Raw genomic sequence first — 103,189 nt, forward strand, 5'->3', positions numbered from 1 at the left:
CAACATAGGTCCGAAATGATCAATATGCACTGTATTTTATGTCATGAATAAGTCATTAGTGCATCCACAACTTTTACATACAATATCTGTGACGGTTCTCAGACACCCAGGTCTTAGTACTCTTCTGTAGTAAGCTGTAGACAACTGGACATGCTTGAGTTTAAGGTGTGAAAGACGGTAATTCTGAGAGACAGTCTGCTATTGTATGGGTGTTGGACTTTTCATTTATTTTTTACATTTTAACTTTTACGTAATGTTTTGTTTTTCTTGTAATTGCTTTCAGCTTTATAATAACAGTCACTAACAGGCCATCTTCACAAATTTGGAAAGATAAGGTAATCTTTAAAAGTTTTAAATGTGAAAGGTTCAGGGCAATTCTAACTTAAAACTTTTCACATAGTAGACAACAGGGGGTCTTCGTCTATTCATTCTGAAGCTATGGTTATGGTCATCTCAGAGTGAAGGTTGTGGCCAACCTTGGCTTTCCCCTCCTCCCCTTTGCTAGAGGTTGTGATTAATGCTAAAAACAAAAAACCAATCCCCTTTCTTGGCAGACACCAGGTCTGACAACGGCTGTGCTTGTTGCAGAGTCATTGGCATTCCTGTCAGGATTGCATAGCTTGTAGACCAAGGAGGCAACACTTAAATATCAGACTGGAAATCAGGAACACTCAAGAGGATCACAGTAGTACTGAGGTAAGTTCATCACTTATACTCAGCACCAGCCATTTGATGGATGTGTTAAGGGGTGAAAGTTGAATATCGTCTTCAACACGTGATTGTTTCTGTGACTAATTACCCAAGGATGTCATAGTCAATGTTGCAAACTGTTGAAAGTATTGGATTGTAAACACAATTAACCTGAATAGTGTTGAGTATATTTCAATTTTCCATTATACACATTTCAGTGTTAAAATGTCATCCGTATTTTTGCTGAATTGATATTTACATTTTAAATATAAAATGAGATAATGAGGATGCTCGGTAATAACCCAAATTAAACAAATCGTCTACTCATGATCGGCATCAACATCAACTCCCAAAATATCTACATGCTTTCTGAACATGCCATGATTTTAATCACTTTTATGACGTCAGTCCCTGGGTGTTCTGTTCTGTAGCCGACTGGATTTCAGCACTGGTCATATGAAACCCATAAAAATCAAGTCTCCCAGCAAGGAGGCTGTTAGTGTTCAGCTGTGTCAGAAGTCAAGTACACAGAACAAGTTTTAAGCAGTCTTAAACCGTTGCTAAAATATTTAATGGACACAAACTTGGTTCAACCAGTTCAACCAGCTTCTATAAAAAAAATACTTTAATTACACTCAATTTGTAAGCACAGGGGTTATTCATCATATTAACCGTAAGTTTAGTTACAGCATATATTCGGATTTAACAGAATCAGATGGTCAGCTGAACATGATTTAACACTGAAGATTTATTCATCAACACTGATTTAGAGGTCTATGAGATGAGAAGATTGGTTTTATGTGGCTTGTAATCTATCAAATTACAGCTTTTCTCATTTATCTATAGCCACACGTTATATCAGGCGGTATTAGGTTTGTACAAACTTGTTATATGAGAGATACAGTACACTACATACCGTTTTGTTTAGTTTGGCAAAAAGAGTTACATAACCTACTGTGATAAATGTTATGGGCATCAGTGGAATTTTTAGTTTGTCTTATAAAAGGCAGACAGCACAGATAACTTAAAATAACAGGAAATTTTACAAGCTGCCAAAAAATGTATGATAATAATAAGCAGTTGCCCACCTGTCATAGTCACCTTTAGCACTGTGATATAAATGCTTGAATCACGCAACACAGAATGACATGGAATGTAAAAGTTGACTATGGATAAATTGCAGACTATCATTTTATTGTTTTATAATTTCTAATTTAGTGAGGTTATTGATTTATATTATAGTCCTACAATGACTTCTCAATACTATTCTGTTTTGCTTTCCTTTTACCTTCCATCGGAAGATGTTCTTTTAAAAAGAAAAGAAAACCTGATGCTCGAGGCCACAACGGTGGTTCTTTTTCTAGCATTTGACAAACTATTGGTGAGGCTCTCAGGCAATTTGTAAAGCCTCAAATAAAATGCATTGAACACTGGGGATATACTGTGGCTCCTGTGTGAAGTTTGCAGTCGCATACTTATAGAAGACAGTATACATTCTAAAGCCAAGTTTTCAAATGTAAAGTTTGAGCTAATGTAGAAACAAGGTGGCAACGTGGGAAAGGATGTGTGCCAAAAAAGAAAATACAAAAGTTTCAGGTGATTATGCTGTAATTACAGCATAAATATAGCTAATCAAAATCCTACACACTAGATGTAAATTAAAATCTGATACAACAACAAAACGTAATTAAAACACTAACAATTTCCTGCTACTTGCATTGATCACATGAGCTGTAATTACAGCACTTAAAGTCTGTCTCCATCTAATGTTGCAGTTGGAGGAATTCTGCTAAATCAATCAAGGAATCAAACAACCCACGATGCAGAGAAGCTCAAAAGTGACTGATGGAGCAGCCAATGGACAAGGTAGGCATTTCATTTTTTTTGATGGATGCAACGAAAGAAATGTAAATACACATTTCTTGTACAAATAGAATCAGATTGAAAAAGAGACCTATAGTAATATGTATTGTATATATCTCACTGTAGTGCGATATTGCTAATCAGAAGAAAATGTTACACTAAATACAAAATAAAAATATTACACTGTTTAAATGTGATTTAACATAATTATTGAAATCTCACAGTACACAAAATCACTAAGAAATTGAATTTATGTGCACAATAGGCGATATGGGAAAAAAAAAGTTATCACAACATACTTTTTCTTTTGTACAAGTTGAACATGACAATTGTTTTTTTGTCGTATGCAGGGCACTAGACAGAGGAGACACAATGGTCTGCTGCTATAGTGCAGACTCAGACTGTAAAGTCTTGCATTGTGTGTTCTCCAGGGGACAGCACTGCTTTTTGTGTCAGCCTTCTTTGTCAACACTCTTGCTCGATGTTTCAGCTATTGCAGCCACATACTTGGTTCAAATCACCGTTTCTCACATTGTCATTGGCTGTCGGATTGTAAAAATTGTCAAAATTGTCAATGGATTGTCAAAATTGTCAAAATGTGGATGAAGTTATATCAAGAGTATCTTGTTTTTATATCGAGGAAAAATTATATTGCGATATATATCATTAAAAAGATTTTAGTCTTATCCAGAAGATTATGTTTAGGGGAGATCAGAAAATCCCAAGTATAGCTGTCTTTTCCGACTCACACAGGCATGAAATAGTGACGTGTAAGTGTAATTGTGAATAGAGCTGTAAACACCTGTCGCATATAGATCTAAGTGACAGTTAACTGAGCAACAAGAAACGTTCTGAAATGTAATTTATGAGAATGAGTCTTAGTGTAGTTTATGTGAGTGATTACAAATCAAGAGGCTGAAGTCAGAATCTCACAGTGGTGAATATTTGTGTACAACAAATGTTTTGTTTCTAACATTCAATTTTCCAATGCAAACAGTGGGGATCAAGAAAAGATCCAGGGTCCCTGGTGTGATGATTACGCAGTTTATTGAGACACTGCCAGAGGGAAAGAGCCATCCAGACTTCACCCGCAAGCCAATTGCTTTGACCATCCAAGAGGGTAGGACTGATAATTGAAGAAACATTTAAAACACAAATATATCAAAACATTACAAGGTGGAATTTATGTGATTAGACATTTTGTGCAAGGCAACAGGAGCAGAGCTCTGCTATTCAAAACACACACACACACACACACACACACACACACTCTAGACTGGCCTTGATTTAAAACCACAAGGTGCAACAATAGTAGAAGAAAAGTTGGTGCAATTTTGGATAGGAGAAATAAATACAGCATTAAGCATTTAATAACGTACATGTTAAAAGACAGATGAGGGAGTATGTATATTTTGGTACTTGCCAATACAGAGTATCGCTACAAAAAAAAAAAAATACTTTAAAAATAGAGCTGATTATTGCTACCGGTATCCTGAATCAATTTAGTTCCAATTTACAAGGATCCAATTTGATTATTTTTCCAATTTGATTCATTTGGATTCAATTTTGTATCGTTTCAGAGACAGTTTCATTTCCATACCAATTTTGGTAGTGAGAGAGATTTTGATGAATGTTGGGGAAACAATAAGCCCAAAGAGAATAAGTAACATCTTCCAAATCTATACATCCTTAAATATTATCCCTAAATATCAGGGCTGCAACAATTTGTCGTCGCAATAGGCAAGGTTGTTTATTAAAATTTACAGATAGTTGTGTGGAATGTTATTACCAATGTGTCGTCAACCTGTTTAATTAAAATGCCGTATCTGGCAAAGAATGTTCAATAACTGCAATGTACTAGGAAACTATTTCCACCCATTTCTGAATGAATACATGAAAAAAGTGGGGTTTGAACTGCAGACATGCCAACATTGTCTGCAACATCAAAGTTAATTGTTTTTCACATTGGGGGCTCGTCAGGGATATAGCACAGTGATGCGAGGAGATAGAATAAAATGTCACCCCAGGTCACTGCAAATAAACAATGAGAATGAGACATAAAGCTGAAGCTAAGTGACGCTAGCAAGCCTTTATGTCAGCACGCAAGCATTCTTAGTGGATATAAATAACACCAACAGTGGTAGCGCAGAGCAGTGTATGTTCAGCGTGAAACAGTTGAAGATGATTGAAATGGCAGCCGAACGCCAACTTCATGTGTGTGGGGGGGCCGTGAAGTTTTACATAATTTCAGCTCGGGAGCGATAAAAGTCTCCTCTGTGCTCCTCCATTATGCTCTTTGAGCTAAAAGACAGAAAGCACGTCTCATCCACTGTCAATATTTCATGTAAGAGAAAAATATTCCATTGTGCCAAAGATGTCTCTGACGAGTTACACATTGGTAAAATGACCAGACCTCTGCACACCAATACATAGAATTCTCTCAGTGTGAGTAATTCCCTGCAACAGTCCATTACACCTAACAGCCGTTTCACTGTGTTGTCAGTCAAATCAGTATAATAGGTGACCTTACTGTGGGTTTTTTGTTACAGGAAAATTTGCTTTTTTTAAAGCCATTGTCACTGGAGACCCAAAGCCGACTGTAACATGGAGCAGAAACAATGGATATGTGTCTGATACATCAAGATACCAAACCAAATATGATCCCAATTCCAATGAGCATACATTTGAGGCAAGTGATACGGGCTATCAATTTGCAGTGATACTGTACAGCAGCATGCTGATGCAAAGGACCTACAAAAATAGAACAGACAAAAATAGGTCATGAGAAACAGAAAGAAAGAGTAAGAAATCGTTTAATAACATAAAGGTCATTCAGTCTTTGGACACTCAACAAACTGGGCTGAGCACATCTAACACCAATATCCTTTCAGGTCACTGATATTCAAAGTATAAATAAGAAGTGTAGAGTTTCACATTATTTGGCTGTCCAGCTATAAAGTGTACAGAGTCTGTACCTGGTGTCCTGTTTCTTCATCATAGTAGTCAGTTACATGCTTTATGTTACATGGGAATATGTATATTTCTTTCTTACAGTTCATTGAATACCATACCCTGTGTTTATACCATAGAATTGGAGTGAAATACTGTGAAGAAGCTCAGCTTATTTGGAAAAGCACACATTTATATGTAAATACAGACCAGTTGCCAAGGAAGGAGAAGTTCAAACTGATTGCCAGACAATACGTCTATAGACCTAAGTACAAACCAAACCAAATCTATCGAACTGGACCAAACTTAAGAATTAATATAATTTCCATTTCTATAATGACTAATTTTAAATGAAATCCAAATCAAGATATATTCAAAAACATTTTTAAGATGAGAGGGATGAGATCAATCAAGCACCAACCTCATCCAAACCTCCATTATTTTCTGATAGAGCTTTGAAGTGGGGATGAATGATTGAGGGGAAAGTACGAGCAATTGCGAGCAATCTTGATTTTCATTTGAAAATTATTTAGTGTTCAGCCCTTCTTTGAAAGATCATAAGACAACAACTACTGAAACATTGAATATAATTAAAGTGACAAAGCCTTATATCCATTATATTCAGCACATCTTGTATTTTTCAGATGCCAAATGTTGCGCCAGAGCAAGCGGATACCTACAAATGTTTTGCAGTGAACGACTACGGTCAAGCCACAGTCACAGTACTTTTGAATGTTATTGAAGGTAGGGACTGCTTAGTTAAAATGCAGATGAAAAATGATGTGAGCAACACTGTGAAAAGTAATTTGATATGCAAAATATTTCCTGTCCACTTCAGATTTACACTTTCATCTAAATTTGATACTTTACATATCCTTGAATTTATGGCACTCATCTCAGTACTAATCACTCTGCACTCTCTGTGTATCCTTTAATTACATGACTGTATATAATAAGGTTAAGCACCCACTTTTCTGCCTTCAGTTGGTTTCAAAAAAAATAAACCCCCACAACAAGCAGCTGAAGCTACTGATGGGAATTTTAAGAATGTACTAAAAAGAAAAAGGTAGGTTTTCACACACTGTATCAACGGTGTCTTCTACTGATTTGCAAGAACATTTAACTTATCCATTCTCTTTTAACTTCTAGTAAGATCCGTCCAAAATCTGAGCAACCTGCGAGAAAACACGGGGAAATTGATCCAAAGTTTTGGGAGCTCTTACTTAGCGCTGAAAAGAAAGACTATGAGAGGATCTGTGCAGAGTTTGGAGTCACAGACTTCCGTTGGATGCTTAAGAAACTGAATGAAATGAAGAAGGAAAGGGAGGAAGAGCAAGCTCAGGTGAGTGATTTATGATATTTGCTTATTCATGTTAACTATACTTCCTATAGATATCCAGATACTTGCCCCTTGATTCCTAACTGTTCTACTTTTTTTCTCAGTTTGTCAAAAGCCTGTCTAACCTGAGGCCTATTAGTGTCAATGCAGATGGTTCTGCATCCTTTGAGATTGACATAGACCTTCTTGAACAAAGCAGCTCAGTCTACCTTTACAAGGTTAGTGTGATACAAAGTTACAACTGGTTGTCCTTAACAATGTAACAGTTACACAACAATTGTGTAGGAGTCATTCTCAATTTCAACCGTGATCCCAGAACTGAGTCCCATACATCTTCCCCACAGGATGGTGAAATGGTTCCATATACAAAGGATTTGGGAGACATATTGAGGCACAGCCTTAGACAAGTGGGGAAAAAGTATATTTTCAGTATGAGGGACCTTATGCCAGAAGATGCTGGAATGTACCAGTTGGATGTGGAGGATGTGACTATGTTTTCCACTGATTTTAAAAGTAAGTGTTGCACCTACACATGGTTAATTACCCTTAATGTCAACAGACCCATTTAAAATAAATTAACTGTGAACTATTTAAACGTATGACTGCTCGTCAAAATACTACTTGTTATTTTTCAGTCCCCATGGTGGATTTCTTGGTGAAAATCGAAGAAGTTAAGGCAAAGGAGAGAGAAGATGCTGTGTTTGAGTGTGTCCTGTCAAATCCCTTCTCCAGGATTCTGTGGTTTGGCAAGAATTTGCCATTGGAACAAGGGGACAAATATGATATTGAGGTTTCAGAGGACAAGCTAATTCACAGGCTGGTGGTAAAAGACTGTATGGTGGTAGACAAGGGAATTTATGCTGCCTGTGCAGGAATAAAATCTTGCAACGCATGGCTTGTCGTTGAAGGTAAGATATGAAAAGTCGAAGGATAACTGATAATAATCAATAATTAATCATATTTAAGGTTGATTAGGGAATGGAAATCTTTTCTTTGCCATATTAGCTGACAAAGATGTGCAAAAAGGCAAAAAAGCTGCAAGGAAAACAACCAGAGCTGGAGGATCTGAAATGGACTTGCAGAAGGTTGCCCAAGAACAACATGTCAAATTAGAAAAGGAAAGAAAGGAAAAACAAGAAGAGATAAAAGCTACTAAAGAAGCTGCAGCAGCTACACCTCCACCTGAAATCCCTCCAGCTCCTGAACCAACTCCAACTCCAGCTCCAGCTCCAGCTCCAGCGACACTTAAGACACCTAACAACCCTGAACCAAGTAAGAATGCCAGGTGTAAGATTTATTAAACTGGCTGCTGAATTCACAAACAACTAGAGCTGCAACTAACGGTTATTTTCATAATCGATTAATCTGTGGATTATTTTCTCGCTTAATCGTTTGGTCCATAAAATATCAGAAAACCTTAAAAAATGTTGATCGGTGTTTGTTAAACCTGGAAATGATGATGTTCTCAAATGTCTTGTTTTGTCCACAAACCAAAGATTAAGTTTTAATGATTTCTTTGTTGTCCGGAGCAAAGAAATGAAGAAAATATTCACATTTAAGAAGCTTAAACAATCGGAAATCTTGTTTTAATCACGAAAAAAGCTTCAAACGATGAATCGATTATCAAAATAGTTGTCGATTAATTTAGTAATCAATTAATAACTGATTAATTGATGAATTGTTTCAGCTCTACAAACAACCACACAATACAGAGTTTCTCAAAGACCAGCCAGCAAATTGTGGCAGTCGAGAGTGTGCCAGCTGTCAATCTGTGTGTGTGTATGTGTGTGTGTGTGTGTGTGTGTGCATGGCTGCATGAGTGTGTCTCTCTGTGTTGTGTATGTGTATGTGTTTGTGCGAGAGCTGTAGAGAGAGTTGCAAAGGCAGGGTCAATGAATGTACAAAACATTTCATTGTGCATTGTGTTTTCACTGCGCTGAAAATAAAAGACAGAATCAATTTGTCGTGATTCTGTGGCAGGCCGGCACAAATTGGTTAATCTATGGGAAACCCTACAGTAATAAATCTAGACTTAAATTAAAGTCAAGACTAATCTCACTCAATATAAAATGCCTTCATTTATCTAAGGAGTTAGTTATTTACTTTTTAGGTTTTGTTCAATGTAGCAGCAAGTGTAACATTTTGGCAAATAATAAACCAACTTAAAATAAAATAAATTCACATTAATCAGTGAATTCTTTGTTGTACCTTGTTTCGGCATGGCAACCACTAACTTGATTTAATGTTTCACAGGAATAATAAATGAGATTGCAGCTGTAGTCTCTGCGCCATTGGTTGTGGAGGAAGTAGGCACAGGTAAGAAACTTGGTTTTGTGTGAAACTGACAATTTTCATTTGTGTGATTCTCGCTACACAAATGAAAATTGTGTTATCATCATTTTTGCTCATTTAGATTTACTTTTCAGTTTTCTTAGCATGGCTAGAGATTTCATCTACAGTATATACAGTTTACTTTACATTGAGCTGTATGTATAAAGGATCCATTGCAAAGAGAGCTTGTTTGTGTTTTTCCCCATTTTTATAAAGTGTGGGCAGCATGGTCACTCTCATCTGTTAATGTGTGCTGACATGAAAAGCAAGACGCTCCATGACGCACAGGCATCCAGTGTGGATTTGACCTTATTGTTAACAGTGTCACACCTTTTAAGTCTGTGTTGAATACACACTGATTGGATCAGTTTTCAAATGCAATAACATGGTCTTTACATGGATTACCAGACTAATGCGAGCGCGTTCACTGCCAGCTGACTTTTACACTCCCCTCCTGACATGTTAAGACAAATATAAACAGCCATGTACATTTAAAACGTACTTGATGGACACTGCAATGAAACACGATTCCGTAAGCTATTTTACAGGAGGCTGTTAGGCTGTTAGGCTGTAACATTAGCAGTTTGCTATAACTTATATTGAGGTAGCCACACAACTTTTTTTACACGTCGACAGCCACAGAAGCTATGCAGTGCTAATTTAATAATATGTTTTGTACCGTGATTTCACCGGCTGTATGACTTTATTTAGCTTTTTCAAAAGGATCGTCATGTATCATGCAGTTCGTTCAAAAATAGAGATATACTAACAAATATCTAATGTGTTTTCATGTCGCCCGCTGTTATTGCTGATAGGTCAGTCAGACAAAACTTCACCAACCGCCAGCGAGTCGCCAAGTGGTAAGTGAGACAGTGAAGCACTCACAAGTGAGGGAGTAATTTCCTAAATCACATTTAAATGACTTGCTCTTGTTATTACTGGTATTCACTCAGGGGAGGCCACTGGCAGTAATCAACCAGGCACACACTCAGGAGGTGGTATGCCAAATATTAAACACTGAGAACTGTAACACAAACATTGAAAGACTGCAAACTAACCGTATTTGTTTATCGGCTAAAGAATACATGAGAAATTATGATATTTTAGCATATTTGCATTTTAAACTACATACCAATACATAGATGGAAAGGAATAAAATAATAAATTGGGAAATAACCACCATGTTAAGACGTACTTATCATACAATATTTGTGCTGATGTTTGCATACTCTAGTGAGTCGATCAGGTTTCTGTTAGTAAAGATTGTAAACTTAATGTTTGCTGCTCAATGGGCTGTTAATGTCACTACTTAGCTTATAACTGTATATTATGTATGTATTCATTTAAAACACAGCGATGCCATTTCTTCCTTCTTTCATTTGTGTATGTTCTTCTGTGGGTGCCGTATATGCATCGTGTGGGATGCTAATGGTTCTAGCCTTTTAGAGCTCAAGTACAGTATTGAGCAGTTATACCAAAACTGAAAGCTGCATGGTGCCGTTAATGTGCAAAGTAGAGGGTAACTTAATTGTATCTTGTCCAGAACCAGTGATTACCTGCGGACTCTCTGACGTTCATACACTTTGTGGAAAGCCAGCTGAATTAATTGTGAAGATGAATGTGGAGTGTGATGGAATCTGGTTCAAAGACGGACAGCAGGTACAATCCAGAAATAAATATATATCACCTGCTTACATCATAGAAAGAGCTTGAGACATGAACTCTCTCACTCGACAACATGGACACAAGGAAAGGCAGATTATAGGAACTTCACCAAAAAACTTCACCTTACTAAAGTCTATACCCACTACACAATATCCTACTAATGTTTGCAGCTTTATCTTGCCAGTAGTTATTTTATTGGAAACTGACATCTGTACTGCTGACAACATTAATTTGTTTAGCTTACAGGAACACAGTAGCTCCTGTTCTATCTTGTCTGAATAAGTTTGTTTGACTTTCGTAAATCTGAACTAGGGATTTCAAAAACCGAATCAAAGAATAACACATTTCAAACACTAACTTCTTTTGTGCGTGCCAAAATGTAAATTACAAAATGTCTCAATTGACTTTGGTGAGGCATGCAAGCAGTTTACAGATTTTGTAAACTTTTAGTTAAGTGGCTTAAATCAGTTTTTCTCTGATGACAGAGTGCAGGCAGCACCGTCAGTAACTAATTTAAACCACACTTCAAAAAACACGATCTATCCCTTTAAGTAGCACATCTAGAAGTTTGAAGTAGAAACTACCAAATAAGTACTAGTAAAAGTATTAAAGTGTACCTTTCACTTTTAATTTGCTAGATCAACTCAAATGCAGGGGTCACCATGACCAAAGATGGAATCTCTAACACACTAACTATTCAAAGCTGCACAGACGACGACTCTGGACTTTATCGTTTTGTATCAGGGGAACAAAGTACTCAAGGAAGAGTCAATATTGGAGGTATGATATACGTTCCTGTCTTAACCTCAATATATGAAGGAAATGACTTCCAGTTTGATAAATTGAATTATACTTTGTTTTTACAGATGTACCTGAATTTGACCAGGACAGCCTTCACAAATTCTCCAAACCTGTGATAGTCAGAGTGGGGCAGAATGCTGCTTTCAAGATGCCCTTCACTCCTCAGGAGTCTTTGATGGTCATTTGGTTTAAAAATGGTACCGAGATCAAAGACGGAGGAGGAGTTAAGATTGTGAGGGAGCCCAATCACAGCCGGCTGCTGTTCAGAGACTGTCTGCGGACAGACGCAGGGGAAATAAAGATTCAGCTCAAAAACCCATTTGGAGTGGTGGAGGCCATATCTCAGCTTATTGTGCTTGGTACAGAATCCAGGAATCTAATAAGAAAAACTTTAAATACTGAGTTTCACACTGATCACCAGTTACCAAATTCATTATGTTTTTTTCTAACAGATCGTCCCAGTCCACCAGAGGGTCCAGTGGGCACTGTCGAAACTACATCCTCTCTAATTGAGATTAAATGGAACCCTCCAAAAGATGACGGTGGCTCAACTGTCACCAACTATATCGTTGAACGGCAACAGGCAGGACAATGTCTGTGGACAAAACTTGGGGACGTGTCTTCTGACAAGACTTCCTTCAGTGACAAGAATGTGACACATGGAAGGAAATACAACTATCAAATCTATGCAGAAAACCCTGAGGGTCTCAGTGATGCACTGGAGACAGCCGACAGCATTATGGCTGGCATAATGAGTGAGTGTAGGAAAATAGAAGTCTCATTTAGTGTTCCTCAGCAAATCCCATGTTAATCTCCCGCAGGTGTAATAAATGAATAATGTCTTCGGATAGGTTTTGTGATCACTTCAAATTGTTTATCACCAACACTATTTGGTTGCTACAAAAAGTCTACCTTTCTCATATTATCTCAAAAGAGGCATTGCATGCAAATCCATGCAGTAATAATGTTTATATTTCCTCAATTTAATCCATGTCTTCCGATTATTAATAATGACCTCATTGCATTAATTACATGACTTCCCCAGTACTCTCTGGTCCACCTGGCACTCCCAAAGTGGTGAGTACCTCAAAGACATGTATCAATTTGACCTGGACTCCTCCAGAGGATGACAGGGGAGTACCGATCATCGGTTATCAGATTGAGAAACGAAAGAAGGACACAAATCAGTGGATTGCACTGAATGGACTCAGTGATCCTATTGAAGGTTTGTCGAAAACAAAAACATACCCATTTCATGTTCCATTTCATGCTCTCTTTTCATGATTGTCATCCTTGCCGTTTCATTTCTAGATGTGAACTGTGCAGTTAAAGACATCACTGAAGGAGCAGAATATGAATTCAGAGTCGCAGCAATCAATGAGTCTGGATCTGGAGACCTAAGCCCCCCGTCTGCAATGGTGTGTGCAAAGAATCCCAACAGTAAGTGTACAGTACCTTAAATGTTGATGTTAATGATTAAACCCTGTTGTTATCCCACATATTCTTTTTTTACGGGGAGTTTGTGTTTGTTCCTCATCCAGTGAGACCTTCTTTTAAAGACCCAGAGGACTTCATTGTTGTCAGAGCAGGAAATATGGCTCGGGTCAAAGTTTGCTACATGGTATGGACATACTGTGACCCTCTTGCTTTATATAAATCTCAAATCTATCAATCAATTGTATGCCCAATTCAGCCATGTCATACACTTAACTTTTTTATCTGACAATAATATCTCCAGGCAGAGCCTACAGCTCAGATCACTTGGCTAAAGGACGACGAGCCCATCTCCCCGTGGATTAACATTATTAATACAGAGGGAATGTCTCAGCTTGCCATTCCCTCAGCAAAGCGGTCAGATTCAGCCATCTACACTATAAATGCCAAAAATTCTGAGGGCGAGGCTTCATTGGACATTGAGGTTCGAGTCACAGGTAAGGACAAGTTACTACTGGTGATATGTTGATTAAGGATTATTTGTGGTGATGTTTATTCAATGAAATCATAATCACCTCGTTATTTCCCGATCCAAGTGCAAATCTTCACAGTTCAGTGTACAGTATTGAAATGTTACATGTTGTGATAAAAATCGACATTTCTATGGACCCTCTGGTCAAACTACTGCATTCTGCTTTTTTTGCCCACGCTTGTGTCACTGGTACAAGCCTTTTTTTTGACCCTCTTGTTCAACTACCTTGAGTTATCCCAGACTCCTCCACCCTTTGAAAAACGCCACTTCGCCTTTCTCTTTCTCCACCGCCTTGAAGTGTGGTGTGAGCGACAGTGGCCAATTTCACTGAGCACCTCACACAGCTGCAATTCAGGGTCAGATTTCACTCGCAGACCGCAGACCGCAGCCCCTGCACTGCTGCACACACTCCCTCCCACGTCCTTCCCCTTACTTAGATCTCAGACCACTTCTTGGCATTTTTTAAAATCATGAATTTGGTGGAGTTAGGCTCAGAAGAGGAGGTTTAGTTGCCCTATGATAAGCACTGAATTTAAATTTCAACACAAATGTGTAGTCATTGGGGAAGAAATCTTTTTTAAATGCAATCTTTGATAAAACATTTGTTTTGTATAGTTTTAATATATATTACGAATAGTCACAGTAATGATGGACTTTTTATAACTAAGCAAATAATGAAATACTCATGCTCATCCCTATTCAGAATTATGCTTTACTTGATTATTAGAGATTAGAATACAGGGATACAAGAGTGACGATACCACTCGAGTGTCTCTTACAAAGAAAACCTTTTACAGTGGCAGGTTTTTTTCAGCACCAGGAAAACAGAAATGGTAAACTATCGTTTGGTTGAAAAAACATAAAAATCAATGTTCTGGGTGTAATTATGCATGTCCATAGAATCTAAAAATAAACCAACAGACAAAACAAGTTGTGTCATTGCTGCTTTCCTTATTTATCATTATTTTTTTTCAATTAAATGTATTCAATTTTCAGCATGCCCTGTAAGCCCTAATGACACATTTTTAAATTAGTCACGGTAATAAGGTACAAACCAAGATAAATATGAAGAAGGTTCACTGTATTAAAATGTGGATACTGCCAAAACCTAGAGCAAAACAGACAAAAACTAACATCAGGGGGAAATGCCTCTGTACAAAGAAGAATTTCATAAACTTTCCTCCAAGCAGTTAAGAAACAGAACCAATATTCAGTATCATAACCTACATGTTATCGCACTTGTTGCTAGATGAACCCAAGACTCCAGGGCCAGTGGAGTTGGAGCAAACAGTCCATGGCAAAGTGGTGGTGTCGTGGGCACCCTCTCCAGACCAGGAGCTCGATGACCGCTTGTATTATGTGGTGTCTCAACACAACTCCAACACCAGAGTATGGAAGACCGTAGCAGACCGCCTCTTCACTAACAAATACACAGCCAACAACATCCTGCCTGGGATAGAGTACCATTTCCGGATCTACGCCAAGAATGACATGGGCCTTTCAGATGCTTCTCAGTCACCGACATGGGGCACCAATAGCAACAGAGGTAGGTTATTTTCACTTGTATTTGCTCATGCAATAAATTAAACTTTACTACACATTACGGTGACAATTTCACATTCAAAGGTTATACTTTACATGTTCAGTATGTGGAGAGAAAACAAACCATAACACAAACTACAGCTTAGAAATTGTTTAGATGTTACTGAAAGAAAGTCAATTGTATGGATGAGTCCAAGCCTATTTACTGTACATACTCCTGCACTTGTGCCTATATAATATTAAATAATGACAAAAAGTAAAAACCCCTGGGTAAAAAGAAATGTTTAACCAGAGACTGCATTGAGTCACTAAAGCTAATGGGCTACGATTAGTACACCAAGATGTAGTGCACATTACTGAAATAAATTCACATGCAATGGCAGCAGTGACAAATTGTGGTCATTTTATTAATTCATTTTATAATTACCAGTGCGGTTTCCAACACTGATAAATCAGATATGCTAATTCCACTGGTATCAGTTTAGTTGGTTTGTCTGTACTTTATAAATCATACTGGGAGTCTGGGAATCTGAGAGCTAGTTAAAATGCAAGTGACTAAGCATTTTCTGTACTTTCCTACATAGTTTAAATGCTACCATCTCACAATGTACAATGAATTCTCTGAGTATAACCTGGACCTGCTGTATAAATTAATATCCTAAATATTTGATACAAAAAAATGATCATGTAACCTCATTTTTTTTCTCCCCCTTTAAAGTTCCAATAACTGCAAATCGAGTTAACCTAACAGAGGTTGGCTTTGAGAGGCCTCCATCCATCTTGGTCCCTCTGAAAGTCCACGCTCCACCGAAAGGATACCAACTCTATATGACTTGTGCCGTGCGGGGATGCCCAACACCCACTGTATCCTGGTACCTGAATGACGTCTGTATCAACTCTGACAGCAACTACTACATCACAAACTCTTTTGGAGTATGCTCCATGTTTATATTCCGAGTCCGACCACAGGACAGTGGTGAATATAAAGTGGTCGCAGTCAACTCGTTCGGCAAGGCAGAGTGTTTCACTAAACTTGCTGTTAGAGGTAAGAGTGGGTTCATCTTAAGCGTATATTGTGATCATGATTTTCTATAATGATGATGCTTCTTTCTGCCTCTTCCAACAGATTGAAATGACTTGGAGGTTTTTATGCAGCCACCTCTTGCACATTTATGGAATGCAAGGAAGCAGAATGTTGTATTACATTTTGCTACACTGAAAACCTCCTGTTGAATTATCACTTAAAAAAGATTAAAATACAAAATGATTTAACTCATGTGAATTCTATCAAATATTTATGGTCTTCACCACAATAAATCAGCACAGTGACATTGGTGTAGTGTCCCTTTCTTTATCTGTTTTGACACTGAAATAGCTTTTATTGACTTCACTGGCAGAAACATACTGGTGGTAACTACCATTAAAGCCATAAATGTTTCAAGCAGCACGTCTCCAATATCCAAAGTCCATGACTCCACGCACACTGCAGTACTACATTAAGCCCTTGTGAACCCACTGCACATTTTTATTGCTTTTCCATACATATATATATATATATCCAACTGAGCTACCCCAGAAAAATCTGTGACTACAAGCTTTACTTATTCTAGTTATTATAGTCAGTCAAATGGTAATTAACAGCACAAACTATATATATTAAAAAAAAAAGGAATACACAAACTTAGTTTTACTGCTTGGGAAAATCATTCAGTAAGATCTAAAAGAAAAAGAAATATTTGCATGGATGCTCTACCAGGTCAGGGGTGACATTTGTATTTTTTTCTTCTGCAGTTATATCTCTTTTAGAGATTTTGAGGTGACTATTCAAACAGACTACATAAGCCAGGCTTTTTCAACCTCTGACAATGTGAACACAAAATCATGCTTGGTACACTGAGTAGAACACGACCCCACCACCATCGTCATGAACAACCATCTTTTTATGAATACCGCTGTCACACTGCGAGAATTTGGGATGATACTTTTGGAGGCTAATTGGAACCAACTGGTGCCAATTCATTCATCTTAAGCACGGATTATTTTACTATGTAAAATGTCTCGTGATAATATTCACTGACCAATGAAGTCCACAGTGGATTGATCGTATTACCAAAGACCTTGTGAAGCTGACACTGACAAGCGTCTGCAATGTCTCCTGTGGGACCTCTGTGGATCTCTGTCCAGCTAAACCGTGACCAACAAGCAATGACATGCATCACAAGTGTGCTGAGCAGTTTCTAAAATCTGGCATGAATGAATCTTGATATATACAAAGATATTAATATATGATGCTGCTGGAGTTTTTATATTGTCCCCCGTAATAGTGGAAAGCTTTTGCCAGGATGTGTCAGATAACAGGTTTAAGAACAGTCATAATGTATTTCCAGTGCTGCCCGCAAACTGATCGCTTTCATAGGGATTAGTAAGATGAACCGCCACAATTTAACACTGCTATAATATGGATTTTTACCAACTACATTTCAGCCGTGCTTGGGTTTCTAAGTACTCAGATATTGTTTTGATCACCCAACAAAAAGGGGAGTCCAACACTGGATAGACAGAGAGAGAGTAAAGGCTGAAGGTGGACAGGGGAACGTAGTCAACAAAGAACTGAAAGTAAGTGTATTTTATGCATTTGTTAAACGGCAAACTGGTTGATTTTCATGAAAGAACATTGAACATTGAATTGAATTCTTCATCGAAGATATTTTACCCTCACGTCACAGAAATTATTTGCGGAGAGGAATTAACATTCAGTCTGACAAAATGTTCAGGTCTAATTATAATTTAATTATTAAATTTGAGACATGTAAAAGCATAACTTTTAACTAGCTTTATAAATGATAAGGACAAACCTGTTTCGTAAAGAGGTGAGATTTGAACAGTCTTGTAAGATTGTATGACCTGCAGATACTTTGGTTTTTCAGTCACAAAATGCCAATAGCCAATTAACTTTAAGAAAAGTCAGAATATACTGTATGTATCTGTAATGTGACAAGCATAGGAACTCTGTCTAACAATGTATCTAATCCAAATTTTGAATTTTGTGTCATATTCCAAGAATGAATGGCACAGAGTCTAAAAACCACAGAAAATATGAATGAAGCTCCTGAGATTCCCCTGTAATGCTGACATTAATGCTCTCAACAGTGTGCCACAATTCAGTAAAGAATATGATCTTAGCCGCTGGCTTACCATGACTAACAAAGGATTTAGCAGGGGCCTGTGATCACTTTGCACTGCAGAAAGTGTGGCACACTAAATCCTTAATATAATTCTTTGTGGGGTTGTTAATATTCAAGGTCAAATGTACTTTTTTTTTCTGTGTTCCACTAATGGTCCTAAAAATTTAACAATATAACCATATAAAAAGCCTAAAAAGCCTTATGGCCATAATGTGCAGCCCATTTTGTTTTAATTACAAACCTCTCACCTCTGCAAATACTAACATTATGACCATGATAACTAAAAGATTTCAAAAAGCCTAACATTTTTTGGATTGTAACCTCCACTATTACTTGACCTAAAGGTCTCAGTGGAAGGAGGTCAAAGTCAACTCCAGTTTACCGCTTATAGCCTCGGGCTTGTTTAAATTAAATCCTCATCTCATTATCTTTCTTATGAAGTTGTTTGTTTTTTGATTGGAGAATAATTTTTTGATTGTCTCACCTTCAAATAAAAAACAAAGCTACACATATCTGCACAGAACAAGCAATTTGAATTTCAAGTCTTTTGCTGGTAGTTATCAATTAGACCCTAATTAGAGAAACATAATATGTGTGTCTTTAGAGACATGTGTTTTTTTAAAAAAAGATTAAGTGTCACTGTCTATGTTTGGATCATGAGCAGTTAAACTGTTGGCACAGCCACTTGACTCCATAGGCAGCTGGGCAGAGTCAGCCACTAGGTGAGATTTCACATTCCTCATTAACAGTTTCTTAGTGCGTCTCCAACTGTCTGCATGGGTCACACATGGGAGTCAAGGCATACTTTGACAGGCTGATGTCATACGGAGACAGAGATGACACATGAGTAGAACATCCAAGGCAGGGTATTTCTACCCAACCCATCTCTGGCTCATGGCTCCATTTTTAGGTGCCTGACGTTCTCACAACCCAAGCAGTGACAGAATGCTCGAATTACAGTGACAGAAGTTTAGCCAGACTACATTGGCTGTATTGGTGACAAATTCATTAAAAAAATATATTTTTTTTTAACTATCTATAACATATTACTCACAGAAAATAACACATATAAAAACCAGCTTTTTGTTTTGATGTATTGAGATACAGCAAACAACTGTTCATGCCAGTTATTGTTATTTGTTATTTACCCTCTACACCAAACCAAACCATACACTGTATGCGAGTCAGGAGGTGATCTGCTCTCTGATAGCACAGATGGGTCAGAGAGACGTTTGCATTAAAACACACATGGATGTGGCCACAAAAGTGGATTTTCCGAGATTTATTTATTCACAAATTTACAATTTACAATTTGCAAAGGTTGATATTTCAGCTAGTTTTTTAAGTTAGTGCATTGAATGCAATAAAACTTAACATAGACTATTTACCGGAATAACCGTCACTCCACTCTGCTCTGTGTGTCACAATATCTCAAACTGAGCAGGAAGAGAGGACAGGAAGGACACACTACAGACATGTATACTGTATCAATGTGAATGTCTTTTGATGGCTTTTGGCACTTGATAACCACTTGAGGTTAGGAGTAGTTACCAAAACCACCTGGTTAGAGTTGGTTTTTCAAACTGTGGTGATCTGCCGCTAGACTGACTGCACAAACAAACAAAAAAAAACACAATGATCTTCTGAAACCCTAAACTGTGATCAGCTGTTTGGCAGTTTGTTATGTGACGCAAACACAATCCCTCCTCTTCCCAGTTTAAATCATCTTTGCAATGTTTTCTACACCTTGCTTGGAGCTCACCCGACAGGATATGATTTGGGAAATGCCGTGTGGTTTAAGGAGTTAACCGCACAGCTCAGATGAAATATTTTTTTTCGGCACAGACCTGGGTAAGGCTAAGAAACACAGCCAAGATAGACAGAAGTGGCTTAGGGACAACTCTCTGGTCCCACATGTTTAAAGCCCCCCTAAATAGCTGTTTGGCAACAGTCCTAATCCAAGAGGATCTGCAGAAAAGAATAGTAAGAAAATCTCAAAATCCAGGTGTGCCAAGGCTGTCATACTGTACACAAGAAGACTTGATGCTGTAATCTCTGCCAAAGGTGCAAGAACAACTACATTTCTGAAAGTGTGTTTCCACTTGGTCATTAGGGGGTATCAAGTGTAAATTTGCTCTACTCAAAAGGCTACTACTTAAATTTGCAGAGACTGCTCATCTGTTATAAATAACGCTGTGCCTCCAGCAGAATTCAAACGGTGAGTCATATTGTTATTCTAAGCAGAGAACAGCTTTCTCTAGGTCAAATTGTGGCTAGACGAAAGGTTTCTTACAGAGCAATCCATTAAACTCTAAAACACTTTGCACAAAGTGGATTAGCTTTATTTTTAGCATGATCAAGCAGAGCAAAAGTGACTACAACATCAGAAGATCAATACATCAAGCTTATTTTCGTGCCAACCTCAGCTCAGAGCTTGTGCCATATTTTTAACTAGCTCTTCCCATTTAATCAAATGTTCCCCATAAAGATCCACATTCAAAAATCAGAAACACAAATAGCTGTGATAGTTTTTCCTTTGTGTTTCACAAGGTGATTCTGATTCTTTGAGGACAGACCACCGACTGCATTGCGATGTCTGCAGACACAAAACACCAAAAAGCCACAGGTAAGTAGCAGTTTTATATTCATCACTTACAATGAAAATAAAGTTCGACATGAATGCGAGGACATATTGTGAATGTACTTTTGTACCTCAGAGAAACACTATCCCTGAGTGTGAAAACCATTCAGACTTTTTCCAGAGGCCTTGTGTTGGTGGTTTAGAGTGGTTTATGAAGAGGATATCAGCTTTGTGCAGCCAACAACATTTCACTGAAGGTGTTTTTGAGTCTGATCCTGTCCAAATCCATAATTTCTTCCAGGGGTGATTGGTATGCAGAAGCAAACAACAGACTGTTGTCCTAACAGACTTAGTGTATGCATGAATTTGTGCTTGAGGAACAAGGATACAATAATCCTGCCTGCATTTAAATGATACAAGTGTGTAACCCACGCCTTAAAATATGACACATACAGTTTGATGAATATTCAATCCCACCGCAGAGCAGTGATGAAGAGTAATCTAAAAAGCTGCGCACATAGGAAGGAGGGATAAAAAAAGCTCTTGTGTTTAATATTTGTCTGCAGTTGCTTCACTTCAGAGGAGGATTTGAATTCATCCGTTTCTCTATGGTGGTTTGTTGTTGTTTTTGTGACTTATTTTTTTTTATCCGTTTCCACTGCACAATTAAAGTTTTTAAACAAGTAAAACTATTGATTTAGGGGCGTAACCCATATGTCATACATTTACAACTGTAAAGACTTGATTCTAGAGCTAAAACAATTACTTCATTAATCGATTACTAAATTCATCGTCAACTATTTTGATAATCGATTAATCGGTTTGAAGCTTTTTTTAATGATTAAAACACGTTTCTTTGCTCCATATAACAAATAAATCATTAAAACCGAATCATTTTGATTTGTGAACAAAAACAATTCATTTGAGAACATCATCACTTCCAGGTTTGCCTGATGAACATTTTTCAACATTTTCTGACATTTTGTGGACCAAGCGATTATTCGATGAATCGAGAAAATAATCAACAGATTAATCGATTATGAAAATAATCGTTAGTTGCAGCTCTACTTGATTCTACACATCGCTCTCTGTTTGTTGGTTGTTTGACCTATTTGCAATTTGTTAAATGCTCAGGCCGAAGGTGACTACAGCAGCTCTGATTCATGATGAGGTATAATGCCTCTGCTAAAAAAGTAACAGATGGTCAGCTGGAGCTTGTGATTGTGAACAGCTGTTGAATGAGCTTAGTGTTGTGTAGTGTGAGTCATCATACAGTCGAAATGTTAGAGGGGGAAAGGCTGGAAAAAGGTGATACCGATCGCTCTTTTGCTGTCTGCACAGTGAGGACATGCAAATGGTTCAGCTGGCTGAGCTAAAAACCAGAGTTGATGCAACTTTTGGCAGTGTGGCTCCTCTCAACCTTGTCAAAGCCTAAAAAAAGATACTAGTAAGAGTCATTTAAAAGACGCTTTCTGTTCATTTGCATTTTTCAAGGGGATTTTTATTTTCATACATGTCTTGACATGTATATAACATTTTCACATACAGTAGCTTTGTAAACTTCCATAAGGAAACTACAAATTTTACAAATTGAATTTAAAAAAAATAAACAACACATCAGTTTGACAGTAAAACAAAAATTAAAGCTCTTCTCATTAAAAATAGTGGCTGTGATTGTCATTAAAGAGAAGGGAAACACTGACCTCTTGTGAGACAATCATGGAACTGCATTAGTAATGAACTTTTATTAATGTGTTTCTTAACAAATCTGGAATGATTACACATGAGTTACAGTCTATAATATACTGAATGTATGTATATATATATATATATATATATATATATATATATATATATACATATACATATACATATATACATACATACATAGATTTATGTATGTAATTGTTTTAAATACATGTTGTGGTTTTAACAGTGGCTATCAAGAAAATGTCCAGAGTTTCTGGAGTTACGATCATTCAATGTGTTGAGTTGGTGCCTCTCGGAAAGTCCACACCTGACTTCACCCGTAAGCCAATGGCTACAACTATTCAAGAAGGTAAAGAAAAAAAGTACCACATTAAACTGTTATTATACAATTCTAATAAGTGGAAACTATTATTAACTATGTCAATGTGTGACTCACTAGTGTTTTCTGGTGTTTGTAAGGTAAAAAAGCTGTTTTAAAAGCCATGGTTAGTGGAGCACCGCCACCAACTGTTACCTGGGAGCGCAACAAGGGTGATGTCAAAGACACAGAAAAGTACAAGACCAGATATGATGCAAGGGCTCGAGAGCACATTCTAGAGGTAAGAACACAGAATTAAAAAAAAAAGCTGAATTGTGTTTTGAGCACTAAAATGCATGTCTTCAAATGTGAATATTGTTTTATCAGATACCTAACGTAAAACTCGCACATGCTGATACCTACAAGTGCTTTGCAACCAATGAGTATGGAAAGGCTTTCTGCACTGCAGCACTCAATGTTACTGAAGGTAAGAGACAGACTTACTATGCAAAATTCATTCATTCATTCATTGTCTACCACTTTATCCTCCACATGAGTGTCATGGGTCGCTGGAGCCAATCCCAGCTGACAGAGGGAGAAAGGCAGGGTACACCCTGGACAGGTTGTCACCACAGGGCCAACATACTGAGAACAACCATTCACATTCACACCCCGACGGGCATTTTAGAGTGTTCAATTAATCTCTGCATTTTTTGGACTGTGGGTGGAAACCGGAGTACCAGGAGAAAACCTGAGGAGAACATGTAAACTCCATGCAGAAAAGCCCTCGTTCGGACCAGGTCACAAACCTGGGTCTTTTTGCTGCTAGTCACTACGCCATTCAAACATTGTAAATGTTCACTAATATATTTTCATGTTTTCTTCCAGGCGGTTTACAGAAGAAAGGCCAGGCAGGTATGAAGTTTACCACAGAATAATAAAAGAATGTGCTCTTTTAAATTCAGTATTGTGTGTAACAACGGTCTGTATTGAAACCACAAACCTGAATCTTGGTAAAAGTTATGTTTTTCTTTCGTTTTTATTCAGGAAATGGACAAACACAGGATTTCAGATCAATGCTTAAAAAAACGTAAGTTCAATTCAAAATTTCACTGTTGTGCATGTGCACTGCTTTAAATTCCTTAAAGCATGATTGCTTTGTTTCAGCGTTGTTGTCACGAGAAAAAAACAACTACCACCACAGAAAGAGGGAGAAATAGATCCTAAACTCTGGGAACTGCTTATCAGTGCACCAAAGAAAAACTATGAAAAGATATGTTTGGACTTTGGAGTGACTGACTTCCGGTGGCTGCTGAAGAGACTCAATCAGATGAAGAAGGAAAGAGAAGATGAGCAGGCAAAGGTATGCATTTAATTCATACCAGCTGCACAGGAAATCTGTACCTTATATTATCAACCTCCAATATTGTTGGTGAGGTTTTAACCAATACCAAAATAGACAACATTGTGGCTTAAACTTGTCATTTTGATATCAAAACTGATAGCAGAGTACTGACAGAAAAGAAAAGACAGTTTGCCCTTTAATTATTGTTCAATGACAATTCAATTTACATTATAAAGGAGTTATTCTGTATTCAAATCAATGAACAGAACAGCATTCAACCATAATCTGTGTTTTGAATAATCATAACAACACAACACATAGTACTTCTTACCAGGTTCAAAAAAACAATCTTTAAAATAGTACTTCACTGCCTTCAAAATAAAAGTAAAACTATAACGAAGTGTTACATCACACTTTAAAAGCCTCAACATATTTTCCAGAATTAGATTTCCTCCTCCCTGTGCTCGATCCTGGCATTGCCTGAGGTTACACGGCCAGTTGCATCTTAACAAATGAATATCCAAGCTCTGTTCAAGGCCACTTGCATTGAAATTTTTTATTGCTGGGGCAACATTAAACCTCGGAGCTACAATACATTTTATTTTTCCCTTTGCAGGTAGTAGAAAAGTTGGAGAATGTGAAACAAATAGAAGTGAAACCAAATGGCAGAGCTGAATTTAGCCTTGACATGAAGTTATGGGATCCAAACAGTACAATTACATTATACAAGGTGGGTACAAAAAAATACCTATGTATATATATATATATATATATATATATATATAAATATATATATATATATATATATATATATATATATATATATATATACACATACATACACACACAAATTCCAGGAAAATAATTTTACAATTAATAGGGGCTCAAAAATAAAATGGATTTGTAACTTTTTTTTTCTGAAAAGGATGGAAAACTGGTGCCATATGGTGATGATGAAAACTCAAAGCATATTCTTAAGAAAAGTGGGACAAAGTACATTTTCAGCATCAGAGATCCTGAGCCAGAAGATGCTGGATTTTACCAGGTTGATGTTGACGACGCAAATGTTCTCACAACTGACTTTCAAGGTATGCGATATCTTAAGCTTGCCTTTATTAAGTATGATAGTATTGTTAGTAGTCAGTCAAATTCATTTTATGTCCATACAAACCCACTCTCTCTCCTATCTTAGTGCCTTCTGTGGAGTTCATAGACATGATTAAAGACGCAAAGGCCGTTGAAAGTGAGGATGCCATCTTTCAGTGTGTCTTGTCTACACCCCTGAACGGAATCACTTGGTTAAAACAGGACTCATCACTTGATCAAGGAGAAAAATATGAGATCACCGTCTCAGAAGACAAACTCACTCACACATTAAGAGTTAAAGACTGTAACATGGCAGATAATGATAAATACTATGCAATTGCTGGGATAACTTCAAGCAGTGCCTCTCTCACAGTGGAAGGTGGGAAATGTTTTTTTTTTTTTTGTTTGGTTGTTCTTTTTCTAAACCTGATAGTCTGCCAAAGCATGAATTAAATACTTGCTCAAAACATAAGACTCAAGAGTGTTTTGTATTACATTGTATTACAGCTGATCCAGATGGCAAGAAACGACATAAGGGCACCAAAACTGGTGATCAAAATGACTTGAATAAATTGGAATTGGAACAGCAAGCCATGCTACAAAAGGAGAAAGACAGACTGGAGGCAGCAAGAAAAGCACAGGCTGAAAAGGATGCAGCAGATGCAGCAGCTAGAGCTGCCCTCGGGGATGGATCTAGTGATGGTTCTGGTGGAAAGACAGACGGCGACAAAGGTGATGGAGACAATAACAAGAACCTCCTTGGAGATGGAGATAACGAAAGTAAAAAGGGCGATGAGGATGATAAGAAAAAGAAGCGATTACGATCTGATCCTTCAATTCCTCACACTGGTACAGGTAAAATCCTTCACTGCATTGTGTAAAGACCAAGTAATATATCATTACTATTAAGTGATGATGGTTGCAGTTTGTGCTCGCAAAGATGTCTTTGTTAGTGCAAGTTATAATCTTTGCATCATAGGCCCCCTTTCATTAAGTGTTTGAGATATCTTATTCAAAAACAAAGTTTGACCAGAGTTATATCACTTACTAATAATGATTTTATTTCTACCGTTGCAGATCGAGGTGTTCAGTTTGTCAGTGGCCTTTCAGATACTAATGCTAATGTCGGTAAACGGGCAGAGTTATCTTGCAAACTAAGCAGTGATACGTCAAAGGGATGCTGGTATAAAAATGGGAAGAAGGTAAGTCAACTCTGTTTATTGACTTATGACTAAAAAAAATAAACACCATCATATCATGCAGTACGTTTTAATTAATTGATAATTCAGTACATAGCTTAACTTAATCTTCAATAAAAAAAAATATATATTTTAATTTGACAAGTTAACCAATGAGGATGGGGTCACAATTGTCAAAGATGGAGCCTGTCACAGGCTGATAATTGAGTGCTGTAAAAAGGATGATACAGCTGTGTACCGCTTTGAAGCTGAAGGACGCAAATCAGAAGCAACACTTAATATTCAAGGTCAGAATCAACATTAGCGGCTTGATTTATTTTAATCATTTGATTATTTTGCAAATAAGAGGTTTAAGTTTTTGACAAAAGACTGTTTCTCTCTGTAACAAGACCCACCAAAAATTGACAGTGACGCTCTGGGAGAGTTCACAAACGCAGTTATTGTAAAGGCAGGTGAAACTGCAGAATGGAAGTTGCCATTCTCTGGTGGGTGCCCAATGAATATTCATTGGTACAAGGATGATGATGAGCTGTTGCCAGCAGTCAATGTAAAGATTGAAACATCAGATACTGAAAGCCGACTACGTCTTACAAAGTGCCAAAGGAAAGATAGTGGAGAGATCAAAATCAAAATCAAAAATGAATATGGTATAACGGAGGCAACCTCCAAACTCGTCGTAGTAGGTGAGTCTATACAAAAATCTTCAAATATTGAATTATTAAACTAAACACCTGTTTTTCTTTAAACATGGTTTTATGTTTCCTCCTTTGACAATAGACAAACCCACACCACCACAGGGACCTGTGGACATTGTGGAAAGTGCTGTAACATCTATTGAATTCAAATGGAAACCGCCAAAACAAAGTGGAGGGTACCCCATCACAAACTACATCATAGAACGTCAGCAAGTGGGGCGCAACAAATGGTCAAAACTGGGTGAGATCTCTGGCATTGACCCAAGGTACAAAGATTCAGATGTGGATCCTGGAAGGAGATACTGCTACCGGATCAGAGCCAAGAATGCAGAGGGCATCAGTGATTACCTGCAGACAGAGGACATGGCAGCTGGTGTATTACGTAAGTCTTTTGTTGGATATTTTAAAAAGGCTATTTTAATAGCTCTTTCATGAAAGCACAGCACCTAGAAACATTTTAGAATACAAGCAGGTAAAATAAACAAGCAAAGCAATGTTTATCTTATTTTTATTACTTGCCTTACAGTCAATGCTTGACAGAATGTCAAATATCCCACACAGGTTATCCAGGAACCCCAACAGCACCTAAGGTGGTCAGTGCTTTTAAAGACTGTATTACTCTGTCATGGAGTCCTCCATGTGACACTGGAGGAACAAAAATAGTGGGGTACAATTTGGAAAAGAACAAGAAAGGCACCAATTACTGGAGTCTTGTAAACCAAGGAGGGCCAATTACAGGTATGTCTCTCTAGGCAAGCTGCAAAATCATGCCAGGCAGGTGAATGTGCAGAATCACACAAGTGCGTGAATTTGACTACTAACAACTTTGAGGTCTGTAAATTAAAAAAAAATTATACATTTTTCATGACCTATTGAACACTTTTATTCTAAACTCTAAACTTTCCTCTTATTTTAATCACTTAAATTATCAATCAGACCACACAAAGGAAAACAGTAATGTCAAGCACGTTCATGAGATTTTTAAAACTTCTACACTATGCTGACTGGAATCATGTCCTTGGCTCTGTGATAAGTCACTGCCTCAGTTATGTCTCTAACGTTTAGATTTTTTATCATACAGCACTGTATGTCCTTTTCTTCTTTACTAACGATCTCCTCGCTTTCAGTGCTCATTCTCGCCTCTGTTCCATCCTCTGCTCACTTGATGTTTACATGCTGTTGTTGTTGTGAGACATAGGGAAGAGGATGGCGCATCCAAACATGACTGTTCAGTGATTGGCTGTTTGACTGCCACTCCAGAGGCTCTGACCACTCTACAGGTTGCAAGCATAGTAGCAACTTGGTTATGAGGGAGGGACTGAGTTTGTTTATGCAACCAAACCTGCTTCATTAATTTTTCTAGCTTTTTTTTGTTGTTTTTTCTAACGAAGTTGAGTGAATTTATCTATTGATATCGCAGAAGTGTCTATAGTGATACATATCGTTATCGTATTATCACCCCAGCCTTAACCCTGAAGTTATTGATGGAGGATATTTAATTTGAAATAAGTTAAACTGTTCATATACACAACTGAAATGAAGAATGCAGGCCTATTGATACATCCTTGATTCAATTTTTTTTTTTTTTTTTTACCCTCTGGCACACCTGTAGGACATCACACTGGGGAGCGTGGTTAAATCCTCGATCCCACCTTTACTTTCGAAGGTTGAGATTGTGACAGTGTTTCGATCATTATTCGTTTTACAATCGAGATTGTGACACCTCTACCAGTTAACTTGTCTCAGATGTCAAAACTTAACACGGAGAAGCAGCATTGCAGTATTGCAGCACTGTGAAACAATTCTGTCCTTTCCACAATAATAATCAGGAGTGTACCATGGTTGGTTATAGTGTAAGAATCCATGTTTGGTCTGACACAACATAAATCAATTAATATTTATACCGGGCCATGACAATCCTGTCATTGTTTTCCACTCAGCCACAAAGTATGCAGTAAAAGACATCTTTGAAGGAGCAGCATATGAATTTAGAGTGTCTGCAATCAACCTGTCTGGTGCTGGAGATCCTAGTATTCCAAGTGACACAATAATCGCAAGGGATCCAATGAGTAAGCCAATTGAATTATGTATTCATTTTTTATTTCACCACAATGAAAACATAATGACTGACAGTTAACTAGAATGTAAGTGAATATTATGACATCATCTGTTTTTCTTTGTGTTATATTACCATTCTACAATAATTTCAGAGCCCCCAGGCAAAGTCACAGACCTGAAATTAACGTCATCTGACTACACTACATTTTCACTGGCTTGGATTAAACCCAAAGAAGTGAGAGGGGTAGCAGATGAAGCCCATGGATACTATGTGGAAGTTAGACTCCTTGAAAGCCTTGAATGGACACGCTGTAATAGCCTCCCCATCATTCGAACTTCCTACACTGTGGTTGGCTTAAAGGCAATGGCCTCATACTGGGTGAGAGTAATTGCCACCAATTATGGAGGTGATGGAGAACCTCAGAGCTTTGACAATTACCTAACTGCCATTCCCCCGCCAGGTAAGAGCATGTGAAATTTCAGGAACTATTCTGCAGGTTTAGGAAAATGAAAGTGTTATCTTATTTTCAGAAACCTCACTGTCGAGTCAACAAAATGTGGTCTTTCTTCTAATTTATATCTGCACAGAGATCTCTTAGCTTTAAAATAATCATACAGCTGCCAAAAATACTACATTGCTGTTTTGTTTATTCTGAATAATCACTGTCTTTCTAACTTGATGTAGTTGAAAAAGAGTTCTTGCTTTCAATGTCCCTTTGCCGCTAGCAATGCTTACAATAAAAGGGTAACATTGTCCCATGACTGGAAAGAACAGGACTTTGTCCACTCAAGCTTGAATGCAGTTCTCAACAACTGGAACAACTGTGGTAGAACATCAAAGAAAAATTGTAATGGAGAACAAATTAATGGTCTTATTTGTTGTTTTGAAAGCAGAGAGTTTCATGAATTATCACTAATACAGCCCGCATCATTGATGGATGGGTATGTGTTGTATAGAGATAGGCTGAAGTAACTGAGTGCAGTGTGGTATATTTGACAGCTGTACTGAAGAGCAACATAAATTGGACAAACAAAGCATTGGGAAATTGAGTATAATGTACACAGCTAATCAGGTGTACTAGCTTTGCACTGATTAAAAATTCTAAATTTGCAAAATTATATTTCAATTAACGAGAATTTAAACTTTTAATTCCTACAGTAAGGCCAAAATTCAAAGATAAAAAAATGAAGACATTTCTTGTGGTGAGATCTGGGAACACCGTGCATCTGAACATCAACTTTGAGGTACTATGCTTGAGCTCTTCCAAACAGTCTAAGCAGGAAAAAACATTGTAGTGTGTGAATGTTTAAGCAACATTGTCATAATATTTAGTAACATATTTATCTGATTTTTTTACCTTAATGTCTACAGGCCTCCCCACTACCAGAAGTCACTTGGTTAAAAGATGGTATGCCAGTGTCTAAACATGTGACAATTACCACCTCTGACAAAGGCTCTCAAATGTTAATCCCCACATCTGAGCGGTCTGACACGGGCATTTACACCATTTTTATCAAGAACCTTGTTGGCCAGGAGAGCGTCAATGTTGAAATCAGAGTTACAGGTAAATCTCAGACAGCAATAGATACATCAGGTGAGCAAGTCGTTGAGAAATTACAGTAGAAAAGGAACAGGTGGGATTACGTTTCAGTGTAAATATAAACTTAGATTACAAACCAACTGAACAAAGAAATGCCTTTTTTTGTCAAATGAGCCAGATCCAACAAAACAAACTGCATTGTCAATTTTTAAATTGAGATCTGGGTTTTATACTAAAAACAAACTTGAGTTAGAGTTGCACAATACCCATGGCACACACGGTACCCCGCGGTGCCAAATCGTAACGGTTCCTACTATACTAGAAATTCGGCGTCAGTGGCACCGCTAACTTTGGTCCAAAAAAAAAACCTCCAAAATTCGCATTTGGAACTATTTTGGCTTTAAACGAGGCACAGACGGTAAAGCAATAGATGATGGCTGTCCACTGTGCAGGCACTGCCACCAAGCTATAAGAGCCAAAGGAGGGAACACATCCAACCTCATAAAACACCTGCAGTGTCGTCAACCACATTTATATGTCGAATACCAGGTTAGTATTGGCTAATATTAGGCTATATGCTCCGTGTACAGGCTGAGGAATGAAGAGTTAAAGGATGTCAAAGTATAAAGCACATAGAAAAGCCATAAAAACATAGTTTTCACAGGGAATCAGTTCCTGTTTATTGTATTTTGTTCTCTATGGTTTATTATGTTGGAAAATAAGCATTATTGTCAAATAGATTGTTTTAAAAGAAGAGTTATATGTTTATCATGCACCAAACAACATTATAAGTAATTAATAAGTATTTATAACTTGTACAAATTACATTGCAGTTCATAAAAATAATAATAATCAAAAAAGGCTGCAGTATCGCGATACTTTGTCTGGTATAGTATTGTGGTTACTCATTTTGGTATTGTGACAACTCTAACTTGAGTATAGTATTTATATGCCTATAAACATACTCAACACTTCACTTTTGTGACAATGTTATTGCTTCCATTAAAAGCACAATTTTTTAATCAGATTAACAATGACGGCATTGTTGGCAGCTACATGGAATTCAAATGGAAAACCTGCAAATTAAGCATTTAATAATGGTCCTCTGTATGTGTGTCTCTAAATTCTAAATCTGACTGTAGATGATCCAAAGCCTCCAGGACCAGTAGAGCTGGATCAAAACATCCCAGGAACAGTGACTCTGTCCTGGTCTCCCTCTCCAGATGAGAAGAGGGATGACAGGCTCCATTACATGATATCTAAACGTGACTCCTTCAAGCCAACTTGGAGGACAGTGGCTGACAACCTTTTCAACAACAAGTTCACAGTTGTCAACATTTTGCCTGGGTGCGAGTATAACTTCAGGGTGTTTGCTATAAATGACATGGGCCTTTCAGCACCATCTGAATCCCCCAAGTTCGAAATCAAAAAGAAAAAAGGTATCTGCCACAACTTATTCATTCAAATTCATTCAGGTGGTTGTATTGTAAAAGTGTTTAGCAGTTCTGTAAACTGATAATGCATGTCTTTGTGTTTCAGAAAAGTTCAAAGTGAACAGGCCAGAGACTAAAAGCTTGGACCTTGAGTCACCTCCGTCTTTTCTTGTTCCCGTGAAGAGGCGTACAGCTCCACAAGGTTATGAGAGTCACATGAGTTGTGCAGTTAAGGGGAATCCAGCACCTCGTGTGACATGGTATTACAACAATATCAACCTCAACACAAATACCAACTACCACATTAGGAATGTGTGTGGCGTTTGCTCATTGCTCATATTAAGGGCAGGAGCCAAAGACAATGGGGAATACAAAGTAATAATTGAAAACAAACTAGGAAGAGCCGAGTGCTCAATGATCCTAAATGTCAGAGGTAATAACATGTGTATATGTTTTAAGAACCATACATCAGTAGAATTACAATGGGTTGCGGATGATACATCACTGAAGTGAAACTGTTTCTTTACAGAGTGAAGAGGAACTGCACCATCTGGACAGAAGCTAAGCTAAAAGATACCTTACTGCATCTCGAATTAAATAAACTACATCTAATGACAACTTGGAATATCTTTAAGTTACTCAATTTCCCGTTAGCTTGATTCACCAGTGCTTAATATTTCTATATGTAAATGTTTAAGCCTACACGAGCCTACTTTTTTCATTAAAAAGTTAGTTATTTAGTACTGATTTGTATGATGTGGAGTTTTTGGCCACTAGTGGCACTATAGAGCACTGAATTCACTGGAGGAGTCCTTTCATTTTTTGCATGAAACATGAACACAAAAAAGCATGTGTTGTGATGTTGTTGCACTTAGTAATAGTATGCGATTATAGTTATTATAGTTATTAAATGAAAACGATTTTCATGTCGCAAACAACATTCACATAAAAAGAAATGTGTTGTGTTTCCAAATAGAGCTTTAGCATTATAGTGGCACAAGTCAATTAAACAGCAATTCAATCTGGAAGTGACTGCTTAAATGAGAAAAATGGGAAATTGAAAAATAATAATGAAAGCAACATAGTGGTGTTACTCTAAACCCAAAATTATAAATGCAAATTGACAGTGTTAAAAAAAAAGAGAAAAAAGTAGTCAAAGCTAGCTTACCTCTAATCTCCAGCTCTCTAGGTGCCTCGACTCTTGTGCTGCTGCCATTAACATGGCACTTTAATTAGTAAGTCCATGAGTTCCAGTGCTTCTCCTGCTGGGTTGTTCATCATTATCTTCACAGCTAGAATCTCCATAGTGTGGTTGTTGTGCAGCATGTAGCCATGTACCCATGTTTTGCAGCTAGAGTCACAGGGCACGCACTCGTGACGCAGCAGGTGTTTAAAATGGCGGACTTGCAGGTTAATTACATCATTTTGTCATTGGTGTTGTCCACTAGACTGGTTCCCTCACTATGAGATACTTAAACTGTCAAACTCTGTTTCTGTATGAACCTCAAATGATGTGACATTAAAGTAAAACCTACTTTCGCTGAATTGCGACATTTTCTGTGTTGAGCACCTGGATTTTTTTTCAAAACAAAGTCTGCGAATACGGAAGTGACGTAGTGTGTTTCCAAAATAAAAGTCTGATTTCTAATCAAAGAAATACACTAAATAAATAAAAAATCGAATTAAAAAATAATTGAAAAATGTATCATTTGTGATATTATATGAATAAAGCTATGTCCCAACTGTGGACACATTTAAATGTCACTCATAGTCTTGACAATTCTTAATAATTCTCATTGTCATCCACCATTACTGGCATTTCATCACATATACTTTCATATTTTAATAATGTATTCTTATTCCTATAATTTAACTGTTATTTACAGGAAAGCTTTAAGTGTGACTTGAGTGATGCATTTGGTTCTCTTTTGTGAAAAGTACCAGTTTTGGCCAGCAGGTGGTACTTGTTTACTATCATTATGATGAAAACCTAAGGGGTCTGAATTTTTTCAGTGAAAGGAGATTACAGTTACAAGGGCATACAACTATAGCTTTATATACCATGTTCTTTGTATACACTCTTATTATCTTAATTTGATATAAACCCATCTATGCCTGTTGGCCTATTCATATTTTGTCTTTTACTGTCTTTCTTAACAGCCTTGGTTCCCTTCATTGAAACTGTACTAAATCCCAGCAAACACCATTTATTTTGCAATAAAATAATTCATGTATTATCCTGTTCAGTACAGAAAGAAAATTAAATATACAAATAATGTTTAAAAAAAAGATAAATAATTATATTTACATCCTTAGAAGTGAACCTAAAAGCTACCTAATGTGACTAATGATGCTTTCCTTTTTCCATGAGAGGCCTTGTGAACAATACAGCTGTCGAATTCTTGTGTCCACACACAGAGACACGCTCCACAGCCCGCCTACTCTCCGGTCCCACCACTTCCTCCATAGCTCTCACACTTGCTCTTTCATTCTCATCGGATATGCAGTGTCTCACCATCACATGACAATCGCACTTGAGAGATGCTTTGAGTAAGGAGACATGAGAACTCACTTCTAAATTCTAGATCAGTGGTTAATTAATGCATTTATCAATATCCAAGTTTTAACAAGAGATTTTTTTTTTTTCTATTTTTTAAGTTTCAATACTTTGGACCACTAGTCAGCTGCATGCACCTCCACAGCGATGTCATCTCTACTTTCTCACAACAAAGATCAGCCACACATTAAAAAGACGCTTTCTGACTCTGCTCCAACTTCATCCACTGCCACCAGCAGGAGCCTGAGGGTAAGGCTTGAGTGTTTTTCATCTTGTTGTTTAGTGAGAGGAAATGCCAAAGCTGGCATAATGCAAACATGCACAAGAGTGTACCTATAAAAAGCCACAGAGCTATTTCTGTGTATGTCTTGCCAGAGATTCTTCGAACCCGGCTTACTTAATTGTACATATTTTCTGAAGGTGTACATGGGCAACTGGACTTTCCCCTATATTCTTGTAGCTGTTTTATCTCTCTTCCGTGAGTCCATTTGCCTCACTCTGTGTACAACCCCTGCAGATACTATGATCTGGATGACTGAGAATCCTCATTGACAATTTGGACTCCTGTTTTGGCCTTTGTGGGGTGAAGTAATCATCATCTTGCTCCCTCATTTGAAATAGTCTCTAATGTGCTCTCTCTTCACAATAGATGTGCATTTTACCACAGCTGCACATCAGAATCAGAAGCAAAGTATGGCATTGTAATGCAATAAAGTTTTTTGGTTTTTTTTGTTTGATGTGGAAAACAATACACGAACAATTGCAGATGTTTTTTGTTCCATTGCTCAACTGGATACCACAGGTTTTTCTAAAAGTTTAAACTTTATTTGTCATGGAGATATCCAAGTGTTTTTCACATGCTTCTAAAGACCCGCTGTAACTCTCACCAAATGACATGTTGATGTGCATGAACAAGAAGGAACAAAACTTTAAAAAGGGAAATCAAGTTAGACTTTGTAGTGAGCCTTATCTGTTTACACAAACTAAGAATCCTCTGGGGAAAGATAAATGGAAGAAACATGGACGTCAGTGTGTGAGAGAGAGGACACAGGAAGAGGGGGAGAAGAGAGAGAGGAAGAAAAAGAAAGAGAGCAGGGATGAAAGACAGGATGACATAGAGCAGAGGGAAGGAGGGATTGAGTGCTTATACGACTGGCTTGTGGGAACTCAGAGGCAGTATTTATGGATGTTTATCTCTGCTAGTCCTATGGGAAGCTCAAATTTTCCACTTGGTAATAGCTGGTCAGCAGAGTAGATGTTCCCCCCCTCGGGTTTAAGAAAGGCTGAAGGACAGCATAGTAACAGGGACAACTCATATGCATTAGACACTGTTCAGCATCTGTTTATAAGTGATGTCTCTTAATCTAAACCAAAGGGTTTTTTTTGTTGTTTTTTTTAAAGCTTTCCACTGTATATCATTAATTCCCGTTTACCCAGCACATACAAGTGTCCAGAGAAAGCTGTCAAGGAGCTGACATCAGACTCTGGTGAAGATCCAGAGATGTGTTAATGTCTGAGCGGCATGACACTCTGTTTACACACAGTGTCTGTAACTTAAAGCCCGGTTCATCTTTACAAGGAATCCACTTGTTGTCTTTGAGATTTTGTCAGACATATGACTGGTCACTATTCAGGTTTATAGGCCGCGTCAATGTCTTTAACACTAAATTATAAAATATAAATACATAGGTTTGCATAGGAAAGTTATATCAGCAGGAATTTGGTGTATCAAAATACCACAGGAAATATAATTACCTCTCATATCTCATCATCAGCTGGTAAAGATGATGTGCTGAGGCGGTTTCAGATACATTACGGTGTATGTAGCCGTTGTGGTAATGTATACACGCTTGTGGCTGTGAGGCTGTTTTTAGGCACCATGGCACTTTGAGTTAAATGCGTATGTGAGTTAATACACCTACAATTAGAATATTTGGTGATTTTTTTTTGCAGGTAATATTTATCATTTGCTTATTAGTAATATATACGATAAAGTAAGATAAGATTATTATTAGTCCCGCAGTGGGGAAATTTACATTGTCACAGCAAAGATGATAAAGATAATAAAAAATAAACATGCATTTCCACATAATGTGACAGTACAATGTAAAAAGATATTAACTACACTACAAAATACAATCCGAGTTTATATAGAGAATTTTTCTGGACTAGATATCAGTAAAGTCTTAAGTCATTTGAATGTCAAGAGACTGTAGACAAATTGACTCGCTTGTACAGTAAGTCCAGTGGCCAACAGCCAACCTCTGAAGGTGGCAATAACCTAAATGATATGTTAAAAGATTATTAAATATAATGACAACCCATCACAATTTAAGATATTTCAGTCTGGAGCAAATTCATCCTTGGGTCACTTTGGTGACATGACTATAGAAATCTGAATACAGCAGCAGAATAGCACCGAATATACTTTAAGTTGCTGTTTTTTTTGCTTTAGAGGGTTGCATTCACAACATGACAAGACAGCCAGTCAAAACAATTATATAGTCAAGCTGTGTGGTCGACCTGCGCAGTAATGAGCACTTACTGAGTTCAATGACAGGGAGATGACAGTGTTCAACAATGTTTGTATGCCTTCTGGGTTTTTAAGGACGTGTCACATTTATTAGAATAATTTTAACCTGAAAATAATTGGTAGAAGTTTTCATCCTAGAACCACAAGTCTACTTGTGGGTTTTAAATCTATACTTTTAGTATGATTGAGTCTGTCTGAGGGGAATACTCAATACTACAATTCTGAAAATATCTTGTTCAATAAATCTGCATTCTGTTAATAATAGGCTAATGTATAGCAGAGGTTTCGCTCGAGAAGATTGGGGACTTTTGTTGTCATGTTAATTGTAAAAAAAAAAAAAAAAACTTTGGTTGCATTTTTATTTGTATCAACATAGTGCTTTAAAAGTAATATGTCGTTTTGGGGAACCTGGCAAAACAACTGATGCTAAAACTAAGTAGAGTATAAACACACATTGAAGTCATCTGGACCAAAGTACAAACCAGTAGAGACGTGATGCTGGAATAAATGTCTGCACATACCTTTCAAGTTTAAAAGGCAAAGGTGAATGAAATGTGAATGCTACTGCCAGAGCTTTTACCTTTTTTGGTTGTGTTTAGTTATCTGTGCCTGTCAGTTTATTTAAGGAATGATATCCTCTCTCCTTCACTGTGGCTCAGGGTTTCAGACGGCCACATTTTCTTGGAAAACAACTTTCAGTAAAGTAATGCCTAGTAGTATCAGTACTACACACAATACATACGATGTACAGTATTTACTCTGCGTTTGTGAGGATTTTTCCTCAGGACACAAGCTACAACGTTATTTGTGATTTGATTCCACATGTTGCTAAATAAATCTCACATTGAGACTAAACAGCCTCTCAGATGATTGATTAAATCAAGCAGGTTGATGTCAACATTAGAGAGCATGTGCTGACGTAAAGAATGAGATCATGAGGGCACTGTTTATGCAAGGAAAGGTCTCGGCTGGGGGTGAGATACAGCTGAGATATTGAAGATAATCACATGCACATTCTTATTAATCCTTAAATAATTAAATTGTTGTTCGGACCATAAACACTTTGTCTGTTCTGTTTCAGCATGAGAGACTATCTAGGTAAGCTTCCCTTTTAATGATCACAGTCACTTGATACAAAATTCCTTCTTGCAAACAGGGCTGGTGTGTTTCAGTTGACCTCTCTCATGTTTTCAGATTGAGTTCCTCTGGATCATCCGATGTTTCCAGCGACACAGCAACAAATCATGCTGAATCCTACTTCCTACGGAGAGAGAACCGACTGTCTGCGAGGAAAAAGGCAGAGGAAGAGACACAAAATGACTATAAAAAGGCAGGCACTGCTAGAATGTTGATGTGATGATCTGCTGTGTATTTATAGCACAGGTGTAGCTGCTACTGCTTCATTAGCCTTAACTTAGAGTCTTAAGTTTAATTAAATTAGTTATATTTAGAGTTGCCAGCACCTCATCTAAGTAAAAAGACATTACAATTTCAAAATAAAAGTATATTACACACTGTAAACAGCAGAGCTGGAGCACTTAGTCTAAAAATCTGATTGATAAAATCAATCAGCATGAAATTTTGACACATGTGTTTTCCTTTAGAAATCTTAACAAGTTCATATTTTATAGATGTATGAAAAGGCTCTAAGCAGCAATCAGAGGCTCAAATCCAGGCTGGAAACCAGTAAACAGGAGCTTGTCATGATTCAGGACCAGCTGCAGAGAGCTCAGGTAAAACGGTACTTATACATACTAGTTAATGTGCACCTTCCATGTTTGTGTGTGTGAAAGACCTGACTCTACACTCTGCTGGAGAGGAAACTGAGAAAGTTATTTTGTGCAAGTCATCATTTCAATTATTCTGATTTGTCATAACACTGGGAAATATCTTCCACATATTCTAATGAGATATTCAGTAATATTGTTATCAAGATGAAATGTGACATGAAGGATAGAAGTTATACCAGGAAGCTGCTGTGTCATTACTGTCGAGGCTGAATTTGGGAATAATTTCTCAACGACCAATATGTCTTGTGTGAGCGAGTGGATTTATTAGATATTTCATATCAGACACATGTGAGACCATAAAAATAAGACAGTTTTCATAACCTTTCATTGCTACAGAAGGGAAATCTAAGAGACTGCGGCTCCACCATGCTCGAGGCAGAAAAAAAGGTATGTTACTTCAGCATTACACTAAGTTGTTTTGTTTGCTGTTGTTTTTTTTTTTTTGCTTTTTAATTTGCAGTATATTTTATTATTTATTTATCTAAAATATCTTCGTTAAATGTTGTTCCACACAGGAAAATGTGAATCTTAAAAAGGAGATAACAGATATGGAAGAGCAGTTGAAGGTAAATTTATAATTTTATATTTTTCACTTTTTTTATTTAGAAATGTTGAAGCAAAGCTGAGAAAAGCTAGCAACAGCAGGGTAGGCTTAAATATTTGCAACCTATACATCCCACCCCTTCATGTCGGGCCTCTAATCGAGGCAAGACTGTCCCTGAAACACTGAAAATCTGTAGTGGAAGTGAGACTCTGTGCTACACTTTCTCTGGTCACTTGCTTGTAGGTTGCTGTGCACATGAAGGCAGGTCAATTAGTGACGGACAAACGTGGCAGTAAGTCATCCCATGTGGTCTAAATGAATTAGGCACTTGTGTTTATTATTACAGTATTGCCAAGGCTACAGATTCCTGCTTTCTATTTTCTCTTCCACCCACCATGAAGGGTATTTCAGCGAAAATATGTTTCAGAGACTAATAATAAACCATAGCGTTATCCTTTTTTTTTTTTTGGCAGAGTAGAAAGTTAAACGTACTTGTAACAGATAAACAACAAAGAATCTAATCGATGTTTCTGCTCTCGGTGCCAGGAGGTTATAGCTGCTCTGTGTGGTGGTTTTCATTTGTCAACATTATCCTCTGTTGGCTGTGGAATGTGTGTGTGCACTTTGACACTGCAGCAAGGGAGCGAGCCATCAGTATTCATCTGCTCACACATATCTGCTGTGTTATGCAGAGGATGCAAACAAAAACCTCTTGTTATCTGTGAATGAGAGGTCTAAACAAACATGGTCTGAAAATAGACATTTAGAACAGAGAGGCACTGTTATAATGTGTATTTAGATGACCCAGTCTGGTCCAATTGTGTCGCTGTGTCAGTTAAGTGTGTGTGTGTGTGTGTGTGTGTGTGTGTGTGTGTGTGTGTGTGCCATTGCTTTTGTTGTGATGAATTGCCCAGATTCATAACGAACAGTAGACTTTTTTTTTTTTTTTTTTTTTTTTAGTGAAGCCAATTTCCGTACTGTGCAGCAACAGGGACAGAAATCGAGTAAAGTCGAGTATCCCCCACTTTTCCCTTCACTGCAACATCTGTGCACATGGACCATTTTAAACGGTGACATTATTTGGACGAGGCCCCCCAAATGTTTATGAAATACTTTTAGGATAGAATAGTCTTCTATTTATAAGACAAATTATTGTAACATTAAATTTGAACTCAGCGACATCTAGTCATCTCCAAAAAGAAAATATAAATATATATATGTATGTACATATATGTACGTATATATATATTTATATACATATATAAACATATATATGTATATATATATATATATATATATAAATACATATATACTGTATGTGTATCTTTATATTAAACATAGTATAACTCAGTCATAGTTTGCATTGCTTGGAAGCGGCAGCTGACATCTTCTTCTTTGTCTACGGTGTTTTACAGCAGTTTGCATTTGTGTTGCATTACTGCCTCCTTCTGGATTAAATAATCCATTACAATACTCATCTTTTGGCCCTCATGCATTGGGGAGTGGAAAATGTTCCTAGCAATAGTTGAAATTAAAATAGAAATTATACAAATAATTATTATTATCACCAAATCTTTGTTACATCAAATCCAACATACAAATCCACCCAACAAAAAAACTTTAAGTGCAAAAATGAACATGTTTCATATAAGATAGACTAGGCCTTTGGCAAATATCCAGGGTTTTGTTCATTTCTGTTGTTACCACAAGTATAATTTGACTCCCTTTGTCTCGAGTTCAGCCGTCTCCTGCTCTCTCTCGTCAGGTTAAAGCGGAGCTGAAGATGGAGAACCAGAGACTGAAGGATGAAAATGGAGCTTTAATCCGTGTCATCACCAAACTGTCCAAGTGAGACAGAGAAGAGGCGAGAATCATACCAGAAGCCAAATATGTATATCAATATGTGATTCATCCTATCCTCAAAAGAACGTTTGTCTGTATTTGAGTCATTCCTCAATGTCTGTCCGGTGTTGTGTTTTTGTGAATGACTGAGACATGTTTAGAAATCATTGACTGTTGAATATTTAATTATGTACGGCATTCCCTGACAGAAAATACATTAAATGACATTTTATACTGTACATTTCTACAGTAAGAAAAAGGCCAACAGGACAACTTCTTGTGTAAAGTTGTCAAGGGGTAAAACATGAACGCAGGTATTGCCATGGAAACTGCAAACAGGGCCTGTGAGCTGTGATGGATGAGCTGCATTTATCAGACATTGGAGCATCACCTTTGATTAAGCAGCTTTACCTTGGACTCTGATTCCTTGGAGAACCTGCAATATACAAAAAAGGTAAAAAAAAAAAAATTATGTTAGAAAGGAAAAATGACTTTGCTTCAGAACAAAAGCTGGCAAACAATCTTATCTTAATGGCAAATTGCATGATTTTTTGGGGCTTTTAATTATATCAAGTGATCCTGTCACAATGTTGTGGACGTCAGATTATTCTCTCATTGAGCTAGAATTTGAAGTTAAATTTTTAAGGTCAAACTAACATGGACGAGAAAAGGAGGAAAAAAACGAATAAGTCCAACAGAAAGTACTGAAGCAAATCTGTAAGTGTTTATATTCAGAAAGACAGATTTGCCCAAAACGTCACAATTACGTAGGCTGTAAATATTACTCATACTGGCTTTCATTTATCTTCTGTAAAGATCCCCTTATGATTAGCTGTAGATTAAAATTAAAATAAGCAGTATTGCACATGAATGAAGAGCCCTACAGGGTCTATTAGTCTGAATTCAGAATAGCAGAGACTTACTTTCTCCCTTGACGTGCCACATTTTAGTTTTGTGGCGTCAGCGATGTAGAGTATATCCAGTGGTAGATGTTTGTATATGTTGTCCGCCTACTGACCATAAGAGGGAAAAGCATCCTCTGATGTCATGAACACACCACAGGACAAGGCTACATAAAATGACTTTATTTTCTATGATTACATTTTGACAACACACACAGATAAGCCCTGACCACATTCCACATTTTGGATCCCTTGATACTTCAGTTTCACAGGGCGATATACGAGTACACTTTGTTTTGGTCTTTTTGTTTTGTCCTCTACTGGAAAATGTGGCGTTTTGTAGGTATATCATGCAGTTCACAACAAGGTCCAACTACAGACACACGTCTACAACAAGACAAAAATGGGAGTCGGGTGCAAGCAGTTTCCTTGTCTATGTGGTTCGCTAAGAGCGTGGAACGATGGAGCTGGATGACAGTCGTCTTTCTGGATGTTCTGTATTATGGCCAGAGGACTGTGACTAAAGAGGAAGTGAATCAGGTTGGCAGTATTGCATTGCAAATATGGTTCTGCATTAAACGGGCCCGTCTGTGCTCAAGACAGCCTGCGAGACCCAGGAAGACGGGGATTTCGTTGCCTGCATTGCAGAAATGCTATAAAAACTCATATATAGTTCATATCACAGGGTCATTTGGTCTTATTGCAAATACACAAAACAACAAATCGAGATTATACAATATATGTAGATGTACAGTAGATGAGACTGAGCATAATCAATGATGCCAAGAGAAGAATGCCATTACACAAATTGGAAAGGGAGCGAAAGGAAATGTAATACCATCCTGTGATAATGAATCTAGTAGACATTAAAAATGTAAATATATCTGCTCTGTCTTTCTCTGTATACTCTATGGACATAGACACACACACACACACACACACACACACACACACGTTGTAGCTACCTGATACAAAAATGGTCTTTCATGGAGATCGTGTTCATCTTCATTTATGTTGCAAACAAACAGTAAATGACACTGACCCAGAAAACCAGATGGAGAAAAACAAATCCCCACATCGAAGATGTCACAGAAGATACAGCAGTGAGATCTCGTCGCATGCACAGGTGACACAGCTCCTCTCACTGTGATCAATTAAAACTGTGTGGTCCCTCATAAATTGACATCTGTTATGAAAAAAAAGTTATTCATAGCTTAATTATCAGACTGGAGCTACTTAAGAAGGCTGCATCAATAATCGTCAGAAAGCATGTCCCACAGCTAACTCAGTAATGGAATATAATAAGAAAAATCGATTTGGTTCATCCTTTATGCAAATTAATGATTTGATTTCACTCTTCTTCTTTTTTTCTCTGACGTGTGATCAGACATAATATGAGAGCAGGTTTATTTTTAACAGCCACGAGATGAGAACGTACAATTTGATTATGTACGGAACAGCCGAGAGGGGCTACAAGTCAATGAAGTCGCTGACTGTATCTACATGTGATTAACTAAGACTTGACACTGGTCTGGCAAGCGTGGAGAAAGGGAACACGTATGAGACAACAACATCAACAAAAAATCCACTGTACACACACATATACCATCAATACATACATATATATTCAGTATATATATATATGTACTGATAGTTTACTTGTATAACAAGTGCAAGCACAAATGAATAATAATTCCATGACCTGTAGCCCGCACATACACTGGGTTTTGCACAGAGAACACATACAGACAATGACAGGAAATAAGACAGTCATGCAACATCATGGGAAAAACCGAGAGGACGATTCATATAGAGCAACCCTGCAATAGTTTCCGGCTCGAAAGGAGCCTCTGATCCCTAACATGAATTATTCCTCACATTAATTATTTAGACGTACAGTCAGTCCCATTTAGCAAAAATACATACACTTTGCAGTCAGTGCATACCGTTTTTTTTACTCTGTTTTATTATCAAAAAGTGACATATAACACAAACACACACACACATACACAATATAATAATGGTTCCTCTTTAAAACATGCTGCTATTTACATCATCTTGTAAAGTCATGCTGTATAGCTTATTCACAAATCTGCGCAATGTATTATGTTGCCGTAAGGAGGACATATGGTGGGCGGACCAAATGGTGAGCTGCTATTAGTCATTTTTATTTATGCTGATACTATGGAGGCTACGAGCGGCTGCAATAATCAAAGTTTTATGAGCATCTGAAAACCAAACTCCTCACATATGCTAAGCTTCAACTCTCACATCTGAACTTTTCTTTGCTGGTCACAGATACTGACCATTAGGGTTCAAATGTGTTGTTTAGAATCAGCGTCACTCAACATTGTTAGTCATATAAAGGTAGATACAGCAGATGTTTCCTTTTGGTTTTGTTAAAATGTACAGTGGGGCTTTTCTTGACACGTGAAAACAAAATGACGAAGTTGTATTTAACTACACTTGTTAGGTGTTTGAAATAATCCGATAATTCGATCAAAAGAATAGCGGTAAAACTACTAACACTTTTTCTGTTTCTGTCTGTGATTCATAAAAGAGTACCCTTTTTTTTTAGAAATGTACAAATCGTAAAGGTAGAAATTTTAAAGACGAAGGAATTGATTCCAAATGTACTTACTTGTACAAACGCATTGCTGATTAATCTTTTTTTCTTTTCACAACTAGGTTTTCAGTTGCTGAAAAGTCTTTTAGCCTTTCATTGCCTCCTTACCACTGCACTGATATAGTAAGAGGGTGATGAAGAGTCGCCACGTTGCAGCACTTTTGCTCCAGGTTGACAAAGCGTATGGCTAATGGACCACTGATCTAACCAACTGTAAAATACTGTGAGGTATGATACGTGCTCGATTCTGTAGCTCTTTTTGCTTTAAGCAAATGGTCCTGGGTGTGTGTGTCTATTGTATTATACAGCATGTTCAAATGTAGCACTTTTGCAAACCTGTAATTGTACACTTTAATGCTTGTTCTCGTAAAAAGTGCAGTCACAGCTTACATTTCAAATTCACTTCTCTATAAAAACATCTCGTCTTCAACAGAAATCCTTCCTCACAATCTAGTTTTACACCGGGCTGGGGCGGGGGCTGGGGGGGTGGGGTGGTGGTGTTTGTGGAAAACTACAACATTCATCAAAGCAAAGAAACACATGTAATCCGTTTAATGGCTGAAAGAAAGCAAAATGCCAAAGCACTGTTGTAATTGTTTGGAAAGTCATTGGTAAGCCTTCTGGTAAACCCTAAGGTTTTACATCCAAGAAGTCAACACGGCCCACGACAGATTTCAGATGGCACATTTACAGCGTCCCTGATGACTTCCGTAAAAAGTTCTCCTTCCCGACTCCTGTATTTCCTAAAGTGCCCTAACAAGAAAGGCACCCATGTATTCGTGTCCTACATTTAATTTCTCTAAAAACACAAAAAAAATGCGCGTCGAACCTATAAATGCATAGATGATTGAATAATTGCAGCACCCCTACCATTCTGTAAACAACTGTACTGTACTGTATGCGTCTCCTCCTCAAATGAGAGCGGATAAAATGCTCATTGCCGCAGGGGGTCGCTGCAAACCTCTTCAGGTGTCGCTTAAATTATGTTTGCGTTGATCAACTTAAATCCGAACACACACACACACAACGCTGTGCAGGAAATAGCCCAAAATTACAGTACATTCTTTTGCAAGTTATAGCACATGTATTAGCAAGATGCATTACTGGGCGTGGTAAATGCAGAGCAGTGGGGGAGGCAAGTAAAGCATGCTCAGTTAACTAAACTAAAGCTCTATTTCCAGTTTTGGCTTCACCAAGACTTCCATTCAGTGTCAGCACCCTAAGAATCAGTTCTTCAGAAATGAACATAAGACCCCGAGTCAATCGTTCACGAAACTGTCACCTGATAACTCAACGCCACTCCTCTCAGCACACACTATAGTCTGTGAAATGTGATGTTCTACAAACAGTTTCGCCGACTTCACCATAACTGAGCAGATATTCTAGGATGTCTCTTTTTTGCTGAGCGGTTGTCATCACGACAAGTCGTCGCGTGTAAAGTCATGGGATTCATGCAAAGTAGAGATGGGGAGGTTGGGTTTCTGAGTTAGTGCATTAGCTGGTTGGTGGAGCGCGTTACTTCTTTGCAGCCAAAGACGCCAGCTGACCATCAATGTCTTCTTCTGGTTGCAATGGATGCCACTGGGCAATGGGACGGCGTGGGTTAGCCAACATGTCGGACCAGTGCTTCAGACCTAAGCCAGACGCCTTGCTGCCCACGAAGATCTTGCCGATGGCGTCGTTCTTACCAATTTTGTCGTAATCAAACACGGTGACTGCCACCAAGATTTTCTAAGTAGGAAATGGGAGATAATCTGTGTAATTATATTTTTTTTTTTCACATTATTACATTCAGACTGGGTCCTGGCTAAGAGAGGCAAAGATATTCTGAAATAAATCAATCAAATTTGATGTGTACGGTACCTGCATCTGTTCTAGAGGGATCTCAAAACTGAAGGATTCGTTGTAGTACGGGTTTAAGGTGTTCTTCTTCACCGTAGTCTTCTTCTTCTTCAGACGCTTTCCTCCCTGCAGCAGCTGGATCTTCACATAGGGATCTGAAATGATCATTGTATAATAAGCAACAGAGAACATCTTCCAGCACTTTTCTTCCTTTCCTTGGTCTTTGGCAAGTTAAATCACATGGTGATCCAAATCCATGTCTTTTTTTTTAATCAGCATTTGAGTTTATTTTAATATCGATAATAAAAAATATTAATAGGTGTGGCCACATATGTTACTCTGAATTTGTTATTATTTTCTATGTCTGTGGTCTTGTTGTCAAACAGAAAATCATCTCACTGAGTCTAATTTCCACTATTTATTATCATAAAAAAAACTAACTTTGTTCAGTACCACAATCATAATGTAAACTGTGTCGCGGAGTGCTTATTTGATCATATTTCTCTACCAGATAATCCACAGGCATCCATCTTCTTCAGATTCTTTGCCTCCAGGATACAGACGGTGAGTTTTCCAGCAGTGGGGACATAACGGAGCGAGATGCAGATGTCTCCGAGTTTCTCAGGCTGAGCAGTGAGCAGAGAGAGCGAGAGCGAGAGCGAGAAAAGACACAAACAGCTTGTTTTATGATGAGTTGTCAGCTGTTTGTTTGAATAACTGTAAAAAATGTGGCTAAGACTATAACGATATCTATTTAATTTACTTGAACCATATTTAATTACTGTAAGCAATACATATATTAAGTCTCTTTAAACATCGCTATTGATTAACTGACTTAATGAAATAAAAGGGAACACACTACCCTTAGATATCAGGGACGCCACCTCACTAGATATTTTTAAAAGAATCTTTACTCTTTACTGTGTTGTGTTTCATTTGCATTTTGAGTTTATTTTAAAGTTTATTTTAAAGGGTTTTTACCCTTTTAGGCTTTTCTTATCTTATTCCACCCTGTGTTGTGTTTTATTGTTGTATTTGTATCTCTTTTCTATTTAAATTTGATTTTCCTTTCATTGCGAAGCGCTTTGCGCTGCAGTCCTTGTATGACAAAATAAAGTTTATTAGTATTATGATTGTGCTCCCTTTGATTTTTTTTATCAGCAAATCCAATAAAAAGACCAAAGTCAGCAACGTGTGCTTTGCAGTTGCTCAGTTAATAGATCACTTCATGACTTTTCCCAGCCCATCCATTTATACCAAAAGTCAGTATGTGTATATTGAGTATAACTTCATTTAAAAAAAAAAAAAAAAAAAGATTAAATTGACTGCCCACTGTGATTTTTAGGAAATGCTCCTATAACATGAACAGTGCAATCTTTTACATGGTGAATTATACATGCTGTGTGCTCGAGTGTATATGTACACAGTTAATCGTGAGGGTGATCGTAGGCAAGTAGTTGTTGTTGATGTTGGTCTTATTTTGTTTTTGTTCACCTCCTCTTGATCGGCGCTTTCCAAATCCTTCCACTCCTCGATGGGTCGTCCAAGGTCGATGGTGTTCATCGGAATCTTCACCTCTCCAATGACGTCGTGTTTGGAAAACCGGTCGTAGTCGTACACGGACATCACCAGTGTCTTGCCCCCGAGCTCCTCATAGGGAAGCTGCTCAATAAATAAATTAAAGTGTTTTAAGGTAAACTTGTGGTGACCATTTTCTTTTGAAAACACTTTTGAAAACCAAATACCTGGGGGGGGGGGGGGGAAGAGAGAGAGCGTGAAACAGCATAAAATAACATAAATGGAGTCAAATTGTATGATATAATGTAACGCCTGGGAGAGAGAGAACATTTCCTTTTTCTGCAAATGTGCAGGCAGGCAGCACTTCCAGTATGGCCCAGAGCCACGATACGGTCTCTGTGGACCTTATTAGCCAGGACTGGAAGGAGCAGTGTGTTTATTAAACATACACACACACCCAGATAAAGCTGAGAAGCTGCCTTTCAACTAACCAAAGGGGTTAAGATGATCGCTTACGTTCCCATCCTTACCTGTCTTTGTGTTGTCTGCCAGGACGACGCTCTGCACCAGCTATGAAACTCACCTTGAATACAAACGTCTCATTGAAGACCGGGTTCAGAGTCTTCTTATGCACTTTGGTGTCGTACTTCTTCTTCTTGTCGGGGAAGAGATGGACTTTGACGTAAGGATCAGACGTTCCTCCCGAGTCCATAGACATGAGGTCTGCAGCTTGAAGGATGCCAACTGTGAGCTGAGTGTGGAGAATAGGGCGGAATATGGAGCGTTAAAAAACAGCATTTTAACCAGACAAAATCCTCGCCTTGTGAGATCTTTCATTTGTATCGAGGTCCCCGCCACAGATTGGTGATATAACACAGTCTGAAACGTTGAGACACGCAGAATCAATCACACACGCCTTGCCTGGCTGGGATATTGAAAGTCTGAGTTTTCTTCCATGGCAAATTACACAGTGTGATACCTTTGCGACATTGTTGAAGTCTCTGCTCTGTTTTTTGTTTTTTTTTATCTTGAATTAACTTCATTTATTTGCTTTTACAATGACACGGGTATTGAATCCTTTTATCCAATGGCTTTCCTCTTTTCGTAATCCCCGACTTGTGGTAAATCTATGTATTGGTTTATCTTCTCACTGTGAAAAGGATCACACTTGCATTCCCAGGATTTTCCCGACCGATCTTGTAACCAATCCTATGCCCTTGCTACTAGAGGCTAACACTCATCTGCCAGAATGTTAAACTCGCTGCAGTATAGGCTGGATCAGTAATAATAATTAGAATAACAGACCAGTCAAGCCTAATTACATATTACAAGGTGTCTAGTCTGGAAATGCAAGGGAATAAAGCCCATAGTTCACACAATGAGCAGAACCAGACTCAGAGATGTGCAGCATCTGTCTCGGCTGGTTCGGTGGGTGACAGAAAAAATAAAGTGAGAGGGAGTAGATGAGAGATGGAGAACAGTAAATCTACACACAGGTATCAACAGTCAAACAATAGCATGTGTTAAAATGTTAGAATAAAGCCAGGGGGGAAACAAAAGAACAAATAAAACATAAATGAACAAAAACAAAACAATGGCACTACGCCTCCAGAAAAACCACAAAGGTAAAGTGACTCAAGACTGGGGTCAAGAGAGGAGGAGAGAAATAAAGAGAGTAACAAAGGGGTGAGAGAGACAAAGATCAGAAGCAGGAGTGTATGAGAGAGAGAGAGAGAGACAATGAAATCATAGAACAATAGAAAAGTAAATTACAACAGTCCATGACTGTACAGTGAGGCCAAATTGTCTAATCTGACTCATATTAAAACCCAGCGAGAAGAGGGAAGTCTTCAGATTATTAAATTGCTCAACGGAGCTGTAAAGAAAGGCTCTTCCACAGCTTTGGAGCTGCCACAGAATCACTCCCCTATCTCTATCTTCCCTGTTTTTGTTTTTTTATCCATGATCTCGGCACATATAAGAGCAGTGGGAGTGTGTGGCTTCAAGAGCTCTGTCAGGTACGCAGGTGCCAGGCCACGGAGACATTTAAAAGTAAGTAATAGGATCTTGAAATTAATCCTAAAAAAAGACCGAGAGCCATGCAGTGTAAAGAGGCCAGAGCAGGAGTGATATGCTCTCTGTCAGGTGGCGAGCAGCAGCATTTTAAACAACCTCTAAGAATTGCAAATTAGCAGTAGAGGGAATTACAGTAGTCCAGTCGAGATGAGTAATGAAGGTGTGAATTGCCCTCTCAAAATCTTTCAAGGGAAGGTAGGCCTTCACCTTGGCAAGAAGCCTTAATTGGAAGAAGCTTGTTTTCAATTTTTGCGTTTCAGTTATGCCAAAAAACATGTTAACTACCCCAGCGAGAATTTCAGGCAGATAAAATGTGCAAACTCTCAGTTCAGTTAAAACACTCTAAAATACAAAACTACTGAATTTCAGCTTTTGGACTTTATTTTAAATTTCTTTAAGTGTGCTTTATGACAACTAAACACTTTTATATTTCCACTCTCAGACCTTATCACTCTCGGCACCGTTTCCTTTACCCACACAAATGACTGTGATTCTTTTCACTTTTGAAAAACCGATGCAAATCAAACATTTACGGGCTGATGACGACAAACCTTTGTGTTCTCAAAGTCATACTCTATAGAGTATTGCAGCTTCCCCAGTTTCTCGATCTCTTTCTCTTCTTCCTCTTTCTCTTCCTCAGTCAGTCCGGTCTCTCCCTCATCATCGTCGTCATCCTGGGGTTTCTGTGGTTTGAAGGTAAAAAAACAACAACAACAAAAAAAAACAAGAGTGTTAAAACCTCGGGGAACCAGGAATTCACAATGCAGGGTTCCCCACAACAATCAGCATGCCACAGACACTGGAACTCCAAGAGGTTTTTTGTTTTTTTTAACATGGGAGATACATGTTTTGGTTACTGCTTACCTGCACAGCATCTGATGATAATAACCAGGTTTCTTTCTTTTTTTTTTTTTTTTATCATTTACACAGTGATAAATCTCTATTGATATCATATCCAAATACAATAATAATACTTCTGAGTGTAACTCTGCACACCTCATCCTCAGTGTTTTTGGATCATCGGGCATTTCCTTTGACATGCTTGTGCAGTACAGTGACAGCCAGAGTCAGAGGAGGCATTGCATGCTAGTTCCACTTAAAAAAGGGGTTTTACCGGTAAAGTATAGTTCTCTTGTGTTTTTAAAAGGGCTTTGATTTCACCACATGGTCAAGGAATTGGTGTTTGTATAAAAACCCCTAAAGAACTAGCTCACAACGGCAAATGCCAATGCATATTAAATGACTAAAAGGCAAGTAAGACATACTATTCAGGGCCAGGAGATGGTTGTGATAGTTTGAAAACATTTGCCTGAATTGAAATGGTTGTTTCGTGAAACCACACCACAAGTTTTTCAATCCAAAACTCCTTTAACCCGCACGTCTTGTGTCCCCTCTAAATTGATGTGGCACCAGATAAATGCCTGTTTTCTCAGCTCGCATTCATTACAATAAATGGTTCAGGATTAAAGGGCACAGCCAGCTATTTGAATTATGCTTCAGTGTTTAAATAAAGGCCTCATTGTCAAGGTGACCTCAACTTTGTTTGTGTTTCTTTTCTGTCTTCCAGGCCATCCAGTGTCTCCACATTCTGCCTCCTCCTTGAGTATTACAATCAAAAGGACAGATTTGCAAGTGTTTGGCTCTTCATGCAGTTTTTATCATCACCGTTTCCATGTCTCCCAAACAACCAACCATGCCCTTAATCACATGCATAGATAATTAGTGTTAAAATTGTCTTGCATATCATCTCTTAATCCAATACTTTCCATATTGGTGTGAGTTACAGTTACATTGTCCCAGGAACAATGCATTAGATGGTTAGACTCTCCTCTTTGGGGTTTATGGAGCATATCATAGCTTTCCATTGTTACATTCTCAAGCTGTCATAACAAAAATAAAAATAAAGGGTGGTAAATAAAAAAAAAGAAAAAGAAGAAGGAAAAAAAAAGAAAAAAGCAAAGGAAGCTACAACTTTCATTCCATGAAACCCCCCTCCGCCCCCAGGGGGCCGGAGAGTGTCAACGTTGGCTATCCACCTACCGTAGAGCGGGAGTCCACCACAGTCAAGAAACACGAGGCACACAAGACAGACACAAAGCGGAAAAAAAGAAAGGAGGGGGAGCAGAGAAAGGAAGAGATTGAACTCACAAGACACCAAACACGCTACAAAAACAGAGGCAGTCAAAACCACCACTACCACCACAATTATGATGAGAAATGACACCCTTGTTTTCACATTGTAGACAAAAGTAATTGATGGCTTTAATTAGCTGTCACTGGAGCACAGGGTAATCTACGGTAACGTCAGCTGATTAGCCATCAAATTAATCAGTGGCTTTTCCAACGTTCATCCTTTCATGTGTCTTTACTTTGCCTCCAAACGTTCCCAATATTTCTGCAAGCCCTCAGTCCTCAATCCAGCATCTTTACTTGTAAGTTGCAGCGTTGTGTTCCTGCGACTGACGACTTCCCCAGAAATCAATACTCTCTGCCACCTTGTTACAAGGCATGTCATTTTTCACCACAGGCCACAATGGAATATGTCACACATTTAAAATGACCACAATGACAACATCAAATAAGAAGGAGTGGAAGAGAGCTCTCCTTGTGTCCTCTACAGCCTGGCCTAAAAGAGCTGCTGGTGAAAGATCAAATGTGGTTAGCTGTGGTTAGCTTTAGATTCACAACAAACTCAACAACATGTCAATAAATCATCATGAAATCAGTTATCAAGGGGAGGGAGCACAGAGGCAAAGCATCATTCAAAACGTCGCTGACTTTTATTTTTTATTTTTTTTTGCACGGAGCGTCATACCTCGCCACCCTGCATGTTCTTCATGTTGAAGCCGTCCTTGCCCTTCTTCCCTTTCTTGTTCTTCTTCTTCTTGCAGCAGCATTTTTTGATTATACAGAAGCAGCAGGTGAGGATGAGTAATGCAGCCACCACTGCAATGGCGATCAGAGCCCATTGAGGCACTGCCAGTGTCACAACAACAGAGAGAGAATTAAGAGTGAGTAACAACATACACTGTGTGTGTGTGTGTGTGTGTGTGTGTGTGTGTGTGTGTATGGAATTCAGGATCTATGAAGAAGAGATTTGGAATGCCTTGCGAGGCTGCTTACATGGGATTTTCTCAATTTCATTCAAGAATTTACTCTTGATTTCTTCAAACATGTCATTTTTGTTGATCTCTGTGTTGTTGGAGCCCGAAGTGTCCATTGCTGTGGTGGAGATGAGAGCCTGGGTGGGAGCCATGGTCATGGTGGTGGCGCCACTGGGCTCAGTGGGCGTCACAGGCTGGGGTTTTCTGAACAAGTTGAACTTCATTGTCAAAGACTAGGTGCAGCTTCCCTGAGACACACAGAGAGCGGACAGAAAAAGAAGATAAGGCATCAGCAAAAAAAAATGGCACAACCTCAATTGTAATTTCATTAAAGGGAGAACAAAAGTGGCTGTAGCACCATCAAGAATAAGGTTTTTACCTAAGAGTCATTATTGCTTACTTAATTTGGCAGAAAATGCTTTATCCATCCATTTTGTATTATTAATGAATATCTTAGACTTGCAGATGCCATTTCAAGACATTTTCTATTTTTTAGATTTTAGACATTAGACACTATTATCACTAGATTCAGCCCCGGCGTAAATGGCTCTAATGTGAAAAAAACTATGGATAAAATTTTTTTTTAAAACTTCCCAGACAATAAAACAATAATCCAAATACAATAAATAACGATAAACCTGATACATGATGCTTCAGAACAGCTATTAAATGTTGTCTTTTTGTTGTTGTCTGTGAGTGACGTCTGGATTTGGATGATTCCATTTTCTTGAACGATGATCAAGATAAAGAGCTGCAAAGAAACTGCTCTGACCACAAACAGCTTCTCACAATCACAGAAGGATTGAACATCGTCATAATCCACAGTCACGTGAATGAGCACAAACTAATCCTCAGATGCAAAAGTGTGGAAATGACACTACATTAACACTGTGGTCTATATTCATTCATTCATTCATTCATCCGTTCATCATTGATCGGTTTATCCTCAACATGGTCGCAGGGGGTGCTGCTGCCATAGGGCATAGGAAAAGTGAGGTACACCCTGAACGGGTCCAACATATAGAGACAATCAACCATTCACTCTCACACGTACATTTTGTCCACATTAATCAAATTAATCCCCAAATCTCAAACTGTTCAAAGCTAAAATTGTGTGTAACGCCAAATGAAATCCTTTTGAAAATCAAAGATTCTTTTTAGCAGAATAATCCACTTTTGAAACTTTTCCCGGCAGTTTCATGGTATTTTAAGCAATGGTGCTGCTGTGTGAAGGTGTCTCACTTTACTCGCACTGGGTGCTTCTTCCACATCTCCTGCCCAGTCATGATGGAACGTGTCCCCTCCCCCATGTTCAGTGCCACAGACACAAAAACAAAACCGCTGCTGTATTTAAAGACACAGAGAGAGTTGTGTGGAGCTGAAAGGCTTAATCAGCAACAGACATTTGTTTGTATTTAAAAAGTTACACACTACAGCTTTAGCAGCTCCTATAACCACAGCTTCATATTTGACATAGAGCCATGGGAGTTGAACAATCCTCTCGGCTGCCTCTCAGTGATTGAGTAGGTAAGTGTCAGAATAAGTGAAACATCCCTTACCGTGTTGCATTCACATGTTTTCCTTTGTGTTTCACTTGTGTATCACAGTAGAAATCCGTAATTTTGTCAAGAATATTTGAACATTAATGCAAAACAAGCTGAAACAATTAGCTCTTCAATTGATTAGTTGACCCATTTTAAGAATGAATCAATAACTGGACGAAAAGATTTGACATTATTTTATTTTTATAGTGATATTGTATAGTATTTCACATTAGGAAACTGTGATCTCCACTCAGGCATGACTTTTCTATATTCTATTTCGGCCTAATTATAGATCAAACAAATGACTTGTTTGTGGAGAAAACTAAATGCAGATCAATTACATATTTTCACTCAAGTCCCAAAAGAACAATTAAGTAAAGTCAATTTTACAATGAGACAACAAAGCTGCAGTCTAAATCCATCACATCACAAGTGTGTCCTCACAATGGTTTGTCTTGTTTTTATCCTCTGGAAATTGAATCAACTTCAAACAATTAACAACATCAATTTACCTCTCAGCGTCAAGAGAACATTATATTAGTTATCCCCGTCTGTCTTTGCATGACGACCAGTGACAGCAACATGTGCTGCTGGCAACTGGGAGCACTTGACAACAATAGCATCCATTTACTTTAGATTAAATTATTCGGCACATTTATTCTGGTGCACAGACAAAAGGATTCTTCCTACTTTTAGCTTATTTGTTCATTTAGATAAAATCGCCGGCAGTGAGGACGATTGTTTAACTTCTAGTCTGACAGATGTGATTTTCAGCTGGAAACAGATTCCCAGAGGACGTGAAGGTCTAGTTCTAGCTCACATTTATGTCATTCTAAAGGTTTATTGTGCATTTATAATCCTTGGAGTGTGTTGCCTATCCTCCAGACTTAATACCTTTTAAATGAAGCAGTTTTGAAGGCCTATGTAATTCATGCATAGTGTTATCAGTATTGGACTGTTCTTAGGCTTTAGTGCTTCGAGGAGGCAGATAAAGGAGAAGAAAGGAGAGGATGAAAAATAAAAGTGAACATAAAATAAATGTGTCAGAGTGTGTTATCACCTGCTCAACACCTACAAAGAAAAAAATGCTCTGCCTCAGTTTGGACCCACATTACTGTATATCTACAGTTTAAATTAGCACAGACAACAGATAAGGGGCAGGGTTTCCACAGATACCAAACACAACAAATTGACGTGTCAGATTTTGAGTAAATAATACATTGAATCCGTGTGTACACACACTCACAGTGTGTGAGAGGGCTCATGTATCATGACATAAACGTGAGCTGGCCGACTTCAGACAAAGTCACGATTCAACTCTCAATGACTCACAGGCCACAGATCGATAAGTGTTTCCTCCGGACATGTGTATCCGAGTGTTTCTCTCACTCTCACAGGTAGGATTTGTGCTGTGTGCACACGACTGCAGATGACATATACAGTACAGTGAAGGCTTGTGTGCTGTGGACCAACAGATCTTTGTTGCTAAGCAATCCTGATATCCTGATAGTGTCTATCAGCCATCCAGGACTGCCCACAAACCTGCCTATAGCCTAGGTGACTAGCCAATCAAATAACAAATTGGATCAAGGCCAGTGTCAAGTCATTGCCTGAGCCTTTTGTACCATGGGCACAATATGAATGCCAACTGCTGCCACTCTGCTATGATTTACGGCGATTACGGTTAAAGTTTCAACTGCAGCAGGGGTCCCTCCCAAAAAAAAAAAAGAAGAAGAGAGGAACAAAACTAAAGCCATTTTTACAAGAATGCCTCCCTCAAGAAATCATCACCTGCAGTTACTGGTGAGGAAACATGTCTGTAATACACCTGTAATGCACAAGTCTTCTAACTTAGCATCTTCCTGACACAAGGCTGAATGCAGATACACAAAAACACCTTTATTGTTTAAGTGGCCAATATCACTTAACATCACTTAGCCACACACACACACACACACACACACAGACACACACACATGCAAGCAGCTGAGGCACGTCCTCATGCACAAGAATAAGAAGGCAGTACAGTCACAGCGTGATAGTTTACTTTCACTCACATAGAGTTTGTGAATGCCGAGCAGACCGTGTCACATAGCCACGATCTGATTACATTCGTGTCACACCGCTGCACGTCAATATCAAATAATGTCTCCAAAATCAGAACTCACCGGTCAGATGTGGTGTTCCTCTTCTCGAGGTGGCCCATCCAATATCAATTACTGTTTGGGCTACAGTTGCTCACAGCTGTGGTAACATAGTCTGATCTCTCCCATAAGCAGAGACTGCAGTCTCCTCTCACTTCTCTCCACTGCAGTACTACACCCCTCCTCCTCCTCCTCCTCCAACCTCCTCCTCCTCCCCCTCTTCCTACTCCAATGCACACCGTCTCCCCCATTTTCCTCCCTCCTCTGTCACACACCCTCCCTCAATGTAATGCATGCAGCCTCTCAACCTATTTCTCTCCAAACACCCCCTAACCTTATTTGTGATTCTGCTCACACAACTGATGCAGCATGCCACTCTTTGGTATAACACTGTAGGGCAGTTGTAAAAGATCAAAATGCACCAGCTTTGGGGTCTGGGGTGTCGTGGGTGCGTTTGAAGAAAGCCAACATTTTGTACAGTTCATCAGTGCAGCACAGCGACACAGACAAATGAGACAGTGGCAGTGATGACAAACTTGTTTGGGGTGTCCTGGTTTCACAACACCAGCTCAGCTACATGGTGCTGAGCTCATGCAAAATTAATTGGATCCCAATAACTGGACTCAGAAATGTGAGATATATATGATCCTCTGGAGGGATCCTCATTTGTTAAACCACTGGGACGGACAACTGAACCCAAGAATAATTAGATGCCAGCCTTTCTCTGATCTCTCAGGAGACTCGTCAGTGATGACTGGGAGAGCGGGATTGCAATGCATCTTCTCCAGTTACAACACCGAAAAGAATTCAATGCCACAACATCAAGCTCAGACCATTAAATGCATGAAACAAGCGGCGTGTGACCAAGAAATCAATGCAAACGCATAGACGTGTGAACCAGGGTTCAATATGAAGCTCAGATATAAGCTTGGCCTTGTATTAAATCTACATGATACACTGATCTCACATCAAATGTATGGCTATGCCCCCCAGGTAGTTACCGCTGCACACATTTGAGCTTTTCAGTTCTAGTGTTCAATCTTTTACTCTGGATTTTCCCTGAAATCATCCTTTCCCTCTCACCCTCCTTTGGGAAATACCTTCCTGCGTGTTCATTTTCAGCTAGCAGCTGTCAGCAGCTGCAGTAAGGATGCTCCTCTCCCTTTACTTCACTGTGCAATGACCTGCTTCTGCCAGAGGGGGGCAGAAATCTCATAGAAATTTGCTGCATCACAGACACATACAAAGCATTCTTTTCCTTTTCTTTTCTTTTTTTTTTCTCCACCACTGTGCTGCAAAGTTGGGCCGAGAGATATTTGTCTTACACAGTTTTACCACCTCTCTTTTCATCCACTGTGAATCACAAACAACAAACACGACATGAAGTACGTTTGACTGCAACTTTGTACAAAAGAAAATCCTTTGAGAGGATGTGGCCTAGAAGAAGTGCAGAGAGATATTTACGGCTGACCACGTGTGAGAAATACAATGACTTGCGTGATAAAGGTTAGCTTTAACGCCATTTCAACACGAAGCTGCTTTAGAGGAATAGTTTTGTGAAATAAACTATTATGGAAGTCAGTGGGAAGAGAAAATTGATGCCACTCGTATGTGTGTTTGTTCAAAATGAACTCTTTCTAAAATGGTTGCAAACACCCAGTGACCATAGAATGACAAATGAATAAATATGTGTATTTAAACATGAGTTTCAAATTCCCTGATGAATTTGCAGTTTCATATTTCCAAATTCCTTTCTCAGATTCTCTTTCTTACCATTCTGTGTCATTTACAGTGGGACAACATGTTTGGATTTCTCTTTAACCTGCCGGTGTGAAGTGCGCTGAGATAACTGCCTGTGAAAAGAACGAATTATTGTGCTGTCTCAATAAAAAGCTTCCGCACAGTGACTCATTATGGACTGCCATTTAATGCTGATATGACAGGACTGCATTTATGGAAAAAGCCAACTTGGCAACAGGAGTACATTAATTCACTCAAAGGTAGATTGGGGAATGAATTGAAAAAAAGAAATAGAGAAAATGTGAATGACAGTAAGCCAGGCCAAGGAACACATTCATGTTCCTTCATTAAAAAAAAAAAGACAGCGCATATTAAATATTAGACTGTTCATACTGTTCCAAGTGAAATCAAATTTACTTTGTAGAAAAATAAGCCTTTTCTCCACTGTGTCTTCAGAAGTTACCATTAACGTACAATTCAAATAGAAATCAGCATCATCTAATCCATGAAGTGATTTGTGAGAAATGCCTGTGAATCCTCAAACGTTGATTATTTTGATCTCAGCACAACACATTTGAATTTCTTATAGCCCCATTAAAAAAAAGAAATATTGGTAAAGATATATTTACTTTCACTTTAAATCCAGTATATTGATGACACATGCAAAATGAAAAGGTGAAATGGATCACTCATATCGTTGAACCTATGAATCTGCTGTGCGCTAATGAGTTGTGAAAGAGAATGGGGATTCAAGGCCTTGTAAAAACTTGATTGTGCTGCCTCAAGTCTTTTTCTTTGTAGGCTTATTTATTCATTTTATAGAGTGTACATAAATGGAGAGTAATGAAATGATTGCTTGCAATAAAGGGAACTTTTTTCGCCCCAAAATGAAATTTGCTTTGCACTAAGAGCATAAAAACTACACAGACATTAAAAAGCGTAAAACACAGATAAGACTTTGTTCAGTTCATGCAACAAACGTCAGCAAAGTGTCTCTGAGCAACGAGAATCGTGAACCAGAAAATGTGCATGAAATAAAAACACAACATTTTAGTAATGCTGAGTAATGCTTTCTATATACATGTATATGTATATATATATACATACACACACACAGGTATATATACCACACTGATTCTTGACTCAGCAGCTTTCCCATCTGCAAGGACACACAGTCCAGCTGCAGCGTCAACATACTGTAGCAGTAACTGTAGCAGCAACATTGTCCCACTTGGACTCCCACTGCATTATGGGATACTCCAGCACATCCCTCACTATTTGTCTGAATGAGTAAACCTTCTCCTGCTACTGGTCACTGGCCTCACAGGGGATGAGTCAGGCTGAAGGTCTGTGCTGCACCGGGACGTCCAATACAGCGACAAGAAGCACGATCAAAGACCCCCAAATTAGGGACAAACACAGGCAGAGACGGCCGTTTATAATGTTGTGCTATGGGACGTTTTCAGTGAAGAAGACTTGTCTCCTCCGAGGCAGCAGAGTGGAACTGAAAAAGACTGCACCCTGTCTGCTCCTGCAGGGAGTGCTGCAATGCAGGGGTGCAACAGAGAAATGCGAAGCTAGAAGGCAGTCCCTCTGACAGCCGGCTGCTCACACTCCTCCTCCTCCTCCTCCTCCTCTCTCTTTCCGTGCCTCGCTCATTCCTCTACTTTGCTTTCATCATTTCTCTTTCTTCCATTCTTCTACTCCCCCTTGAATCCTTCCGTGTCCCTCTGTCACTCTCTGTCTCTCTCTGTCTCTCTCTGTCACTCTCTGTCTCGCTCTCTCCCTCTCACTCACACACACACACACATACATGCCGCACTGGTCTTCCTCAGGCCACTCAATACTGCAGCATACACAACAGAAAACAGAGCACCATATGGTCACAGTAGGCAAATGTAAAAATGTTAGGGATGATTATGCAAGTGTGTGTGTGTGTACTTGTATTTATATCTTTGTGAGGTCCAAAAAAATTGTAAAATTGTAAAAAAACAAAACAAAAAAAAACAACCTATCTTTGTGGGGACAATGTGTCTGGGCCCCACCACTTTAAAGGACTCCCTTAGTTGTGACGGTTAAGGTTAGGGTAAGGGGTTAAGGAATGTATTATGTCAATGATGTGTCCTCACTAAGATATAAAAACAAGTTTGTATATGTGTGTGTAGGAGTATATGTCCTTCTCTGGTCTAAACACTGACTACTAGTTCTATGTGGGACCAAAGTCTGGTCCTCAGGAAGAAAAACCTTAACATTAGGATATACATGTGTACTGCAGTCAGGTTGCATTAAGTTCTTCAAATGAAAGGCATTCAAAAATGTTCAGGTTTTAACAACTAAGTAATGAGAAAATATTCCACCAGTTTAAACATGAGAAGTCATTCAGCCGCAGGAGAACCAAGTAAAGCTGCGTGGTTAGTTTACTTCATTTTTTTATTTCATAATCTATTCATACGCAGCTTCTGAAATAGTTTTCAGAACAAGAGACTTATCAGAGCAGGAGAGTTGTCACTGATTTATTATCTCCAAAGTGGTTGTTTAATGTTCAGTCACAACAAACACACATGCTGATGTGAACGTGGTGGGTACTCTCCTCCAGGGTTCATATCAACATAATACTTTCTCTCTCTAAATTTCCCTTGTGACGTTATCACAGATCCATTCACTAAAAAGCAAACTATGACGATGGCACATACATGTGTGTTTCCTTGGCCTGTGCAGGGGTGTTGCAACAAAAGCATGCAATCAAATTACAAAGATGGAGGCAAAAAGAAAAAAACTTAATTTTTTTATGCTCAACTGTGGAGGAGAGACTTCAGTGACACCATATTTGGAAACCCTCTCACTAAACCCAGTGCCATATTTCCCACTGTTCCTCCCAGGAGCCAAATGTCTGGAAGTCTAATGGTGGTGGGAAAAGTCAAAGCAGATCAACAGAATCCTTTAACACCTAACCCCTTTCTTATTTTAACCATAAGGACCAGAAAATGTCCTGTGAGTAATGCTTTTGCCCATTTCTCCCAGAATAACGCCCAACATCTAGCAGTTATTTACAATCTACACAGTAGAGCATCAGTTTTTGAACGTTTTTTTGAGTTGTTGTTCTTGTTTCTTTGTCTCTCAATGTGCAAAAACAGGCCAAAAAAAGGGAAACTATGTACGGATCCTACTCTCTCCTTTCTGGCAACAAAGACGCTGATGCTCCAGCTTCCTGAAACAGTGCGAGTAAAATCACTGTAATAATCACATGTTTGGATTTGACGTGCAACTTCTCAGCTTTCAGAAACCGTTGGAATTTTTCCGATAGCACAAAACGTCACGTAACTACAGTAATGCAGACGACGCTTGTGCAAACGTGTCATCTGCGATATGCTCACTTTTAAAGGGTTAAGGGTTACATCTCTTTAAATGCACAAGAGTTTATTCACACAAAACTTTGCACATTTGTGGTCAGAATTACTTCTCAGATTGTTTCCGAGTTGTAAATAGTGTAACACCTGGTTGTCACGGAAACACAGATCCATGCATCTTCCTTCGAGTGCTGGAAATAGTCTGACTGAATCACGATATTTGGTGCATTAGGCGTTTGAGTAGGAGGAGAGAAGAGAGCAACATGTAGAGACGGATGAGGAGGAAATAAAGATGGAGGGAAAACGTCTTCTTACTGGAGAAGAATGAGTTGCCCGACTGTACAGATTTGGGGCAGCATGATGGACTATTACTGAGTGGAGAGAAGACAGGAGGGGAAACAAGTTCACTGTGTAATTATCTTTTCCTCCAACTTCCTACATTTCCTCTTCCTTTCCTGCGACCTTTTCGCACCAGATTCAGATTTCATCCTGAACTACTTTGGTGAGCGGAAATACTCCTATACCACATTTATTAGAAACACAAAAAGATCATGGACACATTTGCACACAGGGAAGCAAAGTCCGGATGAGAGCAAGGAGGAGAATTCAAGAAAGCAGATGTGTCAATATCAGCCTGATGGTTTTTTCCGCTTGAGCAGGTTTCAAATCTGCCGAGGGTTTATTGATGTGAGAGGAGACAAATTACTATAATTAAAAAAAAAGTCCTTTATCAGCAGTTACCCACAAACAGCAGACAACCTTCTTTGTCCTGCTTGTACAATATATGATATGACGCGACATTTTATCTTAGAGTGTGAGTGATCTCAATAAATAGATAATAATGCCAAAATGTCACACTCACGCTGCGTCATCAAGCCGAGCGCCTCATTATTTTAAATGTTAGTGGGAATTTGAGTGAGACATAGTCCCTGGCATAAATAATAACTTGATTGTAGCTGTGCCATAATGGCCATATATACAGTATCGCCCTTTCTCAATCACTTCATTGTAACACATCCATGATATATGAGAAACATGTACGCAGCTTTATAATGACACATGTTTCAGGGGCAGGAAACAGCTTCTATGGGTAGAACATGAATTACACATGAACAATAGCATGACCACGCAGTGGAACTCTAATTAATGTTATTAGTGAAACCTGTGTTTGTCCTAATATTTCATATCTGCGGGTTTATTACATCATGCAGGTTAATTTAAGACATGCCTTAGCTTTACACGCACATTTTGTATAAATTAAACTCATTGACAGTTCGTATATCATCTATAAGACCAGTGTTCAGTCACATCACTCCAAACCAAATGCCAATGATTGTTAAGCTGGTGGCGCCCTAAGAATATTGCACAGGGTTTTTATTTATTTATTTATTTATTTATTTATTTCTTGCACTTTCCTGGTTAACTCCTGTCCATTTCAGCACTAGTTATGCCTTTTACTCTAGATCATCTATTCATCACCAAATTCAATTGGAGAAGAACCTTTATTTTTCCAAACCTTAAACCCTCTAACCTCACACACAGAGAGTGTCACTCTCAAGTGGAAATAGTGCTTAAAAATACTATTTCCCTGTGATGCACTCCGCGTTTATCTGCTGCAAGTTATTGATCATCTTGGCTGCAGACGTGAGACAAGAGAAGAGAAAAAAGACAATCTGAAATAAAGCAATAAAGGCAAACCACTGTACAAGTTCTTTATGACTGTGGAAAATAATCAATCTTCTTTTCTTTTTGTGCAGGTGATGATAGAAAGTTAAACGCCTCACTGCTCACCCTGCCCTTTGATGCCAGTGTGACGGTTGACGGTTATGAGCAGCGCTGGTAAAATGTAAATAATTTCACATTTAAATATACAAAGACGCTCTTTCCATGAACACTGACGCGTTCATTCTCATCCTGGCTCACTCATCTGTGATCACACGACATCGTCCTGGTTGGTTGTTTCACCTCGTTTGTTTCATCTACATCATCAACCTGCACTATAGCTCAATCTATAGTCTGATTTGTTTATCGTATTCTTCACAAACACGCATTGGGAAGATCAATAGCTATTGATACACTATGTCTTTTCAAGGAGGGTTGAGCCTTTAAATGACCCGGTTCTACGGTAACCTGCGGCAGAGAAGTGTTGTGATTGTGACGGGATCATTACACAGGGACCAGAAACTCGCCTTTAACATCAGCGGTCACATGTGTCTCAGCAGAAGAATAGTAAAGTAAATGTTGTGTCTCATGTCCGCTGATTGACACGCAGCCTCTGTGAAAAGGGATCTGAGTTTATAGTGAGCACAGGATTGTAGGCTGCAGTGCAGCTTCTCATTTCATGAACCATCAGGCATCAGAAGTGCTCAGGGAATGCACGCACTCTCATCATAATGTGGAAAAACAGAGAGGGGCTGAAAAGACACTTTATGACCACGGCAACAACTGTCCACAATGGTATGGGGGGGGGGGGGGGGGGGGGGGGGATTTGACTGTATGGATGACAACTAGGCACTGATTCTGGGCTGATACCAAATGTTTGAAATCAGAATTTGGCCAACAGCTGATACTGAATCTAATGTTTGTTAATTTACTGTCATCAAGAAATCTTAATACAACTCACAATCAAAAAAAGTGAGAGGCTAAGACAGTCCATTCGCCTCAACCTATGGCAAGACTTTTTAACATTTAATCGCCATGTGGAATGACCAGTCCAGATATGTGTGACGTAATTTTTGAGGGGGTTAACGTGCTTATAAACTCTTGAAACTTGGCACGGAGGTCATGTGATATGAAATGCGATATTGGCATAGATCCCAGACCCGTGCGTTGCTCAAGGGCTCTAAGGGGAAAACGGAGGCAAAATTGAGTTCCACCAAATTTCCCGAAACTTGGTGGAGAGATGTTATAAACCAAGACGAACACAAAAGTCAATCGTAACTGTGGCAGTCAGCCATTTAGAATTTTGGCATCCATTTTGGCGATTTGCACCCTACATAAATGAGCGAACTCGTCCAAGCACGTTTGTCTTACCGACATAAAAAACGCGCGGCCACAGCAACCCTCAGTGTTTTGGTGGATTTCGACCATTCGCCACGAAACAGGAAGTGCCCTATAACTTATAGCATATAGATTGAGTTCCACCGAATTTCCCGAAACTTGGTGGGAAGATGTTGAAGACTAAGATGAACAAAACTGTCGACCGTAAACATGGCCTCAGGTCAATTTTGAATTTTGGCGATTTGAACTCTGCGTAAATGAGCCAGTTTATTCTTTTTTTTGTTCTATTTCTGTTCGGTTGTGTTGTATTTTTGTTCTCTGTCCTTTAACTGCTGCAACATGTGAATTTCCCCAGTGTGGGATTAATAAAGTCTAATCTAATCTAATTATGACTCGTCACAATGCAAGTTCGAGATATCAGTTGTCAATAGGCCATTTAATGAAGGCAACAAATAGTCTGTACCAATGTTGCCTGTAGTTAACTCCTGAAGAAACAATGACCTGTGTGACCAACAACTGCCTTTACTGCTGCGCCCACACTGAAGCCACTATAGGTACAATGGTCAAGACAGAACGTGAAAACAGCACGCAGTTAGCAGGCCACCATTTGCTGCTTAGGTACACAACGTGAGGCTGAGGTTGATGGAAATGTCTGCCTCAGTCTGAGAATCTGCTAATAAATCACCATCCCTATAGACACGCATGGCTTAGAAGACGTGTGCGTGCATATTTTGGACTGTAGGACTAATGTCTCGGGGGGCCCTTGAGAACAATTGATTCCATTCAGTCCACAGCAAAGACAATTAAGTGAGAACTCCCATAAATTCAGTCAGCGACTATAGAGAAGGCTGCAACAACACCATAGTTGCAAACTCTCTCGCAGAAAAGAAATGAGGAGGTTCGATGTATGGCCCTCCGGTTCCCCTTTTGCCTGGAGCCCCCAAAGTCTCTTGAAACGCTCCTGGACAGAAGCTGTGTGTGTCAGGACGAGTGAGTGTGTATGTGGATACAGACACATTGCAGCAACTCACAACATTTGGCAAAAAAAAAAAAAAACTGATCTGTTAACACTACTGCATCATAATCTGCCTGGAAACTTACTGTACAACAGAGATCAATCATCCAAACGTGTAATATAAACCAAATATAAGCAATATCCACAAGGGACGAGGCAAAAAATTTTAAGATTTGCTTCTTATCGACGAGAAGAAGTAAAGTCGCTCGAACTGTGGTTTGATTTACAAGTTCATCAGGATCAGGATCCATCAGAGGCCATAATGCGCAAAAATATAGCGCACATTAACGAGACCTGTCTCCAACCACATCTCAACTCACTGAATGATAATAAAATGAATAAACTACAAACCACTTTGTGGAAGAAAAAAAAAAAGGATTTTATAAATGAATGTAAAACTGCAGCAGTTTACTGCGTCTAAGACAACACACGTTAATGTGAGCACACTGCGCTCTGTAGACTCGGGGGCCCTTCACTCTTGCTGGCTCAGCACATTTGTCACTGCATGCACTACCTCAGAGCTTTTGCTGTAACAGTGTGGCTCACTCTCATCACAGTGCATGTGCAGGCCGACACAGGAACGTGCACTCGGAGAAAAGTGATGAGGAGTCAACTTTTCGCTTTTCGCTTTAATGTTCATTAAAAATATTTGTATGACAAAAAACTATTTACACATCTCTGTGACAATAAACCAGGGAAAAGTTCCACTTTCCTCTTCTACAGTGAGAGACAGCCACACACACACACACACACACACACACACGTTTGTTTTATTATGTAACATTACACTGCAGCATAAAATGATGATGCTACGCACCATCGGGCATGCTGTCAAAGTTCCACTCTGCATTTGCTATTATTGTAAAACTCATAACTACATTAAAATGAGAGATGACTGGTGATGACACGAGCACTGTCTGCTCTAATTACCCCTGAGCCATTTATTCTCTTTCTTTATTCCTCCCACAATCAAGCAGGATGTGTGTAATGAGGCTAGGTGCCTCTGTGACAACCCGGTATGCAGCAAAGCCTCAGTAACTGATGAAGCTGATGGAAAGGGGGGGTGAGGGTGAGGGTGGTGGGTGGGGGTGCTTACCTTGAAAATAGATGTACTGCCTCCTGAAGAGGGACTGGAGCTGGAGATCAGAGTGGAAAAAAAAGATACAGGAAGAAAAGACAGAAGATCTCAACAATCTGCACTTTCCTTTATCCCACTCTCAAAAAGACATTGCAAAACTCCAATTTCATGTGGGGGGTGTTCGTGTCCAAGCAGCCCCCTCCCCACAAACAAGACTTTACTGGTCTAGAGGTGCAGCTGAGTTGCGTTCAGATGCAGCCAGAGATGAGAAAATAAGAAGCACTCACAGATTAACATTGTTCTAACACACTGAAATCAGCACAAGCGTCAGAGCCAGCTGCTGTATTTCCCGGCACTGTTCGCTTATTGGCTGAGGAGCGACTCAATAAAAAACCCTCTTGTCATCAATTGGGTGGAGGAGGGAGGGGTTAGGCTTTCTGTGGCGCACTAACGCACTGAGCTCCTCCTCTTTTCTTTCTTGCTCCATCACTTTTTTCTACCCTAGTACAGGCAGGCAGGGACTGGGAGTGCTGATCTTTGAGAAACAGATGCAGAGAGAGCGAGAGAGAGAGGGTGGGAGGGTTGTTGGGGGTGCACAAGCAGGAGAATCAATGAACAGTGAAGAGAGAGGTGAGGATGGTAAGTTTAGGTCCTGTGCCTCCTTGCTGCAGGAGCTGTGCAGGGATCTGTGTGCAGTGAGGTGAGGTAAGGGCCAGGGAGAGGAGAGGAGAGGAGAGGAGAGGAGAGGAGAGGAGAGGAGAGGAGAGGAGAGGAGAGGAGAGGAGAGGAGAGGAGAGGATTGTTACTGGTCTGCCTGGGCTGGTTTTGCTGCAGTATACATGCAGAGGGGAAGTTGTTTGTGCTTCTCCTAGCAGCAGTAAACATAAAAAGGAAACTAGTTCCTCCCTTCACGGGTTATCAGCGTTTAATGTGTCTCTGGTGAATAATTTAAAGGAGTGGATGGACTGCAGGAGAGCCACAGATCACTGCTGCTACCTCATCAGGGGGTTTAAAAAAGAAAAAAAAATCACCTAATTGCCCCAAGAGTCAGACTCACTGTAATAATGCAGCAAACGTAGCATTAAACGCGACATTTGACACGTGTCGTTATTCTTTCTCTTGTTTGATGATGTAAATGAAGAGAATCGGAGCATCAGATCAGAATTTAAGCAGAAAAACACCTTGCGCTGTGTTTTTCTGCAGTTGGCTTTAATTTCATTTCACGCTCTAATTGAATTGAATTGACTTGATGAAGTCTTGCTCTTCAATCTGGAATCAATAAACTATCTGATTTCCAAAGAGAGAAGAGAGCTGCATCGCACTGCCACCGCTGGGTCCTGTAGGATAAAACAGTTTACACAGATACATGTGAGGATCTCGACTATTGACGCTAAGACATGAGTTGTTAAAGGGATTTTCTATTTATATTCCTGTTTGAATGTGACAGAGCAGTGTCTTATAATGACTTCATATGTCAATAGGGTCTTTTAATCTTATTAAATTGCTTGTAAAGATGCATTAATTACAGATTATGGAATACTCTACTTGTCTTAATCTGATTATTACTTTATTCAACTGAAGGTAATCAGATTTACATGGTACAGTCCTATTCAGGTTACTGTTCTAATTGTATTAAATGTGTAATGTACTGTACATTTATTTATCTTAAACATGACATTATGTTAAGAATATTATCAAACTGACTGCCCACTTCAGTCACATTATTATATTATCAATTAACAATTTGCTCTACATCACTAAGAAGTTATGCCACCCATTCCATAACCAAAACAATGAAGACAATAGCAAATGGTCTGTATTTATGGAGTTGTTTTTTTCCCAGTCTTGATGACAACTCAAAGCGCTTTATACGACTGTTTTGTCATTCACACGTTCACACATACTCACCCGCACATTCATGCGGCTCATCTTCTATCACACGTCATTCGCACAGCCACAGCACAGCCACCAGGAGCAATACGTGTCGTGCTCGGGAAACATATTGGCAACTGGAGAGCAGGGATCAAACCCGCTGTGCCCACAGCTCTGCAGAAACCTCCACGTGGTCACTCACGCTGTGGTTCAGTCCAAAAGCCAACGAAATGTCACTCCTAAGATTTATCTGCGCAACATTTGTTAATGAAAAGCATCAGCAGGACAGCGGTGCAGGTGCCAGGCTCACTATTACACTTATTAAACATTCTGGGAAAGTGGCCAAAAGCTTTGCAGCAAATAACAGCCAGGCTCGCTTCAAGAAGGACGCACCATTTCATCGGCACTGACGTTGCCCTTGACTCAGCAGAGACCAGACATAGTGCATTAGCGACGATTTAAAGCATCACCACCAGATGAGTCAGAAATGCTGCATCACAAAAGCGGGCTGTCGCTGTTTACCCTGCTGTGCTTATACTATTCCCCCCATGAGAGTCATAGTGAGAAAACCTGGCATCGGATCCAATAATTTAACCCGTTTTATGGAAGCCGTGTATGTGTGTTTTCTGGCATCGCATCAGAACAGATGACACAAAAACAGGGAGGGAGGTAACTCAGCATGACGGGAGTTCATAGCCCGAGACGCCTTCACACACGAGTCCTACAGGCTTTAAGGGATAGGTGAATTCTTGCAAGGAAGTGGGACCTGACGGCTTGTCACTAGAAGAGTCCTGTGGTGAACAACTTGACAGGTGTGTGCACTGACACCGTCAACTCGTATCTCACACAAGTCATCCATTCTCACATCAGTGGCTAAGAAACCAGACACAACCGCCCTGAATGACTGTAGGCCTGTGGCACAAACATCAGCTGCCATCCAGGAAGTGTCTAGATCAGGGGTGTCAAACATACGGCCCGCAAGAGGGTCCAATCCGGCCCGCAGGCCCACATTTAGTTTAAGATTGTTTAGTCAAAATATACTTCTTTCAATTTAAAACCAAAAAAAAGGGAAAAATTGTTGTTAATAGGTTATTATGCTATTGTTTTTCTGGTCCAGTCCACTGGAGCTCAAATTGAGCTGTATGTGGCCCCTGAATTATAATGATTTTGACACCCCTCGTCTAGATAATCTGGTAATAACACAGATGAAACCCTGTCAACCATTAGTTCTGCATTTAACACAATCCAAGCAGCAGCATTTAATGAGAATATGAAAAATCTGGGAGTCCCAATTTCTTATCTGTCACTTAAGTTACAGATTTGACAACTTCCCACACATTCTTACCAATTAAAATTCATAACTTTTCCAGCATATTTTCCACAGCTTCCATGACCCACTTGAATGTGTATTTAACACCATGTGATTTTCCAAGATACTGACGTTACATACAAGGTTACTAGAAGAAACTGAATAAAGTTGTAGAATAAAAACACGAACGATGGTCCTCACGTTATTTTAAGTGATTTTCATGGGAGCGTCTGTGGAGGACCTATATTAGAGAGGAAGTCTCTTGCTCCGTGACCCTATTGCAGAATGTCTGCATCAAGGGAGCAAGAAGAAGTAGGCCTAAGACCATAATTGCTCCTCTGCCCGCAGATTGAAGATGAACTGTGCAAATTGTGCTATGTGAAGTCAGTTCATCTATTAGAAGTACATTAGATGAGCTGCTAACCGTGTTGTCTATGTGGTTTATATACATGATTTTCTACCATCTGTATGGCCTGTTGTCACTTGGTTCCAACACAAGAGGGCAGCAAACTGAAAGAGTCTTCAGACTGTTTTTTCCCCTCATAGCTCAAACTACTGGCTTTGGATGTTGAACACAGTAACTCTCAAAATACACTTGAATGATTGTCACAAAAAGAAAGAGCTGCTACTTTCTTTCGCATTAGAATGATGTAGAATAATCTAAGAGTTGATTGTTGCGAGTCAAAACACGTCCTAAAATAACCCGAGTGAGATGGTGCAACGGTGGCTAATTTAATCAGCCCCTGTGTGAACCCATGTGTCTCTGTAACCTGGATATCTCTGGCATGCTGCCCCATATCACTATGCCAGTAACTCCCAGAACGAATACCTACAAGTTCAGTATTATAGACTGGTATTATTATTATGGAAGTCCTGGCATAAACTGCGGTCCAGTCTTGGATATATATTCAGCAGCTGAGTGAAGCTGTGAAAAGGAAAACAACAACTAAATCAAAGTGCAAATACTTCCAGGCCTTTCAGTCTGTTACACAAAGATGAGTGTCTTACTTGTATCGTTCTTGGTAAGCTTTTACTTTGAAAATATGTCTCATAACAAGGGTAAATACAAGTACGTTTCGATTTGTCGCTCAATTATTAAAATAAAAGTATTTTGGACTTGTGTGTAGATGAATTTTACGCAACTTTACAGTGACTGTACTCCTGTACTGTAGTTTACTTCATTTTATTTATGTCAGTCAGTTATCATCTACCACTTTATCCTCCACCAGAGGGTCGCGGGGGGTGCTGTGCCAATCTCAGCTACATCGGGCAATATGCGGGGTACTCCCTGGACAGTTTATTTTATTTATGTATTATATTATTTTAAACTATAGTCAAATAAATCAGAAATGATATGCTTTAAAATAAAAATGTTATATAATTTAAGCAAACTACTGTACATTAATAAATACAAGGGATGGGAATCGGTATCGCTCAGTATCGGTATCGATCCAATACTGGTCAAAATCACTGGATCGAATATCAGACAGATAAAAATGTGGAATCCAATATGATCCAAAAACCCTCGCATGCTTCTCTGTGCACAGTAAAATGTAAATAAAAATCCGCAAAACCATTTTAGCTGAGTCGTTTGGAGAACAATATTTGTCACACAGTTGGAGAATTGTGTCTTTGAAATGACTCAGCACAAATGTGTTGTTAACAGCATCATACGTTCAGAAATGGTCTAAAATGACTTTATCGGATTAATATTGGTATTGGTAGATACTTACGTTTTCATCCCTAATAAAAACCCATTTATATTATTGATTAAATTGGTAGGGATTTCATAGAATGTTCATAAATTCTATACAAAAATAACAAATTGAAAAAACAAAACCAGAAATTAAATTATTTATTGATATAAACACTTGGATGTTACATGTAGATCTCCTATGAGGAACAATAAAGTCATGCTTTGATATTCTTGGCATACACCGAGCTGAAATGATGATCAACTAGAAAGGTACAGTGCGTGAACGCCTAATAATTCAGATACCATAGACAATATCGTTGGTGGGGGAAAAAGAAGCTGATTGTGGACATGGATGTGGACTTAAAGAGAAAAGGCATAAAGCCACAACAATTGTTCATCATGACGTCACAGAGCGACACTTGTACAGTGTGGTCACCAGCCATATATACATGTTCTTCTTCCAGGAATCCAGCACCTTCCTGTCGCACACACAAAAAAAAAAGAGACAGATTTGAAATTAAAAGTGTTGCCGCGTTGTAAGTCGCTGTGGAGGACAGTTTTAGAAACGCTAAAAGTGTCACGCACCTTATGCCGCAAAGGCCTCATTCCTTCTGCTCCTAATTTGGGATTGCAACAGATGCACAGATGACAGAAACAGGTGTTTTACACAGTCACGAGTGGTTGAAGGAGTGGCAGCAATTTGGAAATCATATTAAGAGAAAAGACAATGAAATTAAGCAAAAATAGACATTTTGCTTCTGTATTTTTTTTTTCTAAAGGCAGAAATCAGCTTTACCCATGTTTTATTTTTCGTTGAAAACAGCAGCATTAGACACATTAAGTTTAAACCTTCAGAGAGTAACGTGCAAAAAAATGCTTTAATCTCAGGGCCCTAACGACGGCTGCTGCTGCTGCTGCTGAGTCGAGGAAATGTGATTAAGTCTCCTAACCAAGTTCATGAGGAGACATCACTGATTTAATTTATGGGTGCTGCCTCTTGCACCCTTTCAGTGGCAGAGGCCACCTTTTCCAAGTTTAGTGCTCGCCATGTATGGAAAGTAAGACACAGAGAGAGGGCACATGTCAGGTCAGGACTCTTATAGATCAGCTGATCCTAAACATCCACTCAAATCATTCACATATTATATGAAAACAGTGGGCTGACTAGGGCCAGACAGGTAGTTAAGTTAACCCGTGGATTTGTGAATCAATATTTTGCTTCTTGTCTTATTATTATTATTATTATTATTATTATTATTATTAATATTAGTCATTATTCTATGTACAAACAGTGATGAGGAGATTAGATCCTTAGATTTTCTGACCTGAATGTCGACCTATTTCTTGGCTGCATCTGCAACTGCTACCTCTGTGGAACAGAAACAGAAGCAGGAGAAGTTATTCATTCTATTTTCATAGGGTCAAAAACTTGACATACTGGTTAACCGCACATTAAAAACAACGGGGATATAGAGAAAGGTTTTGATGACCAACTTACGCCTGAACTCCAGTTTGCAGCTGACAACCGCTTCTCCGTGATCGTTCTTGGCTTTGCAGGTGTACACGCCTCCGTCAAAGTTACCGGGCTTACGGATCTCCAGAGAGCAGATGCCCTGGGTGCAGATCTGCCTGTACTTGGGATCATCTCCAATAAGCATCTGGTTCTTCATCCATTGAATTTTAGGCTGTCAAAATAAGTTGTTTTCAAAAATAAATAAATCAGATAAAGACTTTAATTAGCTGCTGCATTTTGAAGCACTTTGGGGAAGTTTACAGGCTTTCCTCAAGGACTACAGTAACTCTTCATAAGTTTTGTTTTCATTTATGTTTTTGCCACTTGGCAAGATCGTCTGTTTTGATTGAAGTGGACCAAACGCCTTGGGAGTTTTTAAATGGCGCTGGCATGTTGAGGAGCGCTGAGTCCCCACAGGGAATGGCACATATGTGACCCACATGGCCTCCTCTCCTCAGAATACAAATTCTGGCCTCATCACCATGACCCTCTCTGCTACCCTGGTGTTGGTGACCTGTTGGGATGAGGCACCCACAGCAAAGGTGAGAGGCTCAGGGAAACAGCTTCAACATGTTCAGCTCGGAGGAAACGCACACTGACAGCACTGAAGGGGTTTGTTCTCTTCATATAACCAGACTCCACCTTTTTACCGTAACTACGCTGCTGACAGGAAGCTGAAGCAAAGGCTTGTCCTATTGGCTCTACTGGTGTTATACGATCCTGCAGTCAGTGAACACCACACTTGGTTAAGATGGTCAACGTGCCAAAGGTGGTTTTGCAGACTAGTCTAGATCTCTACCATCCAGCACTGCTCTTCATTTATGTCACAAACACACTGTATATGACATCCAAAATGTGAGAATTAGTCACTGAAACATACTGACTGAGACCTATGTGACTCAAACTAATTATAACTAAAACATTTAACAGTGTCTGAATTGATCTGACTGGTTCATAGACAAAATTAGACATTTTTGGATGAGACAGATGAACCCTTTGACAACCAATTGAACGAATTGAAAAAATTTAAATTGAATTATTCATGGGAATACTTGTTAGCCACAGTCTTAACGCAGCCAAACTTGCTTTGTTTAAAGACACCGTGCAGTACCATCAGGTGAATTCACCTCACTGACGACTTGTCAGAGATATTGGTGTTAAAAGGAAACGAGATTGATGCAGTTACTGTACTTTTGGTTCTCCTCTGACGGAGCAGAGCAGCTTGGTGCTGTAGCCGACAGTGGAGGCTCTGTCACTCAGAGAGGTGGTGAACTTGGGAGCCTCGGTGAATTCGTGTTCCTTGTACTCAGGAGGTTTGTAGTCGATGCCTGGAGAGCGAAACACGAAGGGTTAATATATGACTTAAAACAAAGCAAAGACGTTATTGTCAGGAAAGTCATTTGTGAGTGGATACAGTCGCTTACATTTGAATCTGTAGAAAAAGATTTTCCTGAGACAGACAGAGACAGACATGTTTACCTGTCTTCACAATCGTGGCCTCCCCCTTTGAAACGGCAGCAGATTCGCTCAGTCCACACTTGTTTTCTGAGAACACGCGGAACTTATAGGTGTTGCCCATGATGAGGTCGGAGATGGTGGCGTTCAGTCTGTGGTAATGTTCTATCACGTTGAACCAGTCCTGTCAACACACAGTTCACACAATCAAAATGAACCCAAGATCTGGGATTCACTCGATCCACGCAGTCAACGGGACAAACCAGCGCGACTCACTCCAGTCTTTTTGTCGGACTTCTGTACTGTGTAACCTGTGATCTCTGTGTTGCCGTTGTCGGTGGGCGGAGTCCACTCCAGGGCAACGTTGAAGCCCCAGGTGTCCACGATCTTGACAGAGGCGGGGGGTCCAGGCAGCTCTGGCAACACATGAAAGCATTGAGAGTTCATGACACAATAATCTACATTTCACTGTTTTACATTACGTTACTTTCATGAACTGAATATTAAAACATGGACGTGGCCAAGGTGCGACTGCTCACCAACGATTTGAAGGGTGAGTGAAGCCTTGTCCTCGAAGTCGTCCACCTTCAGGCACATCTCGTACACGCCGGAGTCGTCCCTCTCGGATTTACGGATGAACAGGATGCTATCTCTGTCGGTGTTGCGGATGTTCACCCTCTTCATGTCCAGGGGCTGTCCATTCTTTGTCCAGGTGACCACGGGTTTGGGTTTACCCTTGGAGGTAGCAGCAGCAACAGGGGATGCAGTGTCGTGTCAGACAAATGATTCAATGCAACATGCACGTGGAGAGAAAGACGCAGTGGTCTTGGGCTTACTGTGAACGGGACGGTCAGGTTGATCTTGTCTCCAACGTGAGCGACGTATCTCTGCCTGAGGAAACGAGGCAGGCGAACCTTGGGGCGGTCTGGAGAGAACGGTTGTTTGTTAGTTCCAGCTGTGTAGCATGTTAGCATATATATCTCATTTATTTAGAGCCTGGATTTATATTGATTTTGTGGCCTATAGTATTGTTTTTTCCAAGATTACTTTCACTTTCGAACAGTTGTTCAACCGTTAATGACATATAGTATATGGGCACAAAGGTCTATTTCTGTGCTTTCCGGTATCCATCCATCCATCTTTATCCTCGAGCTGGGTGCTGTGCCAATCTTAGCTGACATAGTGCGAAAGGCGGGGTCATATTGAATTTTCTAGATATCCCAAACGGTCTAGGAGTTACGATAACGAGAAGTACGCATGCCACATCATGTCAGTGACGACAGGATTGGTAACAAGGGGTTAGGCTGATATTGATAAGATTTATTGTAAGTTACTTCCTATTATATGCCGTGCTGGAGTAGTGACCTGTCGTCAGAAGGAACATGCAGCGATTTAGCAGATCAACAAATAGGAGCCCAATATCTCTGTGAATTGCCATGTGATTGGTCAAGGTCTCGCATCATGTGCATCATGTGTGGAAATGTATGATTTCCACAAAGCTGTTAAAAGAGTGTGTCAAAGTAGTCCAGTTCTCTCTCAGATCACTTGATTTAAATGATGCTGAAAGGTTATGAGGGAATTTTTGATCAGTATCATAAAAAAATATGTCTAAGTGAGTTGATTTACTTGCAGCTCCCATAGTTTATCAGTGAAAACTGAAGTGGATTTTCATACGTGATGACCTTTGGAGTGAAACAAATGGAATCGATGAACATGCTGAGCTGATCTAAGCCCGTCTGAGTCAGGAGGTTTTCAGGGTGTTTGCTGTGCTTTAAACTGGCAGTAAAGGTCTCACTGTCTACTTTAGATGGTTGGTTTAGATATTTTGTCCTTTTATAAAATACAATTGTGTAGTAACACTTTGTCCCAAAGCTGAGTTTGTGCAGACAGAGGTTTTATAAGACAACATGTGTGGATAAATATAAAGGCTTGTGGTTCAAGTATTTGGAGTCATTTGTCTTCTACAGTCTTCATGTGTGAGTGGGTGTTTCTGTATGAAAAGAGCTAAATAAAAACAATCCATTACCATTTACTTATTATAAATGTTTAGTTTCCATTGATGCAGTAAAAGGGTAATGTTATTAGTTCCCTAATCAACTGTTAAAGGCCTATTTGCTTGTTTGTGTATTTAACTTTGGAGAGTTCACAGTTTATTTCACTAGGATGTAAACTGCTAACTAAAACTCTGCAATACGATCAGTAAAGTGATTTTAATACACTTTTTACTGCTTTTTCCCCACAAAACCTTTAATCCTCTAGTGTATGCAACCAGTATCACTTTCTAAATAAGGATGAATTAAATTATATTGTATTAAAACGATATATGTATAATTTTGTCCACAAATCAAACTTTATCAGTTTTAATAAAATATTCACATTTATAAAGCTGAGAGCACTGAGAGTTTATTTTAATTATTAAAATAAGTGATTCATATTACATATGTATATACATAAATATCTTTTTTTAATGTAATGAGCAAACATACCTTGAGATGTAAGCCATAATTGCTATTTAATGTCTCTAAAGAACTTTAAATAAATCCACAATTCTCCCTCCACTTTCACTCAGGAGTAAAACTCATATTTTAATTATCTGACATTATCTGACGTATGGTGACAATTATCAACATCTACTGATTGTAAATCTTTTTTTTTTTATCCTATCTTCATGTCTCCTTGTTGCATTTCACAGACACTCATCCCGCATTCACACCTACTGACACTGTGTATTAGGCTGTAAAAAGCCAAAAATAGCCCATTAATTCTAAACAGAAAATCCGGCGCATAGTTTTACCACTGTGACGCCTGAAATGATACTTAAGCCTCCGAGGCCGAGGCTCATTTGTGATTTGGTGAGAAGCAGCACTTGCTGAGTCGGGCAAAGTAACATATGTCAGGACACTAAATAAAGTGTCCACCGCTTCATGGTGCTCCACTCAGAACTTCCCTGACATCAGGACGAGACTGAAGAGAAGATGTCTCACTGATACTTCCCCTTAAAAAGCAATAAAAAAAAAAAAAAAAAACGCATGATGTGATGTCGTAAATGTGTTCATGAGTCAGAATAAATGCCCCATATGTTAATGGGCAGTCATTCCTCTTAATGAACATCGTACCTGTAAAGTCTGTGGCAACGTTTCAAAGTAAACAGGGAACCACTGAGTGTGTCATGAGATTTAAGTGTCACCTGAGAAGTTGGATCCCACTACACCAACCCCACCAACCCCACCAACACCCGTCTCCACTCGGGGACAGGATGCCCTGGAATTCACCATCCACCCCCACAACCCCCAGCTGCTTGACACCATCAGTCTTGGATAAGGATTGTGACACCATGCCCCACCAGCATGAATCCTGACAGCACACGAAGTGCGATGCCAAGCCCTCCGCACAAAAAAACTCTGTGTTAATAGCGAGGACATGCCAGCTATTTGTGCAGAGCTTCGTGGTGATTTTGATGGAAACATGTCATAGAGTCACGCTACGTGTGGACCGACTACTCTGGGCGAACAAAGGACGTGACTGTTGACATTTTTGCCAGTCCAGCACGAATCGGGTTTCTCCCGTCTCCATTACACGTAACGATAATTTGCGAGCGCGTCAAAGTAACGCAGCCCCCTCCTTTTAAAGCCCTCGGGGGTCCCATCGCACTTTTAAACACAACTGTGTAAGATTAACGCTGAGGGATGGACCCAATCAGTGAAAGCATTCCGTTAAGAGTTAGGAGTTATCACATGCTGCCTGAGGGCGGATCCGTGTTTGGGCTCAGACGGGAAATGAGTGAGAAGACCAGGTTTATGCTGTTAACACTGCAGGTATGTGCCAACAGAGCACGGACAGCTGAGAGGGAAACATAGCTGAGCGGTTTGTACTCCGACAGCTGACCTCTGCTGTGGCAAATGTGTTTAAAGCTCACGTTCAGTCGCATAACATCACTGAGGAACGCGGTTTATGTGTTTTGTTTTCCACTCATTTGTTGTTGTTGCTGTTCAAATACATGAAAGCCCCTTTGAAATGAAACCTTTTCATTGCAGTTACGACTGTTTTATAATGCGTTTTATGACCTGACTTGGCATTTTGATGATGCGGGAATTAAGACCAGATACACGTTGAGCCCGGGGCAACATTTTGAACAGCAAATGTAAATAAAATCTTTTTAAAAAACCTCTGTCTGTAAGCAACACGTTAATTAAGAAGTATTTTACTTACCATCGTATGAAATGTGGCCAGTCACTGCTGCATTTGCACACATTTATCAGTTCTATACGTTTGAAAACTCCTTATATTTAATAAGTAATTACTGACTCATTAAGGAGGCCTGTTCCCCTCTTATTCCTGTGTTGAACATAACAAAGCTCTTAATGTGTAGCTTATAGGATTCTGATTTAATCCAATGAATGTTTTTGAAAGCTTTTTGTGATGAAGTGGTAACATAAACGGTTAATTCCACTCTTCAAACATATGTCTTACCAGCCACCTCCTTCACCAGGACAGGCTCGGGGAGGGTGACGGGGACGCTGCGGCCACCGGCGTTCACGGCCACCACACGGATCTTCAGGCGGTCACCAGTGGTCTGGTTCTTGATCATGTAGCGGCAGGTCTTCTGTACATCCTCATTGACAGCTTTCCAGTCCTCGGCTGGATGGAGTAGACACACACACACACACACACACACACACACACACACACAGGCAACACAGAGTTTAGGAAACTGTGGTTTATTTATTTCCATTAAATTGTTAAGAACTGTGGAGGGACCGTTTCAGGTTAGTAAACTGTGACAGTGACAGTGTTCATATCTATCCATCATTATTATTTATTATAGTGTCTTAATTGCTTAATTACTCATCTTTTCCATCTTAATGTCGTTCGCTGACCTCTTTGTTTGTCAATCCGTGACTTGACATGTAACCTATTACATATTGGTTTTTGAGATTATAATTGGGATTACACATTACCCTATACTGGGATCAATAAAATGATCAGAATTGATCAGACGATAATGGACTAAACAAATTAGGACACAAAGCATTGCTTGGTTTGCAGCTTAGTTATTATACATAATGATTTGTGATATACAGGTGTCCCAGTTAGACATGATAATGCGGTTTTGTGGGATTATAGATTTCCCTGTCTGCTAAATCCAGCCTTCACTGAACGGCTGCTGATATTACCATCAGGCCATAAGTCTAAAAGCAGGTCCTCCAGCCAGAGCACAGCAGCTCCTGAAATGCCTCTACCCTTGTAGGGAGAAGTTAGGTAGCTCATGATACAACTCTGTGAGTGACACATTGGGAACAGCTGCAACCGATATGGCTGACCCCACATGAAAACAGCAATTAAACCATGTTCCTGGGTTTAAAAATCCCAATAACGTAGCGACCAGTACTACAGTGCAATGTGGAAAAACCCATTTTGAAATAAAAGGATTTTTTTTTTTTTTTTCTGAATTGCAGGACTCACTTCCATCCTTGCAGACTTCAATAACGTATCCGTCCAAACCGGAGGGTCCGATGTTCTGCGGCTCGCTCCAGATGATGCTCACTGATGTGTCATTCTTGTCCTCAATAAACAGATCCACTGGAGCGCTTGTGGGCTCTGCAGACGCCATAGAAACAGAGAATTATTGTTGACTGACGAGTGCGGGAGGCAGAAACGCACCAAAGCAACACATTTCAGGGAGATGACGTTTCTTTACAGTTGAAGGACAAATTACACGAACATAGGATTCTTCTTTACATCGGTTACCTTTGGGTGGAGGTGGTGGAGGTGTGGGTGCTTTAGGCTCTTCTGCAGCAGGCGCTTCAGCAGCTTCAGCAGCTTCAGCTAATGTTAAATAGGCATTTGCATTATTATTATTATTGGCTGCATGTAAAGAGCACAGGCAACGCTACAGCATCAACATAACCCAGATATGAACTTCACCCAAAACACCACATTATTAAAAGGAAGGCGTTCTGTTTTTCCGCTGGTTGGTTTACCATCAGCAGGTGCATCTGCCTGAGCAGCAGGAGCAGCTTCATCTGTGGCTGGAGCATCAGCAGCAGCAGCAGCATCAGCTTTTATGAAATGTTAGATATTAGTGATTTGTGCATGAAGCAGATAAGACATTTTCAAACAGGATAAATGCAGTCCGTGTCAGAGCAGTTGTGAAGGAGTGAGCATCGTGTGTATTTACGAGTTTAAAGGCTCTAACTTCTACACACTAGCTTTACCATGAGCAGGAGCCTGATATTAGAGATGTGAAGGTGTCAGTAGAAAATAACATTGCTGCAAAAGTGTTAAATCTATTAAGAAAAAAAACATACAAGTGGCAAAGTGCTGATGGGCAGAAATGAGTGCGTCAGTTGGCGGCGAGAAATAGAAGGCAAGCATTCCAGGAGCAGCAGCTTCATCAGGGAGAGAGAACAGCTGCTGTGGATGTTGGGTTTTAAATGACTGCAAGAGAGTGCACTGAGGAGGATGTTAGGGACAATGTTGATGTTAAATCGTTTCAAAGTTTGCAATATTAATGAATCTGTAGTCTTTTGTTTAGTTATTAGATGTGATAGTTAGTTTATAGAGTCTGCACACTGATCCCTGACACTGTGCGTCCTTGGCACCAAACACCTGACAGTGACTTTCCCAAATGAGGCGGTGCAAAGTTTTTTTTTCTTTTACTGTAACCACAGTTTGCGTTTCATGTGGATGGTTACAACCACTTACCCACAGGAACCTTCACACTGAGCGCGTGTGCTTAAAACTTATTGCGCGCTTCCTATGAGCTGACACGGCTGAGGTAAAGGTAATAAACAACGTATCCATCGTATCCGCCCGCCAACACTAGAGCCAGGAAAAGAAGGTGGACTGCGCTCTGGGCATTACCATCTGCGGGTGGAGGAGTGGGAGGTTTGGGTTCCTCAACTGCCGGGGCAGCAGGCGCCTCCTCGGCAGGTGCAGCCGCAGCTTCGCCCTCAGCGGGGGCTGGAGCGGCCTCGGCGGGCGCGGCCTCGGCGGGCGCGGGCTCCGGTGCGGGCTCGGGTGCAGGCTCTGGAGCCGGTTCAGGGGCTTTCACTGGAGCCTTCTCCTCCTTCTTGGCAGGTTCTTTCTTAGCCGCCTTCTTGATTGGGGCAGGCTTGGACGGCATGATGGATGTTGCAGCTAATTCCCAACTCGGTCCTTAAGTCCTTAAACCTGAATCCAATGCCATCTCCTGTGAGGGTGTGGAAGACTTTTATAGAAGGGGGGCTGGTTCAAGCACCGCCCAAACTCAATGACATGCAACAGGCAGACAGAGCAGACAGAGCCACCAGGAGCCAAGTATGACTCAGTGACCCATGTCTTTGTCTCTCACTCATCCACACTCCACAAGTAATAAGATGTTATAACAGGCATTTAACCAACTTTTACTGAGTCCTGGCCAAGCATAAGGAGCCACAGCAACATAGATGTGACAGGGATGTTGGCATGCTCAGAAAAGTTCCTTATACACCTTTATCCTTGCTTTTACTTTACTAAGTCCCTGTATAACACCTGGTGGGAAGGCCCTGATCTGGCTGGATGTCAGTTTAAAGATGAGAAACGTCTTACCAAGAGAAGAAGAGGATCATTTTGATGTCAGGTTGCAGAAAGAGGAATGTGTGGTCATTGTAAAGAGACATGACAACAAATGTGTAACCCTGATCATTCTACTGTGCAGTTCACCTTCAAGACAAAGGTTGACACTGGAGCAAATCATTTCTGGAAGTCAACAAGTATGTGAAGGAATACAACACATTCATGAGGGAATCTGACTTCCCTGGCGTGTGTGTGTGTGTCTCAAGGTACAAGAGATCAAGGAGGTGGTACCAGACGTGGATCTACCACAAAAACTTTATCTACTCATGCCCAGAAGCTACTGAAACCAAGGAGCTTCCGTGGCAGAGTTGACAAATCGCCTTATTCTCCTGCATTCACAAAGACACAGCCCATCACTCAACATCACATCTCCACCATCATCTCTACCTGCAAGAGAGTTTGTGTTGATGTCCACATGGACCACCAATGTGACAACTCACATATTCGGCAAAATCACACTGATAAATGTGATGTGTCTTTGGCCTATAGGCCGTCTGCCACACATGCCATCATAATGCTGAGAAAACACCCGTTTATCTTTTTAATTACATTTTTTTTTATTTCATTTGGTCAAATTTGGTAGAACGTCTATAGCTGAGCATTTTACAGCCACAGTAACCTGTGGAGAAGACCTGTTATATGAGATAGTCTTAATCACGTCTGTTAAAAATGTTTTTGTTCAAAATAAATGTGTTATTTTTGCTGAAATACAAATGAAAACACATCATTGTTACCAAACAAAAAAATACAGTCAGGCTGATGTTATGCTATGTCCTTTCCAGAGGTTTGACACTAGAGGGTGGTATTTTGAAAAAAAAAAAAATGCCAGCAATTTTCGTCTATTTAGTCTTTGAGACAAAAGTGTCTGTGTCGATATGACACAATAAATAGTTCACAAAAAATGTATTCATTATGAATAAAATAAAATACAATAAATCTAATCTCACTAAAAAAAGTGACTAAAATATTAAATTAACTTTTATTTTAATCACTGTTATGTTTCTGTATCTGTTACATTTAAAGCATGAATGAAAATGTATGTGGGGTGTATGTGGGCGAGGTTGTCAAGTGGACACACAAGAAGCAAAAGAATAAATATAACATGGATTTTATTGATACCAACAAACAGTGATAGATGGATGAAAGCCTTCAGAAACATGCCTTATCCATATATTGGACTCAACTCTGAAGAAATATACTTGTCTGTCAGTTACACCGCTGCCCCGCCCCCCCACACACACACACTAATCCATCGCCTCCTCAATGATTGTTGCCGCAGCCAGACCATCAACCTATGTACAATCTTTACAATGACGTCCTGTACAAAATAGAGAAATTAAGTTTTACAAAGAATCCTTTAGAAAAGAACAGAAATACCAAATATCTGAGTATTAAAAAGGAAAACGTTATCTCGGATGATTTTTCTAAACAATAAATCCATTTTAATATGGTTTTCCTGGTCACACAGCAAGTGTACATGCATGTACAGCACTTAAAAACCCTTAACATTTGCACACCAGTAACGTTAGATACCGCATAACATTCTCTTAAAATCTTACTTTAGTCTACAAGGTTTGTTTTTTGCAAAAATATGACTATTCAGCAACATCTTTTGGCCTCAGATATTTAAATTGACTTAATTATCTGGTTTAATTCTACTTAAAACTGTGACAAGCTCATATTTGTTTTTTAACCGTCATTATTGTCAATGGACCACTTGCATTTTCATTTGTAACAGTTTTGTCGCATTTATAAAGGACAAAACATGTGAATGTCTTTATCTACACGTATACGAGCCTCGTTCTTAACGCTTCGCAGCCTCTTTGCGGCTCAGTATCACCGGCTTGAACCAGCTTCTGTTCCCATCCTGTGGTGCAGTTTTGTCCAAATTGGAGAACAAAATGACAGACTAATATGAAAACATGCCGTGTTTGTTCAGGAAGCTCACCCGTGTGGCTGCCGACACCAGTGGAAGTTGCTGCATACACTGGTAAGCAAACACAAATCACAGCTACAATTCTACAAAGCAACAGGCACAACAACCAGTGAGATGATGGCTTTTTAGGAACCAGTAGAAACGGGGATGGCAAATACTGTCCTGATATATTTACAGTGATGGAAATCATTCCACAAATGGCATCGTGGCCAGGATGAGAGTCTGCGGCTGTTTGGCATCTTTTCATTCATTCATTCATTCATTCATTCATTCATTCATTCATTCAACTTAACTGTTGAGATTGGATAAGCTTTGTTCTCAGCCTTATTTAAACATTGTAATAACGAAGCAGCAAATTTAAAAACTTTCTTTTCGAGCTGTCATAAAAAGTGGTGCGACATTCATTCATTTACAGGATTTATGAACACGTGGAGAAACAGTCTTGACACACACCACCTGCACAACCATCACCGTCGTTTACTCCGTCAGAAATTATTTACAAAAATAATCACAAAGTACTGGAAAGAAAACAATTGTTTCAATACTCTTCCATCACTCTAGTACGCCTTGTAGTTTCGTTTTTTGTTTTTTTGTTGCGTGCTGTGCACTCACACAGCATGTTCTTAAATAGGAATAATGGACGACATCAACATGAGCAAACGCACCGCACAATGCATCACATGGTTTCACTGCGTCTTAATACCTTCTGTCACAGTTTGTCAACAGCAAGTCCAAGGACAAAAAAAAAAAAAATCCAGAAATCCATCTTCCACATTTTCTTTAGTGTTTAACACGGAAACTCGTTGCTAACCTACCCCGAACATCTATGTAATGTCTACTGAACATCAAAACTGTTTGGGACATTTCTAAAGAGCACCACCATACATTTAGTACCTAAATGATGATCTTAACAGTGAGAGATGAAAGATATTTATCTCTTTTTAACGTCTAAAATAAATGAAACCACTGAGAAGTGTTTTTGCCATGGAGTGTTGTGATAAGGCTTCCTTTGAAAGCACCTGCTATAATTAACACTGTTCCTACACAGTCTATAGTTTTGCGTAAATCCTTTAGTTGACAATCGATATGCATGAATAAAGTACAGTATTTGGTTCAGTATATTAGATATTTGCACCAACTAATAACAACTGATGTAGCCTGACTGAATGTACACAATATAGAACTACTCTGAAGAAGAACTTTCTATAGACAAAGAAATCTGAATTAGATTCATATAGCATTTGCAATGTAACCAGAGGGGCGCTCGTTATGCTATACAGTATTATCCCTGTGTAATAAGTATCTAATACCTGATATTAATGGCAACATTGGCGAGACTACTTCAAGTAGTTAAGAAAGTAACTAAATTAAGTGCTCAAGTGGAGGAAAAAGATACGGCAAACTGATGAAGTCGCATCACAAATAAAGAGTAGGACAGTAAGTGTAGTTGTCCAACTTATTTAAGATTATGTGTTGTAACAGTGTTACAAAGGGCACTGTGGGCCGGTGCTTGGTTGTTGTACGTTTCCTCCTGCAAGATAACGTGGATGAATTAGAATATTTCACATAGTTCAGAGTAAATGGCTGATTTCTGGTCGCCTTAGCTGGGATGATGTCGATGAAAGCACCAGGTTTCTCTGCTGAAGTTGTGTGTAAATTTTGACGTCTTTCAATCTTAAGGCATTTTAATTAATTCCACCTGCTCAGGATGTAAAGTTAAGGATTGCATATATTAAGTGTGAGATTTGAGCCTCCATAGACTTGTATACCCGGGCCGCACTGGGTGAGTGTTGCAGTGCATGACGTCTGCATTGCTGCATCCGGCTGCTCTGTTTTTCTTTTACAAAGAAACAGCCAGGAATAATATCATTTTTAATATTCCTTTAAGCCAGGACTCTACGGTATGAAGTGTCAATCTACCAGTCCTGCGAATATTTCACAATCATGTTGTGGTTTGTCACATATTTGACACATAGAGACATTAAAATTGTGTTAAAAGATCATTGTCGCCGTCTATTTTGTTGTGTACTACACAAATAGACAGCTCTTGTCTCAAGAAGGCAGTGCAGCTCACTCACGTATATGACGTGCACCTAAAAGCAACGCAGATGTGCTCACACAGCCAGTGTGGCCCCCGACCTTAGGCAGTCGATATGGACCACAGAACTTTACAATAAACCCTCGCTTCTCGCATGCTGTCAGAAACACCGTATCCCATAATGCACTTGAGCACAGTACAGGATGTTGATAGTGCATGCCGTCGCTAGTGCTAAGACGATGAGCTTCATAGTGATCTATTAGCACCGATCTAAGAAGACTAACGTGGTGGTAAAGGACCAGATCACATGAGAAATTGACAGAAGTTACAGATCTCCGTTCAAGACGTACGGAGGGAAATACTGCACAACATGAAGGTGATTTGCAATAACAACCCATTTTACACTCTTAGCGTTCTACACTACAACCATTTCTGAGCATTTTTTTCTTTTGGTTCCTGAATGTTCACTGCATCAGTACAAAGGACGAAAAATAAAATCTGAAGTGCTAAGTTTTGAAGGGTGAGATTTGTGTTCAGAATTTAGGCAGGCTAGGCTCTTCTTTTTCTGGGGATTCAATGTAATTGGCAGCCTCTTGGAGTTTCAGAAGCATTGCCATCTACAATAAAAAAAAAACAAAAGAGAAGAGTTGAGAGATCAGAAATTCTAGAGGATTCATTTTTCATTTTACGTAAATATGAAAAGCAAAAAAAGACAACGATTATCACCAAACTGATGAAATTCTTTACCAGTGGATCAGATTCCATGGAGCTGGGTGGGGTCTCCTTGTGAGGCCTGTCCTCACAGGGCTGACCAGGACTGCTGGAACTGATGCTGGGGGGAGGAAGGTGGAATAGCTTTGCCTGGTCCTGCTGCGCGGACGGCCATGGGAGAGTGTCCCTAACCCACTCGACTGGATCCTCCCATACTGCCTTCTGGCCATGGACCTTAGGTGTCGCAAACAGACCACAAAAATGAAATTAGAGTGGAACATTTTCTGTGAGAGAAAAGCCGAGGAGTTAGAGACAGTTTCCTCTCTCCACTTCTTTCTCACCTTGATTCCATCCTTGGCCCCCTCTTGCAGATATGGAATAATGGAGTGGTTCCAGAGATCAATGAACCATGAACGGAACTCATCCACTGTGACTGGACATGACAGGAAGAAGCATGGGCCTGAGGATACAACAAAAGAGAGGACAGAGAGGACGGAGTGGGTATGAAAAAAAACCACTATTATCACATTAATGAAGATGTCTGTTTCACCCAGAGGAAAAAGATTTCCTTCAGTCCTTAAATCCTGAGGGTTTCATACCGATGAGGAAGTCTGACGTGCTTTGTTTCTCCAGGAAGGTGTGAAGGTGATACCAGAGCTTGGGCACCCAGTCCAACACCTTGATCAGGTCATTGTTCATCAGACTCCTCTCGTTCTCGGACTCCATCATCTTCCTGTGCAAATACCGCACCAGGAAACCGTTGGCTGGCTCCACGTTGTTGGAGAAGGTCACCATCCTGAGAACAGAAGGTCGTATCAGAGACACAAGTAAACAACAACCAGACACATTTATTCACAAACATTATAACATCTTCCGTTATTAATGGGACAGTATTGCTCAATCCAGTATTGTTAATCAAATATGATTTAATTTAAAGTTTAAGATTTTCTAATCAGTGTAATCAAAACATATTCATTCACAGACCATAACACAAACATATAACAAATACAATAAATAAATAGGACAACAGTGTCAACAACCGACCTAAAGCTGAGATGCAGTCCATGGTTCGCACTCATCTTCACTGGCTGATTGCTTGTTCCAATAATGTAAGGGCTGTAAAAAAATATTAGACATTTTAAATGATATCAACCATTCACGTCATTATTTTATAAATATTTATTACTGTGCAAAAGTCTCAGGGTACTGGCAGCATTGTTGTTTTTATGTCTGTCAAATTCTATGATAATTGGCATTTGGATTGGAATGATGTGACTGAAAGTTGGTTTTCTCTCCAACAATGTGGTGAATAAACCTGGCGTAATAGACATTTTTCAAGCAGATATTTCTAGACATGAAATAGTAGAAGTGTAAGTGTAGATCACACTAAATACTTGACATTTCAACCCCTAGTTAAAGTTGTTTTAACTAATTTTGTGCACGTTTCCTGTATTTTCTGAATGTTCTCCAAAAAAGTGATTGAGAAATGAATATATTGTTTGGTCATTCTGCGTTGCTAAAATATAATGGTTCCAACGCTGTATAAACTAAATATGTTTAATTAACATGTACATAAATAGTATTAATTACCATTTGTGATATTTGCAGGTTAGAGCACCATTGACAAGTTCACTGAGGGAGGCAGGATCGTGAATATCGTCCAGGATGACTATCAGTGGTATTTCTGACGTGCTGGTTTCTCGATCGATTTGATTGGCCAAGTTGGAAAGATAAAGCTGTAGCTCCTGAGGTGAGAAAGTGAGGGAGAGAGGGAGGGAGAGAGAGAGAGAGAGAGAGAGAAAAGATGAGACCGGGGAAGCTGATGACATTGCACCAAATAACCCAATGCTGTGCTGATTCTTATGGGGACATCACTATTGTTTCCGTCACCTTGCATGACTGGCGGTGCATGTTGAAAGTGGCCACAATGCCGTCGGTGACTTCACGTGCACTGCGATCTACCAGGTACTCAGCCAGCCGGGAGACGAGGTAGGTCTTCCCCGTCCCACTGGGACCAGACAGGACGAGGCGGCGGTGTTTGAGCAGCAGACTGATATAGTGTTGCATCATGGGTTTGGGAATGAGGGTTTCAAATACCAGACTGTCCACACACTTCTCCTTTAAACCTGGACATAGTGAGGGAAAAGTGAGAATCAACTGCACAGTAATAAAAAAAACAACTCTCTGCTAATCACCCATGACATATTAGAGTCAGTTGTGTACTCTGATACTGTGTTTGTGAAGAGAATTGTTAACCCTTAGAACACAGGCTGCTTTTTTCCATTACTATGTTTAAACGTACAGTATATACAGAGGCGATAAGAATGTGCAATATAGAGTATCTTATATCCTTCTTTTTCAGCAAAACCTAGACGATCTGATTTAAAAAAAACTATTTTCACCAACTATATAAAAACATGTGAGCAGAAAGTCCTCAAAATGTTTAAAGTTGGACTGAATTTGTGAAATTTGGAAATACGTCACAGTTCAAAGTTCACTTGGCTCATTTGTATGTCTACTCTGTGACTTCTGCACAATTATTGCTACTTTATATCACTTCTAAAAATGTGATATAAAATTAGTCATAACTTTGACTCAACAACACACAAGGAGGACGAAAGAAAAACGCATTATGAAAAGCCTGAATATGTGACCTATAAGCGCACACCCCCAGAATGTCCATATAAGGAGTTGTGTATTATTCCCACGGCAATTTACCAAGGGTGCGCCTGCAGCACAGATCTGTGCCGTGTGAACACTAAGGGTTAATACATCATATCTATACTAATGTAAAATGTAATGTTAAAAAAGGTGAAAATGGATTTCTTTAATCTCCCATGTTCTTCATTAGCAACATGGAGCTTTAGATTTCAGCTCTGAAAATAACTTTGCGTGCAGCGGAGCGAGTCTGTGCAGCGTCCACAAGCCTGCGGAAGTGTTATGTTCCTCCTCAACATCTATGGGGCCCATGTGTCTGAGGCTGCTTGGCCAGCTGGGCCTGGTTGCTCTCAGATCAGGTTTCCCAGATCCTCTCTGGGCTACCACTGCTTTCCCAGCTCTCCAACTACTTCGCTGCTCGCATTCCAGAACGAGAAGTTGGAGAAGGGTAAACAGCCGAGCCACAACCTGAGCTCTGGTTTGAACCACTGATGGGCTCCACACGTGTGGCTCCGAACTAATATTAAAAAGTGCAGTTCCAGAAAACTATTAGATGTGCTGGGCATAAATCTGTAGTGGTAGGGAGAAAAAGTTGAGATGGTATGGATAATATACTCATCAGCCTTAATATATACATGTTTATGAATATGTGTGCAAGGATATATTTAAATGTTGAACTGCCACAGGATTACTTGAGTGTACAGTATGTATTGTATATCTGTATATCCAATCTGAACTAAACCTGCTATAATTGATTATAGACCCGCCCATAGACATCCATCAGGAAATATTCAATTAAAAAAAACAACAAAACACCCCCTGGTGGTGACAGAAAAGAACATATACTAGAATTGTATGTGCTTATATCCAACTTAGAATTGGTGACATCACTTAAAACATTTTATACAGTTTATCAGTGGTGAATATCATGATTTATCATAAAACATTTTAAAATGTACAACCCCCGCAGCTGATTTCACCTATACATGTGAAATTTGGCAAACATGTCTGTCAGGATAATTGGAGAAGTTGGCTGGTGTCTGTGTCAAAATTGCTCCACACCCCAACGTAAGGGTGTGCGAGGACCTGTTCAGTGCTTCCTGTATTGTATAAAACTGGCATATCCGACCAGCTCACACCAAATTGATACAGACCTTTTTAAATTTCAAGTATTTGAAGTTTAAATGTGGTTGCTCTGATAAGCAGAGTGATAAACATTGTGCACCAAAAATTGAATGCAAAACCTGCAAAGGAAACCATCAAATCTGTGTGAGTTCATTTAATCTAAAGGTTTTTGGTTTCTTTATTGAAGAGCTGACTCTGACAATTTATGTGGGACTGACTAAAAGCACCAGTGCTGAACACTTTACGTTCTCGTTTCATTTAATGAGATAATAACCCAGATAAAGGCCATTTGGAAGTAAAGCTTCAGTCTTTGGTCACAGACCTTTTAGAGACACCGTGATGCTGCTGGGGCCTCGGGACATGCACCGCGATGGCTGAGGCTCAGGAGCTTCTCCTCCCAGCACTCTCTTTATGTGGCCCATGCTGTAACTGTAAATGGAGTCAGTAGATAGACCCAGGCTGGAGGTAGGGTCAACTTTGGTTATGTACACCTAGAAAGAAAAAGAATTAAAAAAAATATAAGCATACAATATGACACAACTTCTCCTTATGACTTTTCGATGTAGGTGTCAAAGGAGAAAGTAAACATGATGTACATGAGGGTAACAAGCTCCTGCTCATTAATGCTTTGGTTTAATAGCAAACCATACAGTAAGAAATAAAAGCTGTAAATCACTAAAATCAGGGGCCACGATTCACCACTTGTGCTTGTGTGGTTGGGTTGTTTGTAGACAGAAGTTCGCTGAACAGTTGGCAACACAGACGGCATCTTCAATCAGCATTTCCTCACTATACAGTTGTGGACATCCACACAGTGAATTTAAAAGATAGAGCTTTTTCTGCATTTTAGCTTTCCCCAACGCTCAGTGAACGCTAAATTTAATGTGACAGCTGAATCACAAATGTGAACACGCTTCAAGCAAACTGTACATTCACGTCCCTCGACATGGTAACACTGAAGCAGGCGGTAAGAAGAGGGAGTCTCACTTTGAACGCCTGGCTGACGGCAGAATCCAACATGGTCCAGTCCATCCTGCCATTCACTCGGACAGTGCCCACAAAGAAATCCTGCTGTTTGACCTCCTGTTGATGCAAAGTGCAACAAAACGGATATTTTTACAATCACGTTTCATGAGGTTGCCCTACAGTAGGAGTGGAAGACAAAAACGGCACACTTACTTCTTTGAAGACACGCAGGTCTGCAACACAAACCACCACCCTGACACGGTGATCATCTCTCTGCAAGGAAAGGCTGAGAGAATCTGTGGAGTGGACATCTACCAGGTAACCAAAAAGAGAGGATTTTAAAATGAGCCTTACTGAAGAAATTTGATAACAACAATGTAACTCTACATTTCCAGATTCAGTATCAAACAGTACCTGAGCTGCTCCCATCACTCGGCCCTCTGCTGTAGCTTTTTGGCACGTGCATGGCTATTGACTGTCGTGGTGACACACCTCCCAGTGCAGTGAGACCTGAGGACTGGGAGACGGAGCTGGAGGGTCCAGGAGATGGACAGGGGGACACACTACCCGTCTTCAGGTGGTCATTCTCAGCCTTCAGGTTCTCCACTGTCCTCTGCAGGTGAAATCAGTTTAATCAAATGTTTCAAATGTTACTGCGGTGTATGTGAGTTTATGTAAAGAGAATAACAGTTAAAACCACAAATTAAAAAAATAATCAAATAACTTTAAGCCATCATAATCACCTTACGTACCTGCATGCTGTTCATGGCCTCCTGCAGCTGCTCCAGTTGATGAGCAGAGCTTAAAGCTTCCAGGCGGATGTCGGTCAGTTTCCTCTCCTTCTCCCACAGCTCTGATTTCAGCTCGGTTACAACATTTTCATCCATCTCCTCACCTCCTTCACACAGTCTGGAGAGATTTGGTTGACACAAGACAATGTTTGAGAACAGAGCAGGTAGCAAGGATTAGCAGAAAAACGCCAAACTCTTTACAGAAACAGTATGATGTTATGCAAATATAATCTATGTCAACACACAAAAGACGACTGTAGATAGAGGTTTACCCTGGTGATGATGGAGAGGTGGAGGATTTAACTGTTGTTGCATTATCACTAGTGTGGTAGACTTTGGGAGAGGAAGGAGCAGAGGATTCTGGGGTAGCGATCTCCTCAATGTCAGCATACGGCCCTGACTTGGGCCCTTTCTTACTGAAGGCCTTGTTGAAGGAGCTGCGCAACTGTTCAGAGAAGAGATGTGAGACGACAATGAGGATGGAATACTCGCTAAAAACTACAACAGCATGAAATCATTGGTGTCGAGTTGCTGTTAAAGTTCTGCTACTGTGTTGTGAAATGTCCTCATACATTGTCCTTTATGTAATCGATCAAACAAGAAAACAATCTTTGCATAGTTTCTTCAACAGCAATTCATCATTGTACCGGTGATGTCAGCCGGTTAATACGGTGTCTTAAACGACGACATATTAATATTATCATAACATGGAACAAACACAGGAGAATCAAGTTTAAAAAGACATTAGTGACACAATATTTTCCACACGTTGCACAAGTATGACTCATTAGGGCGACGCAGGCTGGAGAAGGGTTGGGACCCGGTGAGTGGGGGTGCAGGGGGGGGGGGTGGGGGAGTTTAGGCAAACGGCTTTATTTACTGTAGCAACATCACTCACCTCCAAGACCTAAAATAAACATCAGGGCAGCATGAAGGAGAGACCAGAATCAGACTTATTAAGAGAGGAGGAGAATCACACGTTCACAGTCAGAACAAACTAACACACTGAGTTTCTCCAGTCAGTGTAACTGAAAAACACACACTTGAAAACTTTGGCTTTTATTTGAACTAAATGTATATGTATATTTTTCCCTTTTCCACTTTTTTCCTGTAGATTTATTAGTAAGACCCTTAAATCTTGGGATTGTAGTTGCAAAATTTAATCGTGTGACTTTAAATTAAACTATTAAAATATAATAACTATTAGAATTATACCAAACTGGTTTTACAACTTTCACTGATAGATGATGTGAAGAAAATCATATTCATGAACCACTGCACATTGTTCTGTGAATTTATTTGGGGCAACCATGAGTGTGGAGCACACAGCTGTTTTTCCAAGTCCTGCTGTGATTGTCTGCTTAAAAGTGACTCATCTTTTAATATCCCTGACTAAACTGTTAAATCTCTGCTGTGCTTTATGTAATCACTGTGAGTCAGCCTGCGAGTCCTCACCCAGCTCTTCTTCTTCTTCTTCTTGGCCTCCTGCTCTTTGAGGCTTCCCATACTGGAGTGACTGGTGGTGCTGGTGAGGCTGGAGATGCTTTCCGAAGAGTTCTGCCGATTGATCTGTAGCTCTGAAAACCAGTCGAGTTGAGAGCAAATTTAATATCAAGAGGAAATGTTCTTGAAATTCCCATAATTCATATACCCCTTCACCCTCATAACATGTACCTTTGGGTGTGATGTCTGGGTTGTTGAGAGCCCCCTGGATGATTTCCTGGGCCTCTGTATTTTTGGCCTTGAGAATATCGATGGTATCCTTCAGGTCAGTGAGCTCAGAGTCCTGAAGAGGGGAAGCATCAATGGGTAATTCAAGTTAGCTTGCAGACTGGTAACTGAACCAAGATTCTTCTGATCCAAGGATCGTGGTATGTCTGTCTGCATTCAGCAAGGATGGCAGTCTGTACTAAGTAGCTGATGACACCATGGAAATCCCATCACGCAAACCTTTGCACTGGCATCTCGTTTCCAGAACTACTATCAAATATACACTAAACCATGATCGTGTTTGGGTGTTTTTTGAGGATGTGTTCAAGTGTAATGGACTTTTGGACTTTCAATCAATCAATACATCGCCAATATACCTTTTGATCCGAGGAGACGGACAGCGTCTGCAGGCGCGCAGTCATCAGTGCCAGGCTCTGTTCGAACGCCGCTACCAGATTAGCCTTTGAGGGGAAGACACAGCGATAAAAGGAAGAGAGAGAGAGAACGAGAGAGGAGAGAGGGTGGAGAGATGTGACAGGTATGAGTCACCATCTGAATCAAATCAGTCTGCAGTCTCACACTCACAGCACACCAACAAATGGCTTTCTCCATCTGCTGTGGGAAGAGGGAGGGAATGGAGTGGTGGACAGCTGTGGATGATGTCAGAGATGAAAGAGGAGGTTAGGGTAATGGCGGTGACGGAGGGCAGCGTTGTGGCACAGGGGGACAAACCCAATCGACCTCTTGCAGCGTGTTTGACCTCAAGGCTAAAATGACTCACTCAGTTGCCGGTGAAAAAGTTGTATTATATATTTTATGTGTTTATTTAAATTTGTGGGGGCTTATATGTATTACATGATGAAGATGAATTCCTGATAGAGCAAATTCATTTCATTTTCATAAACACATTATACATTATATATATTATATACACTTTATTGATGTTGGAGCAGTGTTGGAGCCTAATTTCATATTTATATTTATAAATGTACCGCTCTACAAGATCATTAGCTTAGCCCCAGTCGACACACTTCAAAGTTAGGCGTTGAGGGCCGACTGTACCACACAGCAAACCCAGCAGAGGCGTGATGGTTTGGCGTCCAATCACACTGATGGAGAAGAGAAAAGTCCTCTAAAAGCAGCACTCCAACAAACCTGGCCTAGCTGCTACACCCAGCATCCAGATGTGCGGGTCAGCGGTAACGAATGCAGGGGACAGCAGCCAGTCCAGCAGGCAGTACAGCCAGAAGGACAAAGTAGAGGGACAGGAGTATTAGGAGGTGTCATACAAATACAAATCAAATACACCCACACTAGTCAATGTGTTCTCTATATCCACTGTATATCTACATATACTGTATATTAACAAGTTATTTGAAGGTTAAGAAAATCTGGTGAATGACAAAAGAGCTGAACAGTGAGAAACTAAGAGAAATCAGGTTTGGGAAGTCTGTCAAGCAAAAACCTATGGAAAAAGTTTAAAGAGAATTATTGTCACCTAGTAACAAGGGCCAAAGTGTCTCCTGGTGTGCCCATTATGTGCTGTCTAAGGGACACTTACTTTACAGTATGCATAGGTGATCTTACATCTTAGGGTATCCAAGTCACAGACAAATTAACTCGTGGCAAAAATAGAAAAGAAAAATTGCTTACATTAGCAGAAAGTTGCATGGTCAAGTTGGCGACCTTCTCCTGGGAGACTTCCAGCTCGCGCCTCAACTTGCGGATTTGCTGTGAACAGAGTGTGGCGTAAGACTGAGCAGTTAAAGGCGCCATTTTCAATAAGTGGGACAAAGGAGAGAGAAGTGCTGGATATGGTCATTAATGTAATGATGATGTGATGGGGGTGTGTTAAATGTTGTTTTGGCCAACAAATGTGACATAATTAAAAGGACAAAATTTGGAAGGTATTGTTCCAAAACAGAAACTTTTCACAAAAGCGGCCATTTAAACATTTTGTTAGCAGAAACAGCACAGGTCTTACATTAACAATGGCTCTGTTCATTTCCTGTTAGTCAGGACAGAGAACTTGCATGCACCCATGAGCTGGGGAAGCTGAATGGAACACATCATCCTTAATTTCATTATTTACACCTGTGATTTTCCTACTGTGAAATGTCAAAATGGCTAGCTCGAGTCTGACATTTGTTTCTGTAAAACTTTTGTTATTTGTTAAAATCCACTTCAATTTGTATGGGATATAGAGATATGAATATCTGATGCTGGCGATGCAATGGCAGGCTACGATGTTACTAATATAGGATCATTGGTACTGACAACGTCATACGGTGAGAAAACTGATGAACTGCACAGTCAGTGACAGGTACACCAGTGAAATCTTTGTGTACTGACAGTGGATTTTTTTCCAGACAACGTTATGTATTGACTACCAAGATGCAAAGAGGATTTCAACAAATTAAAGTGCTCAAGAAACAAACTAGGGACTACTACTTCAAATATGATTTAAACCAACAGGAAATGTTATAATGATGGGATGTCAATGGATTTTCACCACTCCTCTCATGCACCAACAGTTTTCATGAAAATGTTGTGATACCATTTTAGCATTTAGTGGCACTGAATGACAAAGAATTACCAGAGATAAATGAGGTTAAAGTATGTTATGAGCTCCTGAAATAGAGATCAGTGGTCATAGACTCAGTGAGCCTTGATAACACCACCTGAGCGATGGACCATCAACAGGAGATGACATACACACACACGCAGTGTGGGGTATAGAGTTTTGACACAGTGGCCTTACCTCCCCTTGTATCCTCTCCTCATTCTAATGAAGGCATGGTAAAAGCAAATAAACAGTGAAGAGGAACAGGGCAGAGAGTTATTTTTCAAATGAGACCTGAGGTGATAACAGTGAGGTGATAACAGTGACATACTGCACATCTACTACAGCCAAAACATTTCCTTGTATTGGCTAAAAATGGCGGAATCTTAATAATCTATGCTGTTAAACTTTACAGTGACATTATATTTTGGAAGCAAAGACTGGGGGCCGAGCAGATTGGGAGAATTTGGCAGTATGAAATCAGAAACACTTTACTGGACAGGGATTTGAATCCCCAATGCAGAGACAAACACATTTGTTTTTAAAGTGTGTTGTTCGTACAGCCTGTATAATGACGAAGAATGTGTGCAATTAGTTGACTGAACAATTAAATATCAGCTCCAAAAACACTACATTAGTCAGATAATTAATAGATTATACATTTATGCTGTTTACCGGCGTGGCAAATAAAAATCAGCATAGCTGCCGAAAAAGAAATGTTTGGGGATTTTGGGACCACTTCATAATTTTTAGGTTTTTATGCTTTATTATTATTCTTTGCAGCAATATGTCTTGCAGAGGAAAAAAAAAACATAATTAGAACAACAAAAGGGATGAACTGTTTATTACTGTAATTAAAATGGTAGAATCTACTCACCGAGGAATAGTTTGATGACGCATTAGATGCCAAAGAGAGTACGGAGCCATGTACTGTGAGAAGGGCAAGGTGGACATTGATATAATTAAGAACTAAAGAATGATACAGTACAATTTAACTTTGTCTATCATTTCAAATCATAAAAAAATTATAACAGTGCAGAAATTAAACACTTTACAACATTTTACTAAAATACAATTACACAGCTATGTAAACAAACTTATTTCGTTCTATAAAATAAAACCTGCATTTTGTCTAAGAATGCATGTGTTTAAAAAATAAAAAGTGGCAGGTTTCAGTTATTAGTTACTTGTCATGTTTACATTTGGGTCACTACAGTGCTTTTAAATCCTTGAGTTACTTTTAATATTAATATAAAATGGAAGTACAAAACCCCACTCCACTTTCTTTGTTCCTTTAAACCAGTGACAGCCTAACATTTGACTTAATAGATTGACAAGAGTGCAGAGGTTTGCTTTTGAGGTCGCGCTGGGTGACTCCAAATAAGTGGGCTCACCATCTTCCCCGGGTTCACGGAAAGATCCTGACCGCATCATGCTTTTTGGCCGGTCAGGGACCAACATACTGCTGCCCATGGGGGAGGATCCATAGAGCTCACAGGCTGAGTCACTGGGGGGGCCTATGCTGTTAGAACGCGATATCCTTGGAGTGCCAATGGAAATGGGGGCAACTATCACAAAAGAGACACATTTGGTAAAACACAGTGAGTGGCACACAAAACACACTGGTGGACATACACACATCACACACAGTTAAACACACACATACACACAAAAGGCCTACACCTTGGTATAACTCACTTATTCTGATGACTCAGTGAAAGGCAAAACCGTGGTTCCACAACAGTCATAGAGATAAATATAGCCTGTTGACCCCCTATTGCCTTCAACTTCTGCATATTTCAGACTTGAACTTAAGTCCATGTGAGTGCAGTTATAGGCTTATCATATTCACAGGGTTACATTTGATATTCTACTATTTAGCCACTACTTCACAGCTTGGATATGACAGAATCCACTGTTGACAAACGGTGTCAACGTTTGTTAAGCGTAAAAGCCCCGAGTATGTACTCCGTATCTTCTTCGCTGATTAATTGTCAACAATTAGATGGATGACTTATCAAAGATTAGTTTCAAAGCTAAAATAGTGGGTGTTTTAAGAACTTGGCTGCCAAGTCGACTCACCCACGTTGGTGAGAGGAGCCTTGCCAGAGGACGAGTAGAGTTGGCGAGAGGGAGAAGGCAGCTGAGGGGGGCTTTCACTCTCTGTCATGCTGACTATGTTGTGGGAGTGGCGCCTGCCCGGTTTGCTTCCTTCACTCTCTGAGAGGCTTGAGCCATAGCGTCTGAGAAAAGAGAGATTATTTTAACATCAAACAATGGAGATGCAGCACATTCTTTATTATTTTAAATAAAGAAGTGTTTAGACTTACTCTAAACCTTTCTTTGGCAAGGTATTCCGGTCTGTTTGCAAGCTGAAAAATGTCAAAACATCAGTTTAGATTAGTATGATACATACATGTTACGTCTTGCCATATGGCAGCTTAGGCACTTTCATGCACATGAGATTGCAAAAAAAAAAAAAAAAAGTACCCGTCTTTGTCAAGACATTCTTTGGGCCATTTCCAAACAATTTCCAATGGATTCAACCTTTCATCACCTAAATGACAGCTTAGATTTTTCTGTTCCAAGAAAAGGAATAAATATGGGAGGATTCTAAGTCAGCTGCCAAGAAACTAGCAGTGCAATGTTGAAACACTGGATCTTTTAATTTCAAAAGGAGGAAAATGGATTGATTAATATTTTGTTTTAAAGAGTTACTGGGTCACATTGACTCACTTATCTCTTTTTTTTCCTCACATTCAGACTAAACCTGTCAACTGATACTCACACACCTGCTTAATTGTCATCTCATAAATAAGAGCTCACTTTCCTCATTGAAACAATAACATACTTATCACAAGAAAGTGGACAAAAACCTCTGACCGACTGAACATCAAATACTTCTGCTACTTGCCTCTCCGAGAGGTTGAGGGATGTTCTGCTCCCGCCCCCCCAGGTTCCAGTAGCTCTCTCCTCCTTGTCACGTGTCTCAGCTGAGACAAACCTTGCACTGGCAGGGACGCTCATCTGCAGTGGCAGGGACTCCAGGCTGCGGTGCATGCCAGACAGCTTGGGGTAGAGCAGTGGCGATGTGCTCAGGCTCAGGCTGTCACTGGTGTAGGAACAGGAATCGATGTGGAGGACAGGAGCTGGGCTGGGAGTGAGGCGGGTAGCTGTGTGGGAGCCAGCCAAGTCCTGAAGTTTGGCGTACGAGGGGACTTTGGGTGGAAGGTCATGGATGGTCACGCAGGAGTCAAGACTGTTGGAGTTCACCTTGTCCAGGTAAGCCAGGCTGGGTGGACGACCCAGAGACTTAGTGTTGAGCATCCTGTGAATGAGGCAGAAGAAAAAACTAAAACAAACATGCATAAAGTGCCAAGTAATGATATTCAAAATTAAGTTATCACTAGATGTATGCACATTGTGGTGGGTAATGAACATTAAAACAACTTTCGACTTCCTTCTACTCATGTACTGTACACCGCGTCAGATGTTTTGAAATGACTGACTCCAAGAAGTCTGCCTCAAAAAGATTCAACAACATCATTTCTAACAAATCTACTCTTCAGTTCCAGAAAATAAAATGATCAGTAAGCACAGTGGATTGTTTAGACTAGCTGGGGCAATGTTTGAGGAAAGAGGATATTTTTTTGGTTTTAAACCCTGTGGGCATCACAAATGAGACTCCATCCCTAAGCATTGTAATTGGGATGGCAGAGAAATACTTGGAATATAAAGTGCAAGGTGAAATGCAGTATTTTAAGCAGAATGTAAATGAGAGACCTTGGTGTGGTGGGTGATGACAGTTCAGGGTATTTGCTACTGCCCGTCCGTCTCAGTCCATGCAGTTTCATGGTAGATTCTCCCGCAGACTCTGACTGAGTGTCCTCTCTTTTCAGAGAGCAACAGTCCATGTCAGCTCCCACAGCCTTAGCCTTGGCTCTCTCCTTTTCCTTCTCTCGGTCGGTCTGATTCACCGGGCCTATACTGGTCCGAGCAGCCATTTTACTGCTGCAGCTACTAAGCTCTTTCATCCTGGGGCCTGCAGAGGCCATGGGCACAGGTTTCAGGCTCAATAGACTGGGGTCAATGGTACTGCTAATGGGCCGAGCTGCAGGGCGACCGATCACACTGAGCGTGCTTGACTTGGCCGGTCGAGGCAGGCTGCGGTATTGAATGCTGTTCCTGGCGTTTGGCCCCAGGAAGCTCTGCTCACTGCTCGCATCAAAACTGTTTTTTCGACCTGAAGGTGTTCCTCCTCCCACAGGCTTTGCAGGAATGCCAGATGACCTGGGTGTTTTCCCCACAGTAGCAGAGCCACTGGAGATGGTGGCGCCCCCTGCTGTCATAACAGTGGCTGTACCAGTGGCCATGGGGGGTTTTTTGTACCCAAAGGAGGCTCCAGCAGTGGGTTTTATTAAACCTGATGGAGGCTTGCGGTGCTCTCCATGATGATCCCTGCCAGCGTCAGAACGAGACCGTTGTAGACCTGCAGCTTTAAGGGACATCTTGGATTTGTCCAGTGGTTTCTCATTTTTAGGTGCTGCATAAAGAAGAAAAGAACATTGCATAGTTAGTGAAAGCATTACGAGTACAATAAAAAGCATTTAAATTATTATTTACCAAAAAGATGAATGAATGGATGGATTGGATAACCGAAGTTCATATGCCACATATCACAGTTAATCTAATAAAATAAGTGATGCTATTCACATTGAATATTTTTTTTCCCCCATGCCAATATTTGGTATATTTCTTTTCAGCACAAAATTGCCTTAACATCTCCAGACAGTGACATTTTCACTTCGACAAAGTATGTACACAACAAACATTCATTTCCCTTAAGGCTAAAAATAAAGTCATAACTATAGTGCTTCAATAAAAGCAAATACAACAGATCTGAAGTTACTGTGTAAGCCTAACATAAGTGCCTCCATTACGCATGTTTTTCCTTCAAACTACAGTCAAACCCCAATCCGAACTAATTTTGTTCAATTTAATTCTCAAAGCTGAAATCAAATCAAACATGCACATGTTGATGTTTGAAGTCAAATTTAATCTCCTGTTTAATGATTTAATGAATGTTTTCGTTGGGAAATGAATATGGAAATAAATCTAGTTGATGCAGATTGCAGACAATGTCTCCACACACATAAACAGGAATAAGCTTTCTCAGGCCTTAAAAGAAACATGTCTTTGGGCCAGGGCTCCAGACATTGGCTGCACTGGTGCGCCAAACTTTTTAATGTAGGTGCACCCACATTTTTCTTCAGTGCCACAATTTTAAGGGGTCATCTTTTTGTCATGTTGTTTGATATAGGATGCACACACTGGGCATGCAGAGAAAGGGCAGACAAATCAGCTGATAGTCTGTGTGTACGTGTGTGTGTTTGTAAGGAAGAGAGAGAGAGGGTTGTGGGGAGATGAATGAAAGAAACGATAAATTGGGTTTTTAAAGGGTCTCGCTGGGGAAAAAAGACTCAATTTGTGACCATCAGAGCTGATTCTGTCGCCGTGCATTGATCAATATATGATAAAATGTTAGGTGCACCACTAAATCCAAAGAAACAATTTAGTTGAACATTTTCAGGCACATTATATCTCTATTTCCTTCAATTATATGTTTATATGGTGTTTCGTTTTCATCTGAACACTGTGCTACAAATCAAAACTCGAGGGTAAACCTCTCCTTTCATCTCAACACCATGCAAGTATCCATTTTGGCTGTTGTTTAGACATACTCTGTTTTACATTTGGAATCAGTACACAGA

The 103,189-nt window shown here is 39.6% G+C and overlaps 6 protein-coding genes and 2 long non-coding RNA genes across 22 annotated transcripts in view; 5 read left to right on the top strand and 3 right to left on the bottom strand.

Moving 5' to 3' along the window:
* The first annotated feature begins 530 nt into the window (after positions 1–530).
* igfn1.4 (immunoglobulin like and fibronectin type III domain containing 1, tandem duplicate 4) lies at positions 531–16,475 on the top strand. Of its 3 annotated transcripts, none has more exons than XM_058630504.1 (25): positions 531–696; positions 2,466–2,556; positions 3,551–3,673; positions 5,103–5,242; positions 6,147–6,246; positions 6,487–6,568; positions 6,652–6,844; positions 6,946–7,059; positions 7,186–7,354; positions 7,477–7,749; positions 7,847–8,113; positions 9,095–9,157; positions 9,988–10,032; positions 10,126–10,170; positions 10,716–10,831; positions 11,476–11,617; positions 11,704–11,997; positions 12,091–12,393; positions 12,684–12,863; positions 12,950–13,078; positions 13,180–13,259; positions 13,377–13,569; positions 14,854–15,150; positions 15,865–16,191; positions 16,273–16,475. In XM_058630504.1, the coding sequence occupies exons 2-25, from the start codon at positions 2,511–2,513 to the stop codon at positions 16,275–16,277; spliced, it is 3,726 nt and encodes a 1,241-aa protein (XP_058486487.1). In that variant the 5' UTR covers positions 531–696; positions 2,466–2,510; the 3' UTR covers positions 16,278–16,475. The 3 variants fall into 3 exon arrangements, with proteins under 3 accessions (XP_058486487.1, XP_058486488.1, XP_058486489.1); XM_058630505.1 differs by having other exon boundaries at positions 10,126–10,167; XM_058630506.1 differs by lacking the exon at positions 10,126–10,170.
* Positions 16,476–17,627: 1,152 nt separating this feature from the next.
* On the top strand, positions 17,628–22,973 carry LOC131461389 (uncharacterized). Its single transcript, XR_009240470.1, has 3 exons — positions 17,628–17,762; positions 20,882–20,957; positions 22,849–22,973. It is a non-coding gene; the product is annotated as an uncharacterized LOC131461389 (long non-coding RNA).
* A 111-nt stretch (positions 22,974–23,084) lies between these two features.
* On the top strand, positions 23,085–32,995 carry LOC131461388 (immunoglobulin-like and fibronectin type III domain-containing protein 1). Its single transcript, XM_058632621.1, has 20 exons — positions 23,085–23,221; positions 23,308–23,407; positions 23,809–23,835; positions 23,968–24,010; positions 24,088–24,283; positions 24,882–24,995; positions 25,191–25,353; positions 25,458–25,730; positions 26,429–26,553; positions 26,696–26,837; positions 26,940–27,233; positions 27,328–27,627; positions 27,807–27,983; positions 29,186–29,314; positions 29,456–29,764; positions 30,463–30,548; positions 30,676–30,868; positions 31,987–32,283; positions 32,384–32,710; positions 32,807–32,995. Exons 1-20 carry the CDS (start codon positions 23,105–23,107, stop codon positions 32,809–32,811), a joined length of 3,417 nt encoding a protein of 1,138 aa, XP_058488604.1. The 5' UTR covers positions 23,085–23,104; the 3' UTR covers positions 32,812–32,995.
* Positions 32,996–34,719: 1,724 nt separating this feature from the next.
* On the top strand, positions 34,720–41,803 carry LOC131460742 (protein phosphatase 1 regulatory subunit 12B-like). The gene is made up of 8 exons (XM_058631498.1): positions 34,720–34,827; positions 34,936–35,083; positions 38,449–38,465; positions 38,562–38,697; positions 38,999–39,100; positions 39,494–39,544; positions 39,673–39,723; positions 41,467–41,803. Exons 2-8 carry the CDS (start codon positions 34,982–34,984, stop codon positions 41,551–41,553), a joined length of 546 nt encoding a protein of 181 aa, XP_058487481.1. The 5' UTR covers positions 34,720–34,827; positions 34,936–34,981; the 3' UTR covers positions 41,554–41,803.
* Positions 41,804–43,438: 1,635 nt separating this feature from the next.
* On the bottom strand, positions 43,439–67,836 carry LOC131460741 (synaptotagmin-2). Of its 5 annotated transcripts, none has more exons than XM_058631493.1 (9): positions 67,498–67,836; positions 53,631–53,859; positions 53,323–53,483; positions 51,059–51,190; positions 49,015–49,182; positions 48,408–48,578; positions 47,422–47,539; positions 46,935–47,068; positions 43,439–46,802 (listed from the first exon to the last, which is right to left on the bottom strand). In XM_058631493.1, exons 2-9 carry the CDS (start codon positions 53,833–53,835, stop codon positions 46,587–46,589), a joined length of 1,305 nt encoding a protein of 434 aa, XP_058487476.1. In that variant the 5' UTR covers positions 53,836–53,859; positions 67,498–67,836; the 3' UTR covers positions 43,439–46,586. The 5 variants fall into 5 exon arrangements, with proteins under 5 accessions (XP_058487476.1, XP_058487479.1, XP_058487478.1 ...); XM_058631496.1 differs by having other exon boundaries at positions 51,059–51,181; positions 67,498–67,835; XM_058631495.1 differs by having other exon boundaries at positions 48,408–48,575; positions 67,498–67,835.
* Positions 67,837–72,500: 4,664 nt separating this feature from the next.
* On the bottom strand, positions 72,501–82,521 carry mybphb (myosin binding protein Hb). Of its 3 annotated transcripts, XM_058631403.1 has the most exons (14): positions 82,189–82,521; positions 81,306–81,383; positions 81,073–81,150; positions 80,788–80,922; positions 79,795–79,962; positions 76,161–76,249; positions 75,864–76,059; positions 75,601–75,740; positions 75,349–75,508; positions 75,061–75,197; positions 73,855–74,041; positions 73,682–73,725; positions 72,942–72,973; positions 72,501–72,835 (listed from the first exon to the last, which is right to left on the bottom strand). In XM_058631403.1, the coding sequence occupies exons 1-12, from the start codon at positions 82,448–82,450 to the stop codon at positions 73,694–73,696; spliced, it is 1,662 nt and encodes a 553-aa protein (XP_058487386.1). In that variant the 5' UTR covers positions 82,451–82,521; the 3' UTR covers positions 72,501–72,835; positions 72,942–72,973; positions 73,682–73,693. The 3 variants fall into 3 exon arrangements, with proteins under 3 accessions (XP_058487386.1, XP_058487388.1, XP_058487389.1); XM_058631405.1 differs by lacking the exon at positions 81,306–81,383 and having other exon boundaries at positions 82,189–82,520; XM_058631406.1 differs by lacking the exons at positions 81,073–81,150; positions 81,306–81,383 and having other exon boundaries at positions 82,189–82,520.
* A 1,491-nt stretch (positions 82,522–84,012) lies between these two features.
* nav1b (neuron navigator 1b) overlaps positions 84,013–103,189 on the bottom strand; it is an 84,437-nt gene continuing 65,260 nt past the window's right edge. For 2 of the 7 annotated variants that reach the window (XM_058631397.1, XM_058631400.1), the window contains 24 exons: positions 101,202–101,961; positions 100,333–100,746; positions 99,749–99,790; positions 99,501–99,661; positions 98,813–98,986; positions 98,296–98,348; positions 97,617–97,640; positions 96,509–96,586; positions 95,233–95,316; positions 94,820–94,931; positions 94,601–94,722; positions 93,418–93,590; positions 93,098–93,263; positions 92,769–92,967; positions 92,568–92,665; positions 92,376–92,471; positions 91,711–91,879; positions 89,496–89,731; positions 89,196–89,350; positions 88,650–88,721; positions 88,205–88,401; positions 87,947–88,065; positions 87,642–87,839; positions 84,013–87,511 (listed from right to left, as the gene is read on the bottom strand). In XM_058631397.1, the coding sequence (XP_058487380.1) occupies positions 87,428–87,511; positions 87,642–87,839; positions 87,947–88,065; positions 88,205–88,401; positions 88,650–88,721; positions 89,196–89,350; positions 89,496–89,731; positions 91,711–91,879; positions 92,376–92,471; positions 92,568–92,665; positions 92,769–92,967; positions 93,098–93,263; positions 93,418–93,590; positions 94,601–94,722; positions 94,820–94,931; positions 95,233–95,316; positions 96,509–96,586; positions 97,617–97,640; positions 98,296–98,348; positions 98,813–98,986; positions 99,501–99,661; positions 99,749–99,790; positions 100,333–100,746; positions 101,202–101,961 (3,986 nt within the window). In that variant the 3' untranslated portion in view covers positions 84,013–87,427. Of the gene's footprint in view, positions 87,512–87,641; positions 87,840–87,946; positions 88,066–88,204; positions 88,402–88,649; positions 88,722–89,195; positions 89,351–89,495; positions 89,732–91,710; positions 91,880–92,375; positions 92,472–92,567; positions 92,666–92,768; positions 92,968–93,097; positions 93,264–93,417; positions 93,591–94,600; positions 94,723–94,819; positions 94,932–95,232; positions 95,317–96,010; positions 96,023–96,508; positions 96,587–97,616; positions 97,641–98,295; positions 98,349–98,812; positions 98,987–99,500; positions 99,662–99,748; positions 99,791–100,332; positions 100,747–101,201; positions 101,962–103,189 lie in introns of all 7 variants that reach the window. The other 5 variants (XM_058631398.1, XM_058631401.1, XM_058631396.1 and 2 more) reach the window with 4 other exon arrangements.
* The window catches only part of LOC131460697 (uncharacterized), a 27,584-nt gene continuing 25,005 nt past the window's right edge, over positions 100,611–103,189 (top strand). Inside the window, exon 1 of the long non-coding RNA XR_009240402.1 lies at positions 100,611–100,700. This is a non-coding gene — a long non-coding RNA (uncharacterized LOC131460697). The remainder of the gene's footprint in view (positions 100,701–103,189) is intronic.

This window comes from Solea solea, chromosome 6 (genome assembly GCF_958295425.1).
Source record: "Solea solea chromosome 6, fSolSol10.1, whole genome shotgun sequence".
In the NCBI taxonomy this organism is placed as follows: domain Eukaryota; kingdom Metazoa; phylum Chordata; class Actinopteri; order Pleuronectiformes; family Soleidae; genus Solea; species Solea solea.

What these genes read in the sequence shown, in the direction of transcription:
- LOC131461388 (XM_058632621.1), top strand. Translation starts at nt 23,105, where the DNA reads ATGGTTAGTGGAGCACCGCCACCAACTGTTACCTGGGAGCGCAACAAG. An exon ending in TGTTGAAATCAGAGTTACAG is followed by an intron (nt 30,869 to 31,986) that starts GTAAATCTCAGA and finishes ATCTGACTGTAG; the next exon opens with ATGATCCAAAGCCTCCAGGA. An exon ending in CGAAATCAAAAAGAAAAAAG is followed by an intron (nt 32,284 to 32,383) that starts GTATCTGCCACA and finishes TTTGTGTTTCAG; the next exon opens with AAAAGTTCAAAGTGAACAGG.
- LOC131460742 (XM_058631498.1), top strand. Translation starts at nt 34,982, where the DNA reads ATGTCATCTCTACTTTCTCACAACAAAGATCAGCCACACATTAAAAAG. An exon ending in ACCAGCTGCAGAGAGCTCAG is followed by an intron (nt 39,101 to 39,493) that starts GTAAAACGGTAC and finishes TCATTGCTACAG; the next exon opens with AAGGGAAATCTAAGAGACTG. An exon ending in TGCTCGAGGCAGAAAAAAAG is followed by an intron (nt 39,545 to 39,672) that starts GTATGTTACTTC and finishes TGTTCCACACAG; the next exon opens with GAAAATGTGAATCTTAAAAA.
- LOC131460741 (XM_058631493.1), bottom strand. Translation starts at nt 53,835, where the DNA reads ATGAAGTTCAACTTGTTCAGAAAACCCCAGCCTGTGACGCCCACTGAG. An exon ending in AGAACATGCAGGGTGGCGAG is followed by an intron (nt 51,191 to 53,322) that starts GTATGACGCTCC and finishes TTCAAACCACAG; the next exon opens with AAACCCCAGGATGACGACGA. An exon ending in GGATGCCTGTGGATTATCTG is followed by an intron (nt 47,069 to 47,421) that starts GTAGAGAAATAT and finishes TGATCATTTCAG; the next exon opens with ATCCCTATGTGAAGATCCAG.
- mybphb (XM_058631403.1), bottom strand. Translation starts at nt 82,450, where the DNA reads ATGCCGTCCAAGCCTGCCCCAATCAAGAAGGCGGCTAAGAAAGAACCT. An exon ending in TCCACCACCTCCACCCAAAG is followed by an intron (nt 80,923 to 81,072) that starts GTAACCGATGTA and finishes TGGCGTCTGCAG; the next exon opens with AGCCCACAAGCGCTCCAGTG. An exon ending in ACCTGACCGTCCCGTTCACA is followed by an intron (nt 76,060 to 76,160) that starts GTAAGCCCAAGA and finishes GCTACCTCCAAG; the next exon opens with GGTAAACCCAAACCCGTGGT.
- igfn1.4 (XM_058630504.1), top strand. Translation starts at nt 2,511, where the DNA reads ATGCAGAGAAGCTCAAAAGTGACTGATGGAGCAGCCAATGGACAAG. An exon ending in TGCTTTGACCATCCAAGAGG is followed by an intron (nt 3,674 to 5,102) that starts GTAGGACTGATA and finishes TTTTTGTTACAG; the next exon opens with GAAAATTTGCTTTTTTTAAA. An exon ending in CATTATGGCTGGCATAATGA is followed by an intron (nt 12,394 to 12,683) that starts GTGAGTGTAGGA and finishes TGACTTCCCCAG; the next exon opens with TACTCTCTGGTCCACCTGGC.